The following is a 121,896-nucleotide window of genomic DNA, read 5'->3' as shown; positions in this document are numbered from 1 at the left end:
GGGTAATTACATTCATAGTCTGAATCAATATTATATTATATATATATATATATATATATATACATATTTTTTTTTTGGTATAAATATGTTTTATCTAACTGCCTTACCTTAACCTTCCTTATTTCTATTTGTCTGTTTTATTTTATTCTGTCTGTTACCTGTTATTAGATGCAACTGAGAAGGCAAATTTCATGTTTTCCTGTGTAAATATGACTAAATAAAGAAACCTAAACCTAAACCTAATATATAAATAAATAACAAACAAACACACACACATACATATCTATCTATCTATCCACACTTTGCTGTCTATGTTCTCTTTTATGGTTTCCTCTACTGGTATTATTGTTCTTTAATAAATACCAAATTGCTTTTAACTTTCCATACTTTGTCTTTATATGTGGTTATTTCTTTATAAATAATAATAATAAAATACCTGTACAAATAAATGGAAAGAGAGAAGTGAATCTGTAAGTGGCTAGAAGAAAACACTTTAAACAGTTTTTCCAAAGGAGACTACAGCAATAAGAAAGCGGCCCTTCTCAAAACGTCTGTCCACACTGAATAAACCCACAGAAGCACAAGTATGTAGTTACCTACAGTTTTATTAGAAGTATCTTACTTTACAACTTGTAATTTGCATACAAAAATGTAGAAAGTTGTTTCTGTACAAGTCTTGAACTACTTTTTTAAAAACAAGTATTGAAATTAATAAAAAAAAAAAACACATTCTAACAAAGTTCTAATAATACAAAACCAAGACAATCTTGGTTACCTCTTCAATTTTTTCTGTAATGCTAAATAGGAAATACATTTTTCTTTTTTTTAGTAAATAAACAATTTTAACAGATAAGACTTCTGAAGCAAATAAATTTCTTCAGACAGAAATATTTACAAACAGGATAATAAATTCTGAAATGTACACAGAGCTTTTACACAGGGCTGCACTGAATCGGGAATGGCGAGGAATGCAGTGAGAGTCAGGCTGGCGATGGTTTGCTCTTTTCATCTCGGGTGTCGAGGTTAAGGACCTCCACCACAGGGATGATTATTTGTTATTCTGACTGCAGCGTATGAGTCAGTTTCATGGAGACGAGGTGGTTGGGTTTAAGCTTTTTTTGGCAACTTTTTGAATTTTATATTTTAATAAAATGGTCTAGTGCATTTATCATAGCCTTAAAAAGGCAATAAACAAGAGTTGTTACTTATGTGAAATACAATTAAATGCTTCCTTTTGAGCATTTGCATGAAATTTAAGTGTCCTTACAGTAGCTCTATGTTGCCCTATAGGTAGATGCAGTGCATGCCTGTATATATGGTATAGAAACAATACTGTATATACAGTTACAAGCACCTTTATAAGGCTGCAAAGATTCTAGAATTTGATCATAATTCCGTCAATGCCATTCTAATTTTGATCATATATCACATATATTCTTTAAGAACAAACAAACAAATAAAACAAAGAACTAACAAACAAAAGAACTTGAGTAGCAGCTGGAGTTGACCTGTTGTGACACCGGCGAGTGACCTCACAACATTGTCAGTGAAGGTATAGAACATCATTGCAACCCCTGTTGTGAAGAACCAAAGTTCATGTAGATGAGCGGCCTTTCTTACAAACATGTGCATTTCTACAAAAAGTACAGAAATGTTAGAAGCAAAGGAATGTATTTTTTGACACATCTGGGTAAAGTAGTTTGGATGGTTTTCCTTCAAAAAACCCAACCCAGAATGCTTTCTTACACCAAAGCAATACACAGCAATACATACCTCCGAGAATTCATACATGTCATGTTTTGTCACCTTCTAAGACATTGCTTGACACACAACAATTACTTTTGCTTTTAAGGGGTTGTGATGCAGTTTGGTCAGTTCTGCAATTAAATAGTCATTGCGTTTGAACCCTATGCCTCTCCTCTTTTTTTTTTCTATTTTACTGACTTGGAAAAAGAAACACACACATCAAGAGTCTGACGGCCTTAGCTGCACAGCAGCAACCATTTATGCATCAGCTCTTGCTTGTCTGATTTTGACATCAAACTGCACTACCTAAGCAAATCCTTTCAGTCACGTCATGCAGCCTAAATAAGTGTCTAGGCAAGTGGTTAGCAAAACAAACAGGGAGACTCACTCAGTCAACTAAAAAGAAAACTGTACTTAGGATAAAAGAACGCAATAAAATAAATTATTTATCTATAGTATATGAGCATACTAATATTTCATATGGAAGAATGCCCAGTTGTAAAATCTGTACAAAGGTTTAGCACTTCATGGGACAGCTGCAGTACAGTACTATCAGGAGAGAAGCCTAACAGATTGAGAAAAGCTGGTTTTATGGAAAAATATTGTTGGCCTTCAGGATAACCAGTGACAGATGTAGCGAAGTACCAGCAGATTGCAGATTTGGCAGTGCATCTGAACTTCATGGAATTAACTTTCTCATTCTTTTTGTGACAAAGTACCCAAGTCCTTTATTTTATGCCATTTCTAAACACCAATATGGTCAGTATATGCTTAAATTTAAAACGTGAGGAGCTTTCAACAGGTTCTTTTGAAACAGTGTAGGTTCATAACATATTTGGCTTACGTCTGAAATTTGGAAGATTTAGCTCCGTTCTCCTTTTTATTATTGTTCTTTATTGCCATATGTTTGCATGTTACATTCGGATGGGGGGTCAGACAGCATCACCCATTTTCACACTGTGCTTCATTTGGCCGAGTACCTCAACGCTTTGGATTGCAGTGCGTTTAAAGTTCTCTGTGCCCAATTCCCATATTTACTGTTGAATGAGTTCTGACCTTTCAGGACAAATTTGGATCTATGTTGGCCAAGATTGTTTTTAGCCCAAATATGGAACCTTTTTGAGGACATCCCTCCTCCCCTAACACTTGATATGGTTCTGTCTACCCACTCTATTTAATTTGGTCTGCACATACAGCTTTTTGGCTGCAATTCCTTTGGTCCCCTTTAATAAATTCTACTGTACTTCTTTTTCATGACTGCAGTTTATTATATTCCCTCCTACCTTTATGCCCCATAAAAACTTATTGTTGCTTTCTTGGAAACTTCATTATTTTTTTTTACATCAACCACAAATGACTAACGTTTATAGTCCACAGGCCTTATTTTCCCAGAATATCAAGCTGCGTATGTTAGCAGTGGTGCATGCTTACTTCCATACATATGGCTGACCTCATGGCTGCAAACAGACCCAACAGTCAGGACTACAGAATACAAGCCTATGCAACATGATACAGAGTTCATACAATCTGAATCTATAATACTACAATACTGATTACTGCACTGCTGAATAATGCATTTCCACCAACAAATTCATACATAATGAAAATAGCAGCCAGATAGATAATATGATTAGTTCAACTATGCACCGTAATGAGGAAAAAAAGCATTATGAATAATTACAAATTGGAAAAAAAAAAAACTAAGGCAGTTTCAGTAAAGTTATGTACGTAAAATCACAGCACAGGATTAAATTACATGAAGATGCTTTTTATAGATCAGTTGCTTGCTAATGAAACTTAACCAGTTAAACAAAGCTGACAATGAATAAGAAACAATTTAAACTTAGTTGTACACATATGCATTGAGCACTGCAGTAATGTTTGTTTGAACATTTTCATTACCTCAAAAATAACAAAAAAATTAAAAATATATTCAGGTGGTGAAAGAATGGGTCCAGTGGAAGCAATCCTCTAGGGAGCCACGGAGAAAAATGGCAAGTGCATCATATTTCATAAAACTGGCTCAGGTCCCTTTTGAAAAGGACAGGCACTGTGTTGGTTGGACAGAGTGTACTCTTCTAATTTCTGAACCTGTTATCTTGAAAAATAATTAACATAACTGCTGTAATAGCTTATGAGGTGATAATAATTATAAGGGACTGGAATGACCAACTTGGAGAGAATAATACTGGGTAGAATGTGCCTACTCGTAAAGATGTATGCCACCTATCAACACTCAAAATTACCCATCACAGACAGGAACATTCCTCACTTGCTGCAGCGGCACATACGTTTCTCCTAGTCCCAGTAGACATTGGCCAATTTGCTATATCTAGGACATTAACTGCCCAGGTGCTAATCAGCAAGCGCCTGCAATTTACACACACAGAAATACACACATACTAAAAAAATATAAGAACAGTTACTTTAGTGATACTATTAAAAATACAATTCATTTTCTTTAGAAATGAATCGGCAGTGATAAAAAAAATTGGGGAATGGGGATTAAAACTAAGAAAGAGGTACAGGCAGTGATATAATAAAATCACTAGCAATACAGCAATAAATAAAACAGAAATTTAAGAAATTTCCTTCAAACTTTTCTTTCTCTCTAAAAAAGTATCTTTTCTTCCCACGAGAACTTTACCTTGTCTTTGAAATTAAAGACTTCTTCATATTCCAGAGCATTCTCTGTACAAAATGTCTTACTTCATACAAAAAATGTCTTATAAGACAACTTGTTTACCTTTTTTGTTTAGAAAAAACACAAAAAAGGTTTTTTGAAAACAAACAAACAAACAGCAATGGGTAAAACTCCAAAGAAGAAACATCATCTTTTGGGATTTACTGTGCTGTACACCGTTGTACAGAGAAGCTTCAATCTCTGGTGTCCATTCATGTTGTTTTCGGTTCATGCAAACACCTGCATCTTGGTGTTCTGTTCCTGCATATGGGGGATTTGCGTCTGAACCGGACCTGTGATGGCAGGGCTGGGGGCAGAGTCTGACCAGTCAGACATGGAATGTGGAGAAGGGCTTGACCACTGCTCGGGAGATTCCGGAGAGGGAGTCAGGTATGGGTGCTCGTTCTGCAAGTGCAGGTAATGTTTAGGCGTGTTGTCATGTGCTGATCCATAGCTGTGTTGTGAAGGAGGAGTGGGGTAGTCCTCCACTGCAGGGTTACTTTGCTGCTTGAAGAACTGGGGCTGTGAAGCACTCTGCTGCGTGGGTTGAGCAGGTGGAGGAGGAGGTGGAGGGCCCGGCTGACCATCTGGTGGGGTGGATGAACCTAGTCTAGCCATTGTCTGCTGATTGGCTAAGGCTTGGTTGTGCATAGGTGGTTGCTGCTGCTGCTGTTGGGGTTGACTTATCTGTTGCTGTTGCTGCTGTTCCACCACAATTGGTATCTTCACTGGACTGTGTTGTTGTACAAGGGCCTGTGAACCATGAAACAGGCGCTGCTGGTGCTGCAAAATGAGGCCTTGTTGCTGAAGAGCCACTTGCTGATTCTGCTGATGTATGCCCGCCTGAGTATTGATTGGGTGCACCAGGTTAATGACATGCTGGTTACACTGGGAAGTGGTAGGCACATGTGTTTGCCAATCAAAGGGAACACTCACTGGGTTCACCATACCCAAGTTCAGACCCAGCTGGCTAGCATTTAGAACATAGTTAGGCTGACCTGTGCTGACGTTGACTGAAGACATTGAAACACGTGACTGCATGGGATTCATTGACAAGATGGCTGCACTCTGACCAGGACCAGGCACTTCTCCAATATCACTTAACTGTGCCAAAGAGACTGCAAAGGGGCCATCTAGGAGACTGTGTACCACAGGAGTGGAGGGAACAGACATGGATGAGGCAGGATGAAACATACCGGGTGAAGCGATGGCAGGAGAAGTTGGGTTTGTGACATAACCACCCCTTGGTGAATCCAAAGAGTCCACTGGCGACAGGGTGACAGAACTTTCCATCAGCGATCCTTGGCAGTCAAGTGACAACTTCTTGTTTCTGGCCTTTGCAGACTCCTTAGCTTCTCGTGACAGGCTGCCGTGTGGCTGACTACTGTTCATGCCAACCCCTTTGGAGCTGGGACGTCTTGCTTTTTTGCCCTGTGGTGTCTGCTTGAGGCCAGGCATGAAAGCAGTGGGTGGGCACATGAGTGGGGACAAGGTGTGGCTCCCTGCCATATGATGGGTTTGTCCACCATGGCCCTGCGGGCTACGCACGGTGTTGTATTCATCTAGCAGTTGCACAATGTCATGGTGCATTCTCTCTTGGGCAATGTCCCTGGGAAGCCTGTCCATGTGATCAGTTATCTCCCTGTTGGCAAAGTGGTCCAGTAGGATTTTCACTGCTTCACAGCTGCCTTCACGAGCAGCTAAAAACAAAGGTGTTTCCTCCTAAAACAATTAAAGAAATTGTGTCATAATTTCATATCTCAGTCACTTGGACAATTTTATAGACTAATAGTGGCAGCAAAATGTGTTCTTAAGTAAATATTGTTTTTATAAAGCAAAATTTTACATTTTATTAATAAACAACTTTGATTATTATCAGGTCAAATTATATTCTTTAAAGCAATTTAGCAAGGTTAAATGTAAATGAATAGTTTAAAACATAAATAATACCTTTAGGTCTTGCATGTCTTTGTTAGCTCCATTCTTTAGCAATGCCAGCGTAGCTTCCACGTTGTTAACTGCAGCCGCCCAATGCAAAGCTGATTTTCCTGGAGCATAAAAACACATGAAATTCAGTCTAAAGTGTGTCTACCTACTCAAAAGAGCTGATCTAGTTTGCAAAAGAGGATAGATTCATCACTACAATAAGGATACTGTTAACTTGCTGTACATTAGACTGTCTGACAACAATGATAAGAAAGTACAAAAGATTTTCTTCAACACAATGGTATTATTCAAGCATACAGAACAACAATTTCCCAATGTATAGCATATCAGTGCATTCCTCAGTATGTGTACCTGTTTACAAGACTCCCTCAGAGATTTGTGATGGTGTCATGTTATGACCATGCATTTTATCTTGCTACTTTGAAATGTTTTGTTTCCTTTGCAAGGACTTTGTGTTGGTGTGCTTATAAATAAATAAATAAAGTCACTGCATTAGAAGTGCTGGTCATTGGAACTTGAATTACGAGTCGCCCATGTTGCTGCCACTGTGTGTACAGTATCAAGCAAAATTGCTGTATTTTTAAAATCACGTTACTATTGGTATTATTCTTTGCAGTCCGAGATCCTTTAGAAAACATTCTTCACTGGAGTCTGGTGCCACAAATAGACTGTAGTAGGCAATGTGGCAAAAGATGTCAATTGAGACAAACTCTAAAATATATGTCTTATAAAAACCATACAACTATCTTACCTTGCTCATCGACAGCATTGACATCTGCATGGCATGCAATGAGCTCTTCCACCATCATTTCAACTGCCAAGCGAGCAGCAAGGATTAGAGCAGTGGATCCATCGTACATTCTTGCATCCAGGTCTGTTGCTCTATTTCTGATCAAAATCTTAAAAACAAAGAAATACAAATACTAGTTAGATGGCCATAATTGCAGCTTTCAGATTTTTTATGTGTAGTTCATGTGGGAAAAAAATACAACAAAGACACACTTAAAACTATTTATCTGTATTAAGTACAATTTTCTGTTAAATTGCCTTAGAATTAAGTGTAAGTATCAATATAACTAAAAAAAAAAAACATTTCAAAGACATCCTTTGGCTGTCTTCCATGTTTAATTAGTTATTTCAATTCTCCAGAAACACTAACACATAAAACAAGAAACAGAAACACAGATGCACATGAACAACATTACAGATTATATAAATATATACAATGACATATGCACAAGTTTATTTAAATACTTATTGACTCTTTTCTTGAATTATTTAACTAATATCAGTTTTGAATGCTTTAAGCACAATTTCAGTTTTGTAAGCAGCATGAACATTTAGTGACTAGGACACAGCAATGACAAGCAAAAGGTTGCCAGCTTAGGCTTTAATATGTCATTATTTTAACTTGAAACTTTGAAACAATTGCATAGGTGGGCAAAACACAAGCTCACGTAAATATTAATCTCCTAACTGATTAGTTTTTCCACCATTTATTCATAATACTTAAAATATTTTCAGCTGTAAAAATATGAGATGTTTCCACTGTTATAAATTAAAAACATGCAAACTAAATCATAAGCAACTGCTTCATACTTACTGAAACTACGATACTTTTTGTTGTTTAAATTAAAAAATAAGGGAAAAAACACACTTATAGTATAACACTATTTAATGGCACAATAATGTAAGTGTTTTTCACTAATTTATAAGGAAATGTCTAAAAGTTGAAAAACCAGGTTTCTTCTAGCAACTTGAATAAAATTACATTGCCTCTTTTTGTTGCTGAAACTTACCTGGAAGACACCCTGTGCATCAGCAGCAACAGCGGCATGAAGAGGCGTCCTGCCAGTATTATCCTGGGCATTGGCATCAGCTCCTGCGTCCAAAAGCCGCTTTGCAGCATCTGCACGTGTATACCGTGCAGCCAGATGAAGAGCAGTCTCCCCAGTGCGGTCAGTTTGAGCTGCTAAGTTGGCCCCTTGGTAAATCAGGTCAGAGATGATGTTGGCGGATGAGTCGTCTGTATCTTCCTCCTCTGTCACATCTGTCTCAAGACCTCCACCGCAGAATGAAGCCAACATCAAAGGTGTAAAGCCATCTAAATAGAGAAGAGACCATAAGAAGATTACGTTAGAAATGCTCACCTTTAACTGTAGTCTGATGTCCTAAAAATTAGCATAAGCTACTCAGAAATCTCACAAATAAAGACCTTCAATTTATTAAATTAGTAAGAATGCTGAGAATGGCCTCATTAATAAATCAGGGCCATGCACAACATCATCCATCAAAGGAAATTGTGTGTGTTTGTCAATTAAATAAGAAAGTAACAATTACAGTAGGTGACAGAAGAATACATAAGTACTGTGTCTGAGTTTCACTTTGACAAGTACATCATTATGTCTCTGAATAATACAGTGTGAACGAGGTTAAAGAGAACAGGATACATATATCGAGGACAAAAAAGAAACATACAGGCGAAAATATACACAAAGTGAGAACAGACTGTATGGAAATGGGAAGAATTAATAAGGATGAATGAAAGAATTTTAGTTTTAACTATCCCATCCCAACACTATCAAGTCACAATGGAATGCCAGTTCACCGCAGGATGCATACAAATGTAGCCACATACTGTACAGGTGTGCAATGTAGAGATGCTAAAGGACCCGATCTCATGCAGTATGTTTAGATAGTCTTTATTTAAGATCTGAGGGCTGTAATGGTTGGAGACTTTACTTCTAACTCAATTACTAATTAGAAACTAATTCTTGTAGATAATGAGAAATGTTGTTCAAAACATTTTGGTCCTGCTGACGCGGTTTTTATTTGCACAGTGTTAACTGGCTGGTTCCAATAAGCTGATTCATGAATTCATTCTTTTGTTGTCATTAATTTTGACTGCATTATCATTTATAGTCTATATGTCATTTCAGTCTGGTTTCAGGGCGCGGCACAGCTGTGAAACTGCTCTGCTACGGGTAACCAATGATTTGCTTATGGCAGCAGCCTCTGGACAAACCAGCATATTAATTCTATTAGACCTCAGTGCAGCATTTGACACGGTCAGACATGACATTTGACTGTCCAGAATGAAGAACATTCTGGGTATCTCTGGCACTGCCCTCCAGTGGTTCAAGTCCTATCTGACTGATAGGCAAGAGTTTGTTAGTCTTGGCAACAGCAGATCCAGCTCAGCGCCAGTCACACAAGGAGTCCCTCAGGGCTCTGTCCTCGGGCCTCTGCTTTTCTGTATTTACATGCTTCCCCTTGGCCATATTATCCGTAGCTATGGACTGGGTTATCATTTTTATGCAGATGATGCTCAACTCTACTTCAATGTTAAAAGTGGAACTTCATCAGAGCTTTTTCAGCTCACAACCTGCCTTAGTGAAATTAAAACCTGGATGGAGCAGAACTCTTTAAAATTAAATTGCAATAAAATGGAACTCCTGCAAATTGGGACTAAAATGCAACTTAATAAAATGAGCTCCTTCCCAGTCTATCTTGGCGGTGATCTCATCAGACCTGCCTGTACTGTAAAAAATCTTGGTGTCATTTTTGATTTCTCCCTCTCTTATTCCACCCACAAAAATCACATTAAGAAACTTTCTTACTTTCACCTCCATAACATATCCCGTGTTCGCTCCTTCCTCTCCTTCTCTAAGGCTGAGAAACTTGTCCATGCTTTTATCACATCCCGCATCGATTATTGTAATTCCCTACTGATAGGTGCCCCTTCTAATCTTTAATCACAGCTCCAGCTTATTCAAAACTCAGCTGCAAGAGTCCTTACTCGAACCAGCAGCAGCGAGCACATCACACCCATCCTGCTCCGTCTTCACTGGCTCCCTGTGTCTTACAGAATCGAATATAAAATCCTTCTAATAACCTACAAAGCCTTAAATAACCTTGCGCCAAACTACATCAGTGACCTTCTCCATCACTATGTGCCTGCCCGCCCACTAAGGTCCTCTGATTCTGGCAATCTTGTTGTACCCCACACTAATCTACACTACATGGGTGACAGGGCCTTCAGCTGTATAGCACCCAGACTCTGGAATGACCTACCGAAATTAATCAGGTCAGCTGACTCCATGAATTCTTTTAAAAAACAACTCAAAACTCATCTGTTCAGGAAGTCTTTTAGCTCTACTTGACTTTATTACCCTTCTCTCAGTTTACTTCTCTGTCAAGATGCTCATGTAACCTGTGTGTGTGCAAGACCATCAATTATGTTGTCTGTTTTTTTCTCAGAATTCACTGTCGTAATCTTCTTTATTTATTTATCTGGTTGGTACAAAGCTATATACTGTATACCCTGCTGTTCTTTCTTATATTCTGTAAGTGCCTTGAGTATGAGAAAGGCGCTATATACATGAAATGTATTATTATATTTATTTTGCAAATGGATGCAATGATTATAGATTGTCAAGGGGCAGTGCACAGTAAGAACAAAAAAGCACACAACCAGTCACAACAATCTCTCACCTGGACCTCTAACGTTAACATCCATGCTGTCATTGTTGTCAAACTCCCCTTGAGGGGGTGTCAGTGCCATGGAGGGAGGCATTCGGATATCAGCTGCAACTAGGTGATGCTGTGTCCACTGCCTACAATCCACTGTGTCCTCAGAATCAGTAAGAGATCCCGGTTCTTCAACCTGTGTATCAATAAGAACACCATAAGCTCACCAGTGCAGACTGAAAACACGACAACATTTTTAGGTATAAGATTGAGAAACAGTCAGCTATTGCTTTCTACTTTGATTTGTTACCTTTAATCTCTTGGCTTCAGGGCAGTCTGAATCCATCCACTGATCGCTGTGATCTGTGAGTAAACTCTCCTCTACTGCTTTTGGAATGTGTCTGGGTTAAAAAGAAAAAAAAAAACATGTTTGGGGGGTCTGTTTGAGATGGGAAGATAACTAAACACAAAGTGGCAATGAAGTAATATAATTCTTTAATGAACAGCATTCATTAATTAAGAACTCAGTCACAGGTGAAGAACAGCAAAGAAGAATGGCATAAGCACTACAATGAAATATCCCTGTAGTGAGACTAAGTCCGATTTGTATCCTGGAAGAATTTCATTCAGATTATTTAGTCTTCTTTTGCAAGAATATCTTCATAAGTCAATATACATATAACATGAAAAATGAAATTAATTTCAACATTAAGCCTCACAATAAGCTTAAAGGAAATAAACACCCCATTCCCTAAAGTAGCATATGAACTACAATAATTTGTCCCTTTCTATATTGCAAGTAAATAGATTTAGATAAATGTAAACTATTGATAAATTGAACCAAACCAAGTTTAAGCTTGGAGAAGTTAGTATTATTGGTAGAAGAAACTAATGGTTCTCCAACTGAAAAACGTATCTGCAAACAATGTTACTTGTGAAGTGTCCTACAACTATTTACAAGTTAAAATAAATTAAAAACAATAACAGCCAACACATTTGAAATTTAATACATTTATATTTTCAAGTTTATAAAATATTCAGTACTTACTTCATGCCCAGAGCATCCTGACCAAGTGGCTCTCTGCGGCTTTTTTTGCTAGACTCTTTGTTCAAGGAGAAGCCCTCTGGAAACCATAAGGTGCTATGTTCTCGCTTTCGTCTTGCCACTAACACCCCAAGAACCAAGATCACCAAGAGGATGACAGCTGCGACTACCACTAGAGGAAGTAGCTTATTCACTATTACTGGGGGACCTGTGCCTGGATCTCCTATGGGTAGAGAAAAAAAAAAAGTTTGTAAACAAATGTGGTTTTGGCAAAAATACTTTACTCACTTAATACTTCTGATCTACAATTGCGCCTTGAAGCAGTCCCTAACACGGTGGCTGTTTACTTTTTCCATGCCACGACTTCCTTTAATTGCAAAAGAAAGTTTTTCCTTAAAAGTGACTGGATCATTAGAAAATCCTGGTGTGAAATACACCACATTCGAAATTTATATTTAGCAGATAGGTGGAATCATAATCTATGATGTTCACATCAAGTTGAATGGAATTCAAAGTCAAAGTCAAAGTGAAAGTGAACTTTATTGTCATCTTAACCATATACAACTATACAGATAGACGAAATTGCGAAGCTCAGGGTCCACAGTGTAACAACATGACGTGCAAATAATAAATTAAAAATAGAATTAAAATTTAAAAATTTAAATTTAAAAATTAAAAACACAAACAAGACAAGACATTGTGCAAAAATAGGACAAAGAAGTGGCAGTGATATTGATGTGTAAGATATGTAATATAATAAATAATAAATAATAGATATAGATAATACAGAAATTATCAGTGTATGATAATAGTTGTTTAAGACGTGTGTAAACAATGACAGGTCAGAATGTTTCACAGCAGAAGGATAACAAGAGTGTCAAAATCCTTAAAGGTCAGTATGAGATTTTCAGTTCTTTTCCACATGCACACTCATCTTTGCAGGACAGTGGTTTTCATGTATAAAAGTTCTGTTTTTAGAGGTGGTTGAGGCCATGTGGAAGGTCCCAGGGGGCAGCCTGGTGTTAAGGAGTCTAACAGCTTGGGGGTAAAAACTCTCCTGCAGCCTGGCAGATCTGACTTTGATGCTACAGTATCTTCTCTTGAATGGCAGAAGTGTGAAAAGTCCATGTGACGGGTGTAAGGGGTCCTGCACAATGCTGCAGGCCTTGCGGACACTACGTTTGTAAAATATGTCCTGTAGTGAAGGGAGAGGCACCCCAATAATGCTCTCTGCTGTCTTCACTATCCTTTGCAGGTGCTTGTGGTCGGATATGTTGCAGTTGCCACACCAGACAGTGATGCAGCTGGTCAGAACACTCTCAATGGTGCCTCTGTAGAACAAGGTGAGGATGGAAGGGGGAAGACTTGCTCGCTTCAGTCGCCCCAGGAAGTGTAGTCTCTGCTGGGCTTTCTTGATTAGTGATGCGGTGTTATGTGTCCACGTAAGTTCCTCAGTTATGTGCACACCGAGGAACTTGGTACTCCTAACAGTCTACACATCTAATCCGTTGATGCTGAGTGGGATGTGGGCAGGACATGATTTTCTGAAGTCCACGATTATCTCTTTTGTCTTGTCGACACTGAGAGATAGATTGTTATCGTCACACCATGCGGACAGCCATTACACCTCACCTCTGTATGCTGTTTCATCATCCCTGCTTATCAGTCCTAGCACCGTTATATCATCCGCAAACTTGATGATGTGGTTGGTATTGTGCGTGGCTGTGCAGTCGTGAGTCAGCAGGGTGAACAGCAGTGGACTAAGCACGCAGTCCTGTGGTGCGTCTGTGCTCAGTGTGATGATGCTGGAAGTGTTGTAGCCCATCCGAACCGACTGGGGCCTCTCTGTCAAGAAGTCCAGGATCTAATTGCAGAGGGTGGTGTTCAGGCCCAACCTGCTCAGTTTTACAACCAGCTTTGGAGGGATGATTGTGTTGAAGGCAGAGCTAAAGTCTATGAATAGCATCCTGACATAGGTGTCTTTTTTATCCAGATGTGTCAGGGAGAGATGAAGGGCAGAGCATAACGTGATCATGTACCTTTCAAAATTATTTACATTTAAAAAATCCTTACTTTATGAATCAGTTTTCTAATGTGACTATCTTCAATGCTGTTTGGGAACTTCACACACATTTCAAGTTGTGTTCATTTATATTTTTTTTAAACACATTACGAACCATAAACTTGCTTGATAGGGTAGGGGAAGCTTAGTCTCTCCACAGCAGATAATGCTCCAAGGTATTCAGCAGCACTTTCTGCAGATGGGAAGCATTTATCCGAATCCTTAACACAAAGGCGATTGTCAATTATCAAATTGACCACAGAACTGGAAAAAACAAAAAATAAGTAGGATGCCAGTGAATACAACAGTAGAACCTGTGTCAAGGCACTAGAGCAGAGGCAGTTATGCAGTTTAAATTATCCTTTACCTAAGACAGACACATATCATGTAATTTCCTAAGTCTATGCAATACACATTGTATCTTTAGAGGTAATTGTGCTACTCTAAATACCATGGGCAACCCATATTTACCTCAACAGCAATACATTTTATATTACTAGAACACTAAAACAATACTTGGAACAATCCGTTGTATGAATGGAGCTATACTACAGATCCATGTGGAGTGCACTCTCACCTTTCCCATACTTTGCTCATTTTTGTCTTAATTTTTAAGCATCTCTTTGGTAATGTGCATATTTATGAATTTTCCTCTGACATTTTTTGAATCTCTTAACCATATAACAAATTGGTGTAACTCACCCAATGATCTCTTCCTCTAGCTCTCTTTTCTGGAGGCGAGAGTTATTGCGGTAGTAAGGGAAGATCATGTAAGTGCCATCCTTGTTGAGCCTGAAGCGTAGAGAAGTCCGCAAGATGGTGCTCAATTTTTGCAAGAAGGTGGTACTGGTACGGAGGAGCTCTTCAGGTGGTAGCAGGACAGTGATCACGAGAATTCCTTCAGCCAGCTTCTCTGGCTCATTTGAGGCACAGTCGAGCCCATCCCAACCACACTCCTCATTATTGCATCCTTGATCACAGCGTCCATCCGCATAGTGGTCCATGCAGTACTTTTCATAGATAGGGCTACAGAGGAGAAAGTAAATAGCAAATACAAAGAGTTGAAAATCCATGAATGCATTCACTCTGTTTTTACATTGCAGTGTCATGGGGTTCCTGACCATGTCCCAACAGCATCAGGTAGAAAGAAGGGAACCAACTCAGGATGAAACAGGAGCCCCTACACAGCACATTCAAACTCACTAAAACCTAATTTTGTGTTTCTCATTAATCTAACAATGCCTAATTTCAAGGTGAGACTTCTGTGGGTGCGGTTTCCTGCCGAGACTGGAATATATGCATGCTGGGATTGATCCCGATAGCTGTACATGTATTACTAGCAAAGTGATGCTCTACATCAATGTCTGTAGAAACCTGTTCCTCAACATCTATGATTATGAGATAAAAGTCTTATATGAAACTGAAATGAGAAAGTTCCTATCTCCCGTTGAGAAGCCACCACCTGTTAGCAGTGCATAATATTCCAAGTACCAGCTCTAAACACTCACTTGCAGACCTTCTCCTTCTTGTTGCAGTCAAAGTTGTCATACAGGCATTCGGCAGTGTTGCACATCTCGTCACACTGACTGTTGTTGAAGTACCTCCAGCACTGAGGACATTTCATCCAGGGATTAACTGCAAGTGAGCAGTCCTCACCATCCCACTGGCAAGCATATGTGTTGCACTCTTTGTCACACACTCCATCTTTTGCTTTGTTTTTGCATTCCAGAAAAGGACATTGAGGGATTGGAGCAGGAGTGATTGGGGCTGCCAAGCTGACCAGACGCTCACATCGCTTCCCAAAAAAGCCACGTGGGCAGAGACATTGGAAGTATGGGTAGGACTTGTCCTCTTTGCAAATGCCCCCGTTGAGGCAGGTCTGGTGGGTGCAACTGCCATTTGCCTTGCAGTCAAAACCAGTAAATCCTGGTGGGCAGGTACAACGGGAGCCTGACTGGGTGTTACTGCAGGTTCCTCCATTGTAGCAGATCAGCTCCCGGCAGGATAGCAGATTTCTCTCACAGTTTGACCCTACAAAATTCTATACAAAAAGTATGAAAAAATAAACCTTAAAAAATCATATTGTTAAAATGAAATGCAAGCTCTTGTATGTTGTAAAAATTACATCTTACCGGCTGACAGGCACAACTGTACCCAAGAGCAGAGTTAAGTGTCACTGAGCATGTGCCACCATTCTGACAGGGCTGAGATTCACAAAGGTTAATGATGCTTTGACATCTGCGTCCTAAAAAATAATAATATAATGTGACATGCTTAGTTTTTACAAATGTTTTTAATTTAATATTTCAAGTGAACAGAACAGTCAAAAATCTCTAAAGAGGCAGAGACTAACAAAAGCCAATTATATTAAAAAATTAAATGGATATGTGAGTTTCCAACATCTGTGCAAAGTTTAGACACAAGTCAACAATTAGGAATATTCTCAGCTTTGAAGTGGACAAATATGAGTTTTAGCCTTCAAACCCCCAAGTTTTCTCTTTTGCGCAATAGACTGCCATTGTAAGCTACTGTATGTGATGTATTTTTTCTCTTAAATTTACAAATAATGTTTCACTTTGGAACAGAACACACCTATCCCTTAAAAATACTGCTGTAATAATTGAGACCAAATCAGAGTCAGTATTTTAATAAAATTCTACAACTCAAGAGCAAGTGAAATGTTTTTAACTCACAAGATACTTGCATAAAGAAAACATTTAATTTGTAGAAAACAATTTAAAATGAGGACACATACTGTGCAAACGTATCTCTAGAAAGGACTTTTTTATTTTATCATCCTTTAATAATAATAATAATAATACATTTTATTTATATAGTGCCTTTCCCATGCTCAAGGCACTTACAGAATATAATAAAGAACGGCAGCGTATACAGTATATAGCATTGTACAAACCAGATAAATAAATAATGAAGATTAAGACAGTGAATTCTGAAAAAAAACAGACAACATAATTGATGGTCTAGTTCACACACACGCGCAGGTTACGTTATCATCTTGACAGAGAAGTAAACTGAGAGAAGGGTAATAAAGTCAGGTAGAGCTAAAAGCCTTCCTGAACAGATGAGTTTTGAGGTGTTTTTTAAAACAATTCATGGAGTCAGCTGACCTGATTAATTTCGGTAGGTCATTCCAGAGTCTGGGTGCTATACAGCTGAAGGCCCTGTCACCCATGGAGTGTAGAATAGTGTGGGTACAACAAGATTGCCAGAATCAGAGGACCTTAGTGGGCGGGCAGGCATATAGTGATGGAGAAGGTCACTGATGTAGTTTGGCGCAAGGTTATTTAAGGATTTGTAGGTTATTAGTAGGATTTTATATTCAATTCTGTAAGACACAGGGAGCCAGTGAAGATGGAGCAGGATGGGTGTTATGTGCTCACTGCTGCTGGTTCGAGTAGGGACTCTTGCAGCTGAGTTTTGAATAAGCTGGAGCTGTGATATACAATAAGATTAGAAGGGGCACCTGCCAGTAGGGAATTACAATAATGCTAAATGCACTCATCACAAAAACTCTATTACACACAACACATTTATTAGCTGTTCAAGGGTGCTTTCTTGCAGTTTTAAAGAAATATGATTGGGACCGGTTGTTTAAGAAATGACATGCACATCCATAACAGGCTGCACAAGATTTCAAAGGTGAGTTTTATATACATATGAAACATAAATTGTGGCAGAGCTATTCTTCCTATGTTTATGTTCTTTGATTAAAAAAGATGGAAGTCTGGCATCTTACCTGTAAAACCTGGTTTACAGACACACTGGTAGTCATTGGGCAGCTGGATACAATCAACTGTGTTTGGACGGATGCAAGGATTGGACTGGCACTCATTAATATCACCCTCGCACCTCTCTCCAGTAAACCCAGGGGGGCAATTACAGCGGTAACCTCCCACTTTGTCCACACATGTCCCATTGTTCATGCATTTGGGTATTCTGCTGCCAGGCGTAAGACTACAATCATCTTCATTGATCTCACAGAGCACACCTATAGACAAGACAATGAAAGAGTCATAAAACACATCAGTCTAACTTTTTTTTTTTTTCCAACAAATCATTCCCCTTGATTTAGGTAGGTTCCATACTATACATTCAGAAATTGGAGTTCTTTAATGAAAAATGTCTTATACAGTTTATGTTGAGAAAAAGGAATTTATAGTTAGACTTTAAGATGTCTTAAAATTGATCATGATATTGCCCAGTATGAGGAGCCTGGACCAATGCTAAGCTCCCAGAAGAATACATTTCACTCATGTGCACCAACACCAACTTATCTGCTAGCCATGCACAGCTTTTTTTTAACTACCACTCCACTTACTTCTAGCCAAGATTAAGACTAAATTTAAAATCTTTGTCATTAAGGCATTTTGGACTTAAAGACTGAAGGATTTATTCTTTTTTAAAGCCGAGTACTTAATTAAGATATATTGATCTTTGCATCGAACATTGCAGCCACTGCTGCTGACCCATCTAGTGCGTAACACTTTAAATTGTATTCAACTATTATTATACGCATGTATAGGTTTCCTAAGAGTGTATATAAATGAATGCAAATGTTGCAGATATGTGTGGATATATTGTTTTTCATTTTACGGTTTACTGTAAATCTTTGTAGCACTCTGAAACTGCAAACTGAAAGAAATGTTACATAAGAATAAATTAAACCAAAAAAGGTCTTTCTTAATTCCATTGTTTAAAACTGTGACATTAATGCATTTAGTTGTCTTTACAACTTTCTTCCTGGGAATGTCCTGCTTCATCAGACGTCAATGGTAGGCTGATAGTCATTAAAACAGAAGGAACTTGCAGCTTACACCACAATTCAAGACCACCTTTTTATAGTAAGTAGGTCTTCCTAGCTTATCCTGTACACCCCAAAGAACACTTTTTTTTTTAAAAATCCTCCTTGTGTGAATTATTCTACAATATATTTTTATTTAATTTCTACAGTAGGTGTGGAACTGTTTTGAAATTTACTGCAGAATTATCTTGCTTAATTTTTCTACTTTGTGATATTAATGGTGGATGAAAATTAGATGATTCAACACAGGTGAATATTATTTTCAAATATAGTGACCATACATCTATAAACACAGAATTTCTGACATACAAACTGCCACTCTGATAGTATGCTTACCTCGGGTGCCAGGAGGACAGGAACAAATATAGTGGCCAACAAGGTCAATACAACTGCCACCATTTTGGCATGGATGAGATTCACACTCATTTATCTCAGCCTCACAGTTCACGCCTGTGTAACCAGGTAAACACTGTGACAAAAAAAAAAAAAAAATAGCAATATGAGGTTAAAAATTAAATATAGTAAAACAAAACAGTAAATAATTGATTTGCATTGTTTTCTCCATGTATCTTAAGTGTATTTGTTGCAAAACAACACACCATACGTCCACGTGAACAAATTTGTTTGATTTATGACATTGTTTGGACATTTTTGTTATATTTACTTTGGCTGTTGAAAGCAACCACAATTGCAGTATAGTGCCAAAACATATACAAACGTATAACACATACATTAAATTTACGCTTTGCTTTCATCTACTTTTCTTCTTGAGAATGACAATGTAAAGTAATAACAGCAATACGTAGTCTATGCATAATTTAATGTCTCCAAGCACTTTCCCTGAATGCTTTCCTCCTACTAAGCCTTACAAAACCAATTCCATCCATCCATTTTCTAAGCAAATTTTTCCTAGTCACAGTCTGATGGGGAGCCGAAACTTTTCCAGGTAGCACTAGTAGCATGGCAGAGTCAATCACTGGTTGGTGAATCACTTTATCACTCAACACATACACACTTGCACCAAACAAATTCCAAGTAATTGAGAAAGTCATTCTGAAATATATTAAGTGCAAAACAATGCTTCAAAAAACAATCATGATTGCACTCATCATCCATATTGCATGTTTTTGCAAATGCTTGTTCAGTCTAGATCAGAGTTACTGTATTTACTTTGTTGTACTGCATATGCTTACAATATCTTACTTCAATATAAAAATACCAAAATATTGAAGACGATTAATTCTTCCTGAAACGCATCTTTTAAAATCAGGATCAGATTCAAATACTGTTATTATTTTTATGAATCATGTTATGTGCTTTCTTCATGGTAAATATATTGTGATATGGTTTTGGTGTATCTACTAAGATTCTTTGACCATACATAACGTCAAAATTGTTGTCGCTGTAGCATAGTACAAAGTTTGAATAATTGTTGACTGTACTGAAATGCACCTTGGATGAATGATGTTTGAACAATGAAAAAAGTTTATTTGGCATAAGGGTGGATCAGATTTTTTATATTTACTCACCTCACAGGTGTATTCTCCCATATAGCTCCTGCAGGTGGCTCCATTGCGGCATGGATTCTGGTCACAAAGGTTGATCTCACTCTCGCAGTAGCTGCCAGTGTAGCCCTTCTGGCATACACAATAGTGGCTGGTGCCTGAATTCACGCAGTAACCATCGTAGCGGCAAATACGATTAATATTCGTCCCTATTTAAAGGAAAACAACAAAAATTGATATTTAGAGTGCTTTTCTCCCCTAAATTCTTGTTCATTAATTCAAATACTTTTCATATGCTACAAACTTCTTCTAGTGCTTATTTCTGCAGACATCTGCTACAAAGTTAGATATCCTCTGAACTGTGTTCATAAATGAAACAGTGAAATAGAAACTATGGCTTACTTGCATGGGTGGAGACTGACCTACAAATATATAGTGCATCCTTTTAAATGTTTTACTCAAATCAACAAAGAAAAAATAATTTTCTTGTAAAAGACTTCTTTCTCCCCTTAAAAATCAAAAATGGTCATTCAAAAAATAGATTGGTAAGAAATAACCACATATCTATTTGGATTAAAACCGAGACAGGGAAAGTATCAGGAGTTGTTTGTATGGTATTTTTCATCAAATTAATTATATAAGCATTTTCACAATAATTAATTATATGATAAGTTAAGGAATTAAAGAGTAAACAGTAGGACAGACGAAATGGGGATGTAATGTGATCTTCTACCTGCGTCACAATAGTCCTTGAGCAAAATTGTAAAACTGAGAAGTAGTTCGAGAAATTCAAACTCATACATACATTATTGTCAAGCAAAATACCTTAGACATTTTAGAATTAATGTTTTTATATTTAGCTAGTATTTTTTTAAACCACAGCAACTATGTCAGTAGTCTAGACTATTTGATCTCGAATGCCTGTTTTGAACAAACCAATTTAATTTTTGATTACTCAAAATCTAAAATACACAGCTCTAAGAGTTCTAAAAGGCTGTATTTCAAATGTTAATTGGCATCCTGGAACATACTCTTCTGTGCTGCAGCTATCTCGCAGGAAATGCTGGAGATATCACAATATCGGCCATAATATCCCTTTGGACATTCGCAGGTGAAAGTGGCATCCTTCTGTATACACCGTCCTCCATTTTTACAAGGGAAGCTGTTGCACAAGTTCACCACAGTCTGTAAAACATGTTCACAATAAAGTTAAAAAGATATTTAAGGTTTCAGTCCTTTAAAAGAGTTACATACATTTATTTGGTTTAATACTGTGACATAACCTTCATTAGATTTTACTGTCCACAGTTTCATTATAAATTTCAGTATTCTCTTTTTTTATTTTTGAACCCATACTGTAAAACATTATTTCATCACTCTGAAGCAACATTTAAATCTAACAAAATATACTGCTAAATTTATTAAAGAATACTAATCCACTACTTATAAGTAATCCTTAAAATTTTTATAATTTTCTGTGGTTGTTGTCTACTTAACAATAGTCATAATCTTTATTAACAAATATGAAAAAGCAATGCCATGCGGTGGGTAGACACAAGACATTAAACCATATAGTTTGGTTTCTGTTCATATCTCTCAATTTGAAACTGCATGTGACACTGAACATTTTCATGCTCCATTTATAAAAAATGTACATAAGCTATTGTAATCTCCCCTGATCTTCTCTAAAGTGTTTAAAATATGAACATGTATTACTGGTGGAGAAATGTAAATGCCAATTGAAATAAACACCTTCAAGTGCAAACCACACACATTTATCCTTTCAAAAATATACATGTCAGAAGAAAGCAGCAGCACAAAAAAATGAGCTTCCTTAAAACAATACATTAGGACAACCAAAAATTTTTTTGACCAGTGGAAGCTTTAGCTACACACTAACTGGTATTCCTCAAAAGAAATTTAAATAAAGATTGAACTGTCCAAGAAAACAGATATACCGACAAATTTTAAAGCCCTCATTGTTAGACCAATGCCACTCAAAAGTAACAATCATTTGGACTTTTAGTTTTATGGATGGCAGCTGACAATTTTCCTCACCTGGCAGCGAGAACCAGTGTATCCAGGAAGACAGTTACATCTAAAGGACTCCAGTGCATCAATACACACTCCCCTGTTGAGGCACGGTTGGGAGTCACACTCATTGATCTCAAACTGGCAGTTAGACCCAGTGAATCCAGGGCGACATCGGCAGGTATAGCCATTAATTTCATCATGGCATGTGCCGCCATTAAAGCAAGAGCTGTGGGATACAAATCAGGATAATAATTTGTTTAAGGGAAAAAAAATCCAGTGTCATGACTTTTTTTGTCTAAAACTAATAACTAGTGTTGAAAATAAATGCATTATATTACTTACATGTCTAGCCTTACAATGCTCCTAGATTAAATGTGAAAAGCTAGTCTTGCAGTACTCCTAGTTTAAAACCACTGCTTTTATAACCACTGCTCCCAGCCCACCCTGACCATTTGTGGTATAAAGATGAATATAGAAAAAAAAGTGTTTCTATAAAGTATTCTAAAATCATAAAACTAAAAGTAGGGGAAAAAATTGCTAATTATTTTGTCTACTTCTGACACTCCTGACAGTCTTACCTTTCAGTGCAGTCAGGAATATTAGTCTCACAGTGAATGCCAGCAAAACCTGGCTTACAAGTGCAGGTGTAGCTGTTGACATAGTCTGTGCATGTTCCTCCATTACGGCATGGATTACTGTGACACTCATTTATCTCAATTGCACAACGGGTACCCGTGAAGCCCAACATGCAGGTACATTTGAATGAGTTGATACCGTCTGTGCATGTTCCACCATTCTGACAGGGATCTAGCACACAAAAAATATTTTAACACTCATCTCATTACAAAGCATACAATTATCATGAAAAAAGTTTTAAACAATGCTGAAAAATACATAAGACATCACTGCAACAAATAGAAAAGTAAGTTTTAAAAATTTTCTAGACACTTTAACAGTCTTGTCCAACCACTTTCTAAAATGTTTTAATATGCTTTCTTTTCCTTTCACTTTTTCTATTCATGATTCTTATTGCTGGGAATGACAACATAATTGCGAGGAATGTACTAAATAGACAATACATTAACATAACGGAATTTAATTAGTTAACTTGCAATGTACTGAAATATGATAAAGTATTTATCTTACATTCATTACCAAATTACTAACAACTAGCAGAAAAACAAAGTTAAAAGCAAAACACTTTTACTTGTCTGTCAATGTTGCTGTACCTATATACACTGTTAAATACCATAAAAAGTTATATCTTAAAAAAATAACACCTTCTGTTATTGACTAACGTGTCCCCAAACTTTATTGTACTTATGTAGGTTTCAATAAACAAGGAAACACAAGCTTCATTCCTTAAATTTACATTTTAAACGTAGTTTCCCCACATCTTTTTAGAAATAACAGGCATTACTCAGATACTCACTGGAAGCACAGTCATTGATGTCAGTTTCACAGTTGGCTCCTGTAAATCCTGGCCGGCAGGAACACGAGTATCCCCCAAGGGTGTTGGCGCAAGTCCCACGATTCCTACAAGGACTAGAGGCGCATTCATTGATATCTATGTTGCATCTCTGACCTGGCAGGATAAGAAGTGAGAAACCGTTCAAAAAGAAAAAGAAAACTGTAGCTCACAAATATTAAAAGTTTTTTAAATGGTGTGGCACTGAAGTATAGGTGTTGTATTATTGAAGAGCATTATTGATTTGGGCACAAATGGGATTTCTTTACTGCATTTGCTTCCATATGCATATTCCCTGTCACACTTTCTTTCACTATAGTCTCTCATTGCATTAGAACTAGTATTGTAGAAATATAAAGAAAGCATGCAACCATACCAAAAAAATTATAGAAACCTACCTTGCCATCCCACAGGACAGGTGCATGTAAAGCTCTCATAGTCAGGGCTATGAACACACACACCTTCATTTTCACAAGGATTAGGTGAACAGGGTGTCAGCACTTTTTCACAGTTATGGCCTACAAAGGTTAAAAAAAAAAAAAAAAAAAAAAGGGTGAGAGATGATCAATTGACTGAATAGTGTTCTATCATTATGGTCTTCTTAAAGGAGGTGTTATTTGACTAAGACTAAGACATAATAATTAAAAATTAGGTTAAGGTTTAGAAAGCCTTGGGGCAAATAATTCAATGATATTGATTGGGGTTTCTATAAGACTTAGTAGCAACTGACAGCCATAAAATTAAGAATGAACTCATGACAGACTACGTGTAAATAGGTATATTATGGCAATTATGGTGGGATTAGTCATTAAAATTCATTAAGGGTGGTATAAGAAGTGCCTATGTGGATATTAAAAGACACAGAGGATGACAGATTCAAAAGGATTCATCAAAACACATGAATGTTAATTCCACACCAAAAAGATGACAGTAGCAAATGTATAAATTAAGCTGTTAAGCCATCGTTGCCATTTGAAGAAAAGAAAAAAAAAAAGCAAACAAATATACTTTCTTCTTGCACAAGCACAACTTAAGTAAATAAATGAAAATGTTACAGAAGATAGAGCATCCCTGGGGCTAGAACCGCTGCTTCACTGCTCCAGAGATCTGGGTTTGGATCTAGTTATCTGCAGTTTGCGTATCCTGTCTCCAAGTTTACAAAGGTTTCCATCAGAAATCCAAGTGTACTCATATATCACAATATTGTAGCAAGTTAGCATAAATTGTGTCTCCAAATGGAACTAAGTGTTAGGGGTGTTGCTGTATGTGCACCTTAAAATGGACTGGCATCGAATGCTGTAATGACTGCCTCTGGCTTTTAGTGACCTGTAATGAGGGAAGGAGGGTAAAAAATGGAAAGACTGATGGCAATGGTGAGTGAAATGTTATTGGAGTAAACATCACATAGTGGGAAAGAGCATTTATTATACAACATTTATGACTTTCTTGATGAGACATCATCACAGAAAATCAACACTCCACACAAGGGACTAGGAACCGAACACAAGTATGTGGAAGTTTGAGGCTACAAAATTAACCATTGTACCCTTGACGTCCTCCTTAATTTTACTCACCGGAATATGGCAGACTACAGAGACAGGTATAGCTGGCAATCCCATCAATGCAGGTTCCTTTGTTAAGGCATGGGTTTGAAGCACACTCATTAATATTGTTTTGGCACACGACTCCTATGAAAACATTAAAAACAGTTTATAATTTTTCCAACACAATATATTTTATTAATGGCTTCCATTAGTTCTCCAATTTCAATTTCAGAATAAGCTCTCAGTCATTTCTGCTGTCCTTTCTTGCTGTATTTACTTAGTAGGCATACTATTTTAAATAACAAACTGCATAATATTTAGGCTTATCAACCTTAATTTAAACAAACAGGATCACAGAAATATTTAATTCTTATTTACAAAAGCATTTTAAATTAAAACAGCAAACACAGGTAAGGAAAGTTTCAGGCCAGCTTTATAGTATGCACCGAAATAATCCTATTTGAACTTGATACAAAACAAAGAAACTACTCCATTCTAGCTAAAAGTTGCTAGTACTCACCTCTAAACCCTTCCTTGCACCTGCAGCTGTAACCATTCACTAGGTCTGTGCAGGTGCCTCCATTCTGACAAGGGTTCAAGTAGCAATCATTTCGGTTGACATCACAATTAGCTCCCACCCAGCCGGGTTCACAATCACACTTATAGCTGTGGAAGGAAAAACACTCACTATATCAAAAACAAAGCATGTTTATCATATCATTAAAGGTATAACAGAAGAATTTCAATGCATACTTCATATTGCAAAAATTAACTCAAAATTGCTTAATACAAAGCAAAGACAATTCAACATTTTAAAACGTTACTACATAAAAAGAGATGAAAATGTATTTGTGGCATATTTTATTGTAAGCTGGATGGGTAACTTTCCTGGGAGTGTTCTTTAATTCAGGAGTGCTATCTTACACACTTTATTCTTGCAGCCACTCAAATAACGGGTCAGGGAACACAACACTACTATTGTGATTCTAGAAGAAAAAGCTGGGCATCCAATTAAATTGCTTAGATAGTATCATTGCACTACACCAACCACAAAACTTAATGAAATACGTTCAGAAGGTTTTAGAGTCAGTCACTTTCACCTATGAATAATTTTCTTTTCAGAATGAACGTTTTTAGTTTTTCCGTACTATTTAGCATAACCAATTGATTCATTCAACCTGAGGTGTGAGGTTAGAAAGTAATTTGTCTTACCCATTAACATCATCACGGCATGTACCATGCACACAAGGGCTACTGCTGCACTCATCCACTTCAGAGTAGCACAGTAGATCATGAAATCCCTCAGGACAAATACAAGTGAAACCATTTTCTCGGTCCACACAGGTGCCACCGTTAAGGCACGGATTCAAGGCACATTCGTCAATTTCAATATTGCATAATGGCCCTGAAGAGAGGAAAGGAGTGCTGTTACAAAGGTTTACAAACGAGTTTCATCAAAAAAATACTACCTCAGTAATTGCTAGAGTGTCTAGTGTTAAAATAATGTAATGTATTTTTGCCCAAGTTAAAGTAAAAAGACAGACATTTTTAAATTAAAACTAAAGAGAATCCAAATTCAGTATCAAGTATAGCATTTATGTGAGATTACAAATAAGTGCAAATTAAAAGGGGAAAAAAAAAAAGTTAATAAGCAAATACCTGTGAATCCCGGCTTACAAATGCAGTCGTATCGGTTTATTCCATCTTGACAAATGCCGTAATCACAGGGGTTGCTAGCACAGTCGTCATGGTTTATCTCACAATTATTTCCTAAACATTAATAACTCATGTCATATATAGGAATTACAATATTGAAATAAATGACACTGATTTGTCAGCTTTAGTTTCAAACCAAGAAAAAGCTGGATGACATGCCAGACCATTCGAAGACATACTTCTGCACACACTGACATTTATTATCATAATATCACTTTGAAATTCACCAAATTCCTCCCTTGTAAGTCTTTGAGATCTTAGGAAGAAATTATAGTATTTAGAGAATACTCACATAAACAAAGACAGAATTTGAAAACTACATACCTACCATCCCTGGAAAGGTAAGGTAGTAGTGGTAACCTTTGTACTACTCAGCCACTTGAAATTCTAATCACAGGAAACATTGCCCTTTTGTCAAACACTTGCTACAGCCTAAGCTATGCCTTGCATGTTTAAAAATGGACACATCAAGCATTAAAATGCCTAAGCCCAGCTTTCTTTTTGGTGATCATTGGAATTTAGCCAATTCTTCTCTTACTCATTTGAAGTTTACTTAGAAAAGGTGTTCCCAAGAAGGAGGACGAAAAACAAATGATATTAATTCAGATTCATTTTACTGTGTGATTCCAGGACAAGGAATGGTGTATACAATTTCTAGACAACACTACAAAGGTAAACATTAAATTTTGTTTTAAAGCAAAATACAAGAATTTATTGGAAAGCTTGGTAGTGAACAAACCAAGATACAAAATATAGGCAGTGACCACAGAATTGGCCTAGCTCAGCTGAGTGACTGTGTCAAAACAAGTCACCTTAGTCTCTTTAAAAGAAGCTCAGCCTAAGAACCAATTTTTCATCAAACATGGACTGGTGATACTTCAAAAAAGACCTCAAAAAAAAATAATGACCTTTACACCATTCATCAGACAAATTTCCAAATCAAGCAAGAATGCCGAGTGGAAAAGATTATGAAAACATCTAATGGTCAATCTGGACATAGTATGAAAAAACCACAGGGAGAAGTTCCCCTTGTGTGGGGTGTAGCTTGTGTGATCTTTTACAATGTGATGTGTCGTATTTTATTTTATTTTGTGCTTAAAAATAAGATAAAACCTTCAAATTTTAAATTTCCATAAATTTAACATTCTTTTGGCATGAGAGGTTCAGTTCGCTTGGAGTGTTGTCATGCTATGGGTTTCATTTGAAAGATGAAGAAGGTTTAGGGATGTCAAATCTAAAAAAGCACTTCACTAGGAGAAACGCCAAGAGGTTTTAACTGTGGGTGAAACTTAAGGGTCCTATGGTCACTATTGCCGCCAGATCTTAAGCATAGGCTAAGAAGACAGATTATCTAGGTGTCCCCAAGGCTCAGCTATAGACACCTGGAATTATTTACCGTACCTTAAACTAAAAAATGATTACACAACAAGGAAGGGTTTCTTTCTGCATTTTTCAGCCATCATCTTTTTAAAGTACTGTTGAGACACTACCTTTCCACCAAGTAGCAATTATTCCTTTCATAAAACAGATAGCTCAACATGTTATAAACACATTCTTTTCCTCCATCCATGTGATGCATCCATATAGCTGGCTCTACACTCAAGTTTTACAAATTATAATCAGCTATAGTTATCCTGAATTCCCAGCTCTCAAAGCATATCTACATAGTGATAAAGTAAATTAGGAGTAACCCACCAAAATATTGCATTATTTACAAGAACCTTCAGTAAAAAAAAAAAAAAAAAAAGAGGATGAAGAGTGGCAATTAAACAGGTGTACCTATATTTACTTATTCCCAGTTCAAATAAACTTGATCATTTGTTTATGACTGCTAATGCTGAACAAGGAAAAAGTAAAATAGTCGATCAGAACAAAAACTGAAAAGTACTCACCCGATGTTCCAGGCAAGCAGTGGCAAATATATTTGTTGACCAGATCAACGCACTTTCCACCATTTTGACAAGGGTTGCTGTGACACTCATTGATCTGGTTCTCACAACGATATCCAGTGTAGCCATGTTCACAGATACACGTATAACTGGCAATTCCATCAACACACGTCCCATGATGGCATGGGTCAGGATCACAGTTGTTAATGTTTCTCTCACAAAGGGTTCCCTCAAATCCTATGTAATGAATATGAGCAAATTTTAATGAAATGGTGCATTACACACAAGTGTTAAAAGCAATACAAAAGTTAAAAAAAAAAAGAATACAGTGTATTTAGTAACGTACTACTTCTTTGCAGTGTCATAAAAATGACATGCTTGAACATACAAGGAATCTTATGTTACTTTATGCAGTTGAGAAAAGGAAATCAACTTTTATTTTCTGTGAGCTTGTGTGAACACTTGTAATTATTATTTCCATCATATCTGCCACCAATATTAAGTGTTGATGTCATTCAAGTATCTCCTGGCCTAGTACATGCCTTGTATTTTATTTCTAGATCCACAAGGCATCTTTTTGACCCAAGAACATGGTCAACAAACTCCTAACTAACCATAATCATGTGCCTGTGGCTTATTTTTTGATTTCTCACTTATAAACTTTAAGCTACTTGAATACATTCAGAATCGAGCTACTTGAGATTCTCATCTTATCCCCTTTCCCAAAAGTACTAACTTCATTAATCTTAGAATATGCTTGATACAACAATATAACAAGATGAAGATATTTATGTCTTTGTTCGCTCTATCATAAATAATGGGACAGTGCGAGAAAGTGAGAGGACAAGCATGATTTATAGCTGAAATACATTTAAAAATGTTGTATATATACACAATTTCATGCATACAATAGACTGCAACAGTACTGAATCTGTGAGAAATTAAACAATTGACAACAATGTCTACAATTCTAGTTTTTTTGACTAAACTCCCAGTACCTCCCCTTAATCTCCACAACAGTGAAACACTACTATTAGTTTCTTGAGGGGTTGATGGGCCCCTGGTTTGAGAGACACACTGTCAAATTAGTTCTCACATTCAGCCTTTACTAATCGCCACCTCCCTGGGACTGAAGGGAAAGGGGCCTAGGGTGAGGAGGCCTCGTTTCCAGATCCACAAATCTGCTTTTGTTCTACAGGAATATTCTATGAACTGCAGACACAATGACCATCATATCCAACAGGCTTCCCTGGTGCCTGTATTAAGGCATGCTGAATACTAAGTAGACTGGGACAAACAATACGGCTTTATATGCTGAACAGAGAGTTGCTCGTACAAGTCGTCTCTGCCCCCACTACTCACCCTCCTCTGCTAAAAAAGAGCCTTGAGTTTTCTTTAAACTCATCTCTTCTGTAAGGACTGGTTAGCCAATTTTGGATACAGGACATGAGAAAAACACCCCCATCTCAAATATGCATACAATTACACAAAAGTACATCGATGAATACACTATACGAAAAAAATATTGTTAATGTATGTATGTATGTATTCACAATACAATCAAGGCTTTAATTTCACAAATGTTTCAGTTAACCACTTCACAAATTAAAGTACACTGCCACATCAAAATTCAAAAGACTGTTATATAGCTATAACTCTTAGAGGAACATTTATGAAGGCTAAACATCTAAAGACATAAAAGTAAAATTAGAAGAATGCAGTAGAAGAAAAGAGTTTGCTTACCTTCAGCACAGCGACAGTCATACCCATTAGGTCTGTCATAACATTTGGCACCATTCTGACAAGGTGTGCTGGCACACTCATCAATGTCTATCTGGCACATTAATCCAGTAAATCCTGCATGATGAAAAACAAACAAATACATAAAAACATATATTACATACATAAATAAACACAAGCAGTGGAATTTGTACAACAGTGCACATTTTTTGGAATGTTGGTAGAGAAATGTCTAAAATCGTTAACTAATGGTTACTTTGATTATCTGTCACAAATAAGGCACATGAAATCATTTAAGGTAACAGGATACGACTGTCAAGAGAGAGAACAAGATTCAGCAAATAACAGAATAAAACAGTGTAGATCATGAGGATTACAAGCAAATTGTAAGAATATGTTTGCCATAAAACCTTTGTATTCCATCTCTTCCAGTGCTTGACCAATTATCTGTTGAAATTTTGTGATAGCAGGTCTGCCTTATTTAAAAAGCTTGTGGTACGCTTATGTCCACTAGATACTTTCCTTTAGGCAAATTTCTTGAAGCAAGCTCAAAGCCTTGTTTAAAGCCATGGAAGATTTTACATAAAATTTAATTTTTATGCACTCTTTGAAATACATGAGTTCTGTGATCTACACTGACAGTCATATTCCCTTCTCTGCATGGTATGTGCCCTTTTTGTGATCTGATTAATGTCAATGTTTCTTTGTGTTATAAATTACTAAAGAGCTGATTAATGACAAGAACAGTATCTAGCTTTAAAACCATTGCACTAATGCCATCGGACTGAATTGCACCAGGTGGAGGAAGGGAGTCTGAGGGGCAAATCCAACTTGTGTAACCTATACAGTAACCTTGAAACTTGGGAGACAGAAGTTTAATTTTGGAGACATACCGTACATATACACACATAAATACATGCATACACAAAGACTGCTCCTGCAGATATAAATACAGCCTGATTTTATTTCTTAATGGAGCTGATTTGCAAATAAACAATGATATGATATAAAAACATTTTTTTTTTTTTTACAGCTGAAAGTATACTGCTTGATGTTTTTCCTGTAATATATAAAGATTTTTTCCACAAAAATGTAAGTATATCTTTGTATAAATTTGAGCTTCTACAGAATGGGAAGAAGAGAAGAAACAAAACCTCTAAGATTTTAATCAGGGTTTGAAAAATGAAAAATGGATGGAAGAGAAAATAGTTCTTACTGAAAGTTATGACAATATTGTTACTTAATACTCAAACGGCACATAATTATATTCCACTAAGTCTAAGATGTTGCATGCATGGAGTGGAAGGAGCTATAGCATTTGTAAACATGTAAAAAATAAATAACATCCATACCTTAATGTATGCATAATAAAATGAAAGAACTTTAAGTATTGTACAACTTTTCTTAACCATATGGGAAGACATCATTTAAGAAATGCCTTTTGACATTGACAATGGTGGATTCGAAACTTCTCTCTCAATAGCAGCATGCAAAGTGTGTGTATGGAGGGGGAGTTGGGGGCAGGGGGATGTCTGCTCCTGATGTAAATTGGTCTGGGAATGAATTGGACCTAGGCTTTTATCAACCCGCTTCTTCTGCTTGCCTTCCTTGCCTGTTTGGAGGATCACTGAGCAGGAGGGAGGGCAAGCGGGTGGCCCCACACAAAGCCCTCATTGTTCCCACCAAGCAGAGTGCCAGTTTTGAGACCAGCCTGTGAATCACCTCACAGGCCCCAAGACCATGATAAGGTGCACTGCACAATGATTGATCCAAAGTCTGTCTTTCTTTTTCTGCCAATTTACGCTTTCCCAAAATATAAAAATCAACATGTGTGCCTTTAATGTTGCAAAGTCTGACCGGCAATATTTAAGTAACTGCTCTAAGCTAAAATTAAATGGTTACTGTTAACTTAGCATTAACACTTTTTAAAAATCTTAATCAGGTTTAAGTCCTGATCTCTCCAAAAGAATCCTAAAAAATAAAAATGGAATTGATCTAACAGTCTTGGACATCTTGCTGTCAATGAATAAGCTGAGAGAGGGTTATGACTTGAGATTGCAAAGGTTCCTCTTCTTATTGTGGATCATAATGTCATCCATTTTTATTTCAAGAACTTCATCAGTTGCCAACAATTTAAGTAGAGTAAATTTTACATAATCGTGTTACAGTCCTTAAATGTTTACATCTCATCCACACTTGGTTAATTAAACCTAGTTCTGATGGAATACTCGACCAGAGAAACAGACGAAGAAAGACTGTGGTCTTCAAAAAAAGGTAACAATTTATATATACCTACATTCAATCACCAGTTTATTAGAAATGCAGGCCATTCTCAAATTATTGACTGCACCATTAGATGAATTCACAAAAATTACCAGATTAATAATCTAAAGAATCTGATGGGACCTTCTTGTTAACAACTAACAGGACAACACTGACAAATATGTAAGTAAAAAAAAAAACAAAACAATACGAGCAAAAAAAATAAAACATCTGATGACTTTTTATACTATTTTATTAACCAACAAGGGATATCTGAGATGAGACCTTTACAAATGTAAGGATGACAATCTGAAAACCAGAAAAAATGAGAAGTGCCAACGATCCAGAGACATATTCTGCTACATCTTTTTTTAGCTCCTGCATGTTTAATTTGTTTAGACTCTTTCCTACCACACAACTGCCTGTGCCATTCATTTCATTATGCCTCACTGCTGCCTCAAGAAAGCACACCTTTTACTGGCAAAAATTTCATAAACATTTCCATATTTCACTTAAATATTGAAAGAAAAATATAATCTTTATTTCAGAGTCAATTTTCAAACATTTGTTTGTAAATAAAAAAACAAATTTCTACCATTGTTTATGACCACATTTTATAGTTTTAGGCCTGCATTCCTGACATCCATGAGTTTTTTTCCCCATATACTCTTCTACATGTGAATGAAATATTCAAAACAGGATTTTACTAGATCAAATGATGCCTTCCTATCCTCTACTTTCCAATGTTTGGGCTACTTATCTCAGTGAGAGCTCATATTTTAAATTTTGCAAACAGAAAAGGACAATGTCATTCCCCATCTACAACAGGCAATGGAAAACTATAGTTTTTTTTAACTGTGGATAAAAACACTACTCATAATAGCATCATGATGTAAACCTACCTGGCTTGCATGTGCAGAAGAAACCATTGACAAGGTCTTTGCATTTCCCATCATTGACACAGGGGTTGCTCTCACATTCGTTCATATCTATCTCACAATATATTCCCATAAACCCTAAAGAAAATTACATAAGCAAAAATTCAAAAGGTTAGCAACTGAAAACTCAGAAGAAATAAAAGTGAGCACTCATTATAGCCTGAAATGAAACATTTGAGTGGTAAAATAGGACATTTAAGACTAGAAATGGAGTCTCATCAAGTTTGTCTTTCTAGGAAAAACAAGTGGCTGCAACAAAAGGAAGAAATCCAAAATTTTCAATATAGGTCAGAGGCAAAATATTATAATCACTTATCCTCCCAAATAATTATATTTAAAAAAAAATGATAATCTAAATTTTTTTTTACATAACATCTTAAACATTTAAAACACGTGAAAGTGGCATAACCAATTTCATAATTTTCAATTCAATTACTAGGAAAACACATCAATCCCGTTGTATATTTGGATTTCTGCATTTCACCACTTTACGCTCTTATATATTCATGGCATTTAATACATGAGATAACTTAAATTTCTAGATAACAGAAGGCATGCTTTCTGCTTGATTGTCTATACCTGATTAACTTGTATACGGTTTTACTGGCTTGAGTGGAAAACAGTTGTAGAGACTATAAATGTCAGTCGACTTAGACCGGACTATGGTATCTGCATGATCTCCTCTCACATTTTCCTTTTTAGCCAATATGGAAATGCTACATTGCGTTATTTTTGTATGGCTTCAACCTACAATGGATCCAGTATACTCTTAGTGAGACTGGCTTTAAAGGAATTGTGACACTACTCAAATATAAGGAAATTATAAGCAAAAAAATAGTAATATTTTTCTTTTTCTGTATATTTTACTTCACTCTTGTAATTCCTAATATACTTCACCTTCTCCTTGATTGTTACTTTACTGCTAAAATATTGGATGAACCTTTTCAGGTTATCTTAAGATTTTCTTTAATTTTCCTCTCTTTTTGCCCTTGGCCTTTTCTAATATCTCTTTTCGTCCTTGCTCCCATATGCCCATTAGCTCTATAATTATTTTTCAGCTGTTACTTTTTTTTGGCAAATGTGGGTGGAAATACATCTAAGAAGAGGCAGAAAGTGGATGTTCTTGAAAGAGTTAAAAAGGAAACATTTATCCAACTGTAAATCAAAAACCAATGAGAGTGTTTTGGAAATGATGCACAAGGACATTACAGTTCATTCAGATCACTTATGTTATCACTATAAACCACATAATAGGAGAACTAGATTCAAGAAATTAATAACTGAGAAGGTACAGTATGTTTGCCTCATAGCTACACTTATCAGACAACTGTAAAATTTTTACAGGTATTAAAATCGGCAGATGCAAATCAAATGATGCATGTTATATACTGTAATCTTATCATTTTATATCATGATGTGCTATTTGGGGCTGCAAAGTCTAAACACAGTCTCCTGTTACAAGAAGTTTGTTTTAATCTGCAATGCAAAATTTAAAAAGGCTACAAAAGCATTCTTGGTTTAATTATTTTCTTCCATCTGTTCAAAAAATAGGGACAATCTTACATTTACTCAAGTAGAGTCACTGAATGTCTGGTTCATTCAGACAAGTAGCCTCACCACAACCCCCCCCCCCAAGAAAAACACAAAAAGATCATTTAGATGCACACAGTGGGCCAAAATCAGATGCTCAAATTATAAGAGTTTAAAGCTCTGCTGTGCTAAGAAGAAAACAAGAGGCTTCTCAACTTCATATATGTACATATAAAGAGAAACAGAGGGGAAACACTGCCATCCAATGAGGCCCCATCTTTTTTGGCAGACAATCTAGATTCAAGTGCCAATGATGTCCATCGAACGGTACAACTCAAAGCCAGAGAAAGATGTAAAAAGGTCTTTTTTTCATGGAGGGTAGAAAGAGGAGGGGTAGGTGTCTGAGGACTGCAGGGGGTTTTGTTCAAAATTGCATCCCCCAGCTCTCAGTTTAAAGCTCCATACAGTATCCCTTCCTCTGTCTCTTCTCAATAGACGTAACACAAGTAAAAGAACACCATTTACATGAAATCAATGAAATATACTCAGAAAAAAACACCAAGGAATTAAAACAGAGGTTTTTGAAGGTGGCTAAAAAGCAGCAGATGAAACAGTGAGATTTCAAAAATATGTTCATTTAATACTCACGGGCCTCAGCGACTGTTGTAAATAGCACAACAGGCACATAAATAAAAACACTAACTGTCAGAGTGTGAATATTATACATGAAAATACATACTCAGACTAAAATAACAGACTCTATACATTATATATGTACACTAAAAAAAGGGTTTTTACTTTTTTCCTTTGCAAATGCAGCCCTTCACTAACTCCATTATACATGCTATACACATTATACACATACATATATACTTATACACACACACACACACACACTTTTAGTACTATGTATAGAAAAAAGGAACATAAACCCCATTCTACACCTAAATCTCAAATGTGCAAGAGTATGTAATACATGGATACTCCTGCAGTAACCATCTCTATGTAATGTTAGTACACAAATGATAAAGAAAATCTGACAACAAATTAAAAAAATAAATTAATTATACATATTCCATATATATATATATATATATATATATATATATATATATATATATATATATATATATATATATATATATATATAAATCACTTTGTGAAGTCTTTATTTACATGGTGCACACAAAGTTGTTGACCTCCATGGTCTTACTTTGTTTACTGACAAACAGGTACAAAAAAGTAAAACTAAAAACCCCCCTCTTTCCTGTCAGATGCTTATCTTCAGACTGCAAGTGAAGGTAAAATTAATGATGGGAATATTCCTGCTCTCTATATGGGGTAAAATGATGAACAGAGAGAATTCCCTTTTGTGTCTTGTTCTATTCCCACAGCTTGGCAGCTACATTAGCATTCCACCCACGGCCCCAGGGTCTTTGCGCCAGCCCTCTCCATCTTGTAGTCAAGGGGGAAACTCTGCCCATCTACTAGAAATAGGAGCACTGGTTGTTAATTCAGAGTCAATGGATACTTCTTTGTACTGTGGCCCATAGACATGGGGCAGGCCTTTTTAGAAAGTCAAGGTCTTAAACAATATTTCAATTTAATCAGCAAAGATTGTTTGGAGCAAACTCTCCACTGATCACTTTGAAATTATTAATTTTATTTTTGCAGTCTAATATTCATTGTAAGTAATAGAATGCTTTGTTGCATCATTTTAGTCACATACAGTATAAATGCTATTTACTTAAATTTTGCCACATCCTCAAAGGCAAATCCAAACTATCATAGAGTGCTTCAATCTGTTCACTTGTATCTAAGGCAGGGCAAATGTCAATCGCTTATCTAAAATGCATACTGTCCGACAAAATGAAACATATTTTTGATTAAGTGCTCTGCACTCTTACTATTTCCTTCTTTTTAGAATCTTCATGTTGCAAAGGTATTTAAATAACTTACATCTTAAGAAAAGGTTATATGTAGCCTTTTGGTGGTAACACACAGTCAATTGCTCGCAAAACTCTATATAACTGTTTCCATCAATTGATTGGAATTTTGAAAAATGTGCACTAACTAATTACAGCAATCCTAAAAAAAACCCTGAACAATTGCTTAATTCTAGGAATGTGCTACATGATGAAATGACACAATCTCAAAGGCTATGATACTTACTTTTGAACATTTTATTATTTTAATCTATAGAAAGGTAGCTCAAACAAATGAAATATTAATTTTGACCACTCTCATTTGATGCAAACAGTCTTACCTGGCATACAGATGCAGCTGAATTCCCCAATCCGATCAAGACAAGTGGCATCATTTTGACAAGGCATTGACAAGCACTCGTTGATATCAATCTCACAGCGAGGTCCTGTATAGCCTTTGCCACACTGGCACTGAAAGGAACCCTCAGTATTTACACATTTTCCAAAGTGTTCACAAGGATTGGCACCTGTAAAACCAGAAAAAGATAACTTATCAGGGTTTTCTGGTTAGTGTACTCAAGGACCCCTGAAAATAATCAGTTTATCTAGAATTCACTATAAAATCAAGAGCTGTGTCATGCAAAGTTTAGAAGTAAATGATTACCAATAGAGCACTCATCCACATCTTGGTTACAAGCACCCCCAGTAAATCCAGGTGGACAAGTGCATATAGCTCTCCCATTAAGTGGGTTGGTGTCACACACTGCACCTTCATTGCAGGGATTACTGACACAGGCATCATCCAGATGGCAAAGCAAACCTATTGTAAAGACAGAAATGAGGCTATGATAAAAAAAGATGTTAAGATTCCTCATATAATTGTTGTCACTTATTGGGAAAGTTGGAAATATAAAGCCTTTCAAATTCTATTACAAAAAAATCACAAGCATACACAAGCATCTAAACACATGTTAGAAATTAAAACAAAGTGCACTTAAAAGTCCCTATGTACAGGTTTGATTATAAACTAAAGTAAGTGCTCTCAGCGGTCTTGACCATTGTCTTTAAAGATTTTAATTTGCCATACAAAACTGACTCTGTATTATGTGGGCACTGCTGCACTTGGGTGCGCTAAACAACTGAAAACACATGCTGCGAAATAATTTAAAGAATAGCTTCTGACTAGCACAGTTTACTTTTAGGCTTGACTCCTACAAAAGGCTGAATATTACAAGACAACAAACCTGTTTTTCCAACAGGGCATTCACAGAAAAATGAGGCCACCCTGTCATGGCAAGTTGCACCATTGAAGCATACAGTATTGGCACAGTCATCAATGTTTTCACTGCAGTCCTCCCCAGTCCAGCCATTCACACAGACACATGTGTGTCCGCCAATAGTGTTGAAGCATGTTCCTCCATTGTGACAAGCATTGGGTTGCAGGAGACACTCATTGACATCTTCAGTACAGAACTGACCTGTAAGGAGCGAGCCATGTACAATGGAAATCATTCTTTTTTCAAAAAAACAAAACAGAGATATTTTATACTGACTAGAAAATACTTTGGGAGCCTTCTTAACAGTATTATATTCTATCACTAGATGTCACTATTTAAGCCAAAACTGACAGTCCTATCCCAGTTTCTTTGCTGTTCCAACAAAGTGGAAAACAAGCATGCAGCTGCAGTTTAAAATCAAGTTGCAGATGAATGATATGATAAAAATATGGCAACTGCACTCATAACAGAGCTTAACAATGGGTTAGTAAATACTGAAAATAGTGACTGGAATTAGTCAGCAAGTGGGCATTTAACAACTGCTAAGCAAACTAACTTACATGGAGATCTTATACTGTATTTTTTACAAAATGAGCACTACTCTCCTCAGTGTTACCCAATGCATTAGTAGTAGAGCTAAAATCTATGTACTTTATTTACTAGGACACTCTGTATTAACTTCAAGGTAAAAAGAACCAAATTAGCAGAGCATCAGTTTTTATAAGAACACTTATCTATTCCACTCCACATCACAATGTAGTAAATGTCAATTGGAATTCCAACCTGTCCACTCTGGTGCACACTGGCAGTTATAAGTATTCACTCCATCAACACATGTTCCTCCATTCATACACTTGTGTCCTGGGCAGTCATCAATGTTGATTTCACAGTTTTGACCTTCAAACCCTACAATAAAGAAAGATTTTTTTTTGTTTCCATCTACACCTTTCCTGTTATACCATAATTACAATATTAAACATCTATTTTCACCTGCACCTATTTATAGTTACACTGAAACATGTAACAACAGGCAGGTGCAGCCTTAATCATGCAGATTTAAATATTGACATTATTCCACCCCATTCTAAACAGAACCAAAAACTATCTTTTAATTTTTCATGTTAAGTAGTGTATTAGGGAATGAGAAAACAAAGTCTTCATAAATAAAAATTACTTCCTCCACACTGAAGTAAACATACATTTATTAACACACTTGCTTCAGAATATGAATATGAAACAAACTATAATGCACAGTTACATAACAAAAGGACTATCAGCACACTCATTTCTGATGGAAAAGGGGAGTAAAATATAGGCAGCTACAATAGCACTCTATATTTATTGTGGACACAAACGGTATGAATTGTGACCAAGAGATACCACAATCAAATCTTGCTTAGAAAAGCAGCAAGCAGCTCCTTGGCTGTTATGACTAGCATTCAACCTATTTTTTAGCCATCTTAGAAAACAACTGAAATGTCCTGCCAATGTTGAGTTAAAAGCTAATCTGATGAAAAAAAAGATTAAATTAGGCAAAGAGCCAACAATTTAAACTCTATAATTTCAAAATTAACTGAACAGTTCTCAATTTTCTTTTTCTTGCTGTAGGGCAAGGTGTGTAATTTTAATTGGATGCCATATTGACATTTATCAATATTAACATTTTCCTATGCTTACATATGAGACGCACACACAACAGGATTAAATACTCATTAAGCAAATGTATTAGCAAGTGAGTTTATATAAAAAAAAAAAAATTAAAAAAAAAGAAAGAAAAAGTGTTGCAAACTGCTTGCGGGAGAAAACTCCCTTCCCTCCTCATTATCTATCATGGTCTTGTGAGCCGAATTTAATCTAATCACGCCTGTTTTGAGAGGTCAGTTCCTGCATCTCCTACAAACCTTCTCTATTGCTTCCTTCCCCTCTATGTTTTATTGACTAGCTGTTGACCTCCAGGTTCTGGCAGGAAAATGAAACGGCTGATATTTTTAATACTTTATATCCTTTGCAGCTTTCTTTCACTTTCACTAATGCAAAGAAGAAGAAATCATAAACACACTCGATAGCTAGAGGTAAAATTTTAAAAGTATAAAGACTATCCTCATTGTGTAGGTGTCTAACATAACCATGAATGGATAACTAAACACTAGTTTTATCTGCATGATGTGCAGTGTTTTATTTCGGACAGTTGATTATTTTCACTGGATTACAACAAAACACCCCTTTCAATTGTTATTATTCAAACATAATTAATAAATTGGCTAAACATTCTTGCTTCAATTGTTGAAGTAAAAATGGCTAAAATCATCCCCAATAAAATTTTAATTTCTAAACTTTAATAGCCAAACCATTCCAACATCATTTTTGTTTGTGCAAAACCATTCACAAGCAATTCTAAAAAGTTTCTGTCCCGAGTGAATTTGTAATATTTTTGCTACCACATCTAATTTTCTCAGAGGTTTCATCATTTACACACATTTTTAAATTGCCCTGAAACATTCCCAAATTATTAAGGCTCTTTTAAGATAGCACTCTGTTTAAAATATCCTACCTGGCAAACATGTGCACTTGTATGTAAGGTCTCCAGTCTGGCCACAGGTACCACCATTCATGCACTGTGATGGAGAGCATGGCACAGAGATCACCTCACAGGCTCTTCCAGTGAAGCCTGGTTGGCAGTGACAACGGAATGATCCAATGGTATTGACACAGGCACCTCCATTTAGGCATATGCTGGCAGTTCTACATTCATCAATATCATCGCGGCAGTTTTTCCCCTGAAAACCAGGTGGGCATGAGCAGTTGTAGCGGTTGTTCCAATTTACACAGCGTGCACCATTGGCACAAGGATTGGTAACACAGGCATCTATCAGGGAACAATCTTGACCTAGGTAAAATAAAACAAAATACATCATTATATTTGTGATTGAAGGGGACAATATAGTTTCTTTCCTACTTAAAAAATTTCTTTAATAAATACCTCTAAATCCACGCTGACAAATACAGGTATGCTGGACTAAGCTATCCAGCACCGAACTCCGGCATTCAGCTCCATTTAAACATGGTGACTTGTAACATGGATCCTGAAACTGGCAAAACTCTCCTATAAATTCACGTCGACATCTGAAAAAGGAAACAGGGAAGGAAAAAAAAAAAAGATCAGATTAGCCAGATCTCATTATTTAGTTATATTCATAAATATCAATTTCAGCCCTCAAATAACAAGGACAGCAACAGAGGATAACCAATGACAGGAGAAGTTCAGTATTATAGCTATTGCGATTTGTAAATCCACATGACTATAACAATACTAGCTGAATCCCTGAAGGATAATCTGTCTCTGGTGAACTCTGTCAGCCAATTATTTTTTCCCCGCCCCATGTCCCTTCTCTTAGACAATGATTCAATTAACAAATAAATCCATGGCTTCACTATAACTCCCCTGGGATTTGTAACACAACATTTCTGCACTCAAAATTCTTCAAATAGTGAGAATGATATTGAGCCATTATATTTTATACAAGCCAATAAAGCTGAGGCCAGATAAATCAATGCTAAAGACACATCATATAATTACCTAGGTCTGAAAGAGACACACCACAAATGATTAACACAAATAGCTAGACTATATAGTTTAACTTTTGAGAAATTTGACTACATCATACTACACCTAATTCAACACATCAATAAATGGAGCACTGACAAGTGAAGTGAGTGACACAGGGTAAAACAAGGAGATAGAGGTGGAGATTAAACCAGTAGAATGGAGGAACATGTGCATATGTGAGAATTGCTACTGAGCTGGGAAAAAATAATTTACCTTTATTTGAAATAGCGCCTTTCATACTGAAGTAATTCTTTATTTCTATAGAAGGTGACAGGGACTGAACTGGAAGGGAGGATTGCTGCATTGGTAAATGTGTCATCTCAGCAAGAACTGATAATTCAGTAAAATAATTGCTTGGTTCCTTTATTATTGTTTTATATTTATATTGCCTACACTTTATTTGTCAAGTTTATTTAAAAAACATCAACATTTTTGTTAGAGATTTTATATTTTCTGCTCTACTTTGATGATACTTCATAAGGTGCTGGTTTAGCCAAAAGAAAGCAATTTTGCATCCATTGGCTAAACCGAATGTGACAAGAGTATGAATAAAGTTATAAAGAGATGCAATTGATAAAATAATAAAACATAACATTTAAAAACCTGTCAAACCCAGTTCACAAGATGTGGCTACAGCCTATCCTGGGCTGAAGGCAAGAACCAACTTTAAACAGGGCAACAGTTCTTCACAGGGTTCATTCATGCAAAGATCCACAATTATGTACGCATTCATTGGAGAAATGTACAAAGCAAAAGATCAGTAAAGAAAAAAAGATATTTTCAACGAAGCCTTCCCCATTTACATCTAATACCTCCAGAAAAATGTAAACGAGTTTTAAAAAGCATCAAAATAAAAATAAGGAGACATTCTTCATTGTAGTCTTAAATAAAAAACTAATGCTTGGTCTACTTTTCTTCAAGACATAATGCAGAAACTCAGAGCCTCAACTATCATAATAACAGATAACACAATGTGAGGGTTGGGGTGTTGGGGGTGGAGTGGTTGGCGGTGTAGTGCAAAACTGTTATTCACAAGGCATTAAACCTACCAATATCAACTGGGCTGCAGCACTTGGCACAACTGCTGGAAAAATACAGTAAAGACCTGTTGGCTCTTTCAGTCTTGTTCTGTGCTCTACACTGCTTCATACAACATGCAGTGCAGCCACTGGATCCGGCAGCTTGTTCTCATCAAAGTGTGGCGGTCGAGTTTCAGACTCCAAAGGGGAACAAGGCCATTTCCCACACTGTCAATCCCCCATTCCCCCCCTCTCATAAAACCCACTCTAAAAACATTCCCAGTAACCCACAGCTGGATTTTCTCAATCACTCGAGACTAACAGTGCATTCTTTACTTATTAGAGACACACAAGAATGAGACAATTTTTTAAAAATGCTTTTAAAAAAAAAAAAAGATCTTGGGTGGTCAGTTATTTTTTGGTTAAAAAATGTGGTAAATTTATCTTGGTATTTCTCTCATGTAAAATTTGACTCTCATTTGCAACTAATAAAATAATGTATTATATAGCACTCTTACCTTCTCATAACTTTACACAAATTATACCTTAACTAAAAATGAACCACTAATAATTAGGTCACTGCCTCAGTGATGCTTTCATATTCTTTATTACTCATATAGTTCTCTCTCAAAAGACACTTATACCAGGTAGATTTTGAGTCATTAATTAGTCTAAATAGGGGTATACACATTTGTTTCCCCATGAGTTCATCCTTCTTGTTACCAGATCAGGTATCAAAGTTTTGTCTTCAGAGCTGTTAGATAACTGAGCTAACCATCCATCTACAGGACCATTCCTATACATATAATAAGCTGAAAATTTCCAAGCAATATGCAATCAACTGACTGATAGACTGTGCTATTCTGAAAATGTACTGCACATGAAGATATCAGATTAGTTCTACATGAGTTATACAGCTGCATAAAATAAAACAGATGTATCTTGACACTGTATGTTGTCACTCATGTATGAATTTACATAGGTCAGGGATAAGAAAGGGCTGGCACAATAGCTAACAACAGGCTTCACAGCAAATTCCAATAGTTTCAGGATACATTAATAACAAGTATATTGAGGACACAGCTCCATTCTGCTGCTGCTGAGGTGACTATTTCTGTACAATAGTTTATCAATTTTTTTTTAAATTTTGCAGTGGTTGGTATAATATACCACATTTTCAACAAGCAAACCAAATTTCTATGACAACTGTGGCCAGAGAGAAATGAATAGTTTCCTTTGCCTTTACCACAAAGCTTCTTAAAATCTGTAATAAGTCCAAATTTAAATTATAATATGTGTCAAAGACTATTGTGAGACTGAGATTTTCCACTTCTATAAAAAAATGTTTTGAACACACAAACACACACTGTAAGCCTTTTTGTTATCTATTCGGACTACAAATACCTGCCTAAATTAATTGGGTCAGTTCTCTGTTAATCCTTCTAAAATTTAAATAAAAACTGCAAATGAGACTGTGGATAATGTGTTAGTGGTAGTAACATAATATACTCAGCCATCCATTTTATACACTTCAAAGTTAAAGCACAAAACAATTTTCTTTTCAGTATTTGTGTTTTAAAAGAACAACTATGAACCCCTTTTATTCAGTGAAAACCTGTTTTTGTTGCTGTCTTATCAAGGTGGAATATATTCTGTATATAACATAATAATCTCCTATTAAAATACCTTACAGTAAAGGCCAATATCTAGTCATCCATTTTTTCTGAAGGTAGCTTATTTTCAGCATTAAACACACTTATTAGGATTGACCTGTGTGATAATGCTCTGGGATCCAAGGTTGGTTCAAGCTTTATGTTTGCTGCTGCCAGGATAGGATTAGACTCATTGTGACAATGTAAATGCCAGAAACATTCCCATCATTAGAATGTGGAACAATAAAATGAAAAGAAATTCTGGACATGCAGCTATATACATATTTCCACCAACAGTTTAAAATAATACAAACAAAGACCAAAACTTGAAAGCAAGGTTAATATTTTAATGGCCATTCTGGTATAATCACAACTAGCAGGTATTTCCTCAAATAGCTTAATTTCTTTAAAATCAATCTTATTTTTCCTCAAAAGCATTCCTCTGTCCCTCCAACTTAACTTAAACATTCTCAGTGGTTTTTATTATAATCACTTCTTTATTTTAGACACTATATGCTTTGCACTAAAAAACAGTGTGGAAAAACTATACCAACTATCAAAATTACAAGGAAGTGACCTTACTCAGGTTGCATTCTTAGAAATAAAACCTTACTGAAACTGAAATCAATATACAAGGGTGGAGTTGAATCCCATTTATTTACTTTTCTGTGATTTTTGTAGCATACACTTACGTTTAACGACTATAAGTGGTAACGAAGGAAGGGGTGCACTTTAACTGGAAGTTAGAGACTGGTTTATTTTAGTCATCTGCATTATATTACCTTTTCTCTTGATTTCACTGAAATTATACTAAGGAGGTGACTGCTGTTTGGCGCCATCTCAGTTTTGCAACCCACGTTAAAAATGTCTCTTGATTAGATAGTTTTGTCTTTTGTTTTCAACTTCTTTATCCTTTTGTTTTTTGAGCCGGTTTTGAAATTGCCAATTTATTTTATTTAAACTTTCTCCTCACTTTGTTTTGAAGAACCATACTAAATTCCATCTTGGCTCTTTTTAACAACTCAAGAGTAGTATATACACATGTTATGAGATTAACAAAAATACTTTTTAACCGAAGAAGTGAATTCCAAATTTGGGATGATGTTGAATTATCAGTAAATTAAAAGATGGCATCTGCACTGAATCACTAAAATAGGCATTAGGCAATATTGTATAGTGACTAAGGCACTGAGGTTTAAATTACAAAGCTGCAGATTTATTTTCAAGTGCTGCTTTACTGTGTACCCCTGAGGAAGAATTACTTGACCTGCCAGAAATACATCTTTGCATCCATCACTAAACTCGTACATCACTGGGAAGGCAATGGCTACACTCTCATCTTTCCCTCAAAATTCTTCTTTCACCTTGATGTTGAAAGGAAGCTCTATTAATTGCACAAAGATGAATTGTAAAGGAGAAAATTAACTTTGATTTATCAGTTTATAGTTGGTGCCTGTGGAAAGCATCGACACATTGATTGCTAAAAACTAGTTTTGAACTAATCTGAAACACAAACTAACATAATAAGTTGTCATTTTAAAAAATTGCCCGTATCCATTATGAAATTGTAAAATCTAAATTCTGCATTATGACATACCAAAATCCAAACAATTCAAGCTTCCCACACAAATATTCCAAACCAAATCCACCAAAAACTCTTACACTGCCAGTATATACCAAATGCTCCAGGCCTCTGCTTGCTGTCTTTTGATGTTAACAGAAACCAGATACTACATAACAGAACAAACTTGGAAGAGGAAAAAAAATGAAACAAAAGAAGGCCTCTAAGGCACATCAGGAAGGGCTCCATCACAAGGTATAAGGTATCAAATAGGAGTAAAGTTTTTTCCTTATAAATTACTGGACACATAAAAGATTGAAAGCAGCTAAATATATTAAAGTAAACAGATGACTATGAGTACATGTTCTAGTTGAATATACAATATGCAAACATCAAAGAAAATCTGTGGTTTTGAGGCATAATAATAAAAAGAATAAAAGAATGTACATATTTTCAAGAACAACATTTTCCCACATGCCATTTGTCTTAATTCCAGTTTCCTGTTTATTTGAACTATGAGACTTCATGAGGTCTGTTTCCTTTTCCCCCCTAATTCACAATGAAAGAGAAAGCAGGGAAACAATATGCCCTGCTTTCTCCAGTCATCAATGGAGTAGAAAACGCATAACCACTCTAGCTCTCAGATGAAGGAGGAAAAAAAGGCACAAAGTAAAATAATCTCTTAAACAAGAGAGATAAACAGACAGACAGAGACAGATCTTTAGGAAACTGCATTAACCCAAGCCGTACTTTTTTTACATGTATGTAATATTAAAAACTGCACAAAGTAAAATGGTATTTCTGAATGTATGCACCATGGACCTGAATTCAAGTCCTCACAGGAGAAGATGACCATGTTATCTCACAACTAAAAGTAAGTCAGAAGGAGAAAATTACCAGTACAACTTATAAATGCCAAATAATGTTTATCCCAATATCTCCAATAACATTAACATTGTGGGAAACGTATTATACTAGTGTTAAACTGTACTTCAGAATTATGGACACATTCCAGTTAATATGATATAAAGGACAAGTGGAAAAAGCAAAAAAATATATACGGATACTGTATTCACAATGAGGCATTACGATTATAAAGGATTTTAACAAGTTGCATACAGAGAAGCACCAAGTCTTAAAGTCATCATCACAAACTTTCAACAGCATTTGATCAGTTTATCTAGTAAAAGGATAGTAAATTCTAAGGTGGCAAATTAGGGGGTGGAACAATCCTAGTTTGTAGAATTTGATAAGGATCAATATCTGGAGATCCTGAAAAAATGGTGATTACATTTTTATCATTTTATCTCATACAATATTCATTTATTTTAGGAAGTAGTCTTAACTGTCACAAGTCTACATTGAAATAAGTGTTAATAATTTGATCCTGAACAGTTCTTATTTTGAAGTGCTTAGAGGTTGAGTAAAACCAATTTTGATAACATTAATCTCTGCAGTTTTCTTTGTGAAAAGTACTATAGTTCCAACATTTCGTAACATCTTTATTACGCCACTTCGCTACATGAGCAATAGGTCTAAACTTCACTGGTGCTAAATCTCCATGGTGCCTTTTCAACAATATCTGAATCTGTCAAACTCCCTAGCCCTGCCACCCAGTCTTGAAAAAAAGAGAGCGAGTGAGAGAGACAGAGGTCATAAGTCAAAGGTCACCAGCCTGATTATGATGATAATGTCACCCAGGTTAAGAGTGGGGCATTGAAGGAGGGGGCTAGCATACCAATATCCCTCACTGTCTCAGTGGGTACGTCTCCTTTGCTGTAATCCCTGTCTCCTATGCTGAAAACTCCCAGCCATGTTATTGAAGGCTCAGATCCCTGTTGCCATGGATTCCTCACAGGCGAATGAGCAAGGCTGACACCCTACCAATCAAATGGAAGAAAAGAGAAGCAACCCCTGCCCCCCACTATTTATCATAGGATGGCTGGGTTTATTTAGAAGCAAATTAACTATGTCTGGAATCTGGACATCTCCTAATCCAATACCGACAAGCTGGGGTGGAGGCAACAAAAGAGGGTGGGGGGCACAAACTTAAGATTACATTTATACTTTAGTTTGGTAAAACAAAACACAATGAAAATATCAAGACACATGGTAACAACACTTTATTCATTTACAGTAAAATCAAACACTTTTGAGTATATTTATTTACTTTGTGTATTAAATATATGACTATGATGATATTTAAAGTCAGGAATAAACAAAGGATAGCATTTGGTGTTTTTCTCTCTTCAATAGCTTCATTCTGTAAGACCGCAATAAGAATTAGTGAAATTGCACAGATTAAACACAGCTTTGTCCCTGCAGAGATTCTGGCATGCAAACTCTATTTGAGTTGGCATTTCAAATGGCTCACATCCAGCCTACGTAAATGAAGTAGAGTCATGATCTTCTTGGTCAAACAGTGGCCAAACCTTTAGTCAGAATATTGGCCTTGTTCAAAGTTTCACATGGTGAATAGTACTCCAATATTTTACTCATCTTACTTTTGATGTATAAGGAGAGAAGTTTGAGTACATTTCTTCAGAAAAATGTACAGTATATATGGCATTTTTGTCTTATCACGCATTTACTGTGATGTTATTTCAATTTTTCTTTTTTTGTTATGCAAGTCTGTTACAGTGCAGTGACCAGACTGTGTCTAGAGATAGCAACTATGGTTACTACCCAAGCTACAGAAATTCCTCAGCTAAGATGGTCAGGCCGCTAGGATGCCCACCCTGCTAATAGTCAATAAGCTTAAGGGTCCAGAGTGAAACTGATCTCAAATGGAATGATGTTCTTTCATCAAGCATTTTAACTTTAAAAGATTCAGTGTACAATGTTATAACATGATGCCATACATGTGAAGTAGCTATAGTACATGACTGATGTCATCAACAATATCAGCCACTTTAGGTCACAGAGGTTCCTATTAATCTTGAATAGCTAAGTCACTTGTGCACATGACTAAAAGTGGAACAATCAATGCAATGTTCAAATTTTGATTAAAGGTTGGACTACCTGCTGCAGATTCTAAAGGCATATCCATCTCTTAAAAAGGTGGCAAAAGCATGCACGGCCTTTTCTGAGAGACATAAATGTAAGCAGGGAAAAGAATAACAAGTGTTCTGTGAGCAAGCATGTTATAGTGTTGTGTTTGCATCACATTCTCAAATAACAATGCTCCTCAAATGCAGAAGTTCTCAATTATCTTGATAACTTAAATTACTTGTGTGTTTATTCTGAAGTGAGGCTATGAACATGACCACTGGGGTTCAATCCTAACCTAGGTCAAATATTATATATAATACATTTCACATTGGGTTAGCACCTTCCTTAATTTAACTCAACCAATGACATATATAAGGGGCTGACCCAATGTGAAATGTATAAATGTATTAAGGAAAAAGGACTCTCTACATCAGAGAAGCTATCGTCTGACAATATTTCATTGAATAATCCAATTATTCATTCTTTCTTTCCACTGAACACCACATATATTTTAGAAACTTGGAACAACCTATTAGAGCTACTCTATGAATATTATATGCATCATTACCAAGATGGGCACAACTCCAAAGAACTTCAAAGTTATAGTACAAATGTTTCAGCATTTTCAGAAGTTAGGTACTGGTAACATAGGTAAAGTTTCTCAGAGTCAGGCAGTCAGTGACATAAACTGAACTGAAAGTCCTCTGTGTTAATGCCCAGTATTCCACTAGGCCACACTGACTCAAGGAGGACACAGAGAAAAGGGTAATGTAACAAGCAATATGGTTAGCAGATTATAGATCTATGCAATTCATAATGAGGTGAGAAAATGCTGTATTAGAAGCCAAGGGTATATGGATCCAAGTTTGATTCAAAGCCCCGTAGCCTTCTGTACGGAGTCTGCCTACTCTATTATTGTCCTTCAGAGGTTCACAATCTATAGGTATGGAAATTAGGTTGAAGATTCTAAACTGGGCCTGTAAGAGTGAATGCAAGTGTCCAAATGCAACAACTGGATCCCCCTTCTCTCTGTATGTTTCTGCTATATGCTTGCGCTTATGAGCCCCTCACCAGGCTAAGAAGAGTTAATAAAATGGACAAATGGAAGTAAGGAAAGAATATGTGACTGTTTCCTGGCTTTGGTAAGATAAATACAAATTGATTATAATGTACTAGCATTGTGCAAAAGCCCAACTTTTGAAAGGTCCCAAACATAGAAAAGTAAGATGTGAGGATGTAAGGAACATTAAAACAACCAAAGGAATTAAAAGCTGCCCATGTGGAATTTAGGATTTACAAAAGAAGAAAGTAAAAGGATCCAGTCAAATTAAATTTGTGATACTTTAAAACCACACAAATTCAAAAGTTGCCCAAGCAGCTGTTCAGAATTACACAGATGTTAACATCTGGTTCCACTGACAAGGAACGTCTTTTTGTTTTGTTGTTTAGGAGGAGTATAATTTGATACAGGCAATAAATCAGACCAGTACACTTATGTTTTATTGAAATTAACTTCAGGGAAATCGATATAAGGCAGCTATATGACACTCATTTTAACTGTTTCAGTATTTACTCACAAAGCCTTTCACAATAGACTTTAGAAAAAAACGTTGGGAGTTAAATTGTCCAAATTTACTTTAGTGGAAGTATTGTATGCTTTTCTCATTACAGAAAACAAAGTGCAAAGAATTAAGAGCACATTAGATTTGAAATGACAAAATATCTGCTCATCATGTGATTTTATAATGAATGCTTGAAATATTTTATCATTTTGCTCATCTCCATAGAAAAACATTTCACTGTCTTTTAAGAACCACAAAATATCTAGGACAAAATGAAACCTTAGCTTTCAAAATCACCCAATTGTGCTCAAATAATAAAGTATAATAAAGATAACAGCTTGTAATAAAAAGCTTCAGATGACTTTTTAATATGCAAAACATCTCAGAAAAAAAGACTATTTTCCAATGTGCGATATGAGCAATGAACAATTAGTTAAGATGCTAGTAGTTAAATCATACAGTACTTGTGTGCATGCATTTGCATGCGTGTTGTGTACATTGAATTTATCCACCCATCAATACTAATGAAATAAACAAAAAAAAACTCTTTGTTGTCCCCACTCCCCCAGAAACAAACTTACATGAACTAGAATCCAAACCTCATAGCACTGAGCAGAGGGGATTTAGAACAAAAGACCACTTGTATTATACTAGAGTCATAAGCTGATGTGCAGTGAGGATGACTAAATGCAACTCTGTGGGGACTGCAGTATAAACACAGCACATTATCTAAAGAAATAAACAATGTATCCAGGCTGAGGATTTAAAAATTAGAACATTTACAGTAAGCACATCTTGAGCATTTACAGTCAAATGAGGTAATTCTAAATGGAAAACTAAAGATGAAAATACAGTCATTTCCAATCTAGCATCATAGTCAATTGCATACTACACTTACAAATTATAACTTGTAATTTAAATGCCTCTGAAATCAACAGTTGTCTTTACAATATTTATGGGAACATTATATGTAAAGAGAACTTTTAGTATAAATGCTGAAGATTCAGATTAAATGCTGTGGATAACTCTGATGGAGTAGAATTTTATCTTGTTTAGATAGTACTGTCAACACTTTAACCAATCGCACTTCAGCATTCCCAGGACTCTATTGCTTTCATGATCTGTATCCTTCTAACAATGTAGAGGCATTTTCAGAAGAGCCTCAGATGTAATACCACATGAATGACCTATTGTAGTAACCTATGTGAGCTGCATAGCACCATCTGTGCTTGTCCACATACTCTCACCCCAAACCCCCCACCTGAAAAATACTGGCTGCATTTTGTCAACAAGCATTAGCTGCAGTTCTTTCCATGATGTGACAAGTTACTTTCTGACTTACTTTACTAGCATCATTCTACTATGCTTAAGGCTGGGACACATTAGGTAAAATGTGTCAAAATGTGAGTCAAAGGAAGAAAGTCTGTGAGGAATTCCCCCAAAGATACTTAACATGATTTTAGCTTGAACCTTCCAAATTTCACATAGCTTTGATAGCACACTGCTTCCCTTCTTCCAATTTCTGTACACACCCAGAAATCATTAAGTATATTATTACTAAAAGCATTCAACTTATGAATCTGTTTTGGTTTAGTAATGATACCACACCATGAATGCTGCCTACCTAACTTGAAAACATGTTTTTCTGCATATAGCTCAGCTGGTGTTTGTTCACTCGAAGGCACAGTTCTGAATGCAAGTAGAGTAATTTAATTTCAAGTGAAAACCAAGCTACTTTGGATAGCAACTAAGAATCTGACCTTTGTCACAATTTTCACTATGATAAAAGTAATTCAGGAGATGCATCTAGTGTCTTAGTTTTTCACACAACAAGGAAAGTCCAACATTATTTTCAACTATGGGCCAAGACTGGTGTAAAGTAATTATGTTTAATTAGATTTTGTATTTACAGGACACATTCCTAACAACTATTTTGTGTTGTACTGGAGAAAAAACACTGCAACTTTGATACTTGCCATGGGGTCCTGCCTGTGCTACAGTAATTCTTTGTTTAATGATGAGCAAAGAGGACCCCCAACAACTATCTTTACTGCATAGTATACACTGGACAATTTTACTTGTTCTTCCTACGGAGATAGTATTCCCAAAGCCATGTGTGATCACTGGCCACAACAGGTTGTTTATTCAATTCAATTTGTGAATTAATGTTTCCAGATTTAAGATTTCAACGGTGGTCAAAGTGAGAGAATGGCTTATCCTGAAAGCTAGGTACAAAGGTCCAATGATATGCATGTGTAATTAAGTCTGCATAACTGGAATGCAGTAATGCGATTAGGCAGAAATAACTAAAATACCAGAAGTATTATTTAGTGGACGCCGTCAGTAAAATATTATTTTGGCTAATCGCCAATAACATTTCTAGCTTTTCAAAGGCTGCTCTCATGCAAAATCTTACAACCCAAGAAACTGGTGGGAAACTTAGTAATCTCAGTTATCAGAAGGGATATTTTAGGACCTTAAATGTACTGTCAGATCCACAAAAACGAAATCAGTGTGCATTTTTACCAGAAATGACATTCCCAACACTCCCCACTGTAACCATGGAGAGTTCAGCTATACCAAGACTATAAATAATAGTAAGTTGAAAGGTAAACTGGTGCATACTTGTGTTTTGCTTGCACTTAGAACTACAAACATGGTTTTTGAATAGTTAAACTGAGGGTGACCACTGGATGCTTGACCATTATTCTTGCAAAATATAACTTACTGGACTTGTCCACTAAACTGAAATATTTTGCAAGCCAATGTGTTAATTGTTTATTTTCTGTACAAAGTGTTAGTATTACCAAATAATCAGGTTAAGAAAAAAAATCCAAAATGCATGGTGTTAAATTGCCATTCCTGCTTTTTAAGCTTACTTTGTTAAGCCCAAATGTTATAGGTGTGCGGGAATTAGTGAATTTGTGTCATTGTTTCTGGTACCACAGTTTAATTTCTCATATAGATACTGTTTCTCCTTTATATATTTTCCTAAAATCGTTGTGCCATGCACCCATCATATTACAAAGACGTGCATTTAACCCAAAATGCACCTTTAACTGATGAATCTAAATTGATATGGAAAGAGTGAGCCAACTCACAGTTGATTTCTGCTTCTGCCTGATGCTGCTATATATTAGCCCCACCACCTTGTGACCCTTCAACAGAAAATTTAGACTCAGAGAAATATACAGATGGATAGCAGTTAACTAGACGACAGCATGTACGTAAACCGAGTGCACAGCTGGCTCATGCAGACAAGGTCATTGGTACTCAAGTTCTAGAGAACATTATATTTTTAACAGTGCCTATGTAACGCATATTGTTTGTATGCTGCAAACCACTCAGCCTGTTTTATTACCCCCCGCCCCCCCCCGTCAACTCCATGTTTTTAGATAAACTATATCTTATATGTCATTTATGAAGGATTTTTCCTTATAAAATTTTTTTACGGTAAACGACAATATGTACGTATTAGGTTACAATGTAAACATTTTATGCAAATGCAAGCATGCTTCTCTGCAGTGTTTTGATTGTTTGCATAAGCCCAGCTTGTGGAAATGCATACTAATTTGTTCAAAAGTCTAACTTCATGACAACCATTACATTTTCAGTGAAGTATTAACAGTCCATTTGCAGTTTCCTTTTTTCCTCAAAGGTTTAAATTAAAAATGAAACCTGATTAATCGATGCTATCCTCATTAGCCATCAAACACAAAATGTGTTATTTAAACCTTCATATAAACAACTGCTAAAGATACAAGTTATTACAATTTCCATCACCTCCAGATTAATAACAAAGAAATATTTAACAAGAACAGTATTCTGCGTTTGGTGCTGCTTATACCTTATGCTTTTGGTATATGTTCCATTAATTTCTCCATCAGTTAGTTCTAGGATTGTCCTAAATTAAGACAATTTTTGGGAAAAATTTTTGACAATTTGTTTCATACTGTTGAACTTACAGCTATTAATAATGCTTAACGGGCAACATCTGGGGTAATACCACATGAGGTAAGATTACGTAGCAATGAATTCATAGTGATTATCAATACTTTAGTTAGAATATTTTTCTTATGAGGAAGAATCTTATCCCACCTTAAAAAACTCAATGGGAAAGTGGCATATTATAAAAAAAAAAAACTGACATTTTGCTAAAACTTTTTTCAGATTTGGCAAGAGTTTATTAATGTTCTGCTGGGGTCCGGCCTCTATTCTGTTTTCTTTATGATGTTTTACTGTACTCATATATGCAGAACTATTTTTAATGGGATTTTTGTTAATACTGTATAATTCTCTGAACCGGACATGGTTAGGACTTTGAATAGCTGATTATTATTTCAATCCATGTTAATCTTATGGAAAAATATTAACTGTCATTTTTGAGTGGATTGTGTTTTACATATTTCAATATGATCTTTAAAATACATTATAAATCCAGTTCAAATTTAGGAACACTGTGTATTTTGGTTATTAGGTCTTATTTCATTTCAAGATATTTCTTCTAAATTCATGTCTGTATTATATTCTTACATAATAAACTGTCTCAGCATCATGTTGAGATCCACAGATACATGAAAGCAACTCTATATTTACAGTTTATTCAGCTCTTTTAAAAAGCCTCACTGTAATAAATTAAGGAACCCTCATTCCTGGTAAATCAGTTACTACCACTAACCACACTATTTATTACAATTAGCAAAGAATGAAGTGAGCCTGCATGAATATTGCATCATCAAGTGCCTGGGAAGTTTTAAGAAAGGAAGTGCAAAAAATGCTATGTGACACCTATGACCGAAAGATTTTTTTTTTGCCCTGAAATTTCTTTTTGTCATATACATGGTCTAATCTTTAAAAAGGGAGCTATTTTATGAAGATAGCTTTACCACATTTAGTATATTAATTACATTTTTCATAGATGATTCATTTCAGTTTTTACTACCATTAATGATAAAGTTCAGTACATCAAAAGTCAGAAACATCTTCAATCAATGCCAGCTTTAAAAGATATCTATATAACCCACCACCAACCTAACAAGTGTCTAAAATAAAGCTGTATCCTTATCCTCTCCATAAAATTAAGTAAAGGGTAAAGGGCTAGCTGTGTGTCTGGGACAGAGGTGGTCATATAGCGTACTTGCCGACTGCATTTCTAGACCTAGCAACAATAAAGCAAACAGGCCTCTGCAGCTGCCTTGGTAACTTGGAGAATGGTCTGGGGGTGGGGAGTTAAGATTTCATTTAGGTTTTCAAACCAAATAAGTGATTAGTCTAAACTTTAAGTACTTTTCAATACCTAAGCTATATTCTAATTTTAGTTAAAGGTTGAAGTATTTTTTAAAATGATCTGTTATTGGAAAAAGACCATAATCAAAATGCAGCCAAACAGTTTAGAATTGCACATCCCACAAATGCATAAAGGTCTATAATAAAGAGTCTGCTTTTAAATTCCAAAGCTATACCAATTTTTTTATTTTTATCTTACGTTTGGATCAGCTATAAAATCTATTTCAAGGGATGCGGAACAAAGCTTTTCACGGGAAAATAAAATTCAGTTAATGTTTAAAAGCACATAATTATTCAAAAAGCCCTGTCAACAAGATTTCCAAGTTGAAAAGAACGTATGAGCTGCAATCGACATGTTATTCATAGAAAAAGTGTAAAGGTCAAAAGCAGCAATATCTGAAGCCATCCCCAACGCCCAGTCCCACTCCCAACAATCATTATGGCCTCATCTATGACCTATACTCCAGTTTATTCCTCAGAAACATTGTTTACAGTGTGATTAATGGTATATATTGGTTACTGAAATACCACAAAAAGCACAGAGTGCCTAATTAATCTACATCCAAACCAAAAGGGAATGGATAACACTCAATGTGGCTGTAATTTTAAAGGTTTCTCTACAGTTTCAGCATTTCTCAGGCAAAAAGTGAACAATGGTTTCTGGTCCCTAAGGGCTGGGAAATACCTGATGCTACGTGACCTGTATGCTTGCAGACGCTGAGGCAACACAAGCAGTGTACTGACTATACTTGAAAGTGTACTTTATGTAAATCTGGAGGATTCCACCAAGTGGCAGGGCAAGGTATGGTTTAACGGTGCAAAAGTGCAAAAAAAAAAAAACAGTGTATCATGTCATTATGATGGAGAATATGCAACACTTGTATTGCCTATGCGAGAAATGGACGAAGTACCATGAATGTTTTCTTATGTCAGCATTTGATTTGATGATGTGCTTCCCCAAATTGAACCATTCATCAAACATCAAAGCACGGCCATTGAGCCTGTTGGAGCTGCAATGCGGCTTGCTGTAACACTGCATTTTCCTGCAACGGCCAAATCCCCACTTATTTTCTCTGACATTTTCTGTTTTGCTCAGACATATTCTGTCTCAAATTTGATTCCTTTTCGTCTTGAACGTTTCCACATCCACTTCAAAGAGCTGGTGAAATGAAGCCAGCTTTTCTGAAAGGCATGTTTATTACTATGTAGACGATGATAGTATATAACAATACTGATGTTGGGTACCAAAACTTGAACACAGACAGCACCCAAATATTTGTTGTTTGGCAACTCGCGCATGCGTTGCGTTAATTTCTGATGATATGCTCAAAGGACGCGTCCAAAAAACGCTAGGAAAGTATGGCAGCCATGATGCGTGTGCGTACGCATTCAGAGCGCCAAGTATATCCCAATCTTGGATGACCTTCTTAGAGTATTCCAAGGACAAAAGAAGCAGGGATGTAGGCCTCCACGTGTTCTATAGTTCTCGCAAGTTAAAGGATTGTGGTATCTTTACTGCCTTCACATGATTCTGCTGTGTAGATACATTAAGTATCTTAGTAAGAAACACATTACGAAAAACTCAATATAGAATTTTTCAAGTGACAACACTTGTCGCTTCATATTAAAAAAATTGTCTGCAATCTGAATCTGAAAATGAAGATTTGTGAGATTTTGGATAATCTGTACCTTTCCAGGTGGAGTTTTTACAGCACACTAAATAAAATGCTAAAAATGGTACACATCGTTTTTTGTAAAGTTGGTACAAATAGATTTTTTATTGCTTTTTAAACTGTAATTATTAAATACAAAAATAATTGATTTTAAAATCTGCAAGTAATATTAAAAACATCATGATAATATATCAAAATAGTAAAAACATTGTGTCTTTATTGAGTTATGGAAGTTCTGTGTGCAACAAATATGCACTTGACAGAATGGATGCTCCATTCAGACTCTGTAACATCAAAAATAGTAAGTAAAACTTAAGTTTAGGTGACATACTGTATATTTCTTTTGAGCTCAACCAAGTTGTAATGGTTCAGACAATCATTACATAAAAGGAGAGTGTGGCCAAGAAAACAAGAGAATTAGAAACCAAAATCTTGAAGAAACCCAGAGAAAACTTCATAGAGCTAGTGACTACAGCAGAATCAGAATCCTTTCTCTTAATACTGTGAGGTAGCAGTACTTGCCACTGTGCTATCAAAATCACCCCAAGCTAGTTTTATTAACCTAATGGATATTAATTTATGTGGAAGTTCACAGGGTTTGATCTAAGTGATTTATTGATTTAGTCTGTTTTAGCTCTTGCAGTTAAACAGTTACAACCTAATTATTTGCCAAGAATTATATTATTACATATGCCATAAAAGGTTTTATTAGGCACATCAAATTTTACAAGGTATGACACACAAGTCCATGCAGTGGAAAGAAATAAAATGCTTTGTCTTCAGCATTACCACAAGTGGGGTGATAAAAGAACAAAAGCATATAAAACATACACAAAGGACATAACAAACCCACACACAAACAGAGTTAAGAGAAGTAACTGTGAAAGCTTTCATTAATTGGACTAATGGCATGTACATCTTCAGGAAACTCTGAATAAGCTTAATGTGAATTAAGTGTAGGTGTTAGCATGAGTGTGCCCTGTGATGCTTTGGAGTTCCACCCAGTGTTGGCTCTTGCCCTGCATTCAATGCTACCCGGATAGACTCTGGCTCCCTGGAACTCTGTATTACAGAAAGAGTTCAGAAAATGAATTGAATATATGGATGTTAATAATGTTCTAACTGCCTACATTTGAGAACAGGTTGTGAAGAGTTGGATCAGTTGGAACAGAACAATTTAAATTATTTTGCCCACAAAAGAAAAATGCTACATCAAAAATAGCTTGTATTATTTTAAACAATTTACAAAACCTCTATTCATCTTTAAACCAATATTATCAGGGAAAGAGATGTGCAAGGTGTTATGAAATATCATGGTGCATGGATAAACTGCTTTTCTTACATCATTCCCTGAAAGTACTAACTTCTCTTATTAAAAAAATCATGTAAGACCATCATTTAAATGCAGTCCTATGATCATTTGGTCTCATATGAATGAAACTACACAAATTAAATCTGCCTGACACACTTCTTTTATAATTATGGAAAGCACTGTGTATACTGTTAAAACAAAGAAATGATATCCCCCCAAGAAAACTGAGACACTGGTGTAGCATTTCAGTGCTCTAGGTCTTTTCTACATCTAAGTGCCCCACTAAAAAGGATTCAGGTTTGGCATGTCAAAAAACAAAAGTTGGAAAGATAAAAGACTGACAAACAAAATGCTGGCAAACAGTAGTAAAGGTCACATCCTGCCTAGAGATGAAAAGACTGAACCAATTCAATTTTTAAAGGTGATTCAAGTTCAATATAACATTGGAATAAATTTCTAATATGATAAAATCAAGTTATCCCACAGCAAAATTAGTCTGAATGTCTCTGGATAATACCATGGTTCAAGGAACACTATGGACCTCACATACGCACTGCCTTGCTCTGTTCAATCCAATTAATTTCCTGAAAAGATAATATGTTGGACCATGAAAATATACAACATCCGAAGATGAAAGCATGACTTTGACAGTCAAAAAAAAGTCACTATATATCCCTGTGAAACAATAAATCAATAAAAATAGAAGAGAACATAGAACCATGGGACTGGTAGAAACAACTAAATGGAAGAAGTCCTAGACCATTGCACGAGAATAGTAATTGTAAAAGATCTTCAGGGTTTAAACTAAACTACTATGAATATGGTCATGAAGAAAACATCCTAGAGGTCCCAATCTTTAAAATTCTGTCTTAAAAGGCCTGATAAAAGTAGATATTTTTAATTTTGTAAAGCAGTGATGTTGGTAAATATCTAGCAACCAGGAGAGGAAAGCAAGCAGGATGATGACTCTCTTTGCAGAGAAAGTAGTACATTTTCTCATGAAAGCATCACATTGACTGTTCCTCATCTCTTTATCTAGCCTGCAACCCATTGCTTGGTAATTGTAAGAAAAAGGCTCCAATTGAATTATACTCTCAGAACAGAAGAGTGTAAGGTGCAAATTTTGGGACATCCTTCAAAGTTCTTCTAAGTTTTATAGCAGTCATGCAGTGCAAGATCAGCTCCAAATCACAGGAGAAATCAGTTTAACAGTCTATTAATACCAGTACTGGTAAAATTTCGAATAAAGGTTCACTTTAACACCCATTATGGTTTATCATTGAAAAATGTAACAATCTCTATGTTTACTTTCATATTTAAAGAGAATTACACGTGGAATCCTGTTGCAATGAAATTCATGGGACCATAAAAATATTTTACTTTAACAGAAATTTCATTATAACAAATATTGGGGAAAATACATATACTATCGTGATGGGGTTGCAGGCGATTCACCATCTCTAATGGCACAAGGACAGCTCCATTGACCTACTCTTTCTCCCACTCTACTGGTCTTCCACAGAGGTGATTCTGAGCCATTGGTGTTCTTCTAATCTGATGATGGGAGCCAAAGTAGGACAATTACCATGTTGCAGCTCCTATCTCGTGTGCTGAAGTAACAGGTCTTATTTTGGATGAAGTCTCGAGACTGTACCTGCCTTCTCTATAGAGTAATAAAGTACCTGTATTTTACTTGGAAACTCTGACTCAACTTCCTGTCTCTCGAGCAGCTATGTAACCTAAGCTTGACAATACCTGTATAAAACAAAGCACTTCATTAAACTGCAAAAAATTTAGATGCAACTTATTTCTTTATAGAAACACAGTTATGAATACAGAATGAAAATGAGGCGTTTGATGTAACTATTTTTCAGTGTAAACTGATGCCAATTTTTCACTTTTTTTGTTCATTGTCAAGAAAACTTTGAGAAGCCCTATGAAACTCATATAGTGCGGTACTTGCACACAACTATCCATGCAGATGCTCAGTGGAGCACTGACTCAGAATTCAGCTATACCTATATGAAACTGAACCTACACTCTCACCAAGCCTTGCTGAGATTCCCCGACACCGGAAATTTCGCAACAGGCTGTCTCTTTCTTTTGATCTAACAAGAAAGAGAGTCAGACTAATGTAGGGTTCCCATACTCGGTGAAAGTACTCATGGAGCATTAAGTAGTTTTTTGCATGGCATTATGATGTTTCGGTGGTCATTTTTGGTCAAAAAAAACATTCATGATACTAAAATTTATGTTTCGTTAAAAAAAAAATCTGTTAAACATAATCTTATATGAATGTTTGTCCAGACCAACAAAAAGTATCTGTTATTCTGAAAATGTCATTACTTTTGTATTCACTATAACATGATTTGACCTGTAATGCCAAGTCCTGGGTGTTATTTTGATGAGGAATAAAATATGATATCAAAGGATAGTAAAAATAACAAAGACAAATTAAGATGATTTATACATGTGGCAAAACAAATTTATCTAACCTCACATATCAATGAACATTTCAGTATTTCAGAGTGCTAACAACATTTATGGCTGCCAAAAAGAAAAAACAGATTCCATACCTTGCTTCCAACTTTAATGGCTGTGGCTGTAAATGCATTACCCAATACCTCCACTATAATTTTTTAAGCTGTACATAATTAATATCATTGTGTATATAGCAATTCAATATATGCTGCTTTCTTCATTACCTGAATAATTGTCTTATTGTAGTGTTTTATTGTTACCATTTTTTTCTTTGCTGCACATGGAAAGTTGTCATCAGAATTTCTTTGTACGAAAGTATAATGACAAATAAACTCAAACTATAAGTTAATATTCCTACAGAAAGAAAGCACAACCTCACTGACATGACTGAAACATTTTGCCTTGCAGAGACATTATGAATGGTCTTGCCCTCTGACCCATCTCTAACCCTAACCTACTTCAGGAAACCACCACCAGACCATATTATGAAAAATCCAAAGACAGAGGTTATACAGTTTGTATTCAATGAAAGAGGAAGGTGTCGGTTTTCAAATGAGGCTTTAATCCCTTTGACACTACCAAAATCCGAAGAAATTAAAATTGTTTATGTAATAGCGTAGCATTTAGTAAATAAGACTTCACTCAGAATTAAAAAGAAAAGTCTTAAGTAGTAGTAGAAAAGAAAATGTTGCTTTACATGAGGTGCTGAAAGCACAACAGCCCTGAATAACGGGTAAACAGACATTAACTGGATTAGAGAGAAATTCTCTTTCCTGTCAGTCACATCAGCAGATACAGAATACAAATGGTGACAATGACTCTGAATTAAAGTGTTTCCCCAAGTAACACAGGTCACAACGGGTGGTCTACCATTCAGAACTTTGGTGATGTGAAAGCCATTGATTAGCTTTGTACTCATATTGAAATGTCTTTAGATCAACTATGTAGAAAAGGTGGGTCATACCAAGTGACCGTCTATTAGATAAATCAGAGTTAAGACAGTATCACTGGTGAAATAGCCACTGTGTTATGCATTTGCATATTTGCAAGAACACTTTGAAGTCTAATCAGCACCACAAACTCATTACACAAAATAAAACTGAATCAGAATTTTGCATTTACAATAAAACCTGAAATTTCTCCTATCAGAGCAACCCTGATGGCTTTGCATGCACACTTTGATTTATATTGATCTTACAGCTAGATGAAAAACTAATTTACTGGTAAAATTAAAAAATAAATAAATAAATAAAATCTGTCCCAGTCCAGCGCACTCAAAATATTAATTGACTCACATGGAGCACACATAACAATAACCTCATGCTTTAAAAAGTTGCCTCCTATCCATACTACACATAAATGGAAACACCCGACGGTACAACTATCCACACATAGGTCCTTTCTAATCCACAGATTGCAAATAAAGCAAGAACTGCAGTTAAAGGACACATATTTAATAATTGGAGAATATTATGTGAAAAACAGGACACATTAGTGGATAGTCTCTTTACAAACTGATTAGTATGCATGCCGTACAAAATAAACAACTGACTCAGGACAAGTCATTCTCATAATAGTGGATAAAGGTTTAGTCATTTATCCCAGAAATAAATGTAACGTTTAAGATTCATACTGTACCAGTATCTAAAGAAGTGTGAAAGATGTGGTACGAGAGTTAAGAACTACTGAAGCCAAGTGCATACAATTCCTAGTACACACCTGACTTACATTAACTAACAAACTGCACGGTGACCAGACTATGCCTTCTGGATATTGCAAATCATTTTAACACTCATTTAACTCCAAGAATGTTGTTTATCTACATGCAGTTGTAAGCATTATTCACAATCAGGCATTCTCCTCAAGAAAGGCAAGAAAAAAAATCTCAGAGTTCAATTGCTTTTTATAATGTTATTATTGTTTAATATTTTCTTGACGGCTTTATCCAAGGCTGCTTACAAATATTTGAGATATAATTGGCTACATTTCTTTTGTGTTTCAAATTGGAGCATAGACAGGTGAAGTGACTTGACGACAAAAGTTATTTGGCCGACTTAGGTATTAACTAATCAAACGACCAAGATAAAATGAGTGGTCTCCTCTTAATTGCATAATGTTGTACTTCCTTTTAATCTAAGCACTTTTTAAAGCAGCGGAGGACTAAGCACCTTTCATTTGTTGATCACTTACAGATACACTGTGTTCACAAGGCTTTTGTTAAATTGTTTGTTTCAGGGTTATTGGGAGAGAATTTCTGTTTTCATTATGTTGTTTTATGCTTGACTATTCTAAACGCATTAGTTAATTTCACCACATCAAATTCAATTAAACTATTGCCACTGTGTTAATAAAGTAAGCTAAATTACTTTTCAATCTAAATTCCTGTCTTCCCAATTTATGGTGAATTTCAAACTCACACAAGTTAAGCAAATATCAGTCTTTGCAAACATTCATCAAACTTTCATAAAACTCTTCAAGTTTCCAGTTTTGTTTTGTATGCTAGCCAAATAGAGATGACCAGTCTCACAGGGGATCTGCAATGTGTGAGGGTTAAAGTGCACCAGAGTGGTCTGTAGACTAACTGGAATAGATATCTGGAAAAACACAACCTCTAGACAAGATCTGCACAGAGTTTTCCTTTATGATGTGCTCCAGAGTAAACATTTAAAAGACTACAAAAAAAATAGAGGGGTGATACTCGCTAGATGTCCAGCCCTCTCTGTAAAACATGTTGCTTTTCTGACCACATTATCATTCAAGCAGATGAGTGTTGTACAATGGCTATCCAAAGGATGTATGTGCATTATTCCTTTTTTCATATTATGGAAACGCTGGGCATGCCAGGCATTATATCCTGCTTGAAGGAGGTCAAGTATGACAAGAGTAATCATGAATATTGACTTACTGGCTGAACATTGAATATTGTATGATATACAATTTTATTATGTTTCTATTACATAACTGCTGGGACACCAAAATTAATAATTCAATCTTAGCTGTCTCAATTAGCACAGCATACAGCCTGGCATCTACGCATCACACCACATCAAAGGGGTTATTCAGAATAGGAAACATTTTATTCAGAATATGCACTTGGTGGAAGAAAAATTCAGATAGCCTCCAACATCTTACACATTTCAATAGGAACAGAGGGCTATGACAGTGGAATGGGTAGAGTGTGATCTATAAATAAAATGCACCTAGTTAAGGATTCAGATGAGAATACACGGAGCGTGATTCTATTACTTAGATTACAACATCACTTGATCAAATTAAAGAATAAGGAATAAATTACTGGTTAAAACAGGATAGGATATGCATATGAAATGTCCCAGCTGACAAAAAAAGACCCATAGCAAATATATTACCTAACACTTATAAAGATTAATGTGAAAAAAGTTGTCTGCTTACAACCATTCAAAGACTGCCTAGGTGGTTACAAAATATAGTTTGATACCATTAGCTTACAAGAGACTCCAGGAGCCTAAAGACTGTACTAATATTCTCAAAGATCATGTTCAACATTTTTGTCCTTAGCAAACTTATATAAAAGGCAGACACAATTAAAAAATTACAGTATGTCCCAACACAAAGGAAAATAAATATAATAATGACCTAAACATTGAGCAATTTAAAAATAAAATACATCCGGGAAGTCTGAAATATGCAGTTATTACTGAAAAAGGTGCACTAATGGCTACCAGCAATTTGCTCACAATTCCTTAGACAAAAACCACACACCAATACCCATTTAGACCGTATGGCCATAGAATCCCTTGGGTGGAATGGAAAAATATTTTCATTGCCAAATAATAGCTGCACTAACTCTTCTATTTCCTGTTCAGGACCCTGAGAACTGAAATTCCACTTTCCTCTCTTCCCACCAGCAGTACATTTCTAAAGATAATTTGAGTGAAGTGCTTCCTTGATGACATTCTTGCAACATGCTACACTGCTAGTAAGTAAAATACAATCAGTCACAGTCCCTACTGAGACCATCTTCCTTATTGTTTAAGACATACACTGGATAAGAAGGATCACAGAATACACAATCTTGCATATTAGATACAATCAAATAAATGTAACCCTAGATTTCCTTAATCATAGAGGCAAAAAGTTAAGAAAGCATAAGCACATCATCTCTGACCTTAATTCATTTGCCAAATGATCAAACCAAAAATTTATTTCAGTTTTACATGCTGAATGTTACAAGTACAAAGAAATGGAATTTAAGTAGTAGTAGAAAACCAATGCCAAGAAAAAAAACACAAAACCCATAGAATATTCATTACAACAAATAGCACCGGATGAACAATACTACATAAAATACAGTAAACAGCCACTAGCAGTCCTGCTGAGATGATTCTTTGATGCCTTCCACAGTGTGATTTGAGTAGTCAGTGCATGTCATGGAAGAACTGTAACCAAGGGAACCCAAACCAGTCAATCATCTACTTTCATTGACAGCAAATGACAACTAACATTCAAATCATTTTAGTGTCCCTACAAATGATTACGGGGATGTAATAATCTGGAATAATAAAGGAGCTCACCAAATCAATTAATGAATACTGGGATGTATTTCGTAGTAATTTAAAACTGCCCATTTGACTTCAAGGTTGACTGTCAAGTCAAAAACTAACAATTTCACAAGACAATACTGTATTGAGATATAAATATTATGAATTTGAAGGAGCTTACCAAATCTACTTTAGCCAATAGAATATAAAGCTACCTTTCAGGTCCAAAAGCAGCATTTAACTCTTGGGAGTCCAGAACAGTCCACTAATGATTACGAAGAAAGATCTTTGAACAATCTGGAGCCTGAAACAGCTTACAGAATCAACTAAAGTAAATCAGGACATAATTTTCAAGAATCTGAAGCAGGTGTGTTACTATACAGATGATAATTGAGAAGTAACTTTCAGGAATCTGAAGGAACTCACCAATTTCACTGCTATTAACTGGGATGGAACTCTCAGAAATCCGAAGCAGCTAGTCAACAATGATGCATAATGCAAATGTCAAATGTACACATTCAATTAAACTTCTGTTCATGGTTTATTGCGTAGCTTTGAATTTAACAAAAGAAAATTACCAGTAATATATGTGAATTTTAATTCCGAATGTGAAGAGTTTTGTTTATGATGCACTTTAAACCCATTTTTCATTAGATAATATGTATTTTGTAATCTATGAATTCTGTTCTATCTTTTGGGTAGTGAAGATAAGTCATATTTCTAAATTATGGTGTAAAACTGAACTCCTGCACAAGTTAGTAGCAGGGTTAAAAAGGGTAACAAGCTAAGTTGGAATACTAGTGTGGCTGGGACTCCAGAAGTAAACAGCATGTTAATTAATATGCTTCTGCCAAAATTTCAGGACTGGTTATGTAGTCTTATTATGCTATCTAGGCAGCATTTAAACAACGTCCATATCCAAAGGACACAAAGTCATTACAAATATAAAAAGAGGAAGTAGTATTTATTTAAAAGAAACAGTAGGATAAGTCAAAAGATAAAAACATAATAAAACTGGGATAAGGAAATACACAAAAAGGGAAATTGAGACTTTAAAAATGGATACAGAAACAAACACAAAGAAAGATGAAAGCAAATAAAACTCAATGAAACAGAGTGAAACACTGTTCAGAAAGAGAAAGCAGTGGTCATTATTTTACATTGAAAACAAGCTGTAAAGAACAAAAAATAAAATATGATGAAGACAAATCTCAGTCTAAACTTATGCCTGCAATCCTACTAGATGATGAATCAATATAGGCCAAATTTTAAATTACCACTCCAGTGATGAAAATTGTAACTGCAGTAAAACTTACAAAATGAAAGCTATGCATATACACTTAATGTTTAATATAAATTTGGTTGCAAGCAACTAAACCAACTTGTAAAAATGGCATCAAAAGAATGAATGCATCACAATTTTAACTATGTGAAGGTGAGCAAGACTTTGCAGCATACCAGTTCTTTTCCTCTGTACTTATAAGTCATAATAAGACAATTGTCATTACAAGAACAGACTATATGAAACCAAGGTTATTGCTTTAGTTCTTAGTACTGTACTGTTTATCACAAACATATAATTAAATACATTTTTATTAACAATGTAAAGAACAACATTACAGTAACAGTTGTAAATTATAGGGAAATAAATATGGTAAAAACACCTTCAGGCTTCTGTCATTAATAGTATGCAGTGGTCCTATATTGTTTGCTTGATCTCTGCAACTGTCTCATTAGGCATACAGTACAAAGATTTCAAAAATTCCTTGCATTTCAATTTTGCAGAAAACACTACAGACAATATAAAATTATATTGTGTCATTTTTTTCCTCTCTTCTGTTTATTGTAGAGTACATGATGATAGAGGTAGGATAAAACCAGTAAATGCTGCAAAGATTTTCATGTGCCAGGAAGAATGGTGAGATATGCCAAATATGATGGCTGATAAATTAATGTGGGTCAAACGTTGGTGGAACTGTTACTCACACAAGTAGAGAATGCACTCAGCTTTGCTTGGATTCCCCATGACTCTGGTAAAATCCAGTGGGACTAATTATACAAACTGGCGTCAAGCATTTTTGAATAAAGAAAAAAAAAAGTGAAGTGGCTCTGGTTTTTAGACGATCTCTCTCTCATAAACTATCTATCTATCTATCTATCTATCTATCTATCTCTCTCTTTATATATACAGTAATCTATATATATATATATATATATATATATTATCTATATATATATATATATATATATATATATATATATATATATATATATATATATATATTATCTATATATATATATATATATATATCTAGATATCTATATATATATATATATAGATATATCTCTATATATATCTATATATATATATCTATATATATCTATATATATATATCTATATATATAGATATATATATATATATATATATATATATATATATATATATATACATAGATAGAGATACTTTATTAATCCCAACGGGAAATTCACATACTCCAGCAGCAGCATACTGATACAAAAAAAAAAAAACAATATTAAATTAAAGAGTAATAAAAATGTAGGTAAAAACAGACAATAACTTTGAATAATGTTAATGTTTACCCCCCCCCAGGGTAGAATTGAAGAGTTGCATAGTTTGGGGGAGGATCGATCTCCTCAGTCTGTCAGTGGAGCAGGACAGATATATACTGTATACATACATACATATATATAAAATATATGGCTCTGGACTGTGAATAAGAAAAAACTGCTACATCCTATTCATCCATTTACTACAGTTGTTTTTTCTAGTCATGGCATGGAAAGGAGAATTCAGCTGTTGGGAGAGTTGCCAGTCATAAAGCCAGCTCATCCACACTCAATTAAACTAGACCAGTTTATAACATCCAATTAACATGGTGGTAACACTGGAGTAGCTGGTATTAAATCCTTTAAGACACAGAAGAGAATGCAAGCTTTTATACTGTGACAGCAAGAAATCAAACTCTGATCATAATGTAGCAACACTAACCACTGGACTACCATATCTTTGATGACTATTAATCTATTTTCTTCTTTTCCAGCACTATTAACCCTTTTCATATTCATTTTCTGCAACATACTTTCTTATTTGTAGTCAATATACTTCATACTCCTTTAAAGTAACTTAATCATGGTAAATGCTTACTGTTGATTGGCATTGGTTGTGCAGGATGGATATGCACAGTAGTGTTTGCATAAACATTTAAGCAATTAAGCAACTGTTACAGTAAAAGTCAGTAATACTTAATGTGAAACTGCCTATACTGAACTGGAAGAGGGCCTGGAAACAATATAGTCGGCAATGTGGCTTACATTGAGTAATGATGTATAAATTATATGATCTACAAAACAGCACAAACAAAATGCTTAACATCCAAATATAACCAAAGATGTGTTAATGGTTTATTGTGCAGGTTCATCTTTAATTAATCAGAAACGATTAAGATGCCACAAAAATGGAGTAACAATAAATGTTCATTTGAAATTTTTATATTCCCCAAGGTATAGGAATTGTGCTTTTAACAAGTCAATCTGTTTTCACAGACTTAACATGTCACTAAAAACCAAGAACAAGGAAAAAAATCATGGCTGCAGAGGAACACAGACATACAGCGCAATAACTATAGTAATTGGACAAATACAGAAAAAAAGCAAGAAATACGCAGTGAGGGAATCTAGCAAATATGAGTGGTATCAAAAAGTTTTGAGCCAGAACCTGAGAAATACTATATATTCAATTAAGCTGATTTTGTAAGTGGCCAAAGATTCACATTTGTGTACTAAAAATAAGTGAATTACAAGTTTTTTTTCATTTGTGTTTACTACTGCATGTTTATTTTTTCCAAAAAAAAAATCAACATGGCTGCCAAAAACAACAAAGTCAAGTCTGATGCTATTTTTGAATTTCTAACACTAGTGAACAATATGCATATGGAGATTCACTTTGACAAGTCAAAGTATACCAGAACCCGTTCCCTTCATATGATACTTTCAATAAATGGGCTACAGAATTATGACATGGAACAATGCCTCTCTTGAAGGTGACCCAAGGTCATCAGCACTGATGACAGATGAAAATGTTTCCATCATGAAACAAATAATAATAAAGAAGCATTGTCAATGTGCGAGCTAGTAGACATTACAATAATTAGTTAGGTGTTAATACATTTCTGAATAACAACTTTACACAAGCAAGGTCTGTGAACATTTGGTACCCTGAATGCTGACTCCTGCTAAAACATAATTGTAGTCAATGTTTCAGGTAAAACTGAGTTAAGAAATTTGAACAGGGGGAAATCTGAAAAATGCTCCATAATTGGGGATGAAACTTGGATACATCTTTATGACCAAAAGTCCAAACAACACTCAGAACAGTAGAAACATTGCAATTCTGCAATACCAATTAAATGTAATTCCAAGCCATCACCTGGAACATTAACTGCACATTTTTTAAATGATAATATTTATACTGATTGATTGCATGCTTCAAATGAGTCACATAACTAAGCAATACTATCCTAATCAGCTCTGGTGTTTGTGGCAGACAATCAAAAAAAAATTTGGACGTGAGCGTCAGTAGGCTTTGCACCCTAGGAACCAAGTTACCTGAACTACTCTAACATTTCAGGAATTATTTACCGCACTGATGCTGATCTTTCTGATCATAAAAAAGGTCATTACGGTAGCACTTGATGAGAAGAATTCATAATTAATTGCAGAATTACGGTATTTGAGGTTTCCTCTAGAGTGCCTCTTACTCTTGCTCAAAAACTAATCTCACATCGTCATCTCATAACAGGCTTACGTTTCGAGTTTGGTATTTTTTCATCCAGCCGTTTTAGCTCTAGACCATCCTAAAGAAATTGTGACACACAGACTGACACATACCCATCATTGAGATTATTGATGCTTTCGTTGTCAGGGGACCCTAAAACATTGAGATCTTAAGTGGAGGAACTTAATTTTGATTTTCTTATTTGAATATATCTTACAACCAAGTTAATTTATATGGCATTGATTGCAGACAAGTCTTATTATACCTGGGACGAAATTTCTTCATGGAACATTATATATAAAGTATATAGGAGGACACCAGTCTTCCCCTCTGTTCTTTTATGATAAATCTGCTTTTTATTGGTCAGTGTAACTATGATAAAAGAGGATTGAGATGTTATATACAAGACTATTGTATAGGCAACATTAACATGATACAGAGCTGTGGATGAGGCTTTAGAATGTCAGAAAAAAGCAAAAGTGCTGCAAACTTAACTTAATCTTTAGGAAGGCTCACCAAAGTCTCTTCAGAGATTCAATAAACAGGATCATTTTTAGCAGTTAGACCAGCCAATCTGAATTTGTTCATCAAATTCAGGGTACTATCAATCACAAAATGTCATATAAATAATTCAAAGTAAGTTGTAAGTCGCTCAAAGACATGTTGAAACAGCAATGCTATCAGCAATGACATGGCATTGCTTACTTGGAGCATCACAACATCTAAAAAATATGTATCAGGCTGAGAGGGTATATTGTACATAAAAAAACTGAAACATATTGGTATTCTTCACTCACAAAAAAATCAAAATAAAAAAATCAGGTAATCTAACAAAATGGAGCAGGACACAGTGGCAATCACTTACGGTTCAAAGTTCATGTGTAAATGGACTCAAACATCTAAATATGCAGTAGATGTAAAACTACATGTTAATGTAAATTACAGTAGTGACTTCTATCAATTACAGACCAGGCAGGCTGTGTAGTTCCCTACTTAGTAAAGGCATTTCTCTCTATACTACAAGACTGACAATTCAATCCCACATTTTATTTCTTGTCTGACAATCAGCAATGCATTTCATTTTGCCTTTGGCCCAGTAGTCAAACATGTAAACTACTACTATTCAGTAACTTGGAAAGCACCTTGGGGTGGTGTTCATTTTGAAAGACCCTAAAATCAAAAAGATCCTCTCCTACCTGGCACCATGAGATCATCATTTAACATGTGCACGCTCGAACTGAAAAAAAATTAATATAAAACACTGAACTACAGATCTGTATTTTAACGTTCCTTAGAATGGTGTTTTATTATAAAAAGTTATTGAAATACATCAAGCCATTAAAAAGTAAATGCATCTTGGAAGTCTAAAAAACGTCTTGGTGTGCAACTGGATTAAGTGGTTTGCCAAATTCCCCTAACTATATTGTATTCTCACTGCAATTTCTATTCAACTAAAAAAAACTTACAGTAACGATCGATAAAGATAAAGTGTGAATGGTAATGTTGTCCTGCTTCTTGAGTATTAAAAGGTGGGATTCATAGTGTTATTGTATATTAAGCAATCTCAATTCGTTCCTACTCTGGGCTCACCAAGTGCCCATTTGATTTCAGACAGAAACACAAAAACTGCCTGTTCCTGTGAAACATTGTAAGCACTTATGGCCAAGAAAGCAAAGCGGGTACATAAAAAGTATAAGCATTGTGTTCAAGCTGTGTGAGGTTTTGAGAGAGTGAGTGAGATGACAGACCAAGGCTGCTCTGTTGCATTCAAAAAGCCACAATGTTTATTTTAGTAGTCACTACATTACATGCGTGAGAAAAACGTGAGATTTTCCAAGTTGGTTTTCTTAAGCAAGGTAGTAACATTTTAATAAAGTAAACATACTGTTTCATATTTGTAATATAAAAGTTGCCACTTATTAAAAAAGAAAATCACTGGCCAGCCAATCAGTACATCCCTTATAAACAAACAAAAAACTGCATACCTGGAAAAGAATAAATATACTCAGGGACCAGTGAAGTTTTCATGCTGAACCAACAAGATCCCTATGGACTCTAAGGTGACTTACAGTACTTCCTATAATAATAATGCCCTTTACTCCATTCATTTGATAAGAAATACAATTACAGTCTATAGTTTTTTATTTATTGAAAACAAAAATGTTGCACAGGTTTATTAATGATCCTTGAGAGCAACAATACAACATAAAGGACAAGTAGACCTAGTTAAAAAAGACTCATATTATTGATAGTCACATATATGAAGGAGGCCCCTGCACCTGCAGCTCTTCTTTTATATGGAAAACCACTTGTGTTTCTTAATTAACTGAACTGAAGCATCATGCTGAGAAGTGCTGCTGTGCACAGGCCATTTGAAAACTTGAGCTGAGCAGGCAAATTACTGCTGTGAACGGATTGTGCTGTGGGACAGAGAAATTAAGATTAACAGAATAATTTGTAAATTAATGTCAGAAACCTGTAATTTTGATAAAACATAATGTCACCTTAACACTTAACTCTAATGCAATTTTCAAAAAATGCAAGAAAAGGCAAACATATTTTAAAAGAGCAGCAATTTTAATAGCAAAAGGAGTTACGTGCCGGTTGCCTTAACTGCCTGAAAGCATTAATTGATGGTTGCTTATGGTATTAAGATCACACATTACTGACCTCTTTCTTATGTGATTTTCAAATCCTCCCTTATGGTCAACATTTGCTCACAAACAGAAAACAAGGAAAGAACACACTAAAATCAAACACTAATTCAAACAGTAAAACTTTCTAAACTCTGGAGGGAAAAAAAAAAAAGATTTGTTGCAGTTCCATATTTTTCCACATGATCTGTTAGCAAGAAAAAGAAAACAAAAACTCTTGCTCTTATCTTTTTCAATGTATGTTTTTTTTTTTAGTGAAAAGAAAGCCAAGCAAAGAACCTGCCTCCAGGATTACAATATAATCCTAAAGGGCTGACAAAGTTTCACAATTCAGTCCCCTTGTCCCTTAAACAAAGCAGATCAGGCACTCCATCAGATATATGCATCCACACCTGCTAACTCTTATCACACTCAGCACTGTTCCATTATTAATTAGTAGAAAAAGTTGGTTTGTTTATCTAAAGGAATTTCTTCCCAGAGCCTTGTTACAGCTCTGTTCCCAGACTAGCTAAACTACACTCAGTCATATTTGATAAAGGAAAACAAAACCTCGCAACACTCTGAACAGGTGAGCGATTTCTGCTGTGGCTTCACAGATACAGGGATCGGAGTTTGATTCCAGACTTAGTCACTGTTTGTGCATAGTTTCCAAGGTCTGTGTTAGAGTAAGGTTTTTACAAGTACTTAAGTTTCATTCTACAGACATTCAATATTAAGGTAATAAGAGGATTCTACATTGTCTCAAATCTAATATTCTCGAATAGAATGATGGACTATCCATGCCACGTTTCATCTGTATGTATTCTGCTAATGGAATACGATTTGGATCACCACTAATCTGAAAGGAACAACAACGTAAAACTCTGTAATAGTAATATAGACTGAAATCCAGTCTGTTGTTAGTTAATAGACACAAAAACTAGTGACTATTTAATGAATAATGAGCATTTCAAAATATATGGCTGGATGTCTGTTATGTGAAATGATTTATATTATTAACTAAAATGAATACAGTAATTTAAAGTAGATGCAAATGTCAAATTACATTGTATCCTATATATCATTATTGTTTCTTTCATGAATATAGCTTAATAGTGAGCTCTTGGCCATGAGAGCCTCACTTATAGAAAACGAAGGTGTTTAATCATTCACAATTAATTTTCTACAGCACTTTCACAGTAATTCCAAGGCAAGTTCTTTGCTTAGCCTACAATATGAATACATAGAAGGAAAATGACATGCTCAGAGAAAAGCATCCTGATGTGCTGCACTGCCCAATACAGGTGGATTAAAAAGAACAAAAAACAATTAGAAGCTAACATATTTACACACTGTTGTATGTACACTTCACATTTCCCCAGGAGCACTCTAACTATTGGGATGAGAACTACAGAGCCATTCACGTATAGGTCTACCTAATGGATGCATACAAATAAAGTAACGGCTGCTAATTTATACTATTGATAAAAATAGAATGCTCTGAATGCTGCATTGCTCTACATTCATCCTTTGTTAGCTGCTTTTAAGAAGTAAATAGAATTCAAACTAAAACATTAAACGTTTGGGAGGCAAACTATTTAATACATAGTGCAAATATTTAAAAAATAGCTTTATTAAAAATGCTGAATCAACAATGAGTGCTGCCTCTTTACAGGGCTTAGGTATGAGGTCTATATTATGTATGCGTCGTCTATAAGTTCTTTCTGAACTTCCTCTGACAATTCTAAGATGTGCTATTTATTAGTTAGCTGACATGAACTGTAGTAGAAGTAATAATAATAATAACAGTAGTAGTAGTATTGTCATGTGTACAGAGTACAGCAATATTCTTACTTTCATGTCCAACCAACATGCAACACATTAACACTCTCGTGCGCCAACATAAAGAAGAATGTAGAAGTATGCGTGTATCAGTGTATTGTTGATACTGCGATAGGATTTCACTTCCACTCGAATTGTGCTGGGCATTTCAGGTTCAGAAAAAGTATGACTAGATCAAAAGTCAAAAAATATTGTGCATATTGGGAGATGTTAGCTGGCTCAGCAGTCATGCTTACTGCTGTTGTCAAAGAGATCCTTGGTCCTTGGTTTAATTCCAGGCTGTTACTATACTTGCATGTATGGAATTTGAAAGTTCTTATTGTGTCCTTATCAGTCCTAAAAATATGCATGCTAGGTCAGTTGTGACTGTAAATTGACTCAATGTGAATGTGGATGGCTATGGAAGTATAAGTGGCCTCTTGTCCAGGTTAAGGTTTTGGATTACATTTAAGTTGGCTGTATAAGCTCTGGCTGCCCATTAACATGTAATGGACTATACACATTTAAGAAAAAGGATGAATAAAGTAAATGTCAAAGAAATGTCCATAGCTATCTTTTAACAAAAATGACACTTTTTTTTTACAATAATTTCTATTTTCTATTCAATTTTAAAAAATTAAACTGCATAGTAAAGGAAACTACAGATGTTTCAATAGCCTTAAAACCAATACTTTTTGTTTAATTATGATGTAAAGCAGACCAGTCTAAATGTAAACCATATTTTAAACATGGTAATCATAGTCATTTTGGCTTTAAATAAAGTACTGTAATAAATGTCCCAAATTCACCATACAGTACATTGCAAGGTAAGGTCTGCCAGTTGAAGACTGAGTTCTATTAATTACTTTAACCTTTCAAGCGAAAATAAAAAAGGACAGCACTTAAAGATAACAAGGACCACTATAAGTCAGTTCATTTATGGTTCATTTGTCACTGTGCCCCTTCCAACATACCCAGGTGTATAATTACAGCAAACATACCTCTCTTTGAATAAAGCTGCATTGTAGCATAGTTTCTGGTTACCTTAGCTCTTCAATTTCCACATTATGAGCCTCCCTTCTCAGTTACAAACAGGTCAGACAGAGTTAAATATCAGAGCAGGAAAAAAAACTGCTGTTTGTTTAAATAAGATGGTGATCTACAATTCTTCCCCATCATTTCATTGTGGTGCAACAGAAAGATGCTGAAATGGACCATATTAGAGAAATTCCTCTATTTAACCAAGTCAAGTGCAGAAAACATGCTTCATATACCAGATTACCAAAAACAACACAGTGGAGTTCTTATTCAAAGAGGGGAAGGACAAAGCTGACTTTCCATATTTCCCTAAAACAAAGGCTAGCTTTGAATTACAGAGAAGTATTTTGAGAACAACTATCAGGTTAGCTATAAAGTCAATTTTGTGAAATCTTTTAACAATCCAACGAAACAGTGGTTCTGAAATAAAACCATAAACTAAACTATAAATCCATGACTTATCCTACAAATCTTGGGGATCCTTAAGGATGCTTTCACTTGAACACAGCTAACATCACTGACATTGTACATTTCACAGTATGCTTATGTTTATCTGTAAATAGATTAATAGCTACAGTATGTAAAAAAATATGATGCTTTTACATGAATACTGATCAATCTAAACATAAAATAATTAATTGTAACCAGGACAGGGTTTGCCTTTAGTAAACAAAGTGGCACAAATCCATGCAACATGGAATGGAAAGACACCCTGGGTGACACAGCACTTTTTCTCACCCTTGAAAAAGTGGATGCCAAACCCAACACTTCCATCCAACCATCCATCCATCCATCCATTATCCAACCCGCTATAACCTAACTACAGGGTCACGGAGGTCTGCTGGATCCAATCCCAGCCAACACAGGGCGCAAGGCAGGAAACAAACCCCGGGCAGGGCGCCAGCCCACTGCAGGGCACACACACACGCACACCCACACACCAAGCACACACTAGGGACAATTTAGAATCGCCAATGCACCTAACCTGCATGTCTTTGGACTGTGGGAGAAAACCGGAGCACCCGGGTAGAACATGCAAACTCCATGCAGGGAGGACCCAGGAAAACCCAACACTTTTGCAGCCAAAATCTAGTTTGCCTTTTACATCCCAACACTTCTTAGATTCCACCTAGGACTGAACATGGGCCTGATACTGTGCTGGTCTGCTAAGAAATTTCTTCAGTTTAGAGTTTAACATATTAAAACCCTGGACACACTAAATAGATATCTCCCATGATGAACAGAAGAGTATAAACACAATATGGCCTTCCATTAGAAGTAACAGTTGTGTGAAATCTCTTTGATAACATATGAGAGGCAGAACTTTCAACAGCAAGCAAAACAGAATAAATCCCTAAAAATAATGGCAACAGAGGAAATTAAAAGTGCATCTTGCTGTTTTACACTGAAAAACTCTTCAGTACAGCAACACACAATCTACTATAAAGAAATGGTCTTCACTATGGGAAAATTAATGATGCATGTATTTCTGAGAGAAGAAAGAAATTTCTTCGTAAAGCATTATCATTGTAGCTTCAGGAAGAGGTTGGAAGAAAACCTTCAGGAACACAAGTCCATCATAGGGTCTATTTACTCACTCACCAAAACAGTTGACATGCAAAAGTTAAACATTAGGATAAAAAAAATAAAACACAAAAACTAATTCAAACAGTTCAGTTATTCAACAACCTTAAATACTATATAACTAAATTGAAAAAATTAACTTGGTGGAGAAAATATTTATACAATACCTTACGACCAAGTGCCATTCGCTACCTGCCTTTAATAAGACCTGTTAACAAACAGCTCCAGCTGTACCGAAACTCCACTTCACATTTTCTTCTCATCAGTGACCTAATAGTAGTTTCACCTGTCCTTCATCTCAGATGTAATCCCTGTAGGCTGTTCCTGATCCACCTGTTTGCCAAGCTGAAGAAGCTGAAATCTCTACACAATTGACTCATTTCCCCCCATCATTCCAGTGAGCCATTCTTCCACTGAGTTACCGCAATCCAGGTATACAGGAACCAGCATAGGTCGTGTACCTTCAAGCACTCTAAATTCTATCTTGTCAAATTAGAAAAATCTTTTTAAAAATAGATGCTTCTGATCATTTCCGAACCATTTCCACATTAACAAGCATTTACTTTTTCAACTGCGGCTAATCAAAAAGAGGATGGTGATATATTAGAGAGAAACTGTGGAAATGTATACTTATGGTATGTATGCATGAATGGTGTAATGAAAACAAATATCTTGAATTAGGAATGATACACAAAGTACCACAGAACCACAATGGAGGCCTGTTTAAATCCACACACGCAGCTTCATTTTCTTAACTAGAACCTGATTCTGAAAGGGAAGCTGTCTATATATGCTGTCGTTCTGTAATCTGTAGCAAAAGTTAGTTTTATTACAGTATCTGACTTGTGCACAGGGTGGAGGTATGCACAGGAACTACTACAGATTAGATATCAAGATTGGAACTTTGTTAACAGGATTCAATAGGTACACAGCAAAGACACGACAAGTACTCTTCATGTGTGATTAACTAAAAATGAAGTCAACTGTGACTTTCTTAAAGATGAAAGTTAAAGTAACAGTCATTTGCTTCAGTTAAGAAAATAGGCAGGCATTAACATCTCTTTTAGGACTTATTTTGTTATTACTGGATCTGAAGCCTATCACTGCAAGAGGCAATCATGGATGAGACAATAGTTTTAAAAAAACAAGCCAACTCCAAATAGATAGCAACTAGAGCAGAACACCAGTCCCCCCAGCTAAGCAGCAGAAGCACCATTCACTATTCTACTGAGCTACCTGAAATGTTTACGTGCCATAATGTGCTATAGTCACCATTATGTCAATTCTACAGAAGATAAAAAAACTTGTTTTTTGACTGAAGCAACAATTTGTTAACACATTTGAGACAGTGGTGCTGTAGTTAGTTAGCATTGCTGTCTCACAGAACTTTTCATTTGGTTATTGACATTCTAGCATTGTGCCAGTGTCCACAAGGGTTTTCTCTGGGTACTCTGGCATCCTATGTGCGACTGTGGGTATGTGAGCATTAGTGCATCCTACAAGGGACTCTCATCCTCAGTCAAGAGTGGAAGAGTGGGTTTCTCCAGGCCCAGTAGCCTTGAATGGAAATTGTTATTTTATTTCAGAAAATAAATGAATTAGCAGCCTTAAAAACTAGGGTTTCTGGCAGTGTCAAAATCACAAATTCTTTTGGGAAGGATCACAAGTTGCTGAGAGCCAAGAAAACAAACATTTATGGTAAATGCTACCAAAAATAAAATACAACAAAACTTTCATATCCAATTTTCTTTTGTGACATTTTCCAAATGTAATTTAACAAATTTTTTGTGGCTAGCTAAACTAAATGTCCAGATATGAGACAAATTGTCTAACACAGGCAATATGGAAACATTATTTAATAGTTTAAAAACAAACCATTTGTTGGTGCCAAAGTTTATCCATAAAGAAACAGGTATTAGTCCTGGTCAGAACACCAATCTTTTAAAGGGCATACCCCCAAGCACCCATACTCATTTATACAGAGTCAATGAAAGTCTCCATTAAAAGACATGAACGGCTTTGCACTGTTGCAGGAAATTGGAATACCTGAAGGAAACCAAACCTAATACAGAAAGAAAATGCACACTACATAAGGTACCCCAGCTTAAAAAAAAGGTGGCAGTGCTAAACACCAAGTTATTGCTCAACCTTCAGGATAGCCTCCCAAACTAAGTGTCTTAAGTAGGCTTTATTACATTGGCATAGAGGACAATAAAATAAAATTTCTGTAAAAGAAGGATTTTTCACCTAGTCACTATCTGCCTTCATTATTAATAAATTCTAATAAATTGCACTGACCATGGCTAGGAAAAAAAAAAAATCACTTAAGGGGAACACCAGTTATTCACAATTGAACATTGTTATTTGGAAGCGCTGAAAATGCACGCAGTTTACATTGAGTGTATGTGCATGTCTACATAAAATGAAAGAGCCTAATGTTACTATGTAGCTGTATAAAGATGTCTTTTTTGCTTTTATATGTATTAGTAAATTTTATTATTTTTCTTGTTTTTCAGAAAAGTCCTACAAAGATCAAGCCTTTACATTAACGCCACCGGTTTTTGGTTCAATTGATCCACCAACCACCCACCCAGCATTCCCAGTCAACCTATTACACACTTCCTCTTCCTCATACTAATTCAGTTCAATTTATTATTTTATTTTTTGATTAAGAAATGCAAGCTGGTAAGTTTTCAGTGGCATACTACACTTTATGAATGCGAGTGATCTAGGTATAAAGAGAAAATGTGGAAACTGCAAATGACCTGAAAGTTGGACTGATGTGTGCACAATTCAAAAACTAACCAAACTATATTCTTACCATCTGGTGTCAAAGACATTTTCAATAAATCATCTTTGAAAATGAAACACGAAGAGTATTGTAAAAGTTAAACATTTACAACATGACGCTTTTAGTGCAATGTGATTACATTTGAATGCACCCCTACTGCTGTTCTGGTTTTAAATCACGTCATAAAGTAAAGACACTTTTGCACAAGCACTCCATCCAAGGTTGTAACTTTCTTACTTGGGCTAGATTCAACAAGTGATGTAAGGTTATTCAAGCAGATGATTTGAAATGCATTGTGGGTGAACATAGAGGAGATCGTGTAACTCACCAAGTAATCCGGGTTAAATGATTAACTTCCTTATACATGCAAACTATAATTCGGGAGTCCATCAACCTACTAGGGCAAACAAGAAGCATGGCCTCCTTGCAATCGCATTTCACAACACACTAACTGCTTTAGCAATGCATTTCAAAAGACAAAACAATCAACTGATTTTTCAGCTCTGTAGTGGGAAATTGAAGCAGATGCCATAGATTGTCAGTTTATTGATAATTTAAACCCATCTGTGGTGCATGTGTGAGTGAACCTTGTGATCTACTGGCTTGGACCCAACCAACCGAGACAGGCTTGGTCTCCTTATCATCTTGTAATGGAAAATATAAGTTCATAAGATGGTTAGAATAAATTTTATTATACTGCTGAATCATCTATTATTACTTCTCTAAAGCAGATTCCAACAGAAGTGATATTGTGCTCGAGCTACCGTCCTTTTAATTGAGTTCTCTATTCTTGATATCAGGTCTTTTGCAAACTTGGCTGCATCAATTTGGCAATCTTGTATTAATTGTAACTTGCACTGCAATATAAATTCTCTTCAATTCATGAGTTTGTCAGTTTAGCATACAGCAACACTACTGGTGGTACATTTAAGGGTTACTTTAACATAGTAACAGTTCAATTGTACAGTATATGTGAGACGAATGCCGCCATATTTACATTTTAAGTTCACATCTAACACTGTTGACTCTGCTGTGCACTGCTGAAATTGTAATTGCTTTCAGAAGATTTATGTTGTTACGATGCTGCTGAGAAACATCTTAAACAAGATGAAGTCAAGTTAATTTGTGAGTGAAGGTGCATGCAGGAGTCTGCCCTATGAAGGACTGGCACCCAAACCAGTGCTGGAGCCACACTTGCACGCGATACTGATACTGATAGATAGATAGATAGATAGATAGATAGATAGATAGATAGATAGATAGATAGATAGATAGATAGATAGATAGATAGATAGATAGATAGATAGATAGATAGATAGATAGATAGATAGATAGATATACTTTATTAATCCCAATGGGAAATTCACATTCTTCAGCAGCAGCATACTGATACAATAAATAATATTAAATTAAAGAATGATAATAATGCAGGTGAAAAACAGACAATAACTATGTATAATGTTAAATGTTAACGTTTACCCCCCCGGGTGGAATTAAAGAGTCGCATAGTTTGGGGGAGGAACGATCTCCTCAATCTGTCAGTGGAGCAGGACAGTGACAGCAGTCTGTCGCTGAAGCTGCGCTTCTGTCTGGAGATGATACTATTAAGTGGATGCAGTGGATTCTCCATAATTGATAGGAGCCTGCTCAGCGCCCTTCGCTCTACCACAGATGTTAAACTGTCCAGCTCCATGCCAACAATAGAGCTTGCCTTCCTCACCAGTTTGTCCAGGTGTGAGGCGTCTTTCCTCTTAATGCTGCCTCCCCAGCACACCACTGCGTAGAAGAGGGCGCTCGCCACAACTGTCTGATAGAACATCTGCAGCATCTTATTGCAGATGTTGAAGGACGCCAGCCTTCTAAGGTAGTATAACCGGCTCTGTCCTTTCTTGCACAGCGCATCAGTATTGGCAGTCCAGTCTAATTTATCATCCAGCTGCACTCCCAGATATTTATAGGTCTGCACCATCTGCACGCAGTCACCTTTGATGATCACTGGGTCAATGAGGGGCCTGGGCCTCCTAAAATCCACCACCAGCTCCTTGGTTTTGCTGGTGTACAGGTATAGGTGGTTTGAGTCGCACCATTTAACAAAGTCATTGATTAGGTCCCTATACTCCTCCTCCAGCCCATTCCTGATGCAGCCCACGATAGCATGGTATGGTAGCTCCAAGCCCTACGCCTCTCAGCTAAATTAAACAAGTTTGAAAAAGGATAGCAGAATCTATGATTAATTGTGATTCAGACCAGGTAAAAAAAAAAGCCCTAACATATTTTGATCAAGGCCTTCAAAGATGAGAACTTAAAAATGACTTCTTCCTTGCCGCTCTTTATAATACACTGAAGAATATTTATGTAGCACCAAAAGTACCCTCTTGCTATCAGTAGTTTCTTGTATTGTAAGGTTTGCATAATGGTATTACTATATAAAATGCTGTTTGTAAGAGCACTTATTCCCAACTTAAAAAAGAGAGAGCACCACCTGTACAACTGTAATTTTATGGGCACTGCATGTTACTAAATTAATAAAACGCCATACAAAACAAAATTAGATGACTTAGATCAGGGGTATCAAAGTCCAGTCTCTGGAGGGCCGCCGTGGCTGCAGGTTTTCATTCTAACCATCTTCTTCATTAGTGACCAGTTTTTGCTTGTAATTAACTTCTTTTGCCTTAGTTTTAATTAACTTGACTCGGGCCTTTCAGTTGTTTCTTTTTCCTTAATTAACAGCCAAACAATAATGAGACACAAAACAAACCGCCACATGACTAGTTCACCTGTGCCCATCACAAAACATCTGAAAATAAAGAAAGGTGAAAATCTCAGTAAGGCTGATCTCTCAGTTCAAGCTTTTGATGATGTTTTTAAGAAAAAAAAAAGAAAGAAAAGAAAATAAATATTTTTGTAAATGTCTGCTGTGGCAGAATTAGAGCAGCAACAAGCTGTGGAATTAAATAGCGGGTTTAATTAACAGCAAGAAGTGGCTTCTCTTTAAGAAACTGGTTAGAGTGAAATTGGCTGGAGACTGACGCCCCAATTTAGCTGGTCATCTGTCAGCTTGTTTCACGTCTCATTTCTGTTTGGCTCTCATTTAATGAAGGAAAGAATCAATTCAGAGGACCGAATGCTTAAAAACAGGACTATTAAAATGAAGGGGAAAGAAGTTAATTAGCACTGAAACCTGGTCACTAATAGGAAAAGGGTTAGAATAAAAACCTGCAGCTACTGCGGCCCTCCAGGTCTGGAGTTTAACACCCCTGACTTAGATGCTAATAAATTTGCATTTAGTACCGCAAGCCTGAAACTGAAAAAAACAACTGATGGTTGGATGGGAGATGTGCACTGGGGAAAAAATGGCCAGAGGCCTGCACTGGATGAACAGATTACAGAATGGAAGAATATATTAAATCAAGACAGAATATAATTCAGGAATTAATTAATTGACAGATATTATTGATTTCCATTCAAATTAATTGGACTCAACATGATGTGCACTTTGTGTGTACCAATTCTGTATTTAGTCATTTGCAAAAATGCATGGTAGCATTCTACCGGAGAACTCATCATGGCGCTCTGTGCCTGCACTCGGTAAAACAAAAATAAACTTAATTGAACTGAAACTGAATACGGAAAACAATGGGAAGGGCGTTGCGTGAAATAAACAAGCACTCACCATCACCCGGGGCATCGCTTTTCGACATCTGCGCTGTGAAAAATTTCCGAGCCCAGGCAAACCCGCCCTGCGCCGCCTCTGACGGGTCACCCGTTCCACTTCAAACCAAAGGCGTCATGATGCCTAAATGGCGCGAAAAAGTGCGCAAACCCGGGTCATCCTGCAGGCGCGCGTACAAGAGCGCGTGCGTGAGGCATCATTCCTACGGCTTTAGGGTGCGCGCCAAGCATTCCAGTTGTGAAGCAGACGCTACCAGGCTAACAATGCGACCAGACAGGACGGTTCACAATAAGTAAGCGGATATATTCATAAAAAGAAGGAAACAGACAGTTGTTGTTTTTTTTCGCCAACATTGCTACACGTTAACAGGGTACTTTTGTTCGGTAATAATCCAAAGAAAAGCAACATCGTGGAAAAAGGCCTTGAGCAGTGCCCTGCACCGCGGTAACACATATTGCTTTTTGTTTTCGTAAGCCCTCTCTCCGCGGGCTCATTATTGTCTTTGCGTATCCCAAAGACATTACGTTGAGTTTCACTAATCACTAAAAAAAAAACAAAAAAAAACGGCCTGCGTCCAAGATATAAACTGGCCTCCCGTCCAGCATTAGTTCTTTCCTTTTTCACGTTGATGGCGGCGTTTTACTCTGGCGCGACACTAACATATTTTTTGAAGTTCAGTAAACTGGATGCGGCTCTGAGAAACATCCATCCATTTTTCTAACTCGTTTATGCCATTATTGGGTCGCAGCGTATCCCATCAGTACATAACGTATGTTGGATGGAGTTGCGCCAGTAGCGTGACCAGATGTTCCAAACTGGGACACTTCTTTACCTTATATATGTTAACTCATGCCTATGCATAATGCCCGTTCTCATTTGTTTATTGTGTGCTTTGTCACATCATCGTCAGAGAGAGATCAGGGCGTGGGGTAAAAAAAACAAAAATCAACACATCTGTTTGAATGACAACCGAATGAGGCAATGGAGGGTGTTGCTTTTATTTTGTGCGATTGGTGGATTGATGGCTGTGTCAGCTAAGCCGTGCTTGCTGCACAGTAAAACTTGTTTAGATGGGCAGCCTGTTCAAACTGGGACATATTGTTATATTTCATGTATTTCTGAGAGTCACGAACATCAGATTTCATTTTTTAATCCCCTAAGATATAACAGTTATTCTGAAGTATTGTCTTCAAAAAAGTGAGACTTTTTCAATCTTTTCACATATTCTTGCACCTTTTATCCATCCATCCATTTTCCAACCTGCTGAATCCGAACACAGGGTCATGGGGGTCTGCTGGAGCCAATCCCAGGGCAGGAACCAATGCCGGGCAGGGTGCCAACCCACCACAGGACACACACAAACACACCCACACACTAGGGCCAATTTAGAATCGCCAATCCACCTAACCTGCATGTATTTGAACTGTGGGAGGAAACCGGAGCGCCCGGAGGAAACCCACGCAGACACGGGGAGAACTTGCAAACTCCACGCAGGGAGGACCCGGGAAGCGAACCCAGGTCCCCAGGTCTCCCAACTGCGAGGCAGCAGTGCTACCCACTGCGCCACCATGCCGCCCACCTTTTATCCAGCCATGTTCTAAACCTTATCAAGTCATGGAGAAAGTGGAGCCTATCCCAGCAAGCATCTGCAGCAAGGCAGGAACAATCCCTGGGCAGATACTGTAAGTAGTCCATCACCGGGTGAACACACAACAACACATCATGGTTCTAACCTGAATGTCTTTGGATTCTGGGAGGAAAACGGAACACCCATGCAAATGTGGGGAGAACATGCAAACTACGCAGGGAGCACCCAGGATATGAACCATTCTCAACTTGTTGCAAAGCAGCAACTCACTCTGCCAACTCACCTTTTATTATAAGTAATATTTCAAAATGTATTTAATATTTCAACTTAATACCAGAGTTATCTACTTTATATTATTTATTTAACGTAGTGCGTTTTATAGTAAGGGCTATTATCTCAAACAACTTTGCAAAGTATCTCCCAGGAAGTTTACTTCACATTGAACTGTTTAAATTGTGTACTTTCTCAAAGCTATCTACAAACATTAAACTATTTGCCAATTGACCATTATAAAACATTCCAACATATTCAATGATGAATTCTTTAAACAACTTGTGCTCTTTTGCAAAATATTGGGGATAAAATGGTCAGCACCCAGTAGTTACTTTAATATGTAAAAAATAATGTTGGGAAACATTTCAACATGTTATTTCATACAGAGTCACCCTTGGTGTGTACACTTATCTATGAGTACTTTCTAAAGCATAGTCCAACTTAAGCTTTTACCTGGTACGGCACATTTCAGTGCACAGCTTATTATCTCAAATATGTTGATTTAACATAGGACCTTGCAAATGAGCACCACATTCTCAATGTGCCCAACAAAACATACCATATCAATCAGATGATCTTTAAAAATATGCTTACATAGTAGTGCACCTTTCATAGTAAGCATTCTTTCGAAATTCTTTGTAAATCAAATAACAGTGTTTATTTCATGAATCAGCATTCACAGTGAACAACTGATATCGGTATATTACTATTGATGAGGGCTTTCATAGGGAACATTATTAATTCAACTATTGATGAGGGCTTTCATAGGGAACATTATTAATTCAAAGCACTTTGGAAGAAATTGCATCTTGATGAAAATTTAATATACAATTGTTCACTGGGAACACTACTGTATCTAACGTATTTACCCCATAAAATGTCTTTCATAGTAGGCACTACTGCATAGAAAAGTTCTAAAAAGGCTTTTACCAAACTTCTGATTTATGTTACATTTTAAAAAGTGAGCACTTTGATAAATTGACTATTTTAATATATATATTTATATCTGCGGTGGGTTGGCACCCTGCCTGGGATTGATTCCTGCCTTGTGCCCTGTGTTGGCTGGGATTGGCTCCAGCAGACCCCCGTGACCCTGTGTTTGGATTCAGCGGGTTGGAAAATGGATGGATGGATGGATATATATATGGACAGGATATTGGTTACTGCTATGGTCTCACAGATCTAGCATGTGAATCCCACATCATTGTCTCTGTGGAATTTGCATGTTTTCTCTTGTCTGGGGCGGCACGGTGGCACAGTGGGTAGCGCTGCTGCCTCGCAGTTGGGAGACCTGGGGACCTGGGTTCGCTTCCCGGGTCCTCCCTGCGTGGAGTTTGCATGTTCTCCCCGTGTCTGCGTGGGTTCCTCCCACAGTCAAAAGACATGCAGGTTAGGTGGATTGGCGATTCTAAATTGGCCCTAGTGTGTGCTTGGTGTGTTTGTGTGTGTCCTGCGGTGGGTTGGCACCCTGCCCGGGATTGGTTCCTGCCTTGTGCCCTGTGTTGGCTGGGATTGGTTCCAGCAGACCCCCGTGACCCTGTGTTCGGATTCAGCGGGTTGGAAAATGGATGGATGGATGTTTGGGTTTTCCACCTACATTAAGTTAACTGGCAATTCATTCCAGATTGGCCTTGTGCAAGTCTTAGCAGGGTTATGTGCAGGAACGGACCTTCTGACGGGCAGGCTTCACATCCCAGGTTGGTTACTGTGCTGCTGGGATATGCTCCCACCTCACGTGAGCCTGAGTTGCATTATGTATGTTTAAAAAAAGTTATTTCAATTACTATATGCTGTTGAGAAAAGCCCCAGGCTCCGTGACCCTAAACTGGATTAAGCAAGTGTGAAAATAGATAAAATGGCAGAGCTTTTATAGTGGACACCTGTGCAAAGGATTTTTCTTTTTAATATGACTTTTTCCATACAGGCCACTACTTTATGAATGTGTCTTTTACAGTAAGTATTCTGCATGAAAAAGCTTTAAAGACAAAATACTTTCATTTTTGTGTCACACACTGCTCCTTCCTAGTGAGTGTTTGTCTACAAAAGTGCTTTAAACTGTCACTGCTCTACTGTACCTCACTAAAAAGTGCAGTAAAGTCAAGGAAATATTACAAGTTGAAGGAATATAAATAAAGAAAAGCTACTACATGCAGTAGATTAAAACCAACTGAGTAGGTAAGGATGAGTGTGTAAGGATGGAGTGATACTTTCTAATGAGACACTCAAACTCTCAGATTTAAAATAATTCTACCCTCTTCTGTCACATTGCACATATTGGGACACTCAGCACTTTGAGTGAACCCTGGTCTCAGGAACCCCCAGAGCAACACGCTGCTCCCTTCAAACTGTATTACAATGCCAACAGTTGGCAAACTCATTCTTAGGCAGCAGCATTACAATGGCTGTGGTTTTATTGCACAAAGGGCGGGATGCCGAAGGAGGAATGAGTGTCAGTGTGAAGCCGGCGAGATTAGCTGGCCTTTGGACGAGCTCCATCACAGCCTAACTCTCCAGCTGCGTGCCTCCTCATTTGGGTATCAATGGAGAGACCTTAGGTTCGCCTGTGAGCAGATGCTCAGCGAAAAACCATCGGGGGAAAGCAACCATTCCCTCTCTTTCCCTTTATAAGCACTCACAAGCCCCATTCATTCGGAAGAAAATGGTCGCCCGATGTGCAGGGGTTTGCAAGACAAGGTTGCTCACAAAGAACCCCAGCCACAATTACCAAATTAGAAAGAGGGAATACTTACGCGCATCTGGGCTGGCCATCCAACAAACCGCACGTACCCCCGTTTTCACAGGGCCAGCTATTGTCCTGGCATTTGAAACCTGCAACACAGAGTTCAATTAATCTTTATTTTATGTAGCGCCATTGATAACATGCAACCTCTAAAGGTGCTATACACAGTGAAAAAAACATATCAAAGTGGCAAAGTTAAGGAACTACACAATAAAAATGAAACTTTGCATTTACACACATTTTAAAAATAATTTCATTTTACAAAATCTGTAGGAATGATGTTAGATTCATGCTGGAGCTCTTACAGAGATCTCAGATTCTAAGAGTAAATTGCTGAGTTTCCAGTCATCCGGAGTTAGGAGATAACATGTCAACCTTATATGTTGATTCTATTCATACAAGTCCTGATTGATCTGGTCCAGATAAAGTAGTGTGATTAAATGTTTGCTTACTCTGCGCAGTGCAAACACCACTCCCAAAGGGTTTTTTTTTTTTTTTTAAAAAGTTAAGAAGTAAAAATAAACCAGGAGAAAGGACCACACAAAATCTAAAAAATTCTCAATCTGGGAAAACTTGTACAAATTAATTTGAGATTCTCACCTTTGCCTAAAACTTCCATGTAGAAGCTAAACATGGAAAGGATGCCAATCCAAAGTGGGACACTTGCTCTTACTTATTCAGCTGACGCTTTTATCCGAGGTGGCTTACAAAATTGGTTACATTTCTTGTTGTATTTCCATGTGGAGCACAGGCAGGTGAAGTGAGTTGTTCATAGTCATACTATGTGCCAGTAACGGGATATGAACCCGCAACCTCAGGGTTTGAGGTCCAAAGGTTTAACTACTACATTACACTAGCAAACAATACCTACATACTCATTTAAGGCTTGAATAAGTGGGATGCGGATATGGGGTTTGTGAGGGACGGGTTGCATTCTGTGTAGATGTTAATTTGATATTGTTTTCAGTTTAGAGATTAGCCATGCATTTTGACAGTTAGAAACTAGTTAGATCCTTGAGTACTGCTACATCCTTAAGTAGGATGCTCTTCCCCACAATCTGTTGACAAACTGTTAAGTCTACTTTTTTTAAACACTGCGTGACTGCATGTGTTACCTAAATGGATGGATGTTTTATATACACTCATAACGCTGTATATTGTCATATAATGGTATACATTTACATTTCATTTACACTGATTTTCATACCCCATTACAAGTACATGTTGCATGTGCAAACATGTTTTGAGGAAGGAAATTGCGCTTACTGCAGTTTGCATCTTCCCCTCTTCAATTTCCTCCCCTATAAAAAGTTGCAAACAGTTGTATAGATTTTATATGCGGTCCAGCCCGAGGAAAGAAATGATAAACGTCACGTCACATTTCTTTTTACTTCCCCTTCTACTCCTCCACTATGAACAATAAAGGGTTCCTACTTCCCTCAATCAACTCTGCATTTGGCTGTACAGTACAGTGTAGTACATACAGACAGCCTTAAGGAGGAGGAAAAAAAACAAATACTTTAATTTCATGTCTCGTGTAGACTGCACACTTGCTTGCTAAACTGGAAACGCCATTAAGTACATATATTTTAAAACAATATAATATGAAACTGCGGATACTGTAACGTATTCCAATGAAGCATCCTTATGGAAGAGTATTACACAGATTTTCAAATTATAATAGACTATTATACACTCTTACAAATAAAGGTACCAGAGTGGTTCTTCAGAGCAATGCCATAGGAGAACCTTTTTTGGTTTCCCAAAGATCCATCCACATAAAGGTTCCAGAAAGAACCTTTAGCTGTTTAAAAATGTTGCAGGTTCCATATAAAAGCATAATTAGCTGGTAACAGATCTGTGGAATAACACAGCGTTCCTGGTTTTAAAATGGTACTTGCTCCACACTTAACGTAGTCTAAGTTCAGGTTTCCTTGATCTGGTAGTGTTCCGCCAGGTAACCTATATTAAAGATTTATGTTTTCTCCACATATTAGGAGCCTTTTCAAAGTCCTAAGAACCCATTTTCATATGTAAAGATCCCTTCCCATAATTAACTGGCGCTACGAGGAACCATGCAGCCTAGTAAAGTTCCATTTCAGAACAATTATTTTCATGAGCGTCACATAATTTGTCAGGCATCACGCACATAGTTGTAGATAATAACAATGTTTTTCCAGACGTTTGATATCTTAACCTTTAATGCGAAATATCGCTATTATGATAATCTGTAAAGTTCACAGTTGTACGCTGCCTTCTTTATTTGCGCAAAGACCGCCTGTATCCGATCAGACTGTGCACCTGCGGCTTACTTACATATTAAACGGAACGTATCGAAATTTAATTTACAGTAATCTTTATGCTTGATGTTTTTTTAATTGTTATCCCTCGCTTCACTTGCATGATGTTTAATTAATACTGCAACCAAAGCCTTGAATCAGATACAAATTCCAGAACATCTTCCGAAATGCGACCCACAAGTAGTTGTGACAAAGCTCTAAATCATCAAGCATCACCGCGCGCACTGGGAATGGAAAACAAAGGCACAGATTGTGCTCCCTGGTGCTAATGTATAACTTAGCTCTTGAAAAGGGAAAAGTTGCAGGGGGGTGGGTCGGGCATTCCTTCGTTAATATATGCCTTCCAAGGCGAAGCACCTTAAATGCAATTTACTACGCTGAGATTTTTTTAAACAATGACCTGTACCAGTGCCAAGGCTGGCACCGTTCGAACATCATAACAATTTGGTTGACTGCGCCTGGTAACTTTTTTTTTCCTCTCTATTTACCACAGATTCAATTATCCGAAATGAAATGAGACTGGATATTCACCGGTGGGAGGTAGTATTGTTAAACACGGGGATCCATTGTTTCACCAACTTTTCAAGTGCCTTTTTCAGACAGCAACAGGTGCAAGGAGGGAACCAGTGCTGGACAGCACGCCGAACACCTCAGTCATTTTATATATGTTTGGAACTTTATACAAGTGCAACAAGGTAGATTATCTTGCAATTACAAAATGACTTTAATGAAACAAGTTAGCAGCAGCAGTTGGACACGTTTAGGATTTGCTGCGCTTTGAATTGCACCCGCTGTCCTCAACTGAAACAAAGTGCCCGGGCGCTACTCGGCTAATTATTTTCTCACGGTGCTGCTTTCGCTCTTTGCGCATTCAACACCCATCTAAATCCACCCCCTACAATTCCCCCGCCCCCCCCCCCCTTTTCTCCCCCTCACCCCACTCTACTACAAACACTGTGACCACGAAACCATCACTATTCACTACTATTGCTGTCAGATTGAGATCTCCTCGGTCTCTTGTAGCACCACTTACATCAAAATATCCAGTAAGAAAGCTCACCGGTAGGCTTACGAACACATATCCTGACGATTTAACTGCAATGTATTCGTAACCTTGATAAAGAGGTTTCATACTCATTCCACGCGTGAATCGAGCTGTACAATTCAGCAATTTCCCCTAGAAGAGCGCCTCTCCACGTGACAAAATGTCTAGCGATCGTTCTCCACGGAAATCTCGCACGTTAAAAGTAGGCAGAAAAATCTCAGTTTTTGTATATGTCACACACATGCTGCATCCAATGCTGGAGTGAAGCGAATCTTCATTCACTGCCGGGAAAAGCGAGCACTTCAAAGCCGAAATGGCACACTTTACTAAAACCAAAATTTCGTTCAACATTTTTACAATTACAGTAGATCCACTAAATACATGCAAACGAAATATCTGCAAGTAAGAAGCAACATCGCTTACCTTCGCAGCCGACAGAAAGGAGCAGGACCCATAGGAATATCCACACTTTGTAATTCCCCATTCCTTTAAGTGGGTAGAATACGTCTTGCCGCTACGCAAAGTATTATACATCCATTAAAATGCACGAAAATAGAAAAAATCCAAGGGTTCAAGTGGTATAAAACTAACAAAGGTAAAAGGGCGATTATCGTTAGATCGATTATCTAAGTGAAGCAGTCCGAGCTCTCCTCCGCCCCGTGCTGTATGTATCCCCTTTCGCGAAACTCCTCAGTCCTCAGCTTCTACTGAAACTTGTCTGTAGGAACTTTCAAAACTTTTTCTTCTACGGCGCTTTGGGTTGAGCGCAATTGGCGTATCGCTCCGCCTCCACGCAGCACCTAGAGATCCTTCCGCCACTAGAATAGCGACACTTTAAGAAAGCGCCCGTGTTCTTTATTTTAAAAACTCGTACGCGCATAAACTCCCATCCTTACTTCTGCTGTTCATAACCTTATGATAACAGTTTTGGTTTATCTCAGTACAGTAGTTTGTTTGTCGTTTCTTCTGCGCGCTTCTCAACAAGAGCTGGGAAAAAGACAAGGACTACTTTCTTCTTAAAGAGCCTCCCTCTTTGTTTCTTTTGGCAAACTTTTTTTTTTCTTTGGGAGTCCGGAGCCAGAGGAACAATTAATCCCGTCCCCAGAGACCAGAGCGGAATTTCAAAAGCCCCAAGCAGTAACAAATGAGGCAAAGACCGAGATGGGTAATTCACAGACTATTTCAATGGAATATCAACAAATTGTTTCCCCAGTGATTTTAACTGGTAACCAGTTTAGGCATTAGCCACATATATGCTGGTTTACAGCGAAAAAAAGAAACAGAACGCCTCGAGACTTCCTTTTTTCCCTTGACCAAGTTCGTCCTAAGCACACACTTTATGTATCAGGGCTTTTGTAAAACTGCAGGTAAATATGTGAGACAGATGTTGCTGCGTGTCAGCATCATGTCAGGTTTAACTGGAGTTTATATAGAAAATGAGCAAACGTTTTGTGACAAACGTCAAATAAACAGATTTAAACATGGGGCAAACTGGCAATGCAACAAATTATGATATATAGCAGCATGCAGTCACTAACTCATTCATTGCCTAAGGGTCAGATAGGCAAACCTAGAGATTGTTCAGCTGTCAACACATGATTGCACCAACAAGCATGTTGGGTAATTTGCCTGACTATTAAGAATCATCTGTACCACTCCTAAGCAACGATCAAAACTAATTTTATGGCCTATAGATACTGATATTGTCTATATACTTCAAATTCTACCTACATCCCAAAATTGTATTACAGTGATTCTACATTAGTCTGGTATGTCTATTTGCAAATGTGCATTGCAATATACTGATGTCCTGTACAGGATTCTATCTTGCCTTGCACTTGATACTACTAGTTTAGGCTCAGTTACATAGTGAAAAATGTGGATTTGGTAAATGGATGGATGCATATTATAACATAACATTTTCAGATGCACGGAATCCAGTTCAGGACAGCAGCATGTATTGAGTTTGCTTCAGGTTATTTCAGCAGCTTTGGGCACAAGAACCAGCTCTGGACAAGGCATTACTCTACCCCATGGCCTGCTCAAGCAAAACCCACACTGGGCCAATTTAAAATCTGTGATGTCAGAGGAAAACTTGACTATGCAAGCTATAAAAAGAAAATATCATGGTGTGAGGTTCAAACTGAGGGTGCTGAGGCTTTGAGGCAAAAGCACTTATCACTGCTTTACCATATCAATATCCATTCATCTGTTTTCTTAACCTACTTTTCCAGGGTAGAGTCGTGAGAAAGCAGGAGTATATCCCAGCAAACATAGGGCTCAAGGTAGGAACTATCCCTGGACAGGGTACCAGTCCATTGCAGGGTGAACACCCACAGGCCAATTCACCCAAACTTGCATGTCTTTGGACTGTGGGAGGAAACCAAAGCATCCAGAGGAAACCCAAGCAGACACGGGGAAACATGTAAACTCCATGCAGGGAGTACCAGAGACTCTACCTCTGGTCTTCTTGTTGAACGGCAACTCTGCTTCCACTGTGCCACCCTTTATTAGATTAGATTAGAATAGAGTAGATATCTGTCAGTCTGTCATATTTACCTAGTCCATATTATGGTTGTAGAATATATTACATTGCAGGGTCCTAAATGCCTATCCCAGTAGTTTTGATTGCAGGCCCCTAACCCACATAGGGTGCCAGTCCTATAACTATGTAGTCACTCATCCATGGTGAAACAACATAAAACTACCACCTATTAGATAGATAGATAGATAGATAGATAGATAGATAGATAGATAGATAGATAGATAGATAGATAGATAGATAGATAGATAGATAGATAGATAGATAGATAGATAGATAGATAGATAGATAGATACTTTATTAATCCCAAGGGGAAATTCACATACTCCAGCAGCAGCATACTGATAAAAAAACAATATTAAATTGAAGAATGATAAAAATGCAGGTATAACAGACAATAACTTTTTATAATGTTAACGTTTACCCCCCATGGTGGAATTGAAGAGTCGCATAGTGTGGGGGAGGAACGATCTCCTCAGTCTGTCAGTGGAGCAGGACAGTGACAGCAGTCTGTCGCTGAAGCTGCTCCTCTGTCTGGTGATGATTCTGTTCAGTGGATACAGTGGATTCTCCATGATTGACAGGAGCCTGCTGAGCGCCCGTCGCTCTGCCACAGATGTCAAACTGTCCAGCTCCGTGCCTACAATAGAGCCTGCCTTCCTCACCAGTTTGTCCAGGCATGAAGCGTCCCTCTTCTTTATGCTGCCTGCCCAGCACACCACCGCGTAGAAGAGGGCGCTCGCCACAACCGTCTGATAGAACATCTGCAGCATTTTATTGCAGATGTTGAAGGACCCCAGCCTTCTAAGGAAGTATAGTCGGCTCTGTCCTCTCTTGCACAGAGCATCAGTATTGGCAGTCCAGTCCAATTATCATCCAGCTGCACTCCCAGGTATTTATAGGTCTGCACCCTTTGCACACAGTCACCTCTGATGATCACGGGGTCCATGATGGGCCTGGTCCTCCTAAAATCCACCACCAGCTCCTTGGTTTTGCTGTTGTTCAAGTGTAGGTGGTTTGAGTCGCAACATTTAACAAAGTCCTTGATTAGGTTCCTATACTCCTCCTTCTGCCTACTCCTGATGCAGCCCACGATAGCAGTGTGTATTATTACATAATATGCCTGTTATGCATGTATTCGTGACATTTATCTATTATATAGCAATTTTCTCACGTTTGTGATAATGTTAATCGTGCCTTCATACTATTTTTTTCATTAACCAGAAAACATGTATGAGCATGTTTTAAAGCAAAATGGTTTGATTTATTCTGTTTATATTTTTATTCCTAATAAGCAGCATTGGGCAGAACCATGGTCCAGTGGTTAACATTGCTGTCTCATAGATCCAGAGTCTTGGATTTAGAGTTCTGTGTGTTGTCACCGCCTGTGTTGATTTTGCATGTTCTCTCTGTGTGCATGTGGGTTTTTCCTACCATGGACCCCAAAGATGTTAGGTTAATACACAATCCAAAACTGGCACAATTGTGAGTGTGAGTATGTGCCTATGGTCTTTGGTGAACTGGCATCCTGTCCAAGTTTGTCTCCTGTCTTATGCCCACTGCTGCCGGATAGGCTGCAGATTCCTGTAACCCTAAATTGGATTTAACAAGTATGAGAATGTACTCATATTGGAAACAGTATTTTAAAGTTCACAATGTGACAGTCAAAGTTTAACCCAGGCCAGAATAAACCTTGTAAAAAGAGCTGCTCAGGTTGTTTTCCCTTAATTGTAAAAGTTTTCGTCTATGTTTCAACAGCACAGGAGATCATTAACTACATAATTATGATTTACTAGTGTAAGATCTTTTATCTAATGCTTTTTCCTTGTGTTTTACTATGCTTAACATGTTATATGGCCAGGGAAATCATACTTAAAAATAGCTGATACATGCTTTAGTATTTGTTTGTGTGGGTTTCATGTTCTCATACACTTGTGATTTGTAAACTATTGACAAACGCATCTTGTAAATAAAATACGTAAAAAAGTAAAATTAACAAGCAAAATTTCCCCTTTTAAAAGGAATCACAGACTAGAGATGAAAAGAGGAGTATTAGATTAAGTAAATACACGTTTATGTGTTCCTCTTTCTGAGGTTATCACACGTAGTGAACTGTAGCGTTGAATGTTTGCGTTTCTCTAGTGCAATCAATCATGTAAGATATAACTGGGTATGAGGCCATAATTACGAAGCATGAAAATATGTGGCAAAATAGAACCCCCCTAAACTTCGATGGAGTTCATTGTGAAGGGATTAGAGAGATTTCACAAGCAGCTGTTTAAAAAAGTATCAGTTGTGCACATCTTGCCCTAAAATTAATAAAATATGCCTTGTTAAGTCTTTTTTATGGATTCACTGAAGGAAGGGGAAATAATAAAAGAACCAAGTGGGCATCTTAACCCTTTATTTGGCACAACTGCAGTTTTGTTCTAAGTGTGTTTTTGTCATAGATTCTTACCTGTCCCACATATTGCATTTTTTAATAAAAAATATTTGTCCTTTTTCACAACCTGCTTATTCTATTACAAAGTTGTAATGTAAGGTGGAGTGCCAGCCTGTTACATTCTGCACTTTTGGACACATACCCACGTAGTCACACATACAAAGTAGATTTCAACTTGCAATGTACATATTATGTGATGTGGATGGAAAAATGAACAATCCCAATCAAAACACTTATAGTTATGAATAGAAAACACAACACGGGCAGTGCCTGAAATAGATATCTGTACCCTTTTAACTTATAGCACTGTGAAATTAATAAATATCTTTAAGCTATTATTTATAACATGGAAATCTTCAGTGGAGTGACAATTTTAGCAGCATATTTTCCTTCCTGGTGTTTGTTGGGTCTGGGATAACTCTAGTGTCCCACATCTCTATCCTGGACAAACCAGGTTCAGAAAATAAGTAGAATAATCTAGTGTAAAATTTTTTTAATCATGAAAATGTCATAAAATCCTATCAATTACTTTTGTTTAAGTCTGTTAATGAAATAAACACTGGTGTAGCATTTGCTCATGAACTTAAGAGATTTGCAAATTTTACTTTCAAATGACTAAGGCATAGAACTGGTATAATAATAATAATACTACATTTTATTTATATAGCGCCTTTCCCATGCTCAAGGTGCTTCACAGAGTCTCAGAAAGAAAAAAAACAGCAGGGTATAAGTAACATTGCATACAAATGTCTGTAGTAAAGTGTTTGCTAACAGTTCAGCCATTCATTAATTTTTATACTTGTTTTATTATATTTTGTAAAAAAGGACAACCAGATTGTTTACTCTGGTATTAGTGGTTTCAAAGAATGGCCACAGACGAACCTTGGAAGGAACAAACATCTTTTTGCATGGTCCATTTGTGGACACAACAAGCTGGACCAGCTCTATCTAAATGGTAATGCCTGTCTTTAAATGTAAATATGTGGCACAGCTGGGCAGATCTGACTATGTCTTATTCACAGCTAGAAGCCTATTATCAAATGCCAACATGTCACGTCTTATCCAAGCAAGACATTCTTCTGTGAATTTTGGGGTTTGTGGTTTGTTACATTGTTTGTATTTGTCTTGAGCTATTCTGATCCTACCTACTATACTAAAATTGAAATCTATCTATCTATCTATCTATCTATCTATCTATCTATCTATCTATCTATCTATCTATCTATCTATCTATCTGTCTGTCTGTCTGTCTGTCTGTCTGTCTGTCTGTCTGTCTGTCTGTCTGTCTGTCTGTCTGTCTGTCTCATCCTGACAACTATACTAAATTAATATCTATCTATTATATAGTACCTTTCATATCTATCTATCTATCTATCTATCTATCTATCTATCTATCTATCTATCTATCTATCTATCTATCTATCTATCTATCTATCTATCTATCTATCTATCTATCTATCTATCTATCTATCTATCTATCTATCTATCTATCTATCTATCTATCTATCTATCTATCTATCTATCTATCTGCCTGAAGAAGGGGCCTGAGTTGCCTCGAAAGCTGTCACATTGCTTGACTTCTGTCTATCTGTCTATGATACAGTGCCTCATCTATCTATCTATCTATCTATCTATCTATCTATCTATCTATCTATCTATCTATCTATCTATCTATCTATCTATCTATCTATCTATCTATCTATCTATCTATCTATCTATCTATCTATCTATCTATCTATCTATCTATCTATCTATCTATCTAAGACACTAGCGGGAGAGTATGCACACACCAACTGCAGTTCTGTAAATTGATGGATATATATAGATATACAGATCTGTATGAGAATCAGCATAGTTGGTTGGATTATGCAGCCTATGGGATCTCAACAAGAAAATGTAATTTCTCCTTTTTATTACAGGAAATGCTGTCCCCACCCTCCAACCACAGATTGAGCAACCCCATAACTAAATACAGATTCTAAGTGGAGGATGCACTATTCAAAAAATAAATGCAAAGTAAACAGTCAAAATAGCAAACTCAGCAGCCTCTTTGGACCTTGGTCCATGAGTGTTTTCCTCTGCCTACCCGATGAGATGGAGTTTTACACTACAGTTGCAGAAAACACACCTGTTTTCCCCTCACTCCCTCTCGGTTTGTAGCTAATCTGTCTTTTCTCTCTCTTGCAAGTGAGCCCCAGCCCCAGATTGTCTCCCCACTTCAGAATCAAAGAGTTCACTTCTTATGAGGGCAGTTTAAACTCCTTCTGGAAATCATTTTTGATTAACCTGGGAATTATTTCTGGTCTAAAGTTTGCTCTAAAGAAATCTCAGAATCAGAAAGACACAAATCTTTCTGGTAGCCTCAGAAGCCATTACACCTAAAACATTCTGTAAACCTGGGTCTCTGAGGCATGAGACTAGGTATACACCTGGGTCTTACTCCTTCCACTCTGGAACTAACTGCTACAACCTAACAGACTGTAAGGTAGTGACTAGCCTTTTAACAGTTCTCGTCTTTAAAAGGACAACATGGCCATATTCCAAAGTCATTACTATATGATGTGAGACACAAAAATAACCGGACTGGGCTTGGGTTTTCCTGGAAAACCGCCGACCGGCTAGGTATATCCTGTGAATAGCCCAGTCAGTATTTGCACAACAATCGCTGCACGAGTTGCCGCATTAATGTGGGGTGAAAAAATGGAACAGCGAATCAACATTAAATTTCTTGCAAATTTTCTCTCCCCTCAGCGAATCCAGAAGAAAGACTTAACAAGGCATATTTTATTAAGTTTAGGGCAAGATGTGCACAACTGATACTTTTTTAAACAGCTGCTTGTGAAATTTAGCTCCCTGTGATTTTTACTTGTTCCCAAAAATCAAAAGTGACCTGAAGGGAACACATTTTTCTTCAATGGATGAAGTGAAGACAGAAACAGCAAGCCGGTTGAAGAGCCTCAAGCAAGAAGACTTCCAGCACTGTTTCAATCAATGGAAGTTACGTATGGAGCGGTGTAGAGATCGAGAGGGGGAGTATATAGAAGGTGACAATGTTTAGAATGCTGTAATTCATCAATAAATATATTTTTTCACCAATCCGGTTATTTTTGTGTCACACCTCATAAGACAGTATAACAACAAAGTCATTTTGAAATGTAAACATCCAGAGAGAAACTAGGAAACAATATTTCTGGTACCATAGGAAAAGAGCAAAAAGAAGGGGGCAGATGTGGAATTGTGCTGTTTATTGAGCAAATGTTATAAATTATATCTGTATAAATTGATAAACTGGGAGCAGGTACCATACCCTTCTTCTGTTATCTATTTGTCTTCATAGTTTAACATCTGATTGCAGTCTTGTTGGAAGACATTAGGCCTTTGGACTCTTTTTTGGAACCAAGCCACCCGGACAAAGCAGAAGAGCCAGAAAGAAAACTCCGCCTCAGAGCTCTTGTTGTATCAAAGACTCTGTCTGTTATGATAGTGATATGCTGCTTGTCTGTTATTTAAACCAGTATTAAAAGCTAAGCTAAGTGATATTTTTTTCTCTATTTTTCTCTTATGGTCAGTTGTTTTTGTCCTCTGCCTCTTTGAGATGTGTGTGGTTTTTCTGGGCAAGTTTTAGTCTCAGTATAAAATAATCTGTTTTTCAGGTAGCATGCATTCATTGCAAAATATATCACAGACAATGTTACCTTTGCAAAAGGATCCTCCACCATGGCATGTTAGGGTATGACGTCTGTACTGCACTAGCATATCATGCCTACAGTTACAGTCTCTACTGAGACCCCCGTAACAATGAGTGTAATAATATACAGTATGAGTGAACAAATGATTTGGTGAATCCCGTTTTTGGCTGGTTCACTTGTAAGGGAAGAGCAAAATACAGAGGGTTCAATGCGTCCATTATTCTGCATGTTAAGGATACAGGCTGATGGGAGTAGTTTGATGCTTTGGGCTATGTTTGCCTCTTACACATTGTGGTCATTTTAGGAGCAGAGCAATGCTTGAATTCAATTGGATGTGTAAGTATCATTTCAGGGCAAGTGTATCTGTTCATGCCAGGATGCGAACCTATTTGTGAATTTGCATATTCGGTAGGTAATGCTCCCTTTCTGAAGGCTAAGGAAATCCTGGAATTGTTCTAGGGATGAGACCGTAATGCAATGACCACCCATGTTATAAGATATCCAAATCGAGGATTTATAATTTGAAATGGAATGTGCTATTCGGTGCTGAGATCCACAACAACTGGGGGATGTATTGGAATCAACATGGAAGTCGGCACCGTCCACGAGTCTATTCCTGGTAACATTTATATTGTTACAATATGGCTGGACTTCATTATATACAGTATTAGTAGGTTTACACAGACTACTGAATATATATGAAGAGACAAATGTTTAGACACTTACAGATAAGTTGCACCAAGGTGAAATGTGATTTAAAAATGGTCTAAAAACACATAACCTAACCTAACCTAACCTAACCTAACCTCGAAATTGTTTATTAATATCTTTTAACTGCTAATTACATTTTCTAAATTCACACCTCAGATGGGCTATTCTTTCCTTATGATGCAAGGTCTGAAGAGCTTTGAAACAGAATTTAAAATGTATTTTTTACACACATAAAATAAAGCATGGTTGGCACGATGTTATTGTGTTTAGCACTGATGCTTTATGGCTTCATGTCCTCTAGCGCACGTTGCAGTTGTCATTTCAGGAGTAGAGCAATGCTTGCATTCCATAGGATACATAAGCATCTTTTCTGGATGCCTAGCCCACTTTCAAGTTTGTATGGAGCTGACGTTGTTTTCCGTGTGTCTGCATTTTTATTCAGCTAGTCTGGTTTTCATTTGCATTCCTTAGACATGCATGTTCGGTTGATTAGTGAATTGAAAAGGTCTGACGGCTGGTGTGTCATTTTGTCCTGGGATGGACTGCCCACCGGGATAAGCTCACGCTCTAGTGAAGCTAAGTTGCACAAAAATATTACCAAAAATGAATAGATGAACTAAGTAATGCAAAATTAGCTTGGAAATTTAAACAAAGGTATAATAAATTGTACAGTTCAAAACTGTAGTTAGTCCTGTCTTGATGGGGCATGTGTAGTCCTGCAGCTGACATCTCTCACTGAGAACCTCTGACATCAAGAAGTACTGAATGTCTAAATCCACATAACTACTTTGGCTTAAAACTAGATTCAGATCATTTTGTTAGCAGTTTGCTTTGTTCTTTGTTTTTAAAGAGAATGGCTTACTTTAATTTCTATGTTTTAACATGTCTACTCTTAATTTTAAAATTATATTAATATTAGTTAATTATTCCACGTATTAAAAGCTGGCTGTAACCTGTCATCATATCAAATCATGACATTAAGTTAATGATAAGCAAATGAATTATAGTATTTAGCCTATTAAAAATCTGACAAGTCCATCCATCCATCCATTGTCCACCGCTTATCCGAAGTCGGGTCGCGGGGGCAGTAGCCTAAGCAGGGAAGCCCAGACCTCCCTCTCCCCAGCCACCTCCTCCAGCTCCTCTGGGGGGACACCGAGGCATTCCCAGGCCAGCCGGGAGATATAATCCCTCCAGCATGTCCTGGGTCTGCCCCGTGGCCTTCTCCCAGTGGGACATGCCCAGAACACCCCACCAGGGAGACGTTCATGGGGCATCCTGACCATATGCCCGAACCACCTCAACTGACTCCTCTCAATGCGGAGGAGCAGCGATTCTACTCCGAGTCTCTCCTGGATAACTGAACTCCTCACCCTATCTCTAAATCTGACAAGGATTTTTAATAATGGTAGTGCCCTTTATATACGAGAATGTACTATTTTAAATACAAACCATAGAAAATAATTTCTTTACAGTTTTTTTCTTTATATTTTAAACTAGCCGTCCCATGCGGCTCCACCAGAGTAGTAGTGAAACAGGACAGTGAAGAGGGCCCTGCCTGGCACCCCACTCCTGACATCACGCTTCCCCCTCCTCTCAACCCACAGCCTCTGTCTCGGATTAGTGCGAATATATCGCGCCTGCAAGTGAACTATGATTCTTAGCGCGGTGAGAGAAATTGCAAAATCAACTGGTATGTTCAAGCAAATTATAGCAAAAAGCCCAATCTAAATCTGTTAAGTAGCTCTCTCGTTTGCTAGCTAAATGGAGGTAAGGAACGCCCCGAGGCTGGCGCATGAGTGAGGAGGGCCTCTGCCCACCTCCCCTCAGCCTGCTGTGTGCCCCTCAAATTTGCACAAATAAATCGATACCGCAAACGAACTATAATACTTAGCGTAATGAGAGAAGTCGCAAAATCAACCGGAATGTTCAAGCAAATTATAGAAAAAAAACCCAATCTAAATCCATTAAGTAGTTCTCTCGTGAAAAGCAGACACACAATGCAGACAGACAGATGTGGGATTTTATATATATATATATATAGAGAGAGAGAGATTTGAAAAGTGCATTGTAGGTGAATGGTGGCATCGTGATTAGGACTGCTGCTGCCTTGCAGGTCTAAGGTTCTGTGCCCAGACACTTTCTTTGTGAAGTCTATGTGTTTTGCCCTTATCCTGTCTGGTCCCAGAAATGTGTGTTATGCTAATTGTTGACTCTACATTTGGTACTGTTTGAGTAAATGTCAGAGTGAATGTGATCTGTGATAAACTAACGTCCTGCTGAGAACTGGTTCATGGCTTGCTTCTGAATCTGAAGAAAGACTATTGCTCTCTATGAGTCTTTAATGGTATAAGTGGGTTTGGTAAATTGATAAATAAATGAGTACATTTCAGTCAAAGTCTATAATTACATAGCATCATCTACTGAAAAGGATAACTACATTGTGGGTCATAATGTATGCTTTTTTAAAGTTTTAGGTACACCACACAAATAAATTATGAAGCTATGAAAGACTGTGACAGCCTATTCCATGAGAAAATACATTTTGCTGTTTATTTATAAAAAAAAAAAATCCTTTCAGTTTATTAATCTAGAACACGCTTTATAACAATATGAAGTATAAAGAATACATAAAATACAAAATATTTTTGTTTTGTGCTGCTTTTTGTTTCAAAAACATTGTGATTTGTTCTAGGAAAAATCATCCAACATGTTTTGAGGGTTTAGGCAACATTTGTAAGGTAAATAGTACTAAAACATGTCATATCTTTCTTTCTTTCTTTCTTTCTTTCTTTCTTTCTTTCTTTCTTTCTTTCTTTCTTTCTTTCTTTCTTTCTTTCTTTCTTTCTTTCTTTCTTTCTTTCTTTCTTTCTTTCTCTACTGAAGGCCTTGTATTAAGTAAAAGTAAATTATAGTACAACTTATTCCTATCTGCATTAAACACATTTGCCACTACAGTTCCCATATAATGCCCAAGTCTTTAGTGTAATCAGCTTTGACTTGTTGCATTGTTCTAGAGAGGCGCACACATCATTCAGAGGCACAATGTATAATTGGAAACGTTCAACTGTCACATCATCTGCTCTGATTCTGTTCTTCTTTTCGCTTAATAATAGAAGTAAATTAGTTGAGGCTTGTACGTCACGACCATCAGTGTACCAAAAACCTAAAAGTAAACAATGATGGGCTTTGCAGTAGAAACCCAACGAAGCCAACTCTATGAAAGAAAGGGACTGTAATGCTGAACACACAATGGGGCACGGAGAAAACAAATACACACTATACATTTCTGCTTTGACTTCTTTAGTCCTTTGAATTTTAATTGCAGTAAACTCACTTTTAGAATGCATAAGCTTGTGGGCTCTGTGTCTATTGTTAACTTACATTAACAAGAAAGTGTGGGGAGTGAAGCCTAGCCTATTTGGTCTGATTCCATAGCAAAGCTACTGTAACACAAACTGCTAAAAGACTTAATGTTGGCCATGAGAGAAAGGAGTCAGAACACACAGTGCATCACAGCTTGATGTGTTTGGGGTTGCATAGCTGTGGACCAGTCAGAGTGTCCATGCTGACCCACGTCCACCATTAAACACACCTACAGTGGACATGTAGGTGTCAAAACTGGTTTTGTGGAGCAATGAAAGAAGGTGAATCAGGTTTTCTTTTACGGCCTCTGTGTGCATGTGCATCGTTTACTTGGAAAAGAAATGGCAGCCTAATGCACTATGGGAAGAATGCAAGCGCTGTGATGCTCCGGGCAGTATTCTTCTGGGAAACCTTGGGTCTTGGAATTCATGTGGATGTTACCCTGACACGTACCACCTACCTAATGATTGTTGCAGACCTTCGTAGTAACGGTATTCCCTGATAGCATTGGCCTGTTTCAGTATCCTGCCACACTGCAAAATTGTTCTGGAATGGTTTGAGGAACATGACAAAGAGTTCAAAGTGTTGACTTGGCCTCCAAAATCCCTAGATTTTAATGCGATCAAACATCTGTGGGATATGCTGGAGAACCACATTCGATCCATGGAGGTCCCACCTCACCACTTACAGGACTTTAAAGGACCTGCTGCTAATGTCTTGCTGCCAGCTACCACAAGACACCTTCAGAGGTCCTGTGGAGTACATGCCTCGATGGATCAGAGCTTTTTACAATATTAGACAGGTGCTTTTGATACTGTGGCTGATCGGCACATGTATATTGTGGAAGATCCGCCTGACCCAGACAGACACGCAGACTCAGAAGTCCCAAAAACACACACATTTATTTTGTTTTCTTTTCCTGCATAACACACACAGTGCACAGACCCCAATAAACTCGGTCCTTATCTCTTTCTTTTCTTCTGCCGCCTCCACTCCTCTGCCTCCTGACTCCGGCTCCTTGAATGGAGTGAGGCAGCCCCTTTTATGTTGCACCTGGATGTGTTCCTGATGAACTTCCTGCAACACTTCCTGGTGTGGTGGAAGTGCTCCAGTCCAGAGCTCCACGGTCATCCAGGCACCCCCTGGCAGTGGCCACAGACCTCAACAGGTTTGAGTTTCCAAGCTCCAAATCTGTGGCCCTAATGCAATCCAGGGGAACTGCCCTCTTACGTCCCGGGGAAGATATTGCCCCTCTCCTGGGCCTTCCCTTCTCCAGGCATCCCGGTGGGGTAAGGTCCCCGGTTGTCTGCCACAATATGAATACAGTCATATGAAAAAGTTTGGGAACCCTTCTCAGCCTGCATAATAATTAACTCTCCTTTTAACAAAAAAGATAACAGTGGTATGTCTTTCCTTTCCTAGGAACATCTGAGTACTGGGGTGTTTTTCAAAAAAAGATTTTTAGTGAAGCAGTATTTATTTGTATAAAATTAAATGTAGAGAAAAGCCAAGAAAAATGACACCTTTTATTGGCTAACTAAAAAGATTACAATATGCAAGCTTTCGAGGCAACTCAGGCCCCTTCTTCATCTTGCCTGAAGATAGTACTGTACTATGAAATTAAATCAAATGTGAAAAACTGGCTTTGCAAAAATGTGGGTCCCCTTGTCATTGTGCTGATTTGAATGTCTGTCACTGCTCAATGCTGATTACTTGCAACACCAAATTGGTTGGATGAGCTTGTTAAGCCTTGAACGTCATAGACAATCGTGAGATATAAAGGTGTTTAAGGTGGTCAATGTCAAGTTGTGCTTCCCTTTGACGCTCCTCTGAAGAGTGACAGCATGGGATCCTCAAAGCAACTCTCCAAAGATCTGAAAACAAAGATTGTTGAGTCTCCTGGTTTAGGGGAAGGCTACAAAAAGCCATCTCAGAGGTTTAAACTGTCAGTTTCAACTGTAAAGAATGGAATCAGGATATGGAAGGCCACAGGCACAGTTGCTGTTAAACCCAGCAGGTCTGGCAGGCCAAGACAAATACAGGAACGGCATATGCACAGGATTGTGAGAATGGTGACAGACAACCCACAGATCACCTCCAAAGACCTGCAATAACATCTTGCTGCAGATGGTGTATCTGTACATCGTTCTACAATTCAGTGCAATTTGCACAAAGAACATCTGTATGGCAGGGTGATGAGAAAGAAGCCCTTTCTGCACTCATGCCACAAACAGAGTCGCTTGTTGTATGCAAATGCTCATTTAGACAAGCCAGATTAATTTTGGAACAAAGTGCTTTGGACTGATGAGACAAAAATTGAGTTATTTGGTCAGAACAAAAAGTGCTTTGCATGGCAGAAGAAGAACACCGCATTCCAAGAAAAACACCTGCTACCTACTGTCAAATTTGGTGGAGGTTCCATCATGCTGTGGGGCTGTGGGGCTAGTTCAGGGACTGGGGCCCTTGTTAAAGTCGAGGGTCGGATGAATTCAACAGAATAGCAACAAATTCTTCAGGATAATGTTCAAGCATCAGTCACAAAGTTGAAGTTACGCAGGGGTTGGATATTCCAACAAGACAATGACCCAAAACACAGTTTGAAATCTACAATAGCATTGAAGCAGAGGGAGAAGTACAATGTTCTGTTAATGGCCGTCACAATCCCCTGACTTGACTTTCATCAAAAATCTATGGGATGATTTGACGCAGACTGTCCATGCTCAGGATCCAAGACATTTAACTGAAATGGAGAGATTTTGTATGGAAGAATGGACAAAAAGACCTCCATCCAGAATCCAGACACTCATCAGAGGCTATAGGAGGACAACGTCTAGAGGCAAAAGGAGGCTCAACTAAGTATTGATGTCATATCTCTGTTGGGGTGCCCAGATTTATGCACCTGTCTAATTTTGTTATGATGCATATTACATATTTTCTGTTATTCCAATAAACTTAATGTCACTGCTGAAATACTACTGTTGCCATAAGGCATGTCAGATATTAAAAGGAAGTTGCTACTTTGAAAGCTCAGCCAATGATAAACAAAAATCCAAAGAATTAAAAGGGATTTCCAAACTTTTTCATATGACTGTATATATATGTGACATGTACTTGAATGAAGGCTGCAATTCACTGATTTTTTTTCAGGTAAGCTGTACGGAACTTTTATTTACTTCCCTTACAGCCACAGCTTGTGTTAGGCCCACCAAAAAAATAACAAAACCAAAGCTTCAGTATCCCTACAATCTGTCCTTATCCTAATCTTACTGGCTCTCCTTTTGCTATGCCAGCTTACTTTTTTTTTACATCAACCTATTGCAACCTCCAGAAATTCGACACAAGAACTGCGTGTCCCGCTGCCTGTTTTATTTATCCAGCGACATTATCTATGCATACTGGGTTGAAGTGCCTGTGATATGAAGCAGCTCCTGTAAGTATTTCATATATTTGAAATACTTACAGGGTTTAAAACAAAGTAAATCTCTTTTACAAACAGAAGTGGGAACAATGAAGGCATTCATCCAGCTTTGTTTGACTTGATGTTTTGAGAGTTGCACAGTTTTGTCCATAGAGATTTCAATTCACGCAGCACAGTGACACAGTGGTTAACACTATTGCCTCATAGCTCCAGAAGCCTGCGCTTGAATCCTGTCTCCTTTTATATTGTTTCTCTTTCTATTACAGCTTTCTATAAATGGATCCCTCTGAAGATGTGTCTGGGTTGATCCTGAAATGGACTGATGCCCCATCCAGGGTTACTTCCTGCCTTTCACATGATGCAACAAGAATTGTTTTCACCCTCCAAGTCCAGTTTAAGCCTGCTATGTCTTTTAGGGTGTGATGTACAAGGGACATTTAAAAAGTTTCTGCACTTTTTCCTAACTCTATTTATTAAGAATTTTAAAAACAAATGATATCACTTTTCTACATAGTCACCTTCATTTGCAATGCAATTTTACCAGCGTCATACCAACTTTTTAATGTACAAGTACTACTAATCCCGCCTTCACCGTTTCCAATGAAAATATTAAAGTGCGGAAATTTTTTGAACTGACCATGTTACCCTGTGAAAGTTACTCAAGCAGCCTGTGCTCCTTTTGTAATAAATAAATGTAAACAATTTTACTCTACCTCTATATATGTAAAGCGTCTTGGGATCATTTCCACTACAATAAGGCTCCATCTTAATACATAATTCGCCAGCCTCCTCACTCACTCACTCACTCACTCACTCACTCACTCACTCACTCACTCACTCACTCACTCACTCACTCACTCACTCACTCACTCACTCACTCACTCACTCACTCACTCACTCACTCACGTCCGTCCGAAGCCAAATGCGCCGTCGTCTTCTGCGCAGCTGCCCGAAAAACCTTATGAGACCGACATCGCGGCAGGCGGCGGATTTACGGCCGTGAAAATTCAAAGAGAAAGGCGACTTCAACCGACATCCAACCCCAACATTGCAGCAGGCGGCGGATTTACGGCTGCAAAAATTCAAAGGGAAAGGCGACTTCGATTAAAGCTCTAGAAGCCTGAAAGGCGATTTCGACTACAGCTCGAGGCCTAATTACGCATTCTGATTCAATTATGCATTCATTCAATACACCTATATCAGGTTTGTGATGCTTATACTTATTACTATTCCACTCGTGCCCGTTTCATCTTACGTTTTCGAAACGGGCTCTTTGTCTAGTATCAAATAAACATGCTTTTCTTGTTTTTCCAGGTTGGCCTTCTGCTTGGATGAGTGACTGTGAGCCTCAACAAAAAGTAGAGTTTCGACCCGGTGAGTGTCACAGCCATTAGGCAGAGTCCTTGGCATTTTATTTTTATTATTATTATTATCCATCCATCCATCCAACCCACTATATCCTAACACAGGGTCACGGGGGTCTGCTGGAGTCAATCCCAGCCAGCACAGGGTGCAAGGCAGGAACAAACCCCAGGCAGGGCACACACACACACACACACCCACACTCCAAGCACACACCAGGGACAATTTAGAATTGCCAATGCACCCAACCTGCATGTCTTTGGACTGTGGGAGGAAACCCACACAGACACAGGGAGAACATGCAAACTCCATGCAGGGAGGACCCGGGAAGCAAACCCAGGTCTCCTTACTGCGAGACAGCAGTGCTACCACTGCGCCACCATGCTACCCATTATTATTATTATGATTATTATTAGGATCACACTGCAATTATTTCTAGGCATGCAAACTTACTCATAACACAGTCGTATAATAGTTTAATTGTAATCAATTAATACAATTGCAATTAAAGGAGTAACTATTTCTAATTGAAACAGACCTCTGCATTATTAAGTCGTCACAGTCATCCAACTGAAAATTAAGACAGAACACAAGAGACACCAAATCTGTTCCAGAGCTTTAAATAATTTGCCTTTAAACATAAATCATATTCAAAGCGCTGTGAGCGTAGAAATAGGTCATGTAAAGGAATATATATTTCTCTTACAAGGCATTGTCTGAAAATTGTCACAAACCACATGGAAAGTAAGTTCTGAATAGTCCTATTTGCTTTAGTAGTATACATACTTTTCATTGTCACCTAACAGACAACACAGAGCAATAATCGTTATAAACTAAACCCTTTCCTTTTCATAAAATAATCTGTAGGAGACTGTAAGGTTCCCAAGAAATGAAGAAAAAAAAAGACCAAAATAGTACAAAGATATTCACAGTTCTGGAAATTTACCAACAAGATTCACTTGATATGTAACACTGGTAGAAATCAACCTGGAGCATTTTCAGAGTAGAAGACATGAAGCCCTTCTTTATGTGGAGGGCAGTGCAGTGGGAGTCAGAAGCAAACTGCAGAGTCCTGGTTTTGTGCTGGCACTCCATTTGCCTTAAGAAACAATGGAATAAGATGATGGGGCGTATTAAACCGACCTGCCCAAAAAGAGGACCATGGGCTGAATGAAGTCTTTCCAGCCGCACAGATTGGTTTAAAGCTGTTAGAAGTATATTTTTCTTGAATTGGTTAAATAATCTCTATTATAGTTTAATTATACAGTTTAAAATCCTCAGTTGTGCACTTCATATTTACAACTTTTTCTTGTTGAGGGATTATTAAAAAAATACTAAAAATTACTTCACAATGAAGTTAAACTGTCACATGCAAATCTCATGCATACATTGTTACTTTTCATCAGAAGAATTAATGCTAGCACTGTACCATCCATCCATCCATTATCCAACCCGCTATATTCCAACTACAGGGTCATGGGGGTCTGCTGGAGCCAATCCCAGCCAGCACAGGGCACAAGGCAGGAAACAAACCCTGGGCAGGGCGCCAGCCCACCACAGTAGCACTGTACTGGTAATTATAAAGCTCTATATAAATGTAATGAATTATTATTATTATTATTATTATTATTATTATTATTATTATTATTAATGCAGGTAAGAATGTTAAATGGAGGCAATTATTTACATTTAAAGAAGCTGTGCAACTTACAACTACTGTTATTATGATTAGTTACAATAATACATACGTAGTTCACTTTATACATACCCAATTATTATATTATATTATTATTGTATATGATTATAATTATAATCATAATGGGGCCTACTCAGGCTGTTCTAAACATAAGGTAGACCCGAACCTTAGATAGGAGGCTAGTCCCTCAAAGGCACACAAACACTCAATCCCATTTTCTAATTCACCTAATTTTCATATCTTTGAGTTGTAAAACTAAAATCAGACGAAAGGAAAAAAAAAGATGGTGACTGTGTTAGAGTGCAGTCTCTTGAAAATGCAGTACAAACCATTGTGTTACTGCACTGCTGGTAGCTATAATGATAATAATATTGGGGCATCAGAGCTCCAGGGTTCTGTTTTGAAATTCCACGTTCAATCGTTGTCCATGTGGAGACTGCGTGTTCTTCCCTTGTTTAAGTGTTTGCTTTGGTGCTGTGGATAGCTCTGTTTGTATGGAGTTTGTATATTATCCTAGTACCTGTATGTTTTTTTTTCATTCAGGTTCTGTAATTTTCAGAGGTTATAAATATTAGATTAAATTGCATCTATAAACATACCTATGGTCTGGCACCCCATCCAGGGTAGGTACCTGCGTGATTCCCAGATTCTGTAGCTCTGGCTCCCCATGACACTGTTTTGTAGTAATATTCTATGTTATTTTTGGATTTTCCTTCTTCATAGTAATAAAAGACTTCTATTTATTTTTTGTTTCTTTGTCCCAAATTCCAAAGTCTGATAGTCTGCTTTGGCCCATTATTGGCCTACTGTTTTATCCTGCCTTGTGTCATATGCTGCAGGGGTAGCCATCACTTCCCTGTGACTCTGCAATGCAAAAAAAGGCCTGGCCCTCATTACCTTGAATGGTATTCATTGACTGGGATAATTAATGGACATATAGGTGAGTTAAATGTATTGCTACTATATTAATTAATATTCAAATGTAGAATGAAATTAATTTGAAAAAGTCATAGAAACGTATTATTACTGTTAGCCTTTGATCATTGTGCTGTTAATGGTAATAACATTTTTATTATTACAACTTCAGTTACCATTAAGAAGGATAACACAATGTTAGGTTATATAGCGCCCTGATGTTTGGGGTACAAGTCCAAGGAGGTTATACTGAAGCTTTATAATGCACTGGTGAGGCCTCATCTGGAGTACTGGGTGCAGTTTGGGTCTGCAGGCTACAAAAACGACATAGCAGCACTAGAAGAGCAACTAGGCTGAATCCAGGACTACAGAGGATGAGTTATGAGGAAAGATTAAAAGAGCTGAGCCTTTTCAGTTTAAACAAAAGGTAAATAAATGGAGACATGTTTAAAATGTTTAAAATTACGAAGAATGTTAGTCCAGTGGATCAAGACTGTGACTGTAAAATGTTTTAATCTAGAACATTGGGACACGGCTGTAAACTTATTAAGAGCAAATTTCATGGAAACATTAGAAATCTTTTCTTGACACAGATCACTTTAGGGGCCTTCAAAACTCAACTTGTTATTTTGGATGAATTAAGTGTATAGGACTGGAGAGCTTTGTTTTGCACTGAATGGCCTGTTCTCATCTAGATTGTTCTAATGTTCTAACAGTAATTTTCACATAGGCTCTGGCTTCTTCATGATCCTGCCCTGGACGGATGGATGGATGTCAATGATTTGATTATGGGAGCAGAAGAGTAGCATGCGGTGTTAACTGATGATTCTAAATTGGCCCCATTTGATTGCAGGTGAGCACCCAGTACTCCTGGGATATGTTGTGGCCCTCCATGATGTGGTATAGATTAAGCAGGTTCTTGATTATTGTTGCTATCTTATGTTAAGCTATGCTATGTTAATTGGATTTTGGGATATAATTCCACCAAAAGAGACATAAAATAAATAATGTAATCAATTTGTGTCCATTCATCTCTCCATTTTATAACCTGCACTTCCAGTTCACTGTTGTTTTTGTTTTGCTGCTAATCTTGGTAGAGAACCTTTGGTTGCAACTCAGGCTTTCCTGGCTCTCCCTGTTGTTGAATTCTGATTAACTCAAGTGAAAACACTGCTAACAAATGGAGAATGTCCCCGATAAGATCTGTCAGTCAGAAATGGCCTTTCCTACACCTTTCCGACAAGAAGAACTCCCTGAAACTTGTCATGAATGGGCCCAGAGATTAGTTTGCCCAGGGCAGTCTTGACACATACTGCTCAGCAATACGTGAGATGTCCTTACAGTGTGTGAGCTGGGAAGAAAACTCCATCTGCATAGAGGAGAGCTCCAGGGTGGCTCTCGAGAGCTAGGGTGGGGATGCAGACAAAAGTAACTTTCCACCCTTCTGCAGAGGCATTCATATTCAACAAGTAGAACAAAAGGACAGGCCTCTCATGTCAAACACACTACAGAATTGATACGTCACTCTGTCTTTTGTAACCTCTGCCTTCTTTAACTGGCACTTTTGTGCCTTTTTGTTGAACGATGGCTCCATATACAAAAATGTCTCGTTTAAACTTTCCTCATGTTAAAAATCCACTGATGTAACACCAGCGTTGCAGAGTAATGATTTGTATTTGGAATTTCTCTCTCGGTTTCAGGTTGTTACTCATATTACATCATTCATTTTCAGTATCAATAACAGGAAGTGTATACTTAAATTAATGGTAGCAAAACATTAACATACAAAGTTTGTGATGGTTTGTGCTCTATTCTGCTTTGCTTTGTCTGGCACATTCTGATGGCGCTTGGTGTGACACGTCTACTAAGTTTAATTGATTGATTTATCAAGTTAATAGGGGAACACAGTGAGCTTAATTTTGTTTTTCAGTGTTAGTTTGACCTTCTACTGTATATACAGTATATATTAAATTTAGCATTCCCACACTTATATGGTCCTATTTGAACTCCATCTTTAAAATTCTGTCTATATAATTCCTTGAGGATTAATAAAGATTCAGCTAGTTGGCACTCCAACCACCGTAAAAAAAAAACCCTCACATTGTTCCAGTTAAGTGCTGAGGTGTCACCCTCTGCACTCGGGTCCCAATCCAGATGGTTCATTGTGTGATGGATGTGACAACGTGCTATCAGCTCATGCTACCAACCTCCTCCTTCTTCAGCAACAGACTGGGACAGCTAGCTGTGTTACTCCAAATGAGCACCAACTGGAGTTACTTCTACCCTCAGTCAACAGGAGCTATCATGAGTCACCACTCAGGCCGAGGTGGTCTTATTCACTGTGTGCTGAATGGTACTGAGCTGATCTTGCAGATACAGTATCTTAACAGAGAATGACGCTGTGTGCAATATACTGTGCCAATGACTGACATCCTTGTAACTGATAAGTATGTGCAATTCTGATTACTTTACACTTAGTAAATATCTGCACTTTTTAATTTACGTGTTATGTGTGTATTTGTACTTTGTTAGCATACTTAAGATTATTATCATTCTTGTTATTTGTGTATTTGTGCCTTTTTTGTCTGCTAATGTATCCCTGCAAATTCCTTTTGGAATAATAAAGTATCTATCTATCTATCTATCTATCTATCTATCTATCTATCTATCTATCTATCTATCTATCTATCTATCTATCTATCTATCTATCTATCTATCTATCTATCTATCTATCTATCTATCTATCTATCTATCTATCTATCTATCTATCTATCTATCTATCTATCTATCTATCTATCTATCTATCTACCATGGAAGAGATACATTTTAAATACTGTATATTAAAAGAAAGAAATGTTGTCCTCAACTAGAGCCTGTTTGAATCAGGGGCCAGGTAGGAGGAAACTTGTTCATTTGAATTTAATTTATCATCATGAAGAGGGAGCAATCTACTAAGGAGTGGTGCCTTGGGTAGACGTTGTCAGCAAATGGCCACAGAACAAAGACAGAGAGCCATTCTTATAGATAACTGAATTTGCATAACAGTGCTGAATTAATGCTTACTCTGATTGGTTCACTGGCCTGAAAAAACTGTGATTGGTTACATACTGTAGCTTACATACCCAAATAAAAGTCTCATTTCTACTACATTCTTGTCCTTAAATATGTCTTCAGTTCAGCTGTTATTTTCTTATGGAAAACTGTATACGTGATAATTAGCAAGTCTTCCTGTGCACATGACACTCACTTGGTCACCACCTAAGGCATTTTTTCTGTTTCCCCAACTATTGCATTAGTCTCTTCATGCTATTTCTAAGTCAAATGCTCTATATTTCTTTTAATTTGTATTGCATTTAAAAAAACTTCATTTACAAAAAGCTATTTTACCCCTTAATGGTTCCTTAATTGGTTTCACAATTTCATATAGCAAATCTATCTATCTATCTATCTATCTATCTATCTATCTATCTATCTATCTATCTATCTATCTATCTATCTATCTATCTATCTATCTATCTATCTATCTATCTATCTATCTATCTATCTATCTATCTATCTATCTATCTATCTATCTATCTATCTATCTATCTATCTATCTATCTATCTATCGTCAGCAGCATGGATACAGACTGCTGGGTTTGAATGCTTGGCCTGGAGACTCTGTGAATGTAATGTATATGTTCTCCATGTTGTCCGTGTTGTCCTTTCCAGAAATGTCTATTTACTTCTATTTGCCAAAGATGCCAGTGCAAATATGTTGTAAACTGTAAATTAATTTCATTGCTTTTTAGAGTGTCACATCCTACAATGCGCCAGTTTGACATCCAAAATGAATTCCTTTTTTGCACCAAATGCTTTCTGTGATGCTGTTTCTTTCTGTCTGCCCATGTCATTACAGCCAGTAATGCAAAACCTGTGTAATGCCTGGAGGTGGACAATTGTGTGAGCCTTCTGTCCATGACACTGTACCAAAAGGTGAAGTGGTGTTTGCTCCACTCATTCATCCATACATTTTCTTTAGCATCTCTTGCAGGTAACAGTCCAGTCAACATAGTATGACAACACAGAGCAACAGCCGGAACATCACCTTAGTTGAACATCAAACGTGTGCTTGTTCTGCTGTAGTCATCTTCCTAATTCTGCATTCACAAAGTATGTTGCACAACTTGGGATGCTACTGCCAAACTTAATATTATGAATTACAGTCCAATTCCAGCCCCAGGCAACTCACACCCTAGCACACACATGCACTCACGCACACACAGACACATCTGTCAACAGGACGTCTGGAGCTGGTGACTGAGGTGTCTACATGGATGAGTTTACTAGCACTGTAATACAAAGGGAATGTCTCTTGTATTTCAGTGTGTTTTTTTTTCTTTTAATTCTTTATTCTAAAACATAAATGCAGAGGGCTGTCACTCTTTGTCATTTGTTATAACTGCTCATGTGTCTTTCCACTTGACTGCCTTTATCTGTAAATATGAACCCTTGCAGCAGCAGATTATAAGAGAATAGGTTTGGCTTTTGCCATTCTTTTTTGCTGTCTTGCTTGCAAATAAAGGCTGTCCCTTTGCCATTTTTATTGAAAGTGTAATCACTGAATGAACAGGATGACCCACCCAGTCAGTCTGAGAGTCTCAAGTATCTAAAAGAAATTATAAGCTTACTGTGGGATAAACTGTTAAGGCATTTCAAACCTTAATAGCTGACCTAGGGCCTAAGGAATTGTTATGGGGCTCACCTCAGGTGAATCAAAGATGTCCCTCCCTAAGCCAACCTCAGCACTTTATTCAAGATGTAAACAAGTCTCACCTCTCTTACTTCAGGCTAATCCTTTCCAGCACCTGATCTCAGGGATAGGTGGTCACCAGAAGGCTCATGTCCTATCAGCGATTCCAAAAGCCATAGACATGATCACTTCATGGTCCAGATCATAAAGAAGAAAAGAAGCCTGGTAAATGGAAATTTCCTGTGTTAATTTCCTTAATTCAAAGCAAGGTGCAAGTGTCCTCCAGAGGATTCTCCGGTGTCCATACCAAGGTGATGAATCCATTAAATACTTGGAACATTATGAGATAAAGTTTTGTATTTTTATCTTTATATATAATATGCTACTGTGGCTGTCTGTTTATCTGTCTAGGATTTTAAATCACATGTTGCTCGCAAACCGTTTCACTGATTGACCTGAAATTTGGTACACATATACTACATGACATCTACTGTCCACTTTCGGGGTGATGATTGACCTCCAGTGTTATTCCTCTTTTTGTTTTTATTTTATTGTATTGTAGAATCAACTCTCGGCAGTGGGCAGCAAGGCGGCCGTGTGGCCCATGTGCACAGACGCCGTTCTCATTCCCTACCACCTTCGCCATCCCTTCCCTACCTCTTCATATCTTAAATCATTCTTGGGGCAGATTGAAGACTTAAATGCCAGCTTAAGTGAAAAATTAAAGAAAATGTACTAAGTAATTGCAACACAAACACTGACTTAATCAGTTTTAACGCGAAAAGATGCTGACGATAGAAGAGAAGAAGTGGCCCGCTAGGGTGTAAAAAAGATGAGCCACTCAGGAAGCAGCAAGCGCATCAACCTCTGAGCAAACGAATGATAAACGTACAGAGAAAGAAAGTGGATGAAAACTAGGAAAGCTCAAGTCAAGTGTATTCACTGCACGTTATCATGCAGTACGCCGTTACTAGTACAGTATGTATATATTTCTGTATGCTCTGCTTCTCTATTTGCAAGAAATCAGAAATCATTTTTTTTCTCCCTGTACCAACCAACATTTTTGGATTGTTCTTTGTGAATGCTGAAAATGGCTGAAGGATATCTCTTGACTTTTTTTTATATTTTATATTTCTGTATACATGTCCTCTTCATGGGCGGCATGGTGGCGCGGTGGGTAGCACTGCTGCCTCGCAGTTGGGTTATCTGGGGACCTGGGTTCGCTTCCCGGGTCCTCCCTGCGTGCAGTTTGCATGTTCTCCCCGTGTCTGCGTGGGTTTCCTCCGGGCGCTCCGGTTTCCTCCCACAGTCCAAAGACATGCAGGTTAGGTGGATTGGCGATTCTAAATTGGCCCTAGTGTATGCTTGGTGTGTTTGTGTGTGTCCTGCGGTGGGTTGGCACCCTGCCCGGGATTGGTTCCTGCCTTGTGCCCTGTGTTGGCTGGGATTGGCTCCAGAGGACCCCCGTGACCCTGTGTTCGGATTCAGCGGGTTGGAAAATGGATGGATGTCCTCTTCATTCTCATCACCAGCTCCATGCATTCTTGAATGAAGGATGGCTAATAATGAAGGCCTCTTTCTAGAATCTGTTCTGTGATTTAGAAGTGCTTTTGTTTGTAGACCCACTAATTCCTTCAAGTCTATAAAAGTTGAATTATTAAATATTGTCCAGCACTAATGAGGGGGCTCAAAGGGACAATGCAAATACACCATGTATTTGTATTGTGCCGAGTGCATACAGTTTCTGACAATTGCTTTTTTGAAAGTAAACCCTACACAGGCAATATAAAGTAAACTTAAAAATGTTAAGGACAACCTCACTTCACTAGTAGAGATACATAACATAACTGTTTATCTGTTAACAACTGGAGCACCAATACATCAATTGACTTGGTCATAGTTTTGTGGTTACTTAGAGGAAGTATTTGAACCAACAACTTTGCGGTTTTGAGTCAAATTATTTGGTCACTTCACCACAATTTACACCACAAGCAAAAGTGTACATCATCAAAAATACCTACATCAGGTCAGGTCAACATTAGCTACACATTATTGGTACAATTATAGCTGTATACAGATGGCTTAGTTTGGGAGAAAAGGGAAGATAGTTAAATGGTTGGTTGTTACAGGATGACAATAGGATGTCAAGTATCACTAAAAAATCTGGGCAATTGTGGCAATGTGAAGATTCCTGAAATATCTGTGTCTACAAGTGAAAAATTAAGTGAAAATGTCATCTATCTATCTATCTATCTATCTATCTATCTATCTATCTATCTATCTATCTATCTATCTATCTATCTATCTATCTATCTATCTATCTATCTATCTATCTATCTATCTATCTATCTATCTATCTATCTATCTATCTATCTATCAGCTTCCATACTACCAATTCATTGTGCACAAGTAGTTCAACATGTGCCCCTGAGTGAGTCAAGTAATGTACTTGTGTTCATGTTGTAGAACAATATTGTCCTTTAAGCCCCTTGAAACGATACCACAGAACAGCAATGTATGAAGTATGCATTAGTTATCAATTGTTTTCCCTTAAATTAATTAAAAGACATCCCAGCTTCATGGTACATGCCCCCCAGTGCTCAGAATGTTCTCATGAGCTCTTTGTGAAATAATTCTTCTCCACCTCTGGAGATCCCCTGTGTTCTTTTACTCTTCTGGATTGACCTGGCCATGTCCAGGTGCTCTTCCTGCCTTGTGCCCTATGATTCCTGAGATAGGCTCCAGTTGCCCTATGACTCTGCCCTGGATAAGTGGGGTTGGAAAATGGATGGGTTCATTAATTTATAAATCTGTGCTAATTGGTTGTGTGGTTATCAGATGTGTATTTCCATAGGAAATGCAGGTGTCCTGTTTTATTTTCCTTTTTGTGCAGACTCTATAAACTTTCATACAACCAGGCATTCTAAAATTCCCTGAGTACTGGTGCTGCTGAAAGGGTTTCTTGCAATTATTCATTTAGCTGAATACCAGTCCCCTTCATTTCATTCATATCTTTCCTTAAGTAAAGATATTGTTTTTCTCTTATTTCATTTACTCATTCAATTTAGGAACAACGTACAAGGTTAGTCTTATATTTCTAACAGAATAAATGTAGCAGATACAGTATGGCAGGCATCCTATCCACTGCAGCTTATCAGCACCTGTGATTTTCTTCACTAGGAAGCTTTGCTTTTGGATTGCTTGGTAAATGTTTACTTAGACGTGATTAATTGATGCCAGTGATAATCCCTTGTTCTGCAAAGGTATATCCATTTAAAATGAGTTTGTTAAAGGATCACAATGAAATGTGCTAAGTAATTTCCTATACAAGAAAGCAGATTTCTTAAGCCATTTATGGCGGGGCTGACAATGCAGATTAGCCACTTTATGAGTTGCTGTACTGAATAGTTTTTTTTTTTAAAGTGCTATCTACAAAATATGCTATACCAAAAAAGAAGAGATTGATAAATGTTGAAATGCATTTGTAAAGCACCTTGTAAAAGGGATTATGGTAAAAGGTTAGACATTAAGTATTAACAGGTTTTAGACAGTGTGGCCAGTAGGGGGCAGTACACTAAACTTCAGACACAAGTTCCAGCTCAGTTAAAAGGTTTATTTTATCTTCTGCCTAACAAAAGGCTTCTCAACATGGTTTGCAAAACCACAATTCTCTCTTTTCCTTCTTCTTCTACTCCACCCCTCCCATGTGAGCTTTGTCCGTCCTCTGCACCCAACACCAGCTGTTCTGGGTGAGGCAGAGCAGTTTCTTACATCTCAGACTCAGGAGTACTACCTGCAGGAAGCACTACTGGGTCTGGTGGAAGCCCCACAAAGTAGGTATCATGAAACCTGCAGCAACCCCTGGCGGCACCCATGGAACCCAAAAGAGATGCTCTACGGGACTACAGCTCCCAGCATGCCTTGCAGGTGTCCATACAATTACCATAGCCCAGAGAGGCTGCCATCTAATGTGTTGAGGGAGCCACTGGTCCCTCTGTCCCTTCAGTACACTGGCCACCTGGCCAGGTAAGGATCTTCGTTTCATCCCTGCTGGGTCGCTAGCATATTCACCTTGAAGCTGGGACCTCCTAGCTATTCAGAACAGCAGGTAAGAAATGATGCACCATCCTGGTTGGCTTGCCATCCATTACAACAGCTTACAAATTTATCAGATGATGTTCTACTAGAAAGTCTTGTAAAACTCCTAATAGACAAGTGCATGATGATGGGAGAAGAGTCAAAATAAAGAGTTGTTGGCCTTTAATGAGCAGAGATGTAATGGTTACTTCCACTGCCTCATTTCTCCAGAGAAATGGATGGATGTTAACTTAATGTCCATGTGGAGCTTACATATTCCCCTAATGTATACCTAAGGGTTCCTCAGGGTATTCCAGATTTTCTCAAGACTTTCACTGTAGGTTACTTGGCAAATCTAAATTGTGCCTGGGGATTCCTAGAGGGTGAAAGTGCCAG

General features: G+C 37.1%; 1 protein-coding gene across 2 annotated transcripts; it reads right to left on the bottom strand.

Moving 5' to 3' along the window:
• Window positions 1-587: 587 nt before the first annotated feature.
• notch3 (notch receptor 3) lies at window positions 588-93,477 on the bottom strand. Of its 2 annotated transcripts, XM_051920870.1 has the most exons (34): window positions 92,973-93,287; window positions 89,215-89,293; window positions 41,584-41,726; window positions 41,155-41,490; window positions 39,387-39,509; window positions 38,571-38,804; window positions 37,991-38,146; window positions 37,668-37,853; window positions 33,836-33,949; window positions 30,675-30,788; window positions 28,935-29,168; window positions 26,986-27,096; window positions 26,539-26,731; window positions 25,847-25,992; window positions 25,357-25,470; window positions 24,181-24,300; window positions 23,747-23,899; window positions 22,893-23,121; window positions 22,339-22,540; window positions 21,312-21,465; window positions 20,305-20,489; window positions 19,112-19,244; window positions 17,711-17,962; window positions 16,086-16,198; window positions 15,462-15,994; window positions 14,656-14,979; window positions 14,069-14,217; window positions 11,895-12,111; window positions 11,157-11,247; window positions 10,871-11,042; window positions 8,176-8,480; window positions 7,128-7,275; window positions 6,380-6,477; window positions 588-6,151 (listed from the first exon to the last, which is right to left on the bottom strand). In XM_051920870.1, exons 1-34 carry the CDS (start codon window positions 93,031-93,033, stop codon window positions 4,658-4,660), a joined length of 7,416 nt encoding a protein of 2,471 aa, XP_051776830.1. In that variant the 5' UTR covers window positions 93,034-93,287; the 3' UTR covers window positions 588-4,657. The 2 variants fall into 2 exon arrangements, with proteins under 2 accessions (XP_051776830.1, XP_051776829.1); XM_051920869.1 differs by lacking the exons at window positions 588-6,151; window positions 6,380-6,477; window positions 7,128-7,275; ... (1 more) ...; window positions 10,871-11,042; window positions 11,157-11,247 and having other exon boundaries at window positions 11,969-12,111; window positions 14,060-14,217; window positions 92,973-93,477.
• Between the last annotated feature and the right edge of the window lie 28,419 nt (window positions 93,478-121,896).

This window comes from Erpetoichthys calabaricus, chromosome 17, assembly GCF_900747795.2.
Source record: "Erpetoichthys calabaricus chromosome 17, fErpCal1.3, whole genome shotgun sequence".
In the NCBI taxonomy this organism is placed as follows: Eukaryota; Metazoa; Chordata; class Cladistia; order Polypteriformes; family Polypteridae; genus Erpetoichthys; species Erpetoichthys calabaricus.
The sequence above is the reverse complement of the archived record's forward strand: the minus strand, read 5'-3'. Positions and strand labels throughout refer to the sequence as shown.

Bases quoted from the DNA above. Each gene is read 5' to 3' on its own strand.
- notch3 (XM_051920870.1), bottom strand. From the start codon at position 93,033: ATGGGGAATTACAAAGTGTGGATATTCCTATGGGTCCTGCTCCTTTCT. The intron at 16,199-17,710 runs GTAAGATGCCAG...ATTATTTTTTAG, and splicing joins CTGTAAACCAGGTTTTACAG to GACGCAGATGTCAAAGCATC. The intron at 14,980-15,461 runs GTGAGTGTTTAG...TCTCCTCTGTAG, and splicing joins AAGAAGGAGAAGGTCTGCAA to CCCTATCTATGAAAAGTACT.